Raw genomic sequence first — 132502 nt, forward strand, 5'->3', positions numbered from 1 at the left:
AGCCATAGGGTTCCAATGTCTCTACGTCCTCGTCAATACTTGTTATTTTCTGCTTTTTTGATGCCATGTGCTTTGGCATATACAATTTTCCCTTCTTTTCCCCGGCGTCTCTCTGAAGCCTTTCCCGACCCATCCAAGTCTGTGGTTCCTCTTGCCTCACCTTGTCCCCATTCCTGTCCTGGGATAGATCATTGCTCAGTATCCTTCGCAGGTCTTGAGTGGAGATTGGTGTTTGATAACTTTCTTATTCATCTCTTTGTCTTCAGCACCTGGCACAAGTCCATGTTCAAAATATTCAGTAGACGATGTGGAGAGCAGGGATGGAAGAAACAGGACCCTACTCCGGCTCAGAGTGCGATGACCTCCCTCTCCCACGTCTGCCTTCACCCCCTGAAGGTATTTATAGACAGGGAAATGTGGAGGAGAATTAAACATGTGGGAGAGTTGAACAGAGAAGATGGTGGGGGCATCTTCTTTGGATGCCTTTCTTTGCTCACCTTTGGGGTGAGATACACCTGCTTCTGAGGTTCCTTGAATTCTGGAGAAAAAGAGATGTCAGGAAATGTGGGGACTGGCCACTTGGTAGACAGGCATGAACGACGGGGTATCAGGGTAAGATTTAGCTTCCGGGAAAGTGACAGAGCCCCAAAGTAATGTACCTTAAATTCATCAAAGTCTAGTGGCTTAAATTCATCAAAGTCCTGTCCAGGTATGGTTTGGCAGCTGCCTCCACAAACCTCCCAGGGGCATGGACTCTTCCCAGTTCACCATGACACCCTCCTATGGTGTGGTCCTCACTGTTTGACCCAAGTCAGCAGGTGGAATCCAGCCAGAGGATGAGGGAAGAATGGAAGGTGAAAGGGGTCCTGGGGAGTTTGCCTGAACTGCCACCAGAGCCTTTTACTTGAATGCTATTGGTCAGAACTTAGTCACGTGGCCACACCTAAATGCTTGAGTGGCTGAGACAAAAGGTATTTACTCTGCATAGGAAGGTACAGACTAAACACTGCGCATTCCACTCGTATAGAAGAAGAAAGAGGAAGACAGGAAGATGGCAGACGGCCTCTCCGCCACGTATGAACAGATGAAGAGAAACATGTGTTGAGCGTGAACCAAACTTCTCGCATTGTGCTTGATATTTTATAGATGAGTCATTTCTCCCCAAAACCCTAGGAGGCAGAAAATGTGTGACATCATATGGATAAGGAAACAAGCTCAGAGGCGTTGGGTAATTTGCCCCAAGTTACACAACTAGTAGGGTGTGGAGCTAGGACTACAAACTTTGTCCTGGACTGAATGTTGGTGTTCCCCCAAATTCATATGTTGGCATCCCCCCAAATTCATATGTTGGAGTCCCACCAAGTTCATATGTTGGACTCCCCCCAAATTCATATGTTGGAGTCCCCCCAAATTCATATATTGAAGCCCTAACCCCCAAGGTGAGAGTATTAGGAGGTGGGGCCTTTGGGCGGTAAGCAGGTTTAGATGAGGTCATGAGGGTGGGGTCCTCATGGTGGATTAGCCCCTCTATTACTAGAGCACTCTCTGTCTCTGTCTCACTTTCTCTCTCCCCTTGTGAGTACACAAGGAGGGGGCAGCTATCTCAAGCCAGGAAGGGAGTCTTCACCAAGAACCAAATCCACTGGTACCATGATCTTGGACTCCCCAAGATGTGGTGTTTTGTTACCGCAGCCTGAGCTGACTGAGACAGACTTCAGAGCGTTTCCCACTGCTTCCAGATCCCTTGGGAGTCTAAGAGCAGAAGGTGGAAGGGCGGGGGGAATGTTCAACCATCTTTTTCTTCTGTTCAGACCAGCTCATCAGGCCAGGAAAGGAAACAAGGGCTGGGAGGGAAAACAATTAGTAACTTAAAATATGCATTTTCCTCCTCATTTTTAAGTCTTAGGGTGAGGGGTGTAGATGGAGCGCAAGAAGGCACCCCTGATCTGGTCCTTGCTGGTCTGCCCTCACCAGAGCTGAAAACAGGGTGACTGTTCACAGGATAGGTGAGGCTCTAAGGGCTTGGGCAAGACCCTCATTACTGCTTCTAGGCACCCGTTCTCCCATCCATCCCATCAAAGGAGGAGGATGGGCCAGAGCAGGGCTCCTCATGCATTAGAATCCTTGTGGTGCTTTGCAAAGAATATTTTTTTTCCTTCACATGGGTATTTCCCACTTTCTCTCTTCCATGAGGTTCCAGAACCAGCTATTATAGCCAATGAGCTTTCTTTATATCTTTTTAATTTTTAAAATTTTATTGTGGTAAGAACACAGCACGAGGGGACTTCCCTGGTGGCACAGTGGTTGGGAATCTGCCTGCCAATGCAGGGGACACAGGTTCGAGCCCTGGTCCGGGAAGATCCTCCACATGCCACGGAGCAACTAAGCCCATGTGCCACAACTACTGAGCCTGCGAGCCACAACTACTGAGCACACGTGCCACAACTACTGAAGCCCACCAGCCTAGAGCCTGCGCCCGCAACAAGAGAAGCCACCGCAATGAGAAGCCCGCACACCATAATGAAGAGTAGCCCCTGCTCTCTGCAACTAGAGAAAGCCCGCACGCAGCAACGAAGACCCAACACAGCGAAAAATTAACTAATTAATTAATTTTAAAAAGAATCAAATAAATTAAAAAGAACACAGCATGAGAGCTACCCTCTGAAGTTTTTATGTATACATTATACACATAAAATGTACTAAGCAGACCTTTAGGACTTACTCATCTTGCTGAACTGAAATCTTCTGCCTGTTGATCAATAACTCATTTCCCCCTCCCCCAGCCCCTGGTGGCCACGATTCCACTCTTCGATTCTATGCATCTGACTACTTTAGATAACTCACATAAGTGGAATCATCCTTCCGGAACTGGCTTATTTCACTAAAGCATAATGTCTTCAGTGTTAATCCATGTTGTTGCATGTTGCAGAATTTCCTTCTTTTTAAGGCTGAACAGTCTTCTTGTGTGTGTTTGTGTATCCTGTCTTCTTTATCCATTCATCTGTTGATGGACATGTGGGTTGTTTGTACATCTTGGCTATTGTGAATAGTGCTGCAATCAACATAGGAATGTTAATATCTCTCCGAGATTCTGATTTCAGTTATTTTGAATAAATACCCCGAGTGGGACGGCTGGATCACAGGGTTCTACTTTTAATGTTTTTTTTTGACACACTGTCTCATTTTATTCAAATACCAGTCTGCTCACACATGGTCCAAGAACACCCAAATAATAAAACAGATATAATCACATGTTAAAGATTGGTCTTCAAACATCATAGCCAATGATGCCACGCTTGTCTATGATCTTGACAACATAAAACCACCACCACACACCTCAGGGGCCACCAAACCATTGAGCAGAGCTTGCTTAACTGTGAGCTGTTGGAAGCTACCAGTTTGAGCACTATTGACAAATTTTTTTCAAGCTCTGAATAGCTGTAGGGAACCCAGCAAGGTTGGAGGAAGCAGCTCAACCTTGGCATAGTGGCAAAATGTGGCCAATCAAGGCTTTGAGAAAGTCACAGCAGCATTGACCAGTGCCGGGACCTTCTCTGCGTGGTTACGGACAAACTGGGCCATGGTTCTAGGACGGAAAGTCCATCGTCCTGACTGGCCGGCTGAATGTCACTGCCAGGAAGGCTATTTTTAATTTCTTGAGGAACCTACGTACTGTTTCCCACAGCAGCTGCACCAATTTATATTCCCACCGACATGCACAAAGTCCACAACTACTGAGCCTGCGTTCTAGAGCCTGCGAGCCACAACAACTGAGCCCACGTGCCACAACTACTGAAGGCCGCGTGCCTAGAGCCCGTGCTCCACAACAAGAGAAGCCACTGCAGTGAGAAGCCCGCGCACCACAATGAAGAGTAGCCCCCGCTCGCTGCAACTAGAGAAAGCCTGCGTGCAGCAACAAAGACCCAATGCAACCGAAATTTATAAATAAATAAATTTTTAAAAATGCCAATTCTTCCGAAGGTAGTTTATAAATCTAACATGATCCAAATAAAAACACTCAGAGGCATTTTTTTTTTCTCGAACTAGACAAGCTGATTCTAAAGTTTACGTTGAAAACATAAACAAGCAAGAAGAGCCAGGACGAGTCGAGAAGGGAGAGCGATGGGGGAGGTACAGCCCCATCAGATGTCCTAAGCTGCTGTGAAGTCTCAGGAACCACCCCCGCGTGCCTAGCACGGGCCCATGGACGTAAAGTGGAGAAATAGGACCCCACCATACTGAAACTCAGTGTACAAAATGCATCCTCTCAGATCTAAGAGCTGACAATGGATAATTTGTTTTTGTTTGGCTGTACCACATGCGTGGCATGCGGGATTTCCCGAACAGGGATAGAACCCACGCCCACTGCAGTGGAGGCGCTGAGTCTTAACCGTTGGACCTCCAGGGAAGTCCCTGACAATGGATCTTTTAAGAAATACTATCTGAGCAACTGGGCAGCCATCTGGAAACAAAGAGAGATGGATCCAAGCTCTCACTGATCACCAGGACAGCCTTCAAACGGATCAAAGATTTAAATTTAAAAAAAATGAAAATATTGGATGAATTCCCTTGCCCTCAACAAGAGTCGTGGGTGGGCACAGGGCTGCCCAGGAGTAGGCTGGACTCCGAATAAATTACCAGGTGTGGGAGCTAGCACTGATTAACCCACATTATCCTGTGCAATCCTCAGATGGTTTATTGACCTCAGTTTCTTGACGGGAGGCTTAGAAAGGTAACTTGTTTAAGGTTACTGACCTGGTTACTAACTCTCAAAGCGACCCGTCCAAGGCCACCCCAGAGTCTGGAGTCCTCACCGTGGCTCCACTGCTCCCGGCTGCAGATAAGATTGACCACCACCGGGTCATGGAAGCAGGGCATCGGGCTTGATGGAGGCAGGAGGGTGGGCTCACAGGACGGGTCAAGGAGTGGTCCTGTGTTCACAGTTTGGAGACTGTGGTGGAACCAGCGTTCATGGGGAGCAGGTCAGGAAATTGAGCAGATTCGCCTCAGATCAGAGAGAACGGTGGATGCTGGTGAAAGCCAGGGACCCTCAGAAGGGTTGGAGGCCAAAGAGTTGGAGGACTGGACCAGGCTTAGACTGTGAAAGGCCTTGAACGCCAAAATCATAATCAGTACCGGTCCCGTCACATGAAAGTTTGTAAGACATCTACAGATGCAATCCCGCTGGATCCTCAGGCCAACCTGGTGACATGGGCTTGTTTTTTTTTTTTAATTAATTAATTAATTTTTGGCTGCGTTGGATCTTCATTGCTGCACGCGGGCTTTTCTCTAGTTACGGAGAGTGGGGGCTACTCTTCGTTGCAGTGTGCAGGCTTCTCATTGCGGTGGCTTCTCTTGTTGCAGAGCACGGGCTCTAGGCATGCGGGCTTCAGTGGTTGTGGCTCACAGGCTCAGTAGTTGTGGCTCATGGGCTCTAGAGCGCAGGCTCAGTGGTTGTGGCACACAGGCTTAGTTGCTCCGCGGCATGTGGGATCTTCCCGGACCAGGGCTCGAACCCGTGTCCCCTGCATTGGCGGGAGCATTCTTAACCACTGCGCCACCAGGTAAGTCCCAACATGGGCTTGTTTGAAAACAGATGAATGAAGGGAGCAGAGGTTAAGGGCCCTGCCCAAGGCCACACAGCCTGGAATAAAGCCCTGGGTCTCGTGACTCCAAGCTCACTGTCTCTGACCTTGCAGCATACCTACGGGCTAGGAGTATGCACTTTGTCCTCTCAACAACCTGGCAGCGGAGGAAGGTCTCTCAGAAGAAGAGGGAAGGTGTGCTAGGCAGTCTGGGGACAATCGGGACCTGCAGGAAAAGAGCAGGGTGGAGGTCGAGGGGCCTGGGGGAGTATGGCCACAGGGGCCGTTTCCTGGACGCCCAGCTGCCCTCGCGCTGTGCAGCCCTGGTTTGCCCCCTGCCTCTCTGGCCTCTTCCTCGTCTCCTTTGCTGCTTCCTCGTCCAGTCCCCAGGGCCCGGCCCCGAATTCTGCCCTCTTCCCTCTTTTGAGGAGAGCGGGTGAGGGCTCACCCAGGGCGAGGGCTTCAGGACCACTTCCACACCCACAACCCTGATCCCTTGCTCAGTCTTGTCTCCTGAGCTCCAGGTGACCACGTTCTGCTGCTCCAGACGTTTGCCACAGACACCAAAGGCAACTGGTCCACCCTCCCTCCCCACTGCACGCCAGCTCGCCCTCCTCCAGGGCTCCCTGTCTCAGTCGACAGCAACCTCAGGGCCCCTGCTGCTCAAGAAGGATCCGAGGGTCATCTCTACCCCTCCTTTTCCTTGACCCCCATGTCTTGCCAACCGGTCCTCCTACATGACTCAGATCAACCAGCTTCTCTTCGCTCCCCCTGCCACCCACCTGGCTCGGCAGGACAACTGCTCACCAGGAGGTCTCTTCCGTGGCCCCCTTTCTCCACTCTTCTAGCCAAACAGCACTGTGTCTGCTCCTCTGCTTCAAACCCTCCAGGGTGTGTCTCATAAAACCTTGCACGTGAATGTCTGCAGCAGCATCGTTTACGGCAGCCAAAGCGTGGAAACAACCCCAATGCTCATCACTGTATGAACGGATAAAAAAGACAGGGTGTCTCCATACCAGGGAGTGCTATTCGGCTGTAAGAAGGAATGACGTTCTGGTACGTGTCACCCCATGGATGAGCCTTGGAAACACGATGCTGAGTGAAAGAAGCCGCCACAAAAGGCCACGTATTTATGATCTCGTTTATGCAAACAGTTCTGGACTGCCTATTCTGGACTGCCTATTCTGATAGGCAAATCCATAGAGACAGAAAGTAGACTGGTGGCGGCCAAGCGCTGGGAGGGGCTGGAGGAAGATGGCAAGTAACTGATAATGGATACATGGTTTCCACTTTTTCCATGAAAAAGTTCTAAAATTGATCGCATAACCTGTGAATATTAAACACCGCTGAATGGTCTGCTTTAAGTGGGTGACTTGTGGGACTTCCCTGGCGGTCCTGTGGTTAGGACTCCGAGCTTCCACCTCAGGGGGCACAGGTTCGATTCCTGGTCTGGGAACTAAGATCCCACACGCTGCATGCTGTGGCCAAATAAATAATGGGTGGCTTTAGGATAGTAAATTGTATCTCAGTAAAGCTATCCTTGAAAACAAAAACAAAAAATCCCAACCCTCCCAGGGTTGCCCACTTCCAGCTCCTTCTGTGGCTACATGGCCCTGCTTCATCTGGCCCCTGCCTCGGGACTTGGTTGGAGGGAGGTGCCTATAACCCCTGAGCCCCAGTGTAAGAAGTGTCCAAAGGAACACACATTCTGTGAGTACACAACCTCTCCTTGCTCTCCTGTGAAAAACAGATCACATCTATTTTTCTATGTCTCTCAGATCCAACCTGGAGAATTTGCATAACATGTAAATCCAGTGTCTTAGGAGTTACATCCCGCACGCGTAAATACAATTCCTCGCTCACCGTTCCTAGTTATCCAGGCACTTTGGAAAAGCCAGACGTCCTGACTTGAAGGTCACCTACTGTAAGCAGGTCAAGGGGACAAGTGTTGAGGAAAGGCAGACCACTGTGCCCATCCCCTTTCTCCTTCCATGTGTCACCTCAGCAGCTCCAGCGCGGCACTGACTCAGAGCGCTGGGGAGGAGCTGTCACCACCGCCCCTCCACAATCATCCTTGAAGACGAGCTTCTGTTGCCATCTCCCAGGTCGCCAGGTGTGAAGAAGGTCGGAGGGCTGCTCTGGGAGGAGCTCAGGGAGCAGGCCGCAGGCCACTCACCCACCAGAGCTTTCAGTCGTCACAGGCAGCCGAGCCGGCCCACTACATCCCACGGTGCAGTCTCCCCAAAGGCGCTCCCACCCAGACGCCTTCCCCCGCCAGAAATGACAGACCCAGGGCTGGAGGGGGACACAGACACCAAGAAACTTGTGACCAAACTGGTAGTGCAAAAGCAGCCATTTTCCCATTAATTCTGAAGCTATTCTGAGGCCATGAGTCAAAACAGGGCAAAAAGCCTCAAGGAGGCTGACAGTCACTGCCTGAAGTTTTCACTTCAATGGCCCCTTCTGGAAACTTCTGCTGGCTTCTGCTCGGTCAGCCTGGGTGGACCCTGAGCCCAGTGGCCTCCAGCAGGGCAGCGCTGGGTCAAGCTCTGTCTCGCGGTCACTGCAGAGAAGGGGAGAAGTGGAGACTCTCTCATCCAAGCAGGGCAGCCACAAGCGAGGAAGCGTGCTGGGGCTCTGTGTAAGAACAGGATCAAGAACGTAAGTGGAAATTCCTTGGGTTTGGTTTCTTTCCTGTTCTCTCTCTAAACGAGTCTTATTTGACCTCCTGTAGCCAGCTCTATGGGTGGTGACAGGCCCAGTGTCACCCCGAGGCAGCCCGCTGGGCCAATGAGTTTGCTGTAACGAGTTGGGACACTGAGACTCCTTCAACATGGCTTATTCTGTCCTTCTGTCCTTCATTTATTTAGGTGGGAGGAGGGGACGAGAACCAAGCCAGCCGTGCTTAGTCCTTACGAGGCACTGAGACTACACCAGTTTTCAAACTGCGGCCTGTGGCTTCTGTCGGGAACACCGGGCGCTGCTGGTGCCCTCCACGCAATCTGAGGGTGGGGTCTGGCGTGTGGGACTCTGCACTGGGAACATGCTTGCAGGGATTCTGATCAACAGTGATGTGGGCATCACTCTTCCAGAGGCCCAGTGAGACCCCCATGGTCCCCAAGGAGTGAGGTGAGTTGGAAATAAGGACACAAGTGTCCTGATTCCCTGACAGAATCTTTAGGTTTTTATCTTAAGGCGAGGGGAAAAAAAGAAAAGATACAGAGTGAAGAATTCATTGTATGTTTATTATTCACAGTTAATCACTACCTACCAAATGCTACCCGCAGAGTTAAAGGATTAAGTACACAGGTCTTTTTATTTAAACACTGATTTTCTTTTAAATATATACACACAAAACTTAGTTCTGCAAGGCTTCATGATATACACCAATTCCAAAATAAAACAATCAAATGGTCCAGGTGCAGAATGCCAGAGATTCCTCATATCATCAGCAAGGAGAGGAGAAGCTAGTGGACAGGGGTGATGAGAGGCGGACGCTGTGTCTGGGAGGGCAGCGCCTCCTGGGCCTCAGGCCACTCCAGGCCGAGTCTGGCTCCATAACCAGAGTCCAGGGGGAGACGCCGACCGACCACTTCAGAAGCCAAAGGCCACCACCAACTCCCAGTGGCCCCGTTTTTGTTGTGGGAAGGGTGGGGAGAAGATGATCACAGGCGTGTTACCACAAGGGAGAAGAAGCCAACAGGAGACGGACAGAAAGAGCTTTGCAATGGGCTCAGCCTTCCTATCGTTCCAATCTTCCTTCCAACAGTCACTGCGTCACAGATACACTTCCTTTTCAGGGGGTCGGGTGGAGCAGCTATGAACACAGCCCGCTGTGAATGGAGACATGAAAAACCACCCGGCTGCTTCCTGAATGCGGCCTGAAGCTCACCTGGGCAGCTCAGGTAGGGGACACAAAAGGTGAAAGCCCTGAACAGATACCCCTAGATTTCAGAGTAAGAAAGATGAAGGGAAAACGCTCATCCTGCCCGCACACCCCACCCCAGTGTAGGAACACGGTAGAACCTGATACAATTTAAACCTCCCTGCATTTGAAACTTGCTGGCTCCAGAGACTGGTGTCTGGGGGTGTCTGGGGCTACAGAGGGCACAGACAACACCTGAGACCGCAAGGTCAAGGACCCTGGCCCCCCTTTCAGCCAGCTCCAGTCAGATGCAGGGAGGGCTGTAACCCGGTCCCACTGTGCCCTGGGGCTCTGGCTCCCTTAACCTCCAGGGGCTATAAATATTAAAGTTGAACCTTAAAGACTCTGGCTGTGCACAGGCAGGACGCCCACACCCTCATCTCACTTGTCTCCTCTTCCCTACCCTGTCCTCCCCTCCCCCGAGGGAAAAAAATATTTACAGAGTAGGAAACAAATTGGCTGTCTTTAACTTATTTTTAAAACAAAACAAATAAAAACCACCACTCATAAGCAACCCTTGAAATAAGGCAGAAGGCACTAAGAAAAACAACATGCTCAGGAACACCATCGGAAAGGGAAACCAACGTGGAAGAGAGACACAGGTTTGGGGCCTGGCTCGCAGGAAGCCCTGAGGGGCACACTCACCCCCACGCCCATCCAACTCTGACACAACATTCTGGTGGGGACTGGGGGCTGGCAGGCAGGTTCCCACTTGCCCTCCCTCCTCCGGCAGAAGCTAAAGGGCAAGGGCCGCCCGCTCCCGGCCCGCTCCTGTGTGTGTGCATGTAAACGCAGGACACAGAAGCGGCTGTTCTTTCTGTCGTCCCGACTAAAACAGACATTTTGCATAGAGAAAATATCAGCCCACGTGGTTTCTTTTCTTTTATTATTGGCATCAGCTAGGACTATATGTGGCATTAAATGTCATGCACTGATGGACAGAAGAGGAAACAGGATGAAAAAAAGGACAAAGGAGGAGGAATAGGAGCAGTGGTGAAAATTTGTAATAAAAACTCTTTTCTTAATTTATAGGTAAGTTTTGGCATTGTTATATCCAACTCCCCCTCCCACCCCCCAGAGTTCCAACCAAAGTGAGAGGGTCACCAGGTGACCCAGCTGGGTATTCTGAGCTCCCTCTCAGGCTGCTGATAGAGGCAGCTGATGGGTTTAATTCTTTTGTACGTGTTTAAAATTTTTCGCTTTCTTTAAATAATCTCTTGACTCTTAGACGTTCCGGTTCACGGGGGTGACGTAATTGCGTGGAAACATGCCGGTCTGCCCGTGGCAAGCCCCTTTCCACCAGTTGGGGTCTGAGTTATCCATGACGTGGATAAAGTCTCCCCGACGGAATCCCAGCTCTCCATCCTCTTGGGGATCAAAGTCAAAGAGGGCTTGGACGTACGTCGGTTGCTGCAGAAGAGGGGCAGGGAGAAAACACACATTGCATCCCTGATCGTGGCCAGCCCCTCGTAAGCGGACCGGTGATGGGGAAACTGATGTGTGCCAGCCTTTTCACATTTCCTGAAATAACCCCTCACTTCTCCTCCCCTCCCCACCAATTCTTACAGTTTACCCGAGGTGGGTGTCGTGCAGTCTTCACCAGTGCTCAAAACCACTTGGGTGTCCCCACCGTGGAGGCGGGTTGCACCCCAGCATCAAGCAAAGAGCAGCAGGTACTGCTTCAAGAGGAAAGAACTTCGGAAACAGCCAGTGGGGTTTTGTTTACAATCCCAGATGTGAAAATGGTTTAGTTCCTATCGCTTTATCACTTAGAAAATCCTTAAGGTTTTATACAGTGAGAAGGGTAAAAGCTTGAATAAAATAAGGTGGTAATAACCATTACATGTGAGAAGGATTTTAAGAATGAGTGTGGACTTCACTCCCTTACAGTACGATTTTCCCCAAAGTTTACTTCCAGGCAGAGTATTTGAGGGTGTGTTAAAGACCTTCTTCCAAGAGACACAAGATAACTAGCAACACAATGCTTCAGAGAAGCAGCCTCTGGAAAAGACAAAACTATTTTTTGTTTCAAACGTCAAATCTTTAACATGACTTAATAATGAACACAGAAGGTCCAAAAGGAACCTTTTAAAAAAACACCTGCTTGCCTAAAGAGCTATTCTTAATTGCTAAGAATGATCCCAATGTCTCTTACGAGGCTTACCTGTGGCACCTGCTCTATGTCCCGGAGAAATATCTGCTGGTTTCTGGAGACGGATGTAGATCTGTGATAATCTACCAGCTCATTCAAAGAATTGAACTTGACCACCCAGAGGAAATACTTTCCAGCCCCATCTCGGAGCACCTTGAAGTGCTGTACATCATTTCCAAACCTGGGGAGGGGTAGAGGATACACGTGAGAACAGGCCAGAGGGCTCTGTCCCAGCTACCCAGGGGCCACCTGCCCACCAAGGAGGTGTCCTGGAGAACTTGTGTGCTGGCCATGCCCCTCACAGGCTGGGTGCCCAGGACTGTAGCACAACTTGACTTCCTGGCTGGAGAGCACCCTGAGACCCTCCATTAGGATGACAATTACCAGTGACAACAGGAAGAATCCTCGCCAGACAGGGAAACCCTGTCAGTCTGTCTAATTCTGAAAACATTTGTAAATAAAAAGAAATGTCCTGGGCTTCCCTGGTGGCGCAGTGGTTGGGAGTCCGCCTGTCGATGCAGGGGACGCGGGTTCGTGCCCTAGTCCGGGAGGATCCCACATGCCGTGGAGCGGCTGGGCCCGTGAGCCACGGCCGCTGAGCCTGCACGTCCGGAGCCTGTGCTCCACAGCGGGAGAGGCCACAGCAGTGAGAGGCCCGCGTAACGCAAAAAAAAAAAAAAAAAGTCCTAACCTATATAATGCCTCTATGTGCCCTGCACTGTGTCAAATGAAAAACAGAACTGAAATCTTGTGTGACATTTGAAGACTACAAAAGATAAGATAGGAAATAAGGTGAGGAAAGGAGGGATTGGACAACTTCCAACAACCTTCCTGTAACTGGGAAGAGTTTGAAGTCATGTTTTCTACTCAGGGATTTTAGCTCTACTTAAGGGGAAAAGATCTCAAAAGCAAAGAACATGCTGGGACAATAAATAAAAGGCCACCCCCCATAAAAGGCTTCTCTACCACCTGGTAAAAAGGCAAATGCTCTCTTTACAATGGCCCAGAAAAACAGCATGAGCCTGGCTGAGTGGGAATGGCCCACCACCGTCGTGCTGTCTGCCTAGAACATCAGCTCAAACAAGGCCCCGCCTGTCCCGCTCTCTGCCGAGTCCTTGAGGTCCACACCAGCGCCCAGCCCTCAGAAGACGCTCTATGAAGATCTGTTAAATGAACGACTAAGAGTCTCTCCTCCCATCGCTGGTATTAAAGCGTAAATACTTCTTAAAACCAACCCAGCAGGTGGCAGCACTGAGCTTTAAGGAAGCCACTGAGTACAAGTGCGAAGTGCTTAGAAACAGCACTATTTCATGGGAAAAACGGTGGACGAGGAAGAAAGCTTTATGAGGAAGAAGGACATACTGAAATGGCACTTCTGGGCCCGTGGGAGCCCACTCCCACAGTGCAATGCAGGTGGCTTCTGAAAGGGGTACAGGGTCCCTAACGGTGAGCTGTTAACTACTGCAGTTTTTCCATTAGACTCAACGCCTTGAAACTCAAGACTGCACACTCTTGAACCTCCTTGGTGCAGGTGCTTGTGTTGTTAGAGGTGGTTATGACACCTGTTTCAAATTTTATTTCTAAAGCAATAAATACATGAACACTTTAAAGGTTTTATTTGATAAAACGGAAGGGTCTGGGAGGTTCCCGACAGCCAGCGCACGAGCATGGGCGGGCAGGCAGCCAGCGCATGGTCATCAGACAACCGAACCCGAACTGCCATGGGGTTTTTGGCCATCATTCAAGGATTAACTGCTTGTACTCCTTGTCCTCCACTGTTCGATTTATACTCAGGTCAGTATAAAACGTTAAGGAAAACAGAGGCGGAAACACAAGTTAATGAGAAGCATAAGGACTCTTCCACCTCAAGGTGCTCTCAGCCCACCAGGTCCTCATATGCAGGTGTTTAATCAAGCACATCAAAAAGCCACTGTTTCTAAGCATATGGGAGTAAGGGGTGCACGGGAACTCTGTACCTTCCACTCAATTTTGCTGTGAACCTAAACCTGCTCTAAAAAAGAAAGTTTCAAAAAAAAAAAAAGCCATTGTTAAAAGAGGAAAAAAACTATTAGATCCAGTTTGATTTTTTTCATGTTGGGACTAAAACCTAACTATACTGGAAACGTATACGAAAGATACTGCAAATGTCACCTGAAACCACCTCCCACATCTTCACTGAGAAAAGAAACACAAAAATTTTATATTTAAATCTATATTAAAGAAACCCACACTTTAACTGCACATTTGGTCCTAAAATGAAACAAGATACTGAGCTGATTTTTGAAACTGAAAAATCTTTATATCATTTGTAAATGGCAAATAAATTGTTTTACAGCCTTCATTTTAAATGTATACTAAAGTGATCTGAGTTTTTAATCTAGTCACCTCTTTGTCACATAAACGATGATGTGATTTCTAAGATTCCTAGGGGAGGGTTTCCTGTGATAATATATTAACTAGAAATGGACAGAGTCAAAACACATATGGAAAAATGACAATTTGATTCAAAATCCTTACGTCACAGATGGGAAGTGATTAGCTTAGGATCCTCAAAGTTCCAATTTATATTCTCTATACCAAGGAGTTATACCAAGGTGGTATAACTCCCTGCCTTCCCCACTCCCTGCATACCAGCTCCCTTCCACATTTAAATTTACCACTGGGGAAAGCAAAAACCCCCAAACCCCTGTGGTCACCTTTTAAGTCAGTGTGAGGCCTAGTATGACACTGGTAGATTTCAGAGAGACACCTAGTCAAGGTGCACAAGGCAGCTGACCTAGTGATCAGTTGCTGTTACAGAGCTGCAGGAATCCCACAGAGGGCAGGGGTGCCCGGATAAGGGAAGAGCCGTGTGTGTGGAGAGCACTGCACAGTGGTGGGGATTGGGGAAAACTGGCAAGTATTTGCTCTCTGAAGCTCAGCTGCTGCTCAGCAACTAAAGACAGTTTTCACATGGGAATCTAAATCCAGTGCTGCTAGAGGTCATTTTTAAGAGGAGCCAGAAATTAGGATTTTAATGTAAATTTTTCTGATTTATAAAATACTGTTTAGGCTCAACCTCTCCCAGTTTGCCACCTTTGGTGTGTGTACCCAGACACCTGGCCTCTGGCTTCACAATTTCCATCATCTGAAGACAGGATTCCAGGCAATCCAAGTAGTAAATACTTACTTGACAGAGAGGGAGAAATCCCCAGGAGCACTCTCGCTCTCTCGGATAAGAAAGGCCCCATCGTGCCGCTGTTTGCTAAGCATTTCTTCTGCCTTGGCTCTGGGGATTTTGCCAAAAAACCACCTAAGGAAGGAAGGCAAGCCAGTCAACATCTGCTTCCCCACAAAGAAACGGGATATCCAGCCTCTGAAATATGAGTAACAGAACACTCCTCGCTGAAGGAAGGGCCTCCCTCTCTACCCTCCTGTCTCCACATGCCCCATCACGCCTTGAGAGGGGGACCATCTCCCTGCAACCATCTCCTCCATTCCCCAGTGACTCAAAAGACACAATCGTGGGCCACTTTCTATACAGGAAGACACTTAAAAATGGGCCTCCTGGCCCAAAGCTCACTGGGCCCCCCACTGACTCATCAGCAAGGCAGCAGGGAAAGCCCAGGCCTATCGATTTGAGCACATGATGAACCATCTAAGGTGAGACAGGCCCTTCCTGCAGCCACTTGATAAGGCAGCAGCCTTGCTACAGTGGGATGAAGAGAAACAGGGGTAGGAAAGCTGGAAGGCCCAGAAGCTGGACAGGGCCACTTCTTGTAACAGCACAAAGGGAAGAGGTTCAGGCTGTGAGGGAGCAGCCTCTGCTCGTAGCTGTAGTTGGCACTCCTCTCAAGGCCACTCTCTGCTGTCACCGCTCAGAGTCTGGTTTTCAGGAACCATTAGGAATGCCATGCGTTACTCTGTGCAGAGGCAGCTAGTTGCAAAATTCACTTTTTCATTTGGAGTAACTTACAGATTCTTCTGCTCCCAATGCTAACTGACCTTGGTCACAAGAAAAAGTGGGTGAATTCATGGAAAAGGGTAGGAGCAGCAGGGGCTGGGGCTGACCATGAGGAAGAGGAGGAGAAATCTCTGAAACAGCTTCAAGTCACAGGCACCTCACTTCTCACAGGAAAGCCACAACTAATTAGGATAGATGACTGTGAAAACAAGGTTCTCTTTGCAACTTGTCATTACTGTGTTATTATTTTACAAAAAGCAACGATGCCACTTGTAACTAATAAAGACCTACCTGCTTCATCAGACTCCATACATGGTAACTAATATGCATTAAATATGCAAACTAGAATAACAAAGATACAAGGAGTCTGTTAAAGTTATAAATCTAACATATATCTATCTTACTTATAAGCAACTGCAAGATGTCTCTGAAACAATACACTATACTAAAATTCAAACAGAAGGATGGGAGCTGCTAGGAAGGATACATTCAGAAGTTGCCATTAGTAACCTTTAAACATTCCTAAAATCCGCAGCCTTGTATCTTTCTCATTTGAAGAGAAGTAATGCCAAGCCGCTGAGGAGCTGGTACAACCTATCTTCCTGCACCTACAAAGAACTTGAGGGTAAGTCTTCCAGGGCCTGGAAGTAAGGCCACACAGGAGAAATCATGTAGTAACACAACAGAACTATCTCCCACTAGGAAAGGACAGCTCATAGTGTTGAGATCACGTAAGTACTTTCTGTTTTCATCTGTGCTCTCTGGTTTACATTGCAGTGCCCATGCACTCAGTAGCCATTTGGCCGAGAGGTGGCGAGAAGTTCCCCAACAGTCACATTCTTTCCTCCTAGACCCCCCCAAATCTTCCAGCAGGCAGGCATTTTCCTTTCTGCTTTCCTTTTTTAAGGTATAAGTAATGAACATAAATTAAAATAGCTTAGATGTACGTGAAGTAAAAATAAGCAAGACTCTTCCCTCAAACTCCCCAGAGGCAGCAACTGTTGGCAGTTAGATGTGTATGTTTGTGGACCTTCCCTTATGGTGCACAAATATATAGATATGGTGGCAGTATTTTCTTCCTCTCAGCTTAAAATTAACTCATTTTTATTTTCAACTTGGAAAAAAAAAAACAAAACCTGTGGTGAAGCAAAGTACTCTAACTGGAATTTTTACAAAGATTTACTTCATAAAAAACACCCGTTATAAGCACCCAGATTGAAAAATGGAAAATTAGTTGGAGACCATTTTATTAAATACTTCTTTTGTACCTGCTCCCATTTTCACTAAACACACACACACTCCCTCCCCCGCTTCCTCCCTCTAGAAAAAGAGGATGTCCCACAACATAAGGGATATGACACTATGAGGAACAGCTATCACTCTCAGTTATAACATTTAATACCACCATCCTACACTTCCTTAGCATTTTATACTGTTATAACTTTAACTTCTTTTAATGGTGATATTTACGTGTGACTACATGGCTATGGTCAAACTTCTTAAAATTTTTTAAAAGATGGGTTTATACTACAATACAATTAGCAAGGGAGAAAGCTAATGGGAGGAGGCAGCTTATTTCCAATTCAAGCCTTTATTACATCCCATAGGCACCCATCCATATGCATTTAATGTGAAAAGCACATATTTGGATCCACCCCCAGTATATACAACTCATGTTGCAACACTAATGCCAACAATCATTTCGTAGTCTGTGTTTAATTTGTTAGCTCAAATGCTATATTAGGTCATACTCCATTATTTTATTTTATTTTTTTTTTTGCGGTACGCGGGCCTCTCACTGTTGTGGCCTCTCCTGTTGTGGAGCACAGGCTCTGGACGCGCAGGCTCAGCGGCCATGGCTCACGGGCCCAGCCGCTCCGCGGCATGTGGGATCTTCCCGGACCGGGGCACAAACCCGTGTCCCCTCCATCGGCAGGCGGACTCTCAACCACTGCGCCACCAGGGAAGCCCCATACCCCATTTTAAACTTCCCTCTTGCTCCCTAACAAAAACTAAAAAAGGGAAGTAAGGGAGGCTGGGGAGATGGAAGGAGGGGCCTGGTACTCTGTACCCTCCCATAGCTATGAAACCAACACTGACCCTGTACTTATGGACATCCAGTCACACAGCAGCCCTGTTAATGTGAAACAGGCCTGTGAGGCCCACCACTGCACAGGTACAGGGTGATGGTCTTTTCTGGCAATATGGTTTCCTTTTGCAGAGCTTGGATGGATGAACACTGCCTGCGTTCCAGCTAGAGTCTGTGAAGAACACCACCATGGGGCCTGGACACTTCCTGATCAATTATTATTCCAAAGTTCTTTACAGTGGGGAGAGAGGAGCAGGCATGAGAGTGACTCTTCCTAAAAAGCTAATCCATCCATCAGGTCAGTAACTACAACTATCCAAGGAAGGTGGCCTTTCCTATGTTCCCAACAGTCAGATTTGAAGTGCCGACGTCACCTGAAACAATCTGAAGAAAAACAAGGATTTAGAGCCACAGGCATTTTATTTAATATAAAAATTACAGTCTGATGTTCTGCTGAATTCCCCTTCAGCCTGGAAATATGAAAATGAAAAGCAGACTTCCCTGGTGGCACAGAGGTTAAGAATCCGCCTGCCAATGCAAGGGACACAGGTTCGATCCCTTGTCTGGGAAGATCCCACATGCTGCAGAGCAACTAAGCCCGTGTGCCACAACTACTGAGCCCGAGCGCCCAACTACTGAGCCCATGCACCGCAACTACCGAGCCCGTGCACTGCATCTACTGAGCCCAAATGCTACTGAAGCCCACTTGCCTAGAGCCCATGCTCCACAACAAGAGAAGCCACTGCAATGAGAAGCCCGCCCGCAGCAACGAAGACACAATGTAGCCTCCCCCGCCAAAAAAAAAGGAAAAATGAAAAGGAACTTAAGTTGATTTTGTTATCACTGGATCTAATGCTGAAGTCAGCGAACTATGGCCCTCAGCCTAAATCTTTCCAGTTTTGCTGTGACCCACAATCTAAGACTATTTAAAAAAATTTTAAAGGATTGTTTTAAAAAATTCAACCGAAGAAGTATATGTGACATGACAGAGACTGCACATGGCCCACAAGGCTTAAAATATTTATTATCTGGCCCTTTACAGAAAAGGTTTAGCCAATCCTTGATCTATTTTGAGGGCGGATTGTAGGAATAGATGTGCACCAATTTTTGGCTTGTGTGGACCGAGGTAGGATGCACTATGTGACTCCCAGTAACCACTATCCAACTGCTTCTCCCCATGGGGTGTATTCCGTGATGCTGTCCACGAAAAGCCCACACAGCCCCCAAAGCAAATATGGACACTAAGTGGCCACAAGAATGCAAAACTGTGCTTAGTACAATTCCCGGGAATCTATAATAATCTCATGCTCATCTTTTGTAGTTTCTTGGATATCACTGCTTGTGCCTACATTTTAGTAACCTGGGCATGGCTGTGTGTTAATAACAGCCAATCTAACATCACAGGGACCTCAAATAAGGGACATTATCAATCCACTGACCAGGGGCCACAAATCTTTTCCACGTACGCCTCTGAAGACTTAATACTTCTGGCTTTTATTATCATGAACAAATTGGTCCCAGCCTTTGTACAAGAATTTGCATCTGAGTATCAATTCAAAACTACTTACTGAGCTACTATGTGCAGAGGCAAGGCACAAGTTACAAGGGAGTATGAAAGCAGAAGACATAAATTCTTCAAGGAATCTAATATCTTTTTTAGGGGAGAAGGGGAGAGATCAAACTCACATAGTTACAAAGATACACGATAGTACAAGTTTCAAACAAAAACTAGAAAAATATACTTCACAGTTAGACTGGTTTTCTCCTTTTAAATCATTCAATGAAACATTTAGTGAGCTATTATAAGGTGCCTGGTTCTTCTTGAAATATAAGAAGTTTCCTTGAGGACCTCACAGATTCTTCATTATAGAAACTTCTGCATAGGTATCTTCCTATTACCAAACTGCAGGGTAACCCAATCTCTCTCCAGGCTTCCTGGATGTGCTCTCTCAAAGAACTTCCCATTAACTACATGGACGTTTTATTATACCATAACTTAACTACAGAACCTAACTTCCCAGCACCTAGCACGGTCTCTGCACATAGTGAGAACTGTGCAAGAGTTCAGCGACCAAAACATGAATCCAACAGACAGTTCTAGGGTGAAGCTCCTGAATCATGTTTTGTCTCACAGAGGCGGATCATTTTAGAACAGGTTCAGTTCAAAAGGTAGCATTTGGCTCATGTTTAGTTGCTAGTGGTGGTTACCTCTAAAAGGGGTACATGTATGGGGAGAAACTCACACTGCTCTATAGTTTTCTACACTGTGAGTCTTTTAAAATGAGAACTCTATTCATAAATCAGGAGCTTGGGATAAACATACACACACTGCCATATATAAGATAACCAACAAGGGAACTCTACTCAATATTCTCTGATAACCTATATGAGAAAAGAATTTAACACAATATTGTAAATCAACTACACACCAATAAAATTAAAATATTAAAAAAAGAGAAGTATATTAGTTTATTAATTCATAAATTAGTAGTTTTGAAATAAAAATACTGGAAGCTTTCCTAATTTGCAGCATAAAGAGGAATGAACTAGACCGTTGTCAAGGCGCTTTTGAGCTCTACAGCATTCAGTTCTTTGTAAGATGACGTAAAAGCTGTGTAAGATAAGATGTGGTTAAGATCTTTGCTCCAGTACTTGGGGGAAGAGAAATGACAGGGACACATCAGAACAGTGACAATGGGGGAGAGGGACAAATGGGCTGCTACTCGAGGTGGGGCAGTCATCTGAAAGTCTTATTTACCATTTTGTGTTAAAACAAGTAGATACAGAGGATCTACCGTTTCTTCGTGTTTCAGTGGCATTCTAGTCTGAGCATTCAATGCTTCAGTTCTCCCTGACATACTCACAAGAAAATGACTGCTTTTGAGGGAGGAGCAGAGACAATAAAAGAGGTGGTGGGTAAGGGTGGGAGGAAAGTGGTCTGTAAGGGCTCCCAGGATCCCACCATGTCATATATCAACAATAAACGGTTCTGGAATTTAAAAAAAAAATTTTTTTTTCTCACTGCTCTCAGCAGCCTGGAGTAGGAGAGCACTTTGTTTTCTCTGAAGTGGGAACACTAAAATGGAGGGGTAGGGCAGTGATTATAGTGTACATTTACTGAGAACCAATTATATGCCAAGTATTGTGCTCTGGTGATACCAAGATTATTAAGATATGGTCCCATAGGAATATCAAACATGTCAATACAAAACCACGTGATAAATACCCTTTCTAAAACTCAAAAAATGCAGAATTATGAAACACATCTGGCACAAAAGGTTTCACAGAATTATGGACCTGCGTAACTGCTGTTTTATCATTTGAAGATCACTGACAGTTACCTAAAACATACACTATTATTGACTATTATGCTCTCATTATATACTCTTACTAACATGGAAAAATCAACATGCTTTGTTAATTCCCTGAGAAGACAGAATAAAAAGTATGACATCCATCCCAATGATCTCAATTTTAAAAACATCATTTGAACAAGCAGATGGGTCTGACCCTGGAGGGTCAGCAGAGCCCAACTTACGGATGTGGTTTCATTTCTATGTAATTCTTGGGGATGAAGCCGTCTTTCCCATTGAGCTCTGCCTTGTACCAGTTCTGATCACATTCTTCATTCAAAACCTGAAAAGAATTAAGACAAGGAAAAAAAAGCAATCATTTCCTTTTCACTCTTAAGTGGGTAGCCATGAAGACGACTATGTTGCCTTTTAGGTTTGTTTGTAAAAGGTGTTATTTGGAGTATTATCAGTTACATGGATGCAAAACTTGTAATTTTTAAAACAACCAGCATTATGTCAACTCTGATACTTAAAAAGAAAAAGGAATTGTGTCTGGAAATGAGAATTCAGGTTCCCAAACATCTAGCATTAAAACCTCAGTAGAAAAGCAGAGGGAGGGAAAAATAAAAGATGAGTTTCTGTGAGGAGATTTCTGGAAAACAGCAAACACTGACACTGGAGAATAAAGAAAGAGAGTAGGTATAACCGCACAACAACTGGGCAGCAACAGAAAGAGCCTGAAAACCTCTCCAGGCATCTTCAAGCCAATTTCCAGAATCACAGAGATCCAATCTTGGGATTTCCTCATACTGTCTCTAGGTTATCCCAAGTATGGGTCAGCCACCGTCCCGCTGCTACCTGCATGCACAGCCATGTGCCCTTGTGTGGGAAAACCGTATTTTAATGAAAAAGCACGGTAAGTCCTACTTACTTCTCTTACCCTCAAGGGCCACGATGTGTCCGAGTTAGAGAATGCTGGAAGCACACCAATGGGCCCCATTCCAGGGGAGGCCCAGAGACCACACAACTGAGCCCCTGCATTCTGCAAAGTGAAAACAGCCTACCCAAGGTTACGGGCTAATGAATCCCATGCAGATTTTCAAAACTGAAACGAGTGTGCTCTCCAATACTGACTTATATGGATAGCCTATCATCTGCAGAGTATTAAAGGGAGCAAAATACGGACTTCCCTGGTGGTCCAGTGGTTAGGACTCCACGCTTCCACTGCAGGGGGCATGGGTTCGATTCCTGGTCAGGGAGCTAAGATCCCGCATGCCACATGGTGCAGCCAAAAAAAAAGGGGGGGTGGGCAGAATAGATCTAGGCATAGTATAAAAGCCACCCTTTGAATTCCAGATTTCTAACAAAAGGCAAAGGGTATAGGACATTTTAAAAAGTAACTGAAAAGAGAAAATAGACATGTGAGCCTAACTCAAAAATGGCGAACACAGGAAAATGCTGATGGACTAGTACAGTGGTAGTAAATCTATACTACAGAGCAAAATTCTAAAAGGAAGTTGGTAAAATTCTTTACCAAATTATTTACTCATGATGCTGAACAATGCTGTACTCACTGCCAAATTAGAACCTGGACTGCTTGATGTATATGTATTGACATTTCCAAGTGAGATACAACTTTGGAAAGGGTAGATAAGACTGATAGATACCAACAAATAGCTAAGTTGCACTAATGATGCCGACCAGTGAATTCACTTCTGAAAAAAGGCTATGCCCTGCAGAGTTTTACAAAGCTGGTGCCTATCTGTGATGCTGGCTAACCTCGGACCCTCAGTGTCAGTCACTGAGTTTACATGTGCACAAGATAAGGTAACAAGCTATTGCTAAATCCCATCAGCCTCAGTGATGAAAACTTTTTTCTTTTCATCAATTTTCCCTTAAAAATTTTTATTTATTTATTAAATACTGTGATGAAATAAACTAATATATGTAAAATACACTTATAATTTTAAAATATGCATTTCAAAAACTGTACTGTGGCCAGAAAAGTTATTCTGTTGCTAGACAATTATAAAGCACACCCGCACACCAAGGACGAAGGTCTGAGAGGGACAGGGCTCTTAAGGCACTCCCTGCCACAATGACATCAACGTCCGACCCTAAGCACCAAGGTTAACCCACCAGCATCACAGAAGATTCAACAGCACAAGAGCCAAAGGAGCTTTAGGCCAGGATTTTGTTGTCTACCAAAAAGAAGGGCTGGAAGAAAAATGTGGTCTAGTAATTATCTTATAAAGCATTATGGCCCATTTGGACATGAAAACAGAATAAGGTAATCACTTGGAAAAGGCCAGTTTTAATTTGTGACCAGTAACCTTGCAGAAAAGGTTCTACACGCCAGGAGTTCTTAGAACCAACCACATGTTCTTCTTTTTTTTTTAAATTTATTTATTTTTGGCTGCATTGGGTCTTCGTTGCTGCACGCAGGCTTTCTCTAGTTGTGGTAAGCGGGGGCTAACCCTTTGTTGCAGTGCGCAGGCTTCTCATTGCGGTGGCTTCTCGTTGCGGAGCACGGGCTCTAGGCGCACAGGCTCCAGTAGTTGTGGCGCACAGGCTTCGTTGCTTCGTGGCATGTGGGATCTTCCCGGACCAGGGCTCAAACCCGTGTCCCCAGCATTGGCAGGCGGGTTCTTAACCACTGCACCACTAGGGAAGCACTGCACGTTCTTCTTGTCACCTTTGTTAGGACAGAGGCAAACCTCCCCCTAAAAAAATGCCCCACGACAATAAAAGAAACTCCAGGGCAACTCCCAGATTTGGCACCATTTTAGAACTATGGTTTTCTGCAGAACAAAATTAATACTTGGTGTTTGTATGCTTTTCTCCCCAAGAAGGTAGGGAAAAATGGAACTAATACGTTTAGATGATGATGAGGAGGAGGAGGAGGAGGAGGAAGAAGAAGAAGAAGAATACTGGCCGGGTGGCTTGTGGGATCTCAGTTCCCCAACCAGGGACTGAACCCCCGCCACGGCAGTGAAAGCCCAGAATCCTAACCACTAGGACACCAGGGAACTCACCAATGCTTAGATTTTTTTTTTTTTTTTTTTTGCGGTACGTGGGCCCCTCTCTGTTGTGGCCTCTTCTGTTGCGGAGCACAGGCTCCGGACGCGCAGGCTCAGCGGCCATGGCTCACGGGCCCAGCTGCTCCGCGGCATGTGGGATCTTCCCAGATCGGGGCACGAACACGTGTCCCCTGCATCAGCAGGCGGACTCTCAAACACTGCACCACCAGGGAAGCCCGCTTTATTTTTAATGTAATGTCAGAATACACGGGAGGCTAAAATTTTGGTTCTCTAGAATATTCTAGTATCTAGAATATCACTTTGCCAGAAAGCCAAGGTGTGGCTGTGCATGCCTGTAAATCTCTTTACTCGATAATTTAAGAAAAGATTGGTTCTGTGGGAGACAAAGCACAGGACAAGCCTGGGGCCACCTGGGATCAGGTTTTTCTACCCAGCTGGTACATCAGCTTTCACACGCAAGCCCTGAAAGCCCAGGATGGCATAATTGCAGAGTTAAAAATTAAGTTTTATTCAAATGCTTAAAACAACAAAGGGGGGCTTCCCTGGTGGCGCAGTGGTTGAGAGTCCGCCTGCCGATGCAGGGGACATGGGTTCGTGCCCCGGTCCGGGAGGATCCCACATGCCGCGGAGCGGCTGGGCCCGTAAGCCATGGCCACTGAGCCTGCACGTCCGGAGCCTGTGCTCCCCAATGAGAGAGGCAACAACAGTGAGAGGCCCGCGTACCCCCAAAAAAAAAAAAAAACAAAAAACAGCCAAGGGCACAAACTGACATAAGTGAATCTCAAGTAGAGCAGGGAGGGGCACCAGAACCACATGTGGAGGATGAGTTTGCACCTACAGAGACTGTACTGAATTTGCTATGGCTTTAGATGAAAGTTCACATCCTTCACAAGTAAGCTGTTAAGGCCCCATCAGAGTTCTGAGAAGGAGGAACTGCTCCTATCACCACTTCCCCAAAACACAGGCAACTTACCATTCGCTCATTCATTACCTCTTAACAAATAGATGGTTGAGTTCGACCACCAAATTTTCATTCCGTTTTGAAAATTCCAAGGAATGTTTTTAGCTCTTACCCCACAGCCGCATGTTCTGTGCCAACCCCCATATTCCCTCAAGTTATGACTTTGTAGCCATCAAAACACTTTGGTTTAACGGAAGCAGACTGATCAAGAGATAAGATTATGAAAGGAGGAAGAGACAAGTTTCAGTGAAGTTTTTATTTGTTCTTTTTCTGGTTGCAGAAAGACAATGTTAGAGCCACAATCAGGAAGAAACCTAAAAGATAAGGAATGATGTGAGGTTCACACAGGAGAATTAAAATATTCCAGTTGATGGAAGGGACACAATAGGTGCTTTTGAGCTGTTGCTAATGTTAAACTTCTTGACCTGCAAGTTGGGTGTATTCAGTCTGTGAAAATTCACTGAACTGTGCACTTACGATATGTAACTTTTCTACACATATATCATACTTCAACTGAAAGAAGTATTTCAGTCAAGAGAACACAGTAATACTATGGTCCAATTTAGATGTAAGAAACACACACCAGGGCCTCATACGCCTCCGGTACAAACTTTTCACACCGAAAATACACAGCGGAGCAGAAAATAACAAAACGAGGCTTCAGAAACCCCTACCATGATAGTTTGCCATCACTAACCTATGAAAAAAATTCCCAGAAATAAAACTTTCTTCACTACGGACAACTCAGAGCATTCCACGTGTTCTACTTTTCTATATTATATAATCTGGTAACTTTATTCACTGCTGCCACCACCCCACCCCCAATCTGAGACCATTCTAAAGGCAATGCAAATTTCCATCTTTACTAATACCAATTTAAAGGTTTCCAAACAGTTTAAAAAAGAAGAAAGAAAAAAAAGCCAGAGCTCAAAGATTTAGGGCTCAGACCCCTTCGGATGCACCTGATCTGGTAGGATTCAAGAGGCGAATAAACACATGGGTTCAAATTCCAATTTCACCAGCAATGAACTATGTGACCTTGGGCATACGGCCATTTTCTAAGTTTTGGTTTCCCATCTATAAAGTGGTGATAATACCTACCTCTCAGTGTTACTGAGGAGGTTAAATGAGAAAATGAGCAGCATGGCTCACTACAGAGCTACCGTCCAGCTGTTGCAGTGGACACATTTATTTCACAGTAGTTACTCTGCCTTACACATTTAGCAGTATTAGATCTAACAAAACATGGCTATCCTTGGGGCTGAGTTTTACCAAATTAGGTATCTTTGATGTAATGCTGCCCATGGGTACCCAGAGCACACGTATTAACAGAGAATTGGGATTCTTGTTATACTCTGGAAACACAGAGTACAAAACTTCTGTGTTTACTTCAAAAAAAATTTTAAATGCTGAGTTCGAGGATTACAGTAGGTAATGCCCTTCCCTGTCCCTTCCCTGAACTCCCATAAGGGAGTTCTTGTCTCCCTTAAATCCTGGGAGACAAGAACTGCACTTAATTTTCTATACAAATTACAGGAAAAAAAATGTGTCGTTTAGGAAAATGGTAGATAAGAATTTTGTTTATAGACTGCTGTATTTTGAAATATGGGGGTATTTTCTTGCCTGAACATATGCAGTCATCTGTAAATAAACAAAACAAAACAAAAAGAAGAAGGAATCATGATTTAAAAAAAAAAAAAAGCTGTGCAGTTCCAGAACAGTAGTCCCATCAAAGCTTTCAACATACATTCTAATTCTAACAGCTTGCACAGGGTTCAACATTTCTTCAGGGAAAAATTATTCAAAGTTTTATAGCATTTGTGAAGCAATTTATAAGAAAGAGCATTTGTGCATAAAAGATAGGAACAATTACATATTTAAGCTCTTCCACCACTTAAAAAACAAAAATACCACTTACAGCTGGTCCCTGCTTTACAGAAATTCTACATAAGCCAGTGAGTTTCCCCAGCTCTTTAAAGATCAATCAATCCCACACAAGCAACACTGAAATACTGCCAGGACTTGAAGACAAATTTAAAGAATTATGGTGACCCTACCACGTAATTTCAAGTTCTTAGAATAGGGAAGGAAAACACACACACACGCACGCACGCATGCACACAGAGTGGCTTTTTAAAGACTTTAACCCCTAAGAAAAATTCTATAGGGCCCTGGCTAGGGTAACAGTACTGGGAGAGCCATTTAAAATCAGTTCTCTTCAGCTGCCTGTTACATATATTATTAGGATGCTCTTCAACTTCTCAGACTCCCTTAGTATGGATTACTGCCTCAGCCTCAAACTACACTGATTCATTCCTAACACTTTAAATAAGTGCTCTACAATCACCACCTCCATCTGTTAAAGTTTTTGCTCAACATGAAAAACATCTTGGCTACGCTGCTTGCTCTACTGTGTGCCAAAGCATGAAAAACACCCACACTGTAGATGAGTTACTCCAAATTTATGTAATGATATCAAGTCAAGGGGGTATTTTTACCTTATGGTGATGAACTCTTTCAACAAAAGTATAATATCTGTGCCACGAAATGTGTTTTTTTTTTTTTTTTTTTTTTTTTGTGGTACGTGGGCCTCTCACCACTGTGGCATCTCCCGCCGTGGAGCACAGGCTCCGGACGCGCAGGCCCAGCGGCCATGGCTCACGGGTCCAGCCGCTCTGCAGCATGTGGGATCTTCCCGGACCGGGGCACGAACCCGTGTCCCCTGCATCGGCAGGCGGACTCTCAACCACTGTGCCACCAGGGAAGCCCGAAATGTGTTTTTTAGTTCCCTTTGAAATGGGTATTTCCAGAAGATTCATTTCTTTGGGGATCAAGGAGCCCTAAATCAATTTTTTACATCATTTTCCTTTTAAGAAAGGATTCTATTTACTAAACTAAAGAAATCCAAAGGGCATTTGTTGGTCAAGTTTACCTTCTGACCACTAATGACACATGCTAGGTTTTGCCCTCTTAACAATTTTAAAAGGAAAAGAAAGAAAAAGAGGGAGGAAGGGAGAGGAAAGAAAACCTCCAAACTCCCAAATTTTCTATTGGCAAAAATCACTCATCACTTATATACTGCCATTTGAATACAAACCAGTTACACCCCAGGAACAGTGCCTTTTTTCCCATTGCCTGAGAGGCTCTCTCTACCCTCTCTAAACAGCTGCTATCAATGGGCATCAGTTTGAAAGGGAAACACTGCTGGATCAAGAGGCCAAGCCTACCCCCCACCCTGCCCCGCCACCTCCCAAAAGGTCCAGGTTTCATAGTTTAAGGTTGTCCTGGTTTGACCTCAATCTATTTAGTGCTCTGAATCACTTCAAACACCACTGTTTTTCTGTTAAAAAGTCTTAAGTAGCCTTCTATGGATCCAAATTATTCTTAGTTTGGCATTCCACTTTTCATAATTTGGCCATCACCTACGTTCAGTTCTTCCCACCCACTACTTCTCTAAATGAACCTTTCAGTTCAGTCAGGCTAGTCAACTCAGCGACCTCTAAACACACTGTACTGCATCTCTCATGCTTCCTCTCTTCCTCATCTATTCACATCTCGTCTACCACTGCTTTGTACTGTGTACTGGAATGCTTTGGTCCTCTCCTAAACTTGACTGCAAGCACCCTAAAGCTGGCTCCATGCCACTTCTCATCGGTATTCTCCATGGTTCTCAGAATAGCATCTAGCATATTTTGAGGAACTGACTGGTATGTGGGGGCTTTGTTCTAAGTAATGCATACAGGATCACAGAGCTAGCTGGGTCTAGGGACAACAGAAAGAGCACCACACATTATACATTACCATGAAATTCCTTGGTGAAAATAATAACATCTTAAATAGACCCTGGAAAGAAGACTGACTGTCATGAATTTGTTCCCCACAAGGAGATGCAAAATAAAGGAAGTAATAGAATGAGGCAATCAGTCTTCCTGTACCTTAAGCATCACTGCCAAAAAACTTCTATGGCGAGCACCTCAAAACGGGGTACCCCACATCTTTTGCACAACACTACCTGCTTCTACTTTCTCCAAGATAAAAAAGTGTAAGGGTGGGGTGGGTAGGCAGGGAAGGGAAATTTCAGTATGAAACTGAGAAAATATGCCTTGGGTGGACTAGGGAGGGAAGAGCTGTAGCTCTGTATCTATACACGTGTCCCGACTCACAGCTCTCAGCATGGGGGCACTTCCTGGAATGTTAAGATGCCTGGTTCAGCCTGCATGTCTGACTAGTGACTTACTTTTGCAGAGTGTTAATTTTATAGCTACAACTCCTCCACCAAAAGCTTTACAAAGGACACCATGAAGACCTTCACCTTTTTTATTCTTTTGAATGGCAGCCAAGTTGCTGTAGAAAGAAAAATGATCTCTCTCTCTCTCTCACACTCACACACACACACACACACTGATTATATTAGGAGTTCAGGGCGGGCTTCCCTGGTGGCGCAGTGGTTGGGAGTCCGTCTGCCGATGCAGGGGACACGGGTTCGTGCCCAGGTCCGGGAGGATCCCACATGCTGCAGAGCAGCTGGGCCCTGTGCCCCGCAACGGGAGAGGCCACAACAGTGAGAGGCCCGTGTACCGCAAAAAAAAAAAAAAAAAAAAAAGAGTTCAGGGCCATTCACACATTTTTTAAAATGGAAGACTTCCTTTATAATGTTCACATACGTAGCAAGATGAACAATTAAGACGACTAACCAAATTATTATTATAAGAATAATTTTAAGAAGAATAACCAAATCAGGATATTTTTCTTTCTCTGAGAAATATTTTAGTGTTCAAAAAACGAATTAGAGGGACTTCCCTGGCGGTCCAGTGGTTAAGACTTCGCCTTCCAATGCAGGGGGTGCGGGCTTGATCCCTGGTCAGGGAGCGAAGATCCCACATGCCTCGCAGCCAAAAAATCAAAACAAAACAGAAGCAATGTTGTAACAAATTCAATAGACTTTAAAAATGGTCCACGTCAAAAAAAATCTCAAAAACAACAACAAAACAACGAATCAGACACTTATCAACCTTTCCAGGTTCAGCTGTCATTAAGAAAAGCTGCTCATGACATTTTAACAAAACAGGAAGGTTGTTCACACTTATGTAGCTATTACTCCACCCAGATGAATCTGGAGGCAGTGAAACCTAAATGCACAGGCAGTACCCCAAAATAAACTCTTTATACCAAAGGGGTACCAAGAGTTTCCATTCAAAATAACTGTCTTCTGTGCTTTGTGTCTTGTGGAAGACACCCTACTTTAGTGTAGTTGACTGCTCAACAGAAGAGTGAAATGCTCTCAAGAGTGTCAGAATTTCAACTGCAGGGATTTGGGGCAGTTGGGCGCAGGGGATGGGCAGAGACAAAGATGAATATGAGGGAGTTTCAAGAGAGAAAATTCTGTACATTTGAAAAACTCAGCAATCATGTGACAGCCTGTACCAGGCAAGCACTCTGCAACAAGAGTGCAAAGCCCTGAGCTAGGTAAGCTTAGGATACAATGGCCACCCTTCTCTCCCCAGGGAGCTTAGAGTCTATCTAGTAAACTGCTAGTTGCAACACAGTGTGATGGACTCCAGGAGTCGGGGAATTACAGGTACTGTGGCAAATGTCCATTCAACAGAAAATATCTGCGTTCCAAACACCGAAGGGAAAGACCTAAGTCCAGCTTAGGGGATACAGGAAAACTTCCTGCGGGAAGTGTGAGCTAGGTTATATTCTTCCTATCCCCCCTGCCCCCTGGTTATATTCTTTGTTTGCATCTTTAGTTCTGCTCAGCTTGTATAGAACTTTGAGTAGAAGGAACATGGCCGACTTCCCAACTTGCTATCAAGCAAACGTAGGGACGGATGGTTTCCTTGGCCACACTTGGCAGTCATTAACTAAAAGATTGGTTAAGTTTCCTTAAGTTGAAAAGTAAAACCTTTACTAATGGTATAAGAACTCCTAACTGGAAATAACCAAAATAATCAGAAACTACGGCTAATTCTTTACTTTAGCAATATATATGTATTTAGCTACTCTCCTTGTTCATTAACAGAAGGCTTTCAATTTTAGGTTAAATTCTACAACCCTCTCCTCAAAAACACCAAACTAAATAAAAAGCAAACAAAGCCTCCTAAGCCAGGGGAGCAGCAGTTGCCTGTTCTCTGATGACAGGCAAACCTGCTTACATTCATCAGCTCCCCCTTCTAAGATCTAACTCACTTCCTGTTGCTTCAGCAAATAAACCAAAAACAGGAGCTCCCAAAAAGCCCTCCTCCGCCCCAAAATTAATGACAACAGAGGTCATTAAGTTTAACTTAGGCCTTATTGATTCAAGATGTGTAAATAGGGTCTACTGATTTAGTCATTCCGTGCCCCAAAGTTACCTCACAGAATGTAACAGAAAAAAAGGCATCAGTCACTCAGCTAATCACTGGCAACTGCATAAAGATCTATGGCTCTTAAAAAGGAACGAAACTGGGTCATTTGTAGAGACGTGGATGGACCTAGAGACTGTCATACAGAGTGAAGTAAGTCAAAGACAAAAACAAATATTGTATATTAATGCATATATGTGGAATCTAGAAAAATGGTACAGATGAACTGGTTTGCAAGGCAGAAATAGAGACACAGACGTAGAGAACAAACGTATGGACACCAAGGGGGGAAAGTGTTGGGGGTAGGTGGGGGTGGGTGGGTGGGTGGGATGACTTGGGAGATTGGCATTATGTTTTTTATTATAATTTATAAAAAAATGAATGATAAAAAAAAGCTGTATTAAAAAAAAAAAAAAAGATCTATGGTTCTGAAACACTCGAGGCTAGGGGGTCTTTACACCTAGAATGCTACCATTCTGAACTAAAAAAAAACCTAGTTCCAAAATTTTCTGAAGCAGCTAATCTAGCTCCATGGCAGGAGAGTCTGTAACCACATGACAGACAGAGGGACTTGGGTGCAGTGGTAATTCCCCACCCCATTCCCAGGGTGGAGGTGAATGCAGGCAATTAAACAGGTTAATAAGTACAACACTAAACTGAAAATGTGGATTCACGTTAGGTTAAGCACAGGGTTAGGAAGCGGAAAAGAGAGGGACCTACCCTAGTCTGGGAGAGACGGGGAATGTGGTCAGTGAGTAACACCTGAGGGGACACCCAGAGTATCTCCTATAAATGGTCTAGGCAGAAGGCTCTAGTGTGCAAATTAGGAAGTTCAAATGGGTATGCTAAGGATGATAACTATAAGTCACAGTAGAGTGACATTCAGGTTTGCATTTTTCAAACATTCCAACGTTTGCACTGTGAGAATGAAGTGCAGGGAAGACCAGGCGGGAACAACTACAGCCGCCAGCGCTTGGACTGCAGTGGGAAAGTGTGGTGGAGGGAAGGAGACAGATTCAAGATACTTTTCTGAGGTGGAATCAAAAGAGCTTCGTGGGCATATGTGACTCGGTGGCCTCCCTCTTGCCCACCAATTTTTTTTCTGAAAAGCACTTTAGAAAAACAGCTATATAGAGCTGCTGGCAAATTTCCCTCTTTTAAAGCCACCGTGAGTAAAAAGCATAATTGTAAAAGGTAGATGGTACCCCCGTGCCTCTCCAGATCCAGCTGACATTCTCCTCTGCCCTTCTGTGCCCTCCACCTGTATGGACCACAACAGCAGGCTCTTCTACAGGCTTCCCAGCTCCCCAGTGGAGAGGCCGCAGAAGGCAGCTTCCTGTCTGGGGCTTCTGTGGACAGTCTTAGACCCACAACTGAAAGTCTCAGCCTTCTTGACTCAGTCCTTTCCTCCTCCAGGTTCTGGTAACACCCCTCCCCCCTTCCTTTGCCCCACTGTCTTCTGCAGGCCTCAAAATGGGAACCCGGTTACTAGCTCTGGGCACTGTACCGTCCCCTGTGGTTTCTAGAGAAACCCTGCCCACACCTTGTAAATAGTCTCATTAATAAAATCTCCTCAAATTAGCCAGTTTAAATGTGTCATGTGTTTCCTACCAGGACCCTGACTGAAATTCCTCTCAAATCAGTTCTATCCATCCTTTGGAACTCACTGAGGAGATATTTCATTATACAAAGTGACATTTGTTATGAGGCAAACAGATCACAGGAAGTATCCAAATTCTACCAACAACTTGGGAGAAGAAAACTGTAAAACAGCCTTGAGGTCCACCATCTTACGCAGCCAAATAATTCTGTTTACTATTAAAACAGTTACAGGGAATTGAGAAAGGTGGTGGAAGTACGAAAATCTAGGATCTGTAATCTGGTCATTACTAGGCTGTCCTGATGAGTTACTGTCGCTGTCCTCTTCGAATTGCACTTCAGTTAATGTTCGAGTGTCTACTCCACTGAAAGCTTTCTGCTAGGAAGCCGCAACGGGATTTAAAGGGGGGGTGGGGGCAGAAAGACACAATTCCTGCCCTACAGATAAGCGAGTTATGTATGTAAATAATGAGGGAAGAAGTAAGAAGTGGGATAAGGGAAACTGCTGATATTGAGTTGAATATGGAATTCACAGCTACATGTTTCCAAGTGAGCTGCTTAGTTAATACAGAAAACTCAATTCATGTCTGGAGAAACGAGAAAAGGGGCAACTTCCAAGAGTGCAGGAGTAGAGCAAGAACCTAAAGGCAGAGCAACACAGAGTGTGTAAGAGTATGTGGTAAACAAGGCCATCTTCCCTTTTATATTTTAAAATGGGGTTCAACAAAAGAGAGTTGCTGTTAAGTCACACTTTACTTGCTGTCCTCCTCCAGGCTACACACTGCCCTTCTGCGATATGGAGCTGTCACACGTTTAAGTGACAAACTAATTACAGACACTGTGGATGGCTGGATGTGGCTCAGTCAAGCAGAGTCACTTCCTGCAGGTGATCACCATGGCAATGCTACTCCACTGCACGAAAACTACTGCCTAACACGTAAGACGAGTCACCGTCCTCGCTGTCTCCTCCACTGTGCTCAAGTGCCACCAGGAAGGCTAAAGTCTTACAGCCCAGAAATCTTCAAGGACGGGATATCACGTGGTCATGACTGGAATAACTAGATCAAGTGGCCTACTCGAGTCTTCTGTTTCTATCACTCAGAGATCTCACAGACCTCCCCCCTTCCTCTTCTTTTTGGATGATCACAGTGGCAAAGATAAAAACAAGTTAATATTCAGTGATGGTGGCTGGATGGTACTGGTGGGAGTATAAAAAGGTGTATGGTTTTACTGAAAGCAATTTGGCCATGCGTATCAAAGATATGAATTTTCATACCTATTAACCCAGTAAAACCCAGCCATTCTTAGGACTCTATCCTAATAAAATAATCAAAGATGTACTATATTAAGACTTAGGGAGTAGACAAGTATGAGTGTCCATTTTGGGTCAACGTCTGTGCTAGGTCCTGGGGATACCACAATAAGGAAATGATCCTTACTTACAAGGAGCAGATAGTAGGGAAGGGATTGTAATTATAACTTCAGGTATAATAAGTTACGATGAAAAGTTCAGAGTGCTCTGTATGAGGGCACACCTTGGGGAGACCTAATCGAACTATGCAGAGGTGTGTCAAGGAAAGCTCACCTGGGCAGTAACATTTCAACCAGAAACCCTGAGTATGAGTAGGTCTTAGCCAGGTTTGGGGGTGGGAATGGAGGACACAAATGAGAGCAAGGAAAAATATTCCAAGCAGAGAGAAGAGCGTAAGTAGAGGCTCTTGGGTGAGGAGTTTAGCACAGTGTAGAACTGAAATGACAAATCCAAGGGAGTTTTGTGAAAAGCAGAGCCTTGGAGGCTAGAGAGAAAGGGAACTGGGCCAGACTGTGCAGGGCTCTGGCCCTGAAGGGTAGAATAAGGATTCTGGGAAACCATGGACTGAATTTGCTCTTTAATATGACGATTCTGGTTTCTGTGTGATACAAAGATCTGAGAGGGATGAAAGTGGCAGCAGGAAAACCACTTAATTACGGGGCTACTGCAGTAAGCCAGGCCAGAGCAGATGGACATTTGGACTAGGGTGGGGGGATTCTGACTGTTTTGAAAAGACCCTAAAATGAACATTAAAAAACCCATACACATTAAAGACTCTAAATTTACCCCTCCATCCTCTGCCAGGAACAGGGAACAGGTATCAAATTTCAAGCCATATCACTAGCTTCTCAAGGTCACATAATTTAAAACTTAAAGTTTACTCTCCACCATAAATAAAAAGAAAGTGTATAAAAGAGATAATCCCGAAGCTTCCCTGGTGGCGCAGGGGTTAAGAATCCACCTGCCAATGCGGGGGACATGGGTTCGAGCCCTGGTCCAGGAAGATCCCACATACCGCAGAGGAACTAAGCCCGTGTGCCACAACTACTGAGCCTGCGCTCTAGAGCCCATGAGCCACAACTACTGAGCCCGCGCGCCTAGAGCCCATGCTCCGCAACAAGAGAAGCCACCGTAATGAGAAGCCTGCGCACCGCAACGAAGAGTAGTCCCCACTTGCTACAGCTAGAGAAAGCTGGTGTGCAGCAATGAAGACCCAATGCAGCCAAAAATAAATAAAACTAAAAAATAAATTTATAAAAGTGATAATCCCTCAGTTGTGCTGAGGTGATGTTTTAATTGCTATATAATTAAAAATCTACACAAAACTGACATTACTTTTTCAAACAACCAATTCAAATAACTATAATTTGCAATGTTTAGAATCTATGAAAATACTCAATTTGAACTAGTATACCCTGACATATGCTTACTCCCATATTAAACTTTATCTACTTCCAAACGTGACCCCAAATATGGACATTTTCATCAGGAAAACAGACATCAGAATTCAGGATGTGACAACTTTTTCTAGGCACCTCTCTAACGGAACTGGAGACAAACATAGCTGTTGTTAACAGACAGGCTAAACTAACTACCCCTCCTTTTACTGCTGCAAGGGAGGCCTGTCTAGTAATTAACCAGCTCTCATGGCCTCCTTCAGGCAGCTGCTGGGCTCAGAGGGCAGGTTCGCAGGGAGGCCTGGGGGGAGGGCCGGGGGGGGGGGCAGCCGGAGAACAACCAGGCTGCTGTGTTCCCGGCCTGTACCATCAAAAGCAGACAAGCCCAGCCTTGCTCCGCCTAGTAGTTTTATCTGAGCACCTACAGACTGTTCCATGTACAAAACCAGCACTGTCGTCCCACAAAACGTCACAACCTGCAGAGAACAGAGGGACTAAGAGGACTAAATAATAGGTGTATAATGCAAACAATGGGCTTGTCAGACCCTCAATTCCAGACTACAAGGACAACTTCCTGATTTCACGTAGTATTTAAACTGGGAGACTTGTGTGCCATTCCACAATTCTGGGTCAGCCAACAGAACAACGTCCGTGCTGCCTGGGGAAACCAGGCATATGAGGTTCGCTCTCTTGCCCACAATAACAACTAGCTTCCCCAAATTACAAAAATCATCAGCCATATTATGATCAACTCAGGTATGACTACTGTTTGCCACTACAGAATAGTATTATTAGGCCTTTATAACCCCCCACCCAGCGAAGTCAAAGGCTATGAATGGCTATGCATAATAGATCTATAATGATTAAGTTATCAAATCTGAACTGACTAGAACCAAAATGCCCTGCTTTTTTTGGGGGTGGGGGGTGCTGCGCTGGATCTTCGTTGCTGCATGCGGGATCTTTAGTTGCGGCATGTGGGATCTAGTTCTCTGACCTGGGATCGAACCCAGGCCCCCTGCAATGGGAGCGCGGAGTCTTACCCACTAGACCACCAGGGAAGTCCCCAAAATGCCCTGCTTTCTACAGGTGAATTCTCATTGTTGAAGTTACAGTTTGCAGCTCTGGCAGATAAAAATTAAGCTGGTTTTAAAAATTGTACTCCCTTTATTGGATGGCCTTCTGCTTTCCCTAGAGCTCTAATGGCCTTAAAACAATTTTTCTGGCTTTATTATATTTTTAAATTATTACAACTTTTCAAGGATGGTATGTGTATAAAAATGCCTGGAATACCCATTTAACTCTTCAATCGATCTACCATTCTGGGATTTTCCTCCAATACTTTCCTTGGTTGGATGTGTTGATTCCTAGAATTCATGTCTTCCTCATTCTTGGTTTTTATGGTAGTGCACCATTAATATTAATACTTTCCCAAGAAAGGGTGCTTAGGAAGCAAATGTTTTCAGTCCTGGCATGTCTGAAATTGCCTTGATTCTTTGCTTATACTTGAACGCCAGTTCAATGAGGTGTAGAATTCAACGGAATTCTAGGCCGAACAGCATTTTCCCTCAGCATTTGGAAGACACTGCTTTCTGGTATTTGAAGTTGTTTGTACAAAGTTCACTGGCAATCTGATTATCATTTCTTTATAGAGACTTGTTTCTTTTTTCTAGATGCTCTTAGAACCTTTTCTTTCTTCTTGTCATTTTGAAACTTAACCATGACCTATCTGAGCATGGATCTATTTTTGTACATATTGCTGGGTAGACTTGGTGGTCCTTTCCCATCCAAAAATCCACATCCATCAGCTATGAGAAGTTATCTTTTCTTTCTTTTTAAAAAAACTGATAGTGTCTTTCATTTGCACTGTTCTCCTTCTGAAACTTTAAATATTAATTATTAGACCTCACGAAAGACCTCAAGTGGGCTCGCACTGTATCTCCTGAGTCCATTCACTCGCTCCTAGATGACTATCTCATTTTCCTATCTCCTTGAGCTTCAACAGCTCCTCCACCATCCTTCCCAGCAGATGATCTTACTTTCTACTTCACGGAAAAAACAGAAGAGATCCTTAAAAGCTCCCACCATGTGTATACAACTGCTTATACCTATATCCTTACCCTCTGCCTTCTGTTACTTTTGTCCATGCTCCTAACAAAAGAAAATTCTACTTCTGTGCTAGAGCCCACCTTTTTGCCTGCTCAAGGACATTTCACTGAAGTACTTTTCCTTTCTTTTTTTTTTGCATCATCAATTTTTTGTCTCTACTGGATCTTTCCTATCAGTAAATAAAAATGCTGTTATTTCTCCCAACTCTTGAGATCGGGATGAAAGCAGATTTCTTTTGGTTCTACTGCCTTTACATAAAAACTCCTCGGAATAGTTGTTCACATTCTGTCTCCAATTTCTTTCCTCCTGTTCTCTCCCCCCATCCCCAACATTTTATTATGAAAGTTTTCAAACGTAGAGCAAAGTTAAAAGAATTTTCCAATGAACACATAATTTACCCACAACCTAAATTATGCCATTATGTGCTTTATCACATATCTATCTATGCAACCTTCCATTAATCCATTTTATTTTTTAATGTATCTCAAAGTTGCAGACATCAGTGCTTTCTCCTACATACTTCTGCATATATATTATTAACAACAGTTAAATATTACTTTGCAGTGTTTTCTTTTGCTGTAAAATTTACATAACCACCGCCACCCCCCTGGCAAGTTTCCCCATGTCCCCTTCCCTGTCCCAACCCATTCTCGCTGAACCCACTCCAAGCATGCTTCTGCTCTCACCACTCCATGGAAACTCCTCACAGAGGTCACTAGTGATGGCCTGTTGCTGAATCCAAAGGTCAATTCCCTACCCTTACTTGACTTGGCCTATCAGAAGCACATAATACAGTGATCATTTACTCTGCCTTGAAACACTTTCTTGGCTTCTATGACACAACACATCCTAGGTTTTCTTCCTATCTAACTGGCCGCTCTTGTTTGGTCTCCTTTGCTAGTGTCTTTTTTTTAAATTTATTTTTGCTGCGTTGGGTCTTCGTTGCATGCGGGCTTTCTTTCTCTAGTTGTGGTGAGTGGGGGCTACTCTTCGTTGAGGTGCACGTGCTTCTCATTGCAGTGGCTTCTCTCGTTGCGGAGCACGGGCTGTAGGCACACGGGCTTCAGTAGTTGTGGCACGCGGGCTTCACTAGTGGCACACGGGCTTAGTAGCTCCGCAGCAAGTGGGATCTTCCCAGACTAGGGATCAAACCCGTGTCCCTTGCATTGGCAGGCGGATTCTTAACCACTGTGCCACCAGGGAAATCCCTTTAGTGCCTTTCTTATCTCATTAACTTTTAAAGGATCCCAAGGGCTCCAACCCAGAACCTATTTTCTTCTCTATCTACTCTCATTCCCCTTAATTTTCTCATATAGTCTAATGGCTTTTACATACCCTAAATCAAAACCCTTCTCTCCAGGGACTTCCCTGGTGGTCTAGTGGGTAAGACTCTGCACTCTCGATGCATGGGGCCTGGGTTTGAACCCGTGGGAAAACTAGATCCCACATGCATGCTGCAACTAAGAAGCCCACGTGCTGCAACGAAGATCCCAAGTGTGGCAACTAAGACTTGGCGCAGCCTAAATAAATAATGAATGAATAAAATAAAAATTTTTTAAAAAGCAAAAAAACCCCTTCTCTCCACTTCTACTGCTACAACTCTAGTCCAAGCTGCTATTATCTCTTGCTTGAATTATTACATAGTGGCTTCCTAACTGGTCTCACTGCTTTCACTTTGTCCCCTTCAGAATGTACTCAATTCTGCAAACCCGAATAACATCATTAAAATGTAAACCAGGACTTCCCTGGTGGTGCAGTGGTTAAGAATCCGCCTGCCAATGCAGGGGACACGGGTTCGAGCCCTGGTCTGGGAAGATCCCACATGCCACGGAGTAACTAAGCCCGTGCTCCACAACTACCGAGTCTGCGCTCTAGAGCCCGCGAGCCACAACTACTGAGCCCACATGCCGCAACTACTGAGCCTGAGCACCTAGAGTCTGTGCTCCACAACAAGAGAAGCCACCGCAATGAGAAGCCTGCACACTGCATCAAAGAGTAGCCCCAGCTCTCCGCAACTAGAGGAAGCCCGTGAGCAGCAACGAAGACCGAACACAGCCATAAATAATAAATAAAAATTTTAAAAATAATAAACAAACAAATAAAATGTAAACCAGGGGCTTCCCTGGTGGTGCAGTGGTTGAGAATCTGCCTGCCAATGCAGGGGACACAGGTTTAATTCCTGGTCTGGGAAGATCCTACATGCCACAGAGCAATTAAGCCTGTGTGCCACAACTACTGAGCCTGTGTTCTAGAGCCCGAGGGCCACAACTACTGAGCCTGCATGCCACAACTACTGAGCCTGCGTGCTGCAACTACTGAAGCGCACACGCCTAGAGCCTGTGCTCCGCAACAAGAGAAGCCACTGCAATGAGAAGCCCGCGCACCGCAACCAAGAGTAGCCCCCACTCGCCTCAACTAGAGAAAGTCCATGCGCAGCAATGAAGACCCAATGCAGCCAAAAATATATAAAGTAAATAAATTTATAAATAAAAAGAAAAAAATATAAACCAGATCTGTCACAGCCAGGAGTCATCTAAGCAAACACGACAACTAAGTGTAATGCGGTATCCTAGTTGGGATTCTGTAACAGAAAAAGGACATTAGGGAAAAGCTAAGGAAATCTGGATAAAGTATGGACTTTAGTTAATAATAATGTATCAGTATCGGTTCACTAATTGTAAGAAAAAAAAAATACACCGTACTAACATAAGACACTAAGAATAGGGGAAATTTTGTGTGGGGTATACTTGAACACTTTGTACAACTTTTCTGTAAATCTAAAACTGTTCTTAAAAGTAAAGCTAATGTAAAAAAAAAAAAAAAAAGCTGGACTGTCAGTGTGCTTAAAATGCTTCAATGGTTTCCCATTCCTCTAACATCTGGTGCTCCTTGGTTGTGCATTCATATTTAAAATTGAGGCAAAACGAAAGCAGCCTAGGAACTCTACTGGAAGTGGGTGAGGCTTGAAAACAGAGATTCTGCTTTAGAGTGAGTGAACAGAGCTCTAGATGCAGGTATCTTTAGGAAGAGTAGCTGAACACCATTTCCAATGCCACAAGCTTTTTTGGGACAATGCGGAAGTGTTCATTGTCTGTTATTCTCAATGACGGTTCTACCTTTGTTGACAACAAATTCTCCGATCATATTGTGACCTTTGTTTACTGTTCTTTGTATTGTGTAACACACTGAACACTCACCAACACTGGAAGGGAGTGGGGAATGAGTATGTCTGTAGAGAGAGCCTATAATGCAACTTGAATTGGGACTAAAACAACCATCACCACCACCAACAGCAGCAAACCACCCACAATGTAGAAGATACTTAGTAAAATGAATTAGGTCTTTAAAACTCTAATCAAATGTTAAATATAAGCATTTTAAAAAACAATTTAGGTAAAATGCAATTTGGAATCAATTCATCTTAACAGGCCTAATGGCTACATTTTTAGTTTAAATATTTACTTACCAACAAGAGCTATTTTCCTTACTCTATACTCATCTGTGTGGACAGTGATTCTAATAACTAACTTAAGTGAAAGGACAGAGATGATCAATTCCAGAGAGCTCACCTTTGACTAATATGGCAAAACTCATCAATCGTTTGCTCCAAGTCCACAGCATTTCCTGACTGGTGTGAACCGAACACGAAGCTTTCAATTACCTGGCCCTCACCTAACTCTCCAGTCTTCCTGCTATTTCCTTCCTTGAACTCCAAATTCCAGCAATACTAAAGCTACTGCAAGCTGCTTCCCAACTGCCAAGATGTTTTATGATTTTCAGACTTCGTATATGTGTTTCCTCTGGCTAAGATGGCAAGCTCAAGATTTAAGGATCACTTCCTCTCTGCAATCACGGATCTTTGTATTATTATCACAGTTCTACCATCATACTAGTCTCAATGCACTGTAATTACTTGTCTTTTCTACTAGATTGAGCTGAGGGCAGGTGCCTCAATCTATTAACCTTGGTATCCTCAAGGGCATGTCTTGCAAGAAAAACCTTTGTTGGCGAAATAGTATGTCACAAAAATATTCTAGATCTTTCTCTCTTCTCTTTTTTTTTTTTTAAATCAATTTATTTATTTATTTTTGGCTGCATTGGGTCTTCCTTGCTGCGTCCAGGCTTTCTCTAGTTGTGTTGAGCGGGGGCTACTCTTCATTGCGGTGCGCAGGCTTCTCATTGCGGTGGCTTCTCTTGTTGCGGAGCACGGGCTCTAGGCATGCAGGCTTCAGTAGTTGTGGTGCACGGGCTTAGTTGCTCCTCGGCATGTGGGATCTTCCTGGACCAGGGATTGAACCTGTGTCCCCTGAACTGGCAGGCAGATTCTTAACCACTGCGCCACCAGGGAAAAAATGATAAACTATCTCCCAAATGTAAATCAGGAAATGTGATTATTACATAATGAATTTTTATGCCTGGTTTTCTTTTTATTCATAATGAGCAAATGTTTCAGTAGCTTAAATCTCAAAAGTATGGTTCCAACAGATTTCAAGCACTTAGTGTGTGTGTGTCTCTCTCTCTCTCGTTTTCTCTCTCACCCACCCACACACTTATACACAGACATCTTAGAAAGACTATTCTGGACAACAGGGACCAGTTTTATGTGTTTGGAACAATTCCTGGTAATTGTCAGTCCTTCACATAAAAGTCAAAGGACCAGATGGGATTTTAGGAGATTTTCCAATTCATTTTCCTATTATAAAACCTAGTAAATGAAGTCACAAATACAGGCAAGATAACTATCCTATTTTAGAAGGCTTCCACAGAACTATCCTTAAGAATTTACACAAATGTAATCTCTACCCGTGCAATTTAGGTCAAACTCAGCATTAGTTCACACAGGAAACAAAATACCACCATTAGCACGTGTGTCTGCACAATAAGGAATGATGTGACACAAAAGGAAAGTGGACTGGAGTGAAAAGAACACTGAGATCTAGTAGCATCAGTGCTGCCCCTCCCTTTAACCTTGCTCTGGTCCCTTGGCTTGTCTGGGCCTCATATAAACCCCGTGTGAAATAAGAGTGCTGGGCTGGAATGCTAGGTTCTTTTTTAAACTTAGAACTTAAAAAGGCACAATGTATTGTGCACCTGTTATGTGACCTTTATATGTATATTAAGGCCAACCCTTCACAGAGAGAGTATTTTTATTTTATAGATGATTGCACAGTTAATAAAAACAAACTGTAATTCAATTCAAATTCAGGTCTGCTTGTTCTTAAAAACGTGCTAATCTGCCTCCTGGAAAAGGAAAAGGAAAAGGGAAAAAGGAAAAAAGGAAGGAAGGGAGGGAGGAAACTACAGACTGGCAAAGATAAGTATTTTTCCTGCAGGCAGCAAAAGAACAGAAAAATAGGTCAAGACAATCCACTATGCCATGAGTAGGGATACAGAAATCCTAAGACAAATGGGCCCAAACACTTGGCTCTTTAATATTGTCATCATAAATGTTATCACTTCTTTACCAACTGCTTAATCTACCAGGACATACCGTCATACTACTTCTCATATATCTACTTGCAAAATACCAAACATCTTGAATGAAAGTATGTTTGAGGCAGTTTGAGGAACCATCCTAAGGTATGTTGAGGCAGTTTGAGGAACCATCCTAAAAACCATGGTTTGGGGTGGGGTGGGGAGCAGGCACGCGGGACAATAAACTCTTCACCAAATTAGGGGGAAAAACCTTCCCAATTTAGTAGGTTTTAACATCTCTGAAAACAACATGATTCCATGAGCAAAATATATTACACTCATTACATGCCTGTTACTAACTGAGCAACTCCATTCATACAGACTATTAAATTAATATTGTAAATTATAATGTTGCAAATATCCTAGGATTCATGTCTTCCCACTCCTAGTATTTTTCTCAGCTTATTTTCAGATGTTTAAACCATCTCAAAGTTCCCCAATGAACTGTATAAATATATTTTTGGAAGCATTATATACATACTCTTGGTAAGTGTTAGAATCACGTTTTGCCATAATCCTAAAAATACCCATAAGCATTCCTGAAGCGCTTCAGATTAGTGACAGAGCTAGTCACCCTCAGGCCAGTTTAGAGATGAGAACAATAAAGAAGGTACACTAACATCCTGAGACACAGGGGCTCAAGGCACTGCAGGTAACAGAATGAAAAGGCCCAACATTTCTCAGCCTTTAAAAAAACGAAACAAACAAACAAAAAAACCCAACATCACCACCACCCCCACCATGAAATTTTGATTCACAGATACATGAATATCTATTTATGTACTGTATGCATAAAAAGAGTAAGGTTTTTTTCACCCTCCAACCACCAAATTTCTCCCCCTTGGGGGAGAGGAGAAATCACTCCCGCTGAGAAGGTAAGATCCAGCTCATCTCCTCCACCAAACTACTCAGAACACACAAAAGTCAGGAAGTATTAACAATCTGGGAGCCAGCGGATTTTTTTTTAATGTGTTGATCTTTATCAGTAAGAGATAGAAGACTTCCCTGGTGGCACCGTGGTTGGGAGTCCGCCTGCCAATGCAGGGGACAGGGGTTCGAGCCCTGGTCCAGGAAGATCCCACATGCCACGGACCAACTAAGCCCGTGCACCACAACTACCGAGCCCACATGCCACAACTACTTAAGCCCATATGCCTAGAGCCCGTGCTCCGCAACAAGAGAAACCACTGCAATGAGAAGCCCATGCACCGCAACGAAGAGTAGCCCCCGCTTGCTGCAACTAGAGAAAGCCCATGTGCAGCAACGAAGACCCAGGGCAGCCAAAAATAAATAAATAAAATAAATAAATTTATTTTTAAAGTATTATATTAAAAATAATAAGAGATAGATACAGGTGCTGAACAACTGTCACTTTATTCCTGTTCTCAATATTTTAAATTGCCAGATGCAGGACAAGAAAAACAGAAACAAAAATTCTCTTTTGTAAAGGTTATTCCACCGGCCCATTAGGTGCATGGCTTTGTCTTGCCTTTAAAAATTCTAAAACTATATATGCTCCCACCCACAGTATCATGCTTTTGCATTCAAAATCCAGCCATTTTGCCTCTGCTTCTGTGTGGGCACCTAAGTACAATGATGTGTGGGCCAATCTTCAAAAGGGCATTACAGCCCCCCACCTCCAGCCAAGATCACCCAATTACTAATGTGATAAACACTGACAGCCAAATGAAGTACTACAGTTAAAAGCTAAAGGCTTTCTCATTTGGGGAGTAGAGAAAGGAAGAAAAGTAAGTCTAGAGGATAAAAAAAAAAAATTTAGAACCGTTTGTTTGAGTTGGGTATTTGAAGGAAACAGAAGCAAAAATAAAGGTGAGGAGTGGAGAGTTTGTTCTGCATGCCATACTTCATAATCCATTCCTGTCACAAAGGGTATGTGTCTGTTTTGGGGGGAAAGGGAGATTATTTTCCATCACACAGATCCCCTGGATTCTAAAATTAACAATCAAGAGACCCTTCTTCAAAGGTTTTGAACACCTAACTTATCTTCTTTATGCGCCAATCCCCACCCACTAAGAAGTGACTGTCAGGTCTTATACAATCCTGACCTCTAAAATCAGCTAAGTGGGATCCTATCATTTCCACTCACAAAAGCACCTTCTGCTTTTAAGCTTTCTCTCTGGAAAACCTTTCCCACCTTGGAAAACTATGTGGATTATCTAGAGGGCAGTGATAGATATACTGCTTGATCATTATTTCAGGAACCCAAAAGTACAAATGCAAAGAATATTAATTATACCTGCAAAATGTTTTACTGAGTCTCATTCTTATGAAATCCCAACTCTGAATTTTTGTCCTAAGAGCAAATCAGCCAAAGAACACAAAGACACAGCTGACCTATGTACCAGAAAGTCAATATAATGACTGCATTCCAAAAAGTCAACCTTAGATATTCCTAGTAAAGTTTTACAATGGCCTCTTTCTGTTTCAGGGACAGCAGGAATGCCTCCATGGATGGCACTGATCACTGCTAGTTCCTCTTCAAATGTTTGACATTTCTCAAGGTTCTCTTTTTGGTATTGTTCTAAGCCTACATTTTCACTTCAGAAAAAACTCACCTCCACACAAACTTCCATTACTGCCTATATTCTACTTGGATATACGCAAATTTCTCTAGCCCAAATCAACCTCTTCAACAACCTAATCTCTTTCCTTGGATGTCTCACAAGCACCTCAAACTTAACCACAACCAGATAGAACTCACGATGTTCCAAAAAGTATTCCATCTCCCATATTACCTTTCCCAGTTAATAGCACCCAGAGCCACCAAGTTGCTTTAGTCAGACTTCTTCCTTATCCATCCTCAAGTCTGGTTCCTTCTATCATGTAAATAGATGTCATCTTCAATTAAAATGTCTATCACTTCTACACAGTGCAATATCCTAACTTCCCTTTCTTTAGCACTCTGGTATAACAATTTCTCTCTTAAAATGCAACTGATGTTACTTCCATGCTTAACATCCTTCAATTACTTCCTACCCTCAGAGAATCAAGTCCAGTACTTAGTTCAGCATACAAACTCCAGTTTCTGCCCAACTCTCCAACGACCTCTGCCATTTCCCCCATGAAGACCCCACGTCCTGTCTATAGCCAAACATCTGCTGTTCCCCCTCACCTTCTGTGTTTTCATGCCTCTGCCCCCTTTGCCTGGAATGCCCTTCCCTCCATATTTGTTCACCTAGTCTTATCTTACCCTCCAAACCTTAGCTGTAATGTCCATCTTTTGTGAAATCTATCACCACCACTCTCCTTGTACACATCTCCACTAGTGAACTGAAACTAACTGTACAACCACAAAGTAGTATCTAGTTTTATCACATACCTATATAAACACTCGATGCCTGTTTGGTGAATGAGTTTATCTCCTTTAATAAATTACTAAAATAACACAGCTTACATCTATTAAGCATTTATCATGTGCCAGAATTCATGACATATTAGGCCATTTCATCCTCACAACAACTCCATAAGGTCGGTAGGTATTATTCTGCTTTACAGATGAGGAATCTAAGGCCCATTCAAAGAGGCCAGAGAACTTGCCCAAGGAGTGATAGCTTGTTAATGGAAGAGGTAGGACTGGAACTGAGGTCTGACCAATTCTGAAGTCATGCTTGTAACCTCTGTGCATACTTCTCACTATGCGTTATTTTACACCGTCCTTAACAGGCCTCCCGAAGAGTGTTGTCTGCACTATTTCTGTCTAAAACGTCACAGAATCAATTATCTAGCTAGGTTTCTATTAGGGTTTTATACTTTCTGCAGCTGAGGGAACAGAGTTATTTCGGATTAAGAATGCTATGGACAATGAGCTCAGAATAGTACGATGACTCTAAACTGTCTCACATACAAGCATCTGGTACCCAACCTAATCTTCCCATAATATCCAGACAGAGAAATTCAGCCAACCCAAAAAGTTTTTTGAGGTCCACACAGGAAAAAGATATCTACCAACTACTTATTTACTCAGGTCAATCTTCAAACGGAATAACTCCTCCCATTTTTTGGGAAGGCAGTGCAGTCTGCAAATATGAAAATTCTTTTTATTTGGTAGTTTTGAGCCATATACCCAAACATCTAATGGCAGACCATGAAGAAAAAGTAAGATCAAACTAATCTTGTTAAGTCTCTCCTCTGCTCTTGGCCATCTTTATTTTTAGGACATTCTCTAGCAGTTCTAGTATCAAATGATTGTGATACTGAGAATATGTGAGCTTCACAAGCTGGCAGGTGTCAGATACCAATCCTACAGTAGCTCCATCTGCTGCCCACCCAGATGCTTACATTTAAACTGGGAAAAAGTCCAGGAAGGGGGCAGAAGCTAATGGCTCATCTTACACCAGATCTCCTACTTTCAGCTGTCTCAAAAAAAACAAAACCAAAAACCCTCTAAATTAGAATCATTTAAACCTTCCTGGACAGAATCTTATATCAAAGAAATTCTAACTCCTACTTTAATGAATTAAATTAAGCTGTCCTTTTACTCAGAGTAAATCAGTTATGCGTTTTTAATAGAAGCTAAACACAGTAAAACTGGAAGAGAGTAGCAGGTACAGGCTATTCTGGCAAGATATTGCCTTTGCAACTGTGCTAGGAGTGACTGGCTTCAGGTGAAATGAACACCTGGTACCATCTATACCACGGTGAAAAGCTGAAATCAAAGTGAAACAAGACAGTGGGGGATAGAAGATGATGAGCAAAAGAAAAAAAAAAAGCACCATCAGTACATTTAGAGTTTTTAAAAGGTAGAACAAGAACGTAAGAGGGAATAATTAATAACCAGTGGGTACCCAGGGGTTGCCCAAGAGCATGAACAGAACCACCCAAGGAATGGATCTCACTCAACATGCCAAAACCAAAACCAATCGTCCTCCCAAGTCTCCCTACTATCCAACTCATCAGGTCTGTCTATGAAACTACCATTTTCACAATTATTTCTCCTTTTCTTTCATATCCAAGTCTAATCAAGTATTAAATTTTACTCTTCTTTAAAATACCTCTAAATATAATAAGGATGTTCACCTAAGCATTTTTAAAAATAGTGGCAGGGGGGACTTCCCTGGTGGCACAGTGGTTGAGAATCTGCCTGCCAATGCAGGGGACACGGGTTCAAGCCGTGGTCCGGGAAGATCTCACATGCCGCAGAGCAACTAAGCCCGTGCGCCATAACTACTGAGCCTACGCTCTAGAGCCCGCGAGCCACGACTACTGAGCCCACTGGCCACAACTACTGAAGCCCGCACGCCTAGAGCCCATGCTCCATAAGAGAAGCCACTGCAATGAGAAGCCCGTGCACCGCAACGAAGAGTAGCCCCTGCTTGCCGCAACTAGAGAAAGCCTGCGTGCGGCAACAAACACCCAACGTGGCCAAAATAAATAAATAAATAAAGAACTTTTTAAAAATAAGAAAATAAAATAGTGGGGCGATGGGGGAGGAAACACTCTAAAATGTCCAACAGCAGTAGTGAAATGGTTAAATTACGGTACATACGATGAGATACTCTGCAGCTGTTACAACTGTTACTTTTTTAAAAAACAAATTTATTTATTTATTTATTTTTGGCTGCTTTGGGTCTTTTGTTGCTGCGCCCAGGCTTTCTCTAGTTATAGCGAGTGGGCGCTACTCTTCGGTGCGACGCATGGGCTTCTCACTGCGGTGACTTCTCCTGTTGCAGAGCAAGAGAATGGGCTCTAGGCACACGGGCTCAGTAGTTGTGGCTCACAGACTGTTGCTCCGCGGCATATGGGATCTTTTCAGACCAGGGCTCAAACCCGTGTCTGCTGCATTGGCAGGTGGATTCTTAACCACTGTGCCACCAGGGAAGTCCCACAAATGTTATTTACTAAGAGTTTATAATAGGACGGGTCGGGTAGACAATGGGTGGTCTCCTCAACCTCTATTCTGCCTCTATGAAGCAGCCATGAAGCTTGGGTGGGACTGACCCCCCAACCAAATCTCCCAGGGCAAGTCTATCTCCCCTAACCCACAATGACCAGCTCAGTCCTTGGTTACCTATACCAATCAACCCAAATCTCAAAACACCTGCTGGAGGTGGGAAGGGCAAACTTCTCCCTCCCTCTGATGTTAACGACATGTCTTCTAGTCAAGGTCCCTGGCGATAGACATACTGGTCACAAGGGGAACCAGCCTCAGAACAAAGCTAACGTGGAACAGGGTATAGCTACAAAAACTCATGGAAATACAGAGCTGAACCCTGATCAAACTATATCTGATCTCTATTCTACTTTTGAACTTTTTGATTATATAAACCAATACATACTTTTTATTGTTTAGACTAGTATGAGTAATGTATCCTGTTATTTGCAAACAAGAGTGGCTTAACACAATGGGAAAATATTTATCTTTTAAAAAGGCAATTTCATATACAGTATGATCTTTAATTTTAAAAACGTCCAGAAAAAAATGATTATTAGGAAAGATAATAAACTGATTATTTCTGGGCAATGGATTGGGCTAGACTTGGGTACTGACCATTAACTATCATATATATATTAATTATTAAAAAAGAGACTGTCAGATTGATCACTGTCTTTGAAACTCATTCCATTGACATGCCAACTCTCTGTGAATCCTGACACCTGAAATGCCACTCTCCTTTTTCCAAATCTCCTGTCCAAATCTTAGCCATTTAGGATCAGTGCTTCTCTTCTTTCCTACCTATAATCCCCAACAACTTCTTTCTCTGAATGCTTGATGCCTTCAACAGTTAGCAACCATTACAATAACTACCTCATTTACTGAAAACCTACTATAATGCTACAATCCTGGGCACTTTATGTTATTACATTTAAACATAACTGCTTCTGTATTAGTCATTTCTACTCAACCAAATACGAAATTACTGGAGGGCAGGAACTGTTTTACATTTATGTTGAATTGTCTCAACGCCTAGCATATTCTATTATAAAATAAAGCAGAGGTTCTAAATACAGATTATTTATATACATTTGGAAGAGGGGAAATAGCTTTTAATAGAGTCCCAAGGGGTATGGCCCCCAAACAGGTTAAGAACTATTACACTAGAGATTCAACCAATAGTTCTTAAATCATAACTGAACAGACCACCAATAAGCCAACGATTCCCAGGTAAAACAGCTCCTGATACATGTCAGTCGGCACAAGTGGAGAAACTTATTTCTAGTCACATTTTGAGTGTATAACAAGGTTTTGGGAATCGCACATGGATAGTACTCTGATGAAATGGAGGCAAACACAGAACTTTCCCTTGACAACGGACAGCTCTGTTAAAGGTCCCTCTCTGCCGGACCTGGGGAGGAGTGCCTGTGTTTATATGAATGAGCTGTTGAACCTGTGATCTTTTTACCCCAGCAGGGCGCTTTTCCTAAGCCTGCCATAATAAGCACAGCAGCATAATGGGGCTAACAATGAGCATAAAATTAACCAAGGTTTCAGTACTTCAGGGTCTTATAACTGAGAATTCTCACTTGAATTTTTCTAAATGAATAGGGCCACACTATTCTTACTATTAGCCACAAATAAAAAGTTGTACTGTAACCAATTTAGAAAATCTACAGCAATGGAATGCAGCATTTGCCACAAAGGGTCATACTCCCATCTATTACTCTGTTTCAAGACAGCTAGTGAAACAGGAATTGCCCGGAGCAGTCGGTCTCGGGGGTGACTCCTATTCCTCAACATAAAGGCTGCTTCTTGCTTGCTCACTCTATTCTGCAGTGGGGAGGGCCTACACTGTCCACAAGATTTTTAGTCCAACCTCTTCCTATGGTTTAGCATTCAATCCTTTATCTTCCCCAATTAGGTAATTCCTCAAGTTCCCATCCTGTTGATGATACCAATACTCTCCCCAGTCTCAAAGCTGCAGAATCCTCTGGCTCGACTGCATCTCCTGCCCAGTCCTGTGATTTCTTCCCTTGTAACACCCTCTAGATTTGGACTTCCCACTAACTTATTTCAGCAGCTTGCCTGAAACAAAACTGCATTCTGAGAATTCCCTGGCAGTCCAGTGGTTAGGATTCTGTGCTCTCACTGCCTAGGGCCTGGGTTCGATCCCTGGTCGGGGAACTAAGATCCCACAAGCCTCGAGGTGCGGCCCCCCAAAAAAACAAAAACACCCCACTGCTTTCTATTTGATAATAACTAACTGTATATTTGCCATTTTAACTGCTTACATGTTTCAATTAATTTAATCCTCACAACAATCTGATGAGGTAAGTACTATTATTATCCCCATTTTCCCAATGAGGAAATTTTGGCACAAAGAAGTTTAAAAACTTGCACATCATGACAACCATGGCAAACAGCAAAGCTGAAGTCTGAATCCAAATGGTCTGGCTCCCGCCTGGGCTCTTCATCCCTACGCTCCATCTTGCTTCTAATCTTTCTCCTCTTTAATCCTGTACTACTCAAAACAGTCTTTCTAAAACACCATTTGGGTAAACTCACTGTTCCAGGACCTGTTAGAAAACGCTGCTGTTTCATCAACATAAATGCCTGCCTTCTGATCAGTCCACCGTTCAAAATGTGAACGAGATCAGATTTTGCTCAAAAGTCTACTCTCCCACTGATTAGCTGTGCAATTTTACACAAGTTACTCAACCCGTCTGTCAACACACTGGAAAAAATTCTTTCACTGAACTGTTGAGAGGATTAAAGAGCAAAGTACCTGGTACAGAGCCTGCCTGGCTCCCAAGTCTGTCTGAGCTCAATAAGAGCTAATTTTCTGGGCCCATATGAAAACTTTACCTTCAGTAAGGTACCTCTATGTTCAAGTCCATCTCTGTTCTCATGTTCCTCCCACCTAGAAGGCTCTGATTACTCGGATGGAAGCTACCATTTTCTAGTACCTTGAGTCCAAAATTATTTAGTTATAGTACACAATCACTACATCTGATTCTATCTTGCTATAAATCCTCTAAATCATCGTTTAATCAGAAGACATACTTCCTATAACTGTCTTCTTTACAAACTGTTTCACAAATATGTATACAGAGCCTCACCAGCTCAACTCTAAGTCCCCGCTAGACTGAGACTGTCTACTTGGCACACACTCAAAAGCTTCCAGACCAACCTAAATGTAGTATATAAAAAGAGAGAAATGTAATATGTCAGGGAGGAAATGTGTCATAGTTTAAATCAGTCAGACATTGAATTAAAAGCCTTCTCTGCCTAAAGAGCAAAGCAGAAGAAGCCATATTGCTGTAAAGGAAAGTCCTTAAAATAAACCATATCTGGATAACACTGGTTCTCTGCTTTTTCAGGAACTCCATTTTGTCAGTTTCCCCAGAGGTGTAGCAGGAACTCACAAGAGACTTGCCAGTTAGCCACAATACCTATATATTAATTTATAATGAAATACAGAACTACCACATGAATCCAGATATTCAGCTCACCCAGTCAGAGCACCATCTCCCTGAACTGTGTTAGAGATTTTTTTAAACGTACCTTGGACATGGTAACAGATTATCTTACTTTAAAGAATTGATGAAATTTAGGAGACAGTCTAATCAACAGTGGAAAGCATGCTAGAATTTAAGTCAGGCTACCTGTACTTCATTTCTGGGTCTCTAGTTACTGGCTGTGTGACCTTGCACAGATTACTTAACTTTTTTTAGTCAAGTTTTCTCAGCTGTAGAAATGGAGGATACTAATATATTCTTTGTAGGGTTATTTAGAGGATTGGATGAGATATTATAAAGGGAGTGCTGGCACAGTTCTTGGTGTGGGTTAAGTATGCAATAAATATTAGTTGAACCTGAAAAAAAAAAAGCAATATAATATGTTATGATTTTCTACATTTTGTGTCAATGTGCCACTAGATATTCCTCAGAGTTCAAAATGGGATATAGCAAAACTATCTTATTTAAATGATTTTAAGCTGGAACAAGGAGTAGCAGCTTAAAGTTCTAGCAAAACTGAAGGTTTCTTTACACTATAAGGCCACAACCAAAAGATATAAAACTTTAAGAAGGCATAAACAACCATATGTTGCTTTACTCAGCTGCAAGATGCTGATCTACCCTGGTATTGAGAAAAATGCCAGTTTATTCCTTTGCTTCTTCTGCGCTCATCCAGAGAGTCACAATGTAAGACTCTTGAGACAAGGACTGTGGGCTGGTATGGGCTGGGCTGGTCAAAGGCTCACTTTCTCACTCTAGCCAACCAGCCTATTTAAGATGGCACCACTCAAGACAGCGATGGTGTTTAGGAACTTACTGACCCTGGGACTTCTGTGGTGGCGCAGTGGTTAAGAATCTGCCTGCCAATGCAGGGGACGCAGGTTTGATCCCTGGTCCAGGAAGATCCCACGTGCCACGGAGCAACTAAGCCCATGAGCCACAACTACTGAGCCTGTGCTCTAGTCTGTGAGCCACAATTACTGAAGCCTGCGCGCCTAGAGCCTGTGCTCCGCAACAAGAGAAGCCACTGCAACGAGAAGCCCGCGCACCGCAACAAAGAGTAGCCCCCGCTCGCCACAACTAGAGAAAGCCTGCGTGCAGCAATGAAGACCCAACGCAGCCCCCCCCCCTGAAAAAAAGAACTTACTGACCCTCTAGTATACTTACCACAATTAGAAAAACAACTCAAAACATATGTACTCCTTTCCTTTAAGGATAGCAGTATTTACTCAAAACATGAACCATCATATTACCAACGAAAAGGCACAAACACTTAAAATTAATGAATGCTTAAAGCTGAGGCTTAGATTGACTTACAGAGTCAAAGTTAAAGCCAGGTCCTACTAGAGCTGCAAATTCATTATTTTCTGAATATCTTAACAACATTCAAGCTCCAGGTTTATCACCAGGATGCATACGTTCCAAGAGCTGGTTTCTATGAGCAAATTTAAAAGGAGATACTGGTGCCTTGTTGACTGAAGCCAACTACTCAGGACCTAGAAGAACTGAAATGTCAGTCTATGAACAAATTTTCATCAGCCTGTCAGATCCGCCTGCATTCATTTCTTCTGAAGACTTTCCAGACTCTGACTAAGAGCATTTGCACCACTTGCTAGTTCTGACTTCAGGATCTTGTTCAGGTTGGACGCCTTCCAGGTTTGCTTCAGCTATGTTTGGCACCACAAAGCACATGGCTAGTCCTAGCTGTGTCGCTAACAGGAGGTCAGAAAGCGTCCCTGGAAATACAGGGACACCAGTAAGAGTTCGCACAGTTGCTTGTAAGCAAAGTGTTCTGGCAAAGCTTGAAAAACAAGAAGAAATTCTTCCCCCAACCCACCTCATTGTTAGCAGTGAAGTAAACTCAGGAGAACATCCGATAAGATTCTTCTTCCCGAGATCCAGCCCCTGAGAGTGTTCTTCCTCTCTAAGGCTGGGAGTTGTGTAAACTATGTAAATTAGAACAAATCAACAGGCTTACTTCAAACTATTCCTGTAAATTTTTTTCTCATTTTTCTTATACACTTAAAGAATAAAGAACAAATTCAGGAGAGAAAGCCAAAATGTTTAGAATCTCCTTCTACAGCAATATTTCTTACATGTGTATGAACCATCTGCTGAAATAAAATGCCACGACTATAGATGAAATAAGTGTCCAAAAACAAAAATTCGTGGAAACCGGGAATGTTTTTTGGACAGTAACAAAAATAAAGCTGATTGAATATTCTTTAGATCACATGCAGAGTAAAGTGTAATTATACCTTACAGAGATTTAAAGGAAAAGTAGCTAAGAAGCCTAAGGTGGTGAAAAAATAAGAGAATAAAAAATTACAGCAGAAATTCCAGAGTTTCTATCTCTGGTTTATGTCACCTAAATAAATGCAAAAACAGCTGAGGCAACATAAGAACCAAGTCTGACCTCTGACAGGGCAATACCGGGTAACAAAGACAATACCAACTTGGACTCAATTCATACTGAGTGGAATGAACCTGGTGTGGGTTTCAACGTTTCTTCTGTTCCAACAAACTAAATGACCATGTTGCTGGGCACTGTGCAAGATGCTGACATACAGGAATCTGAGGCCTGGGAAAACAAATATGCCAACGGCCAGAGGTACACAACTAAGGGGCAGTGTTGGGGCACCGGAGGGAGAGAAGAGTGTTGAGAAAGACTTCTGGAGCTCGGGTGGGCTTGCTCTAAGTCACAAAGAATGGAAGGTGGCCAAGGTTACACTAGACAAAAGGAACGCCAAGTCTGAAGCCCACAAGGTGTGAAATAGCTCAGTGTTCAGAGGAATGATGGAACTAATTGAGGATTGCCCTAGTATTGTTTAAATACAGTCAAAGATTAATCAACCCATTATTTGACATTACTGGCAAATATGTTCACTAATGAAACACTGTAGAGCTTTTGGGGTGAGGATATTTAATTGTGCAAAATTTTGGTGCAGTTTAAACCAAAGAAACAAAATGACTCTACAACAAGAGTAAGACTTTGCCTAAGATATTTATGTAAAACACAGTTCTGAAAACACAATAATTATGGTTTTGCTGAATTCAAAGAAATGCTGCCTCCGCTCTCTCGATGTGCCTCAGATGCTGCTGTCTGCACATTCAGCTCAAGACCACATTACACATCCAATGACACAAGGAACCCAAATTAGAAGAGCCAGCACTGGACTCAACAACACGTTACATGTCACCCCAGTGGAGCCATTCTATGAGCACTCCTCTGGTTTCACTAGATGACAACAGGTTCCCAGTATCTACCTCTGTCTGCACGGGCTGGGGGAGAAAAGGTGCAGGGCTGTGGAGAAAAGGGTTTGGGAAGTCAAAGGTTCCCAAGGGAGGGAGTAGTGCAGACAGGGAAGAACTCACGAGAAAGAGAAAATCTTACCCCAGTTCTACTGCTAGTCCACAGCAGCATCCTACTTTCCCACCCCCGTCCCAGTACTACCCAAGGGCCTCACCTCCAAAGACCAGAGTAACCACTAATGGTTTGCAACAAGAGGGAGGATATGATTCCTAGCATTTCCAAGTGAAACCCAAAATACTTTGAACACAAAAACACTGTTATTTGGGTGGTGACGTTCTACAGCAGCACTGTCCAAGAAAACTTTCTACAATGACGTAAATATCCTGTATCTGCACTGTCCAATACAGCAGCCACTAGCCACGTGTAGCTATTAAGATCTTGAAACATGGCCAACGCAAGTGAAGAACTGAATGTTTTAGCTAATTTAAATTTAAATAAGTCATATAAGGCCAGTGGCTATAGTACAGAAGAGTGTGGTAAATATTCGGCATATGGAAGCCAAATACTTATGTGGTCCAACCTTAAAATGTCAATAAGCGTTACATGAGAAATAACATCTTCCACAGAAACACCAATTTATAAGCTTTTAGAAAATAATTCTTCATTAAGTAGGGACTATCAAAGAATCAAAAGAATATTAAACTTTAAGCGTGTGTGTGTGTGTGTGTATATATATATATATATATATATATATATATATATTTTTTTTTTTTAATCTATGTTCAGCCAACACAGCCAAGATGAGCTTAGGAAGACACAGCTAAACAATGCGGCATCCTGGATGGGATCATGGAACAGAAAAAAGGACATTAGGAAAAATGAACGAAATCTGAATAATATAAGGACCTTAGTTAATAATAATGTATCAATAATGGCTCATTAATTGTAACAAATGTACTATACTAATATAAAATGTTAATAATGAGAAATTGGGTGTGAGATATATGGGATCTTTTTGTGCTACCTTTGCAATTTTTTTTTGGTAAATCTAAAAATGTTCTAAAATTTAAAAATCTATGTTAAGAAAAACTATGTTCACAAAGGGAACTCTGCTCAATATTATGTAACAACCTAAATAGGAAAAGAATTTGAAAAATGATAGATACAGATATATGTATAACTGGACCACTTTGCTGTGCACCTGAAACTAACACAACATTGTTAGTCAACTATACTCCAATATAAAAAAGTTTAAAAAATATATATGTTCAGTAAAGGTGCTGTAGCAGTTTTACTTTTATCTTAATGAGAAGATCCTGTTGAGGGACCCTGGCTGAGAGCACAAGTAGCACTGACATCTTATTCTATCCTCCCTGTAAACAGAATGCTGAATTTGGGGGCTTCCATACTTACATTTGATAAACGACTGAGTAAATGTTTTCAGGTCTACGAGGAGGCATCTTGAACTTCTTTATTTACTTGAGCAATTTTCTTTCAAAAGCTTCATGAAAATGTATTCCATTTTCCACTTCTTTGACCACAGACTTTTTAAACTTTAGAAACTAACATCTAGATAGCAGATTTCAGGTGTCTATTACTCTGGACTATACACAAACTTGTTAAATATAATTCATATTCATATGGTGTTGGAGAAAATAAAATGTTTAATCCTTTCCATTTCTGATGTTACCATAATACTAGTGTAAAGTTCTTGCTATTTTCAATACCTGGAAAGTTCTAGTTTAAAGTAACCCCACTTAAAAACACTATTCAGTATGTTCTACATGCAAATGTGTAATAGAAACCTATTTCCATAAAAATATTTTCTTAAAAAGTGGGGTGGTAGCGTCATGGGCATAAAATTTGAGATTGATGGCACTCATCTAAAGTTTTTCACAAAACGTGAAGGAAGTGTCATAATTACTTTGATGCTATCTGCGTCTGCCACGTTGGTATCAATATGGCTCATATCTACTTTTTAACTGCCAAATACAATGAAAGGCAATTAACCTTCCAAGTTTAAGTGTTCTAGGACAACTCCAACAACTCTTGAGAGTTTGACAGTAAGCTTCGCTAATGTTAGAAACAGAAGGCCTCAGTAAGTCAGGCATATCTGGATGGACAAAGCAGTCATGAGTGTTTCTAAGTTAGCTCAGAAAACTTTTCAATACTCATGTCTTACCAAGTCTGTTTTCATTCAGAACACCCAGTGCATACCTCTAGCATAGCTCTTAAAACAGTGTATTACTAAATATTATCTATACCTCCAACCCTTTGCACTAAGCATAATACCCTTAACCTAGGAGATACTCAATTTGTTGCTATGATTCACCAAGATACTAGGTAAGTATTCTTAAGAATTCATCAAAATTCTACAACTATCATGACATACTCTAGGAAAAAATAATTAACTGACTAGACCTAACAGATATCTAGAGAACACTCCAACCAACAAAAGCAGAATACACATTCATCTCAAGCACACAGCAGAACATTCTCCAGGATAGACCAAATGCCAGGCCATAAAACAAGCCTCAAAAATTTAAAAGGACTGAAATCAGAGTATGTTCTATAAGCACAATGGAATTAAAATAGAAATCAACAACAGAAGAAATTCTGGGAAATTCACAAATATGTGGAAATTAAACAACACACTCCTAAATAACCAATGGGTCAAAGAAAAAAACAACAAATTAGAAAATATTTTGAAATTAATGAAAACAAAAACAACTGCATACCCAGATTTATGGGAAGCAACTAAAGCAGCATTTAGAGGGAAATTTAAGGCTACAGCCTAGGTATTTATAAACATTTATATATATATATTTTTTTCAGTTCCTATCACTTTATCTTTAACATCTTTATTGGAGTATAATTGCTTTACAACAGTGTGTTAGTTTCTGCTGTATAACACTGAATCAGCTATACATATACATATATCCCCATATCTCCTCCCTCTTGCGTCTCTCTCCCACCCTCCCTATCCCACCCCTCTAGGTGGTCACAAAGCACCGAGCTGATCTCCCTGTGCTATGCGGCTGCTTCCCACTAGCTATCTATTTTACATTCGGTAGTATGTATAAGTCCATGCCACTCTCTCACTTCGTCCCAGCTTACCCTTCCCCCTCCCCGTGTCCTCAAGTCCATTCTCTACGTCTGTGTCTCTATTCCTGTGCTGCCTCTAGGTTCTTCAGAAACAATTTTTTTTTTAGATTCCATATATATATGGAGATATGTGTTAGCATATGGTATTTATTTTTCTCTTTCTGACTTACTTAACTCTGTATGACAGTATCTAGGTCCATCCACCTCACTACAAATAACTCAATTTTGTTTCTTTTTATGGCTGAGTAATATTCCATTATATATATGTGCCACATCTTCTTTATCCATTCATCTGTTGATGGACACTTAGGTTGCTTCCATGTCCTGGCTACTGTAAATAGAGCTGCAATGAACATTGTGGAACATGACTCTTTTTGAATTACGGTTTTCTCAGGGTATATGCCCAGTAGTGGGATTGCTGGGTCATATGGTAGTTCTATTTTTAGTTTTTTAAGGAACCTCCATACTGTTCTCCATAGTGGCTCTATCAATTTACATTCCTACCAACAGTACAAGATAAACATTTATATTAAAAGGAAAAACATGCCATAGTTCACTTCAAATTGAGGCTGCTATTCTTTTATTTATAAAACCCAACACCCCCAAAAGCAGGTAATCAATAATTTTTCATCAGGTTATCTGAGAATATGCAAATGAGAAGCACGCCCCTTTTGCGAGGCCCTTAATATCTAATAAGAAAGAAGAGGAGGGGAAGAACATGCAGAAAGCTTACACTCTGATACACAATACCAACAAACTAATAACTGAATTTGAAAATTACTTCTACAGTCTTTAAGGACAACAGCTGTTCAGGTGTATGTAGTTATATTAGGTGCTCCAAGAAGGCAGATAAAGGGCATCTGAACACAAAGAGAATGACTTTCCAAGTAAAGTACTGGTTCTTTCTCAACCAGTAACCTAAATTTAGGAGACCAATAAAGTAATTAATCTCAAGGAAAGACCTGCAGGGCTACAAGTTTCCACTTCTAGCACTAAGTGAGGCCATTAGTCACAAATTCATCTGAATATCTGATGTAGACAATATTAGCACAACTTTTGGGAAAATTCACACCAATTTCAGGTTCGAAATCTACTCTGACTCAGCTTTAACATGTGACTTTTAAAGTCTTAATCATTATGATCTTCTCTAATAGCCTGGCAAAGTGACCTTTCTAGCTACTGCTTTTTTTCTAAAGAGGTACAGTACATTTAAACAGAAACCCCATCCTTCCTTCCAAAGATGAAGTACCTGCTTATTTTCATTATTACAATTTTGAATATGGTTTCAGTGTGCTTCTCATCGTACCCAGAAAGTACAGTAAAAGTAACTATAGCTATACTCATTAAATGTCTTTCTTCCTGAAAGGTTACAGAAAAACAGAATAGTTATTTTCTCTGGGAAGAGTATTTGCCTTTTACATTTTCTAATGAGTTCGACATTTGTTTTATTTTATTTCAAAAAGTTATCTTGGGCTTTCCTGGTGACGCAGTGGTTGAGAGTCTGCCTGCTGATGCAGGGGACACGGGTTCGTGCCCCAGTCCGGGAAGATCCCACATACCGCGGAGCGGCTGGGCCCATGAGCCATGGCCACCGAGCCTGCGCATCCGGAGCCTGTGCTCCGCAACGGGAGAGGCCACAACAGTGAGAGGCCTGCGTACCGCAAAAAAAAAAAAAAAAAAAAAAAAAAAAAGTTATCTGGGTGACAGGAGGGATTATGGCCTTTCTTTTACACTTTTCAATAACTCTAATAAACATTTTAAAAGAATGAAATGAAGACACCTGATATTTTTCAATGCACAACAGATAACTAAAACCCACAAATAACTGCAAATCTTTATTTTGTCTCTTAATTTTACCTTTCAGAGCCAAACATTTTTATAGAAGTTGATAAATAAAATGTAAATGACTAAATATGGACAGGAGACAAGGAAGGCAACATGGATCATTAAACCTAGGAAGAACTGCAATTTGGCTGCATTACTAGCCATAATCCAGTTTGGAGACCGACCTAAGTCAAAATTACGCAAGTAAGAAAGCACATAACGTTAGTTTCATATAAGATGCAGGGAAAAGATAAGCTAGATATAACTAGAAATCTGGGCAGCAAGACCAGTTTTAGGGCCAATCTTACTTGTTCATAAGCAAAAGAGCCGAGCCCGCTTCTAGTTTATTGTTGTGTATTCTCTATTTTACATAAAGTCTATGTAATAGTCCTAGATAACTTGGAGATGCTTGTGCTGTCTTCACCAAGAAGAAACGAACAAATTTACTCCATGAAGCTGTACGCTGATTTTTTTTTTCCTTTTAAGAAATCAAAATAGACCCTAAAATGTTTGTTGACTTGTAAATTTACATCTAGAAAACTACTGTGGTGTTTTTGGTTTTTACTGCTTTTCTGATTATGAAACTAATATGTGCCTGTAAAAACATCCGTTATAGAAATGCATGCTGTAGAAAGTGACAGTTCTCCATAATCCCAACATCCAGAGAGAACCAACACGATAGTTTTGTTTTTTCTTTATATCTCAGTACATGTTAAGAGCATGAGGATGTTTCAATAAATCACTCCACTTTTTTCTCAAAAGCTCTCAGCAGAGCCTTCCGGCTCTAAAGCTAAACATTTGCAGCATCAACTAAACAAAGCTGGTTTGTCTGTCTTTCCATCTTTTTCCAAACATGAGTGAGGATGGATTATCTCCCTCCAGAAGGGATTAATTCAACCAGAGAAGTAAAACTGAATTAAAACTACATCTATGAGTACACATCAAATCTCTCAGCTATCAAAATTACTTATTAACTTAACTTGACACAGCTATAAAAAAGCAAATTAATCACCTGAAGGAACAGCACAAAATAAAACGTGCTTCAGAAAAACTAGATGCTGTTGTCAAGTATCTTAGATACTGAGTGAAGAGGTTTAATCATTTCACAAATCATTTCACAGTCCTATAAAACACTGTCAAACTGTGAAATAATATTCTATTGTTAAAGGAGGTCAGAAAATGAAGCCAACATTAGCTGCACTACTATTATGTATTCTGACTAAGATTATGGGCCATTCTCATTCAACTTGACCTCAAGTAGGTAATCTGTTCAATCCTTTTGGACAATAGAGCATCATACATAATCAAAAGTCTCCTTTGAGATGATAAACTAAACTTTTAATAGAAACAAGCTAAGTATCCAGCAATGGGGAAATAGCTAAGTCAATTATAGAACATTAACTTTAAAAATATTTTAAAACATTAAACCATTAAAAATAATTAGTAAAACAAACACAGGAAAATGGTAACATATGTTGTATTTTAAGGCCACTATAATTACAGCAGTATAAAAATGTTTATACAATAACAAAGCCTAGAAGAGATCTGCAACAGTAAAAATACTGGAGTGGGGAGTTCGTGCAGAATTTTGAATTTCCTCTTTTTTTCTATTAATGTATATTAAAGTAATTTTAAATGTTAAGGAAAAATGGAAATATGGACAATAAAATGTTGTAGGGACTTCCCTGGTGGCACAATGGTTAAGAATCCACCTGCCAATGCAGGGGACACAGGTTCGAGCCCTGGTCTGGGAAGATCCCACGTGTCGCGGAGCAACTAAGCCTACATGCCACAGCTACTGAGCCTGCACTCTAGAGCCCGCGAGTCACAACTACTGAAGCCCGTGCGCCTAGAGACCGTGCTCCGCCACAGAGAAGCCACCGCAATGAGAAGCCCGCGCACCACAAAGAAGAGTAGCCCCCGCTCGCCGCAACTAGAGAAAGCCCGCACACAGCAACAAAGACCCAATGAAACCAAAAAAATAAAATGCTGTAAATTTATTCTCTTTCCTCTAGCAATCCATTTCAAACCATACATATTTATCTAGGAAAATAAAAGATCTACAAAATGACACAAAGACATTGCATTATCAATATTCTGACTGAAAACAAACACTGCTTTCTTTCTTTTTTTTTTTTTTGCAGTACGTGGGCCTCTCACTGTTGTGGCCTCTCCCATCGTTGCGGAGCACGCGCAGGCTCAGCGGCCATGGCTCACGGGCGCAGCCGCTCCGCGGCATGTGGGATCCTCCCGGACCGGGGCACGAACCCGCGTCCCCCCCATCGGCAGGCGGACTCTCAACCACTGCGCCACCAGGGAAGCCTACACACTGATTTCTTCTTCTCTGTGAAGTCTACAGTTTTAAGGTCCAAAATGCATTTCCTCTCACTTTAAAACTAAACTGATGCTTTTTGTATTTTTTCAAAAGCAAAGTACTACAAAAGGCTTTGCCATTTTGCTAAATCTAGATTTTAAAAGTCTGCTGTTAAACTGAAGAATAAATAAATTAGTTAAAAATCAAAGCCATTGTTAGGGTGAGAAAAACTTTAAATATTTACCACTAATAATTACTACCTGTTTCAACAAAAATATTAGGACAGAAAGTATAAGAGCGACTGCTAGAAATGGGACCATAGTAAGTTCTAAGCTTTCCTAGAAGATAAAGAAGGAAACATATCAAAGCATTATTTATAGCATCCTTAAGATTTAAAAAAGTTGTTTGAGGGGGAAATACGCCTATTCTAGGTATGGAGACCAGAGAGAATGTTCTCCCACATGTCCTCCCTGAGGACACATAATAATGAAAGATTCCTTAGTATCCTTAGAGTAAATACAGCAACGAATTTTTCCCAAGGCTGTTTCTTCTATCACCTCTTAATATTTGCCAAGAGCATAATCCCAAAGCTCTATTCAGCCCAAGAAATATACAAAAGTGAGGTCCCCAACAGGACACTGTGCAGTTACCCACCTCTTTGCTTTCAGGTTTAACCCTGAGAGAGGGCCAAAGACTTTTAAGAATGGAGAAACTACTTGTCTTTCACAAAATCCTCCATCAATACCATGCTTTCTGCTAAGTTCTGGGACAAAGTTTGCACAATTCTGAGTTTGAGGTAGTATCAGGACAAGCACCCAGCCAGTTTTATGTGTCGAGTCATGTGACTTAACAGTTACGTGAGCCAGCAGTAGGACTGACATCCTCTTATCAAAGTTGTGCGTCTGAATAACATTAATAAAACTAATAGCAGGTAGCATTACTATCTACTTTACGCATCACTGCTTTAAGCACACTAACATATTAATTCTTTTAATCCTCACTGTGACTCTAGGAAAGTAGACGCTATTGTTCCCATTTTGAGGATGGGAGAACCAAAGGAGAGTCAGCTTCCCAAGACCAAAAGGCCAGATCTGCCAGAAGAAGAAGGTGGGTCTAGCCCTGGAGCAGTTCTTTAGCACAATACCACAGGTGTCTTTCATTCCACGTACACTAGGAGGTAAAACAGAGGAAGTATCTGCCAAAAAGACCAAGATTTTCCTCCAAAAGGTGTTGTGAGTCACTTTTTAAAAGCTGTCTAAGTTTTATGACTCTGAACATATAGGCACAGTGAACTTTAGCCTAACAGCAGGTTAAACCTCAGTCATTAAAAGTACACAACCAACCAAGCCCTGACCGGAGCACTTTAACTTCCTAGAATAACCATCAAGGTAAAACATGCAAAATGTTAACTACTTACCATTTGAATAAAGCTGTATTGACTTAATAAAACTGATAAATTAATTAAAGTAATGTAAAAAAAAAAAAAAAGCACAAGAAAGAAGTAAGAATCACCTGAAATCCAGCTCCTTGGAGATAACTGTTACCTTTTAGTGGATCATTCAGAAAGAAGTCTATGTATTTAATAAGCAAATAGAAATAGATAGCAATTTTCCCTAAATGGGCTCGCGCCCCCTCCCTCCCTCCCTCATCTGACCTCATTTGGGTACAAAAAAGCCCCACGGGGTAGTGGTTAAGAACATGGAACCTGGACTTAACCGGCCTGGATTTGAATGTGAACTTGGGCAAGTTACTTAACATAAGCCTCAGGTTCCTGATCAGTAAATTGGGGATAATAGCATCTGTCTTAATAGGATTATTGTGAGGATTAAAAGAAAATACAAGTAAAATACTTAGCTTAGTGCACAGACATATACTAAGAACTCAATAAATTAGATATATTTTCACTTTTTAAAAGAGGATCCATAAACACTTGTCTGAGCAACACATATACTGTATTGATATAGTTTTACATCAACATTAACATCTTCACAGTATCCCACTTTACAAGCACCATAATCTGTTTATGTAGCCTCCCACTGATGGGCTACTTAAGGTTTTTTTTTATAATATGGTAATTCCATGTATTCGAAGAAGCCTATTTTTACACCTTTTAATATCTTGGAAATGATATTTCATAATTTAATTGCAGAAATTTCTAGGTGGCACACAGATTCACTGAAATAAACATCCCCCCCCCATGTCTACATTTAAAAAAAACTTGTTTGTGAATTTTCTTAGATTGAATTCTTGAAAGTGCAACTGCTGGGTCATTTTATGGTCTAATATGTATCACCAAGCCATGTTCAAAAAGACCAACTGTATTCGTACAAACCTCCACTGGCAGGAGGTGACAGTACCCATTTCCCCACACCCTGGCCAAAAGTGGGTGGGGTCAGTCTTTATCATCTTTGCTAATCCGAAAGGTGAAATGACCCTTTTTTTCCCCCTTCATTTCTTTTATTATTAACCTCAGCTTACTTAGATAGGATATCCAATATGTCACTATGTAGAAGCAGTGCCGTAAGACAGCTGTCCATGCCTGGCAGGTGAGTAACTCAGGACTGCAGATAAGCTTATATTTCTGGTTTACTCATACCTGACAGTTAACAGGGGAATTAATGTACTGTAGGGGGAGCACTGCAGCCAGGCCTAAGATCAAATCCCAGCTTTGCCTCTTACTAGATGTGTGAACCTGAGCCTGTTACTTAACTTCTGCACCCATAAGATGGGGCTAATAATGCCAACCTTCTGATGTCCAAAATTAGAAATCATGTATAACTTTGTGGCACATATTAAATGCTTCATAAGTAGTAGCTATTCAATGATGACTTAACTATAATGGCTCACAGAGGTGAAAACTGAAGACCCCAAAGGAACGGTGCATTTCCTTAGACATTTCTTTCTCCAAACAGGGACGACTGGTCTTCAGCCAGCAACCCCCTCCACCCCCAAAGGAGTCTTGTACAGGAACTGAAAGTTCATTCTTAGCACCTATTTGGAAACAGTCCATTCAGATGACAGGGGGGAAATGAATATGATGAAAGGCAAACAAATTATGTTGTAAGAGAACTCAAACTGTCCTCATTCTTAAAGATTAAATGCACTATTCTGAGTTTAGTTAACAAGATTGATAACAATTCTTATCAATAGGCAAAGAAATACTTCAAAAAGTATACTGATACCAGTACTTTGAAATAGTGAAGAAAAAACCCCATCCCAACCTCTTATTTTTTAGGTTTGATAGTTCAAACACCTGAAATGAGACTCATGTACTGAAATTCAGGACTTCGAGCTGTTGTGAAAACTGGAACCAATCACACTCTAGTTCACATTCCTGGCTCTCAGGAGCATACTCAATGGACGTTCTTTTCTCAGTTACACAGGAGACTTATTCAAATACCCCCAGCTGACAGGCAGAAATCCCGTTATTTTTTCTTTTCCTCAAAGCACCCCCTGTCCTTCATTCCTAGTCTCCTATACCTGTACAGGCACTTATCTCACAACCTGATTACTGGAACCTGCCAGGCTGGGACTCCAGGCTTCCCTCCTTGCAATCCACTATACACACAGGACACTTCCACTATACACACAGGACACTTTCGTCATCAGCTGATAACCTTCAGAGGCTTAAGGACAAGATCAAACTCTTATTGGGTTTTTCTTATCTGGCTCCAGTTCTACCTTATTTTCCACTCCGTCACAGCCTATAACCTTATTCTAGCATTCCTGTCTTAAACACAACAAGCACAGCCCCCGCCCCTCCCTTGTCCTCACCTAGCCCTGTCCTGGTCTTCACAAGGTCCGGTCCAAGTCATGCCTCTTCCACACAGCTTTCTTGGACTTCGGCTCTCACCAATCTCTTCTCTTCAAAATTACACTGGCAGTTACAGTGTGTAACACAACTTCAGCATTCTGTTAAATACCAGTTCAGCACTAAGTACTAATAGCTGTGATCTTGGATAGATCATTCACCTCCATGGGCCACCATTTCCTCACCTTAAAATAAGGAAGTCTTTTCCTGTTCTAAAGATCCTCTAGGGCTTCCCTGGTGGCGCAGTGGTTAAGAATCCGCCTGCCACTGCAGGGGTCACGGGTTCAAGCCCTGGTCCGGGAAGATCCCACATGCCGCAGAGCAACTAAGCCTATGTGGCACAACTACTGAGCCTGTGCTCTAGAGCCCGCAAGCCACAACTACTGAGTCCATGTGCTACAACTACTGAAGCCCGCGCGTCTAGAGCCCGTGCTCTGCAACAAGAGAAGCCACCGCAATGAGAAGCCTGCGAAGTGCAACGATGAGTAGCCCCCGCCCTTGCTGCAACTAGAGAAAGCCCATGTGCAGCAACGAAGACACAATGCAGCCAAAAATAAATAAATAAATTTATTAAAAAAAAATAAAGATCCTCTAATTTTACACACTGTCACATACTGTTTCACATACTAACCTCACTTCTCTTATTTGATTTTAGAGTTCCTGAAGGGAGAAAGTACATCTTCTATTTCTCCCCCAACTCTCAAAGCAACTTGCCCCAGGATGTGGCTCAAGGAGACGCTCTGTAAATGTAACAGTAAAATAGTGTCATCAGCCCTGAACCCAAGACCTAGTTCTAAAGCGGTTTAGGAAACTGGTAAAGGAAGTTCGTGCCAGGCAGAGAAGAAGATATTGAGATGATCTACTGTTGGTTCTCTTCTAGAGTCTAAGGTCTGTCTTGATAGAAAATAACCACCCAGCTACAGAATGCAATGAGCACAGGTTTGAGAGCTCAGAACAGTCTCTTCATTCCTATGCAGCACTGTCTGAAGTATCAATACACGTACAGAAGCCCCTAGATGGCAAACGCAACTTTTAGGTAAGCTCAGGCATTTTGTGTGCCTAGGGCAGAGTATTCAGGGGCCTCATTTTCAGTGGAGAACCCCCTGGGGCTATCTCAAGGCTGCCCTACAACGGTGGGGAAATTTAGGTTCACTTCATCCAGGAACGAAGAGCAATTTCTTCCATACCTAGCCCCAGTGCCCTCCCCACCCCTCCCCAAGAAAAACACAAGCTTTTATAAGAGGGAAATTAACAAAGGCAGATATATCCAAGCATTAAGTTCTATTTACGGCTTCCAGTAAGATGTTTTTAATTTGCTCTCTCTTCTCAGGGCAGTACAAGTCAACATGTGGACAGAGAGTAAGGAAGTGGTCTGCTGGGAGACACGAGTCAACATTCAGCAAAAGTTAACCAGGAACTCCAAGACAGTGAGAGGGTGTAATCCTGAACCTGGTCATAGGCAGAGGGCTGAGCCCCTTTCTATTTCATTATCTTCAAGTAAAATGTACTCAGTACCCACGTGCACATGTCCCTTTTATCAACAGAGGGTAAATAGATCCATATTTCAATCGAGGGAAACTGGTCAATGCTTTCCAGACACTTCAAAACATGATCTGGCTCACAACTAGCATCCTAAAGAGTGAGCAAATCAAATCAGAGCCACTCAAATGAAGCCAGTTACTCCCTGAATAATCAAAGAAGAAAACGCTGCCTTTTTTTTTTTTATACTAATAGTGCTTAAGACAAAGCAATGTCCCTCCTCTTCACTCAGCTGTTTCACAGAATTATGAGACAAAGGGCAACTACTGTATCGTCACTTATTTTTTGGAGTAAAGCCACAAGATTACTAACAAACAGCTAACGGCCACCATTCAAAAGCAATAATGGCATATGACTTCATATGCCAGTTATCTGCCAAACTGGAAAGAACCAAATATATGTATGTTTCTCTCTCCCCAAAGAAAATCTGAAAGTAAATGTGAGCACTCTGATTCACTTTCTCTCCCATCATAAAAATTTCTGGGGGAATATTAAACAGCACCATCCTAATTGTAGGATGGGAAAGAAGGACATTACACTTGTTCAAGAAGTTTACCAATTTAAGGTGGAGAACTTATAAAATGTTCATGGTCCAAGACTAAATTTAGTGGCAGTAAACAGGGAAAGTTCTTGTCTAAAAATTCTTTAAAACAGACCTCAAAGTTCACAGTTTTGTTTTGCTTTGTTGCTTTAGTGCTAAATGTGCAACTGGATAGACTAAGAGAAAAAATATGAACTTCCAGGCTCAAGTTTCAAGTTTCTAGGGTAAACTTAATGGAGAAATCTAATTTGTATTTCAGTAAACAAACAAACCAAAAAAACCCCCAAGCTTGGCCCCAAAGCACTTTTGTACAAGTGACAAACGTGGCTACTTGAGGAGCCAATCTTTTTTCCTTTATCTGAGTAGCCAATCTTACTACGATATCAGGAGCAGGTTATCTGCTGAAAATAGTAATCACCTAAGAAAACACCAAATTATCTCCTCAGTACATCAATGATACAGAGTAATTTAGTAGTCTAAGTTATGATTGCCGATTTCTAGCTAAAGAAATAGAAACAGATGATGTATTTCTCTCTAAAACCTATAGCTGGTTCTGTCTGCTTTCTGATTAATTTAGTGCTGACTTTGAGAATACAGTCAAAAAGCTCACATACACCTCAGAATGCGAGAAAATATTTGCAAATGAAGCAACTGACAAAGGATTAATCTCCAAAATTTACAAGCAGCTCATGCAGCTCAATATCAAAAAAAACAACCAACCCAATCCAAAAATGGGCAGAAGATCTAAATAGACATTTCTCCAAAGAAGATATACAGATTGCCAACAAACACATGAAAGAATGCTCAACATCATTAATCATTAGAGAAATGCAAATCAAAACTACAATGAGGTATCATCTTACACCGGTCAGAACGGCCATCATCAAAAAATCTAGAAACAATAAATGCTGGAGAGGGTGGAGAAACGGGAACACTCTTGCACTGCTGGTGGGAATGTAAATTGACACAGCCACTATGGAGAACAGTATGGAGGTTCCTTAAAAAACTAAAATAGAACTACCATACGACCCAGCAATCCCACTACTGGGCATGTACCCTGAGAAAACCATAATTCAAAAAGAGTCATGTACCAAAATGTTCACTGCAGCTATTAACAATAGCCAGGACATGAAAGCAACCTAAGTGTCCATCAACAGATGAATGGATAAAGAAGATGTGGTACATATATACAATAGAATATTACTCAGCCATAAAAAGAAACGAAATTGAGTTATTTGTAGTGAGGTGGATGGACCCAGATACTGTCATACAGAGTGAAGCAAGTCAGAAAGAGAAAAACAAATACCATATGCTAACACATATATATGGAATCTAAGGAAAAAAAAAAAGGTCATGAAGAACGTAGGGGCAAGACAGGAATAAAGACACAGACCTACTAGAGAATGGACTTGAGGATATGGGGAGGGGGAAGGGTAAGCTGTGACAAGGTGAGAGAGTGGCATGGACATATATACACTACCAAATGTAAAATAGATAGCTAGTGGGAAGCAGCCACATAGCACAGGGAGATCAGCTCAGTGCTTTGTGACCACCTAGAGGGGTGGGATAGGGAGGGTGGGTGGCAGGGAGGGAGGGAGACGCAAGAGGGAAGAGATGTGGGAACATATGTATATGTGTAACTGATTCACTTGGTTACAAAGCAGAAACTAACACACCATTGTAAAGCGATTATACTCCAATAAAGATGTTAAAAAAAAAAGCTCACAGTTTCCTTCTCCTTAAAGGGCTCTTTATCGCCTTCTATGAAGTGCAACCTACATTTCTAACATTACAAAAACTACTGTACAGTAGTAGTTTACAAAAACTAACTTCAGAGCAGAACTCTACACCTTGGGCAGTGAACAAATAACTCTCCATAGGTCTGCAAAACTTAAAAACAAAAGTCACTAGTCCTTTTATAAAGAATCATATTTCTGTATTTCCACTTTCTTCTTCTTTATAAAATCCTAATAATTTCATTCAACAGTAGTAAACAAATGGATGGCAAGTTCCACTAATCAGGTTTAGAGGAAAAAAGTCAAAACTTGAGACACAGTGAAGACTCAAACATTAAATTTTAGGTTTTTCTCAGAGTTGATACACTATTTGATAACACCCACCCATGTAAAAATAAATTACATATCCAAAAGAGCAAGCTGCTCGAGTCAACTGGGTAAACAACATAATTAACACGTGCCAGGTGGAAGGCGAACCTCATGTAAATAGTGGGGCTCAAAATGAGCTGCAAACTGTAAGGAAGCTTATTTTTAAACTGTCAGCAGGTTTCTTTGGTGCAATCAGAGTTTAATATGGGGTAACTGCCCCTCAAGTTCAAGAAAATCGAAATCTGACTGGTACAACAGCAAGTTGAACCTTGTCATTTAGAACTCCATTAGTTGTTTCACAAAGAATAAGAATACACTGAGGTTCTTTAATGAGTTTTGGCATGTACTTCTAACCACCTCTCTAAACTAGGGGAAATTAATTTCTAACCTACTAGGATCACATTCCAGAAGCAAAAATCTTTTGACTATGTAAGATAAGACTAATTGAGTGCTTTTACAAAAATACTTCAAATTTGGGTCTTTTAAAAAAAATCCTCTCACTTTTTTTTTTATATAACTCTAGTAGATCAGGTAACCCAATCTACTCATACGCTTCCTTACTATAACCATATTGCTCTGACTTTACTTGAATTACCAGTATCAAGAAGCCCAGAAATGCTCAAGGCATTCACACAAAGGCAGTTAAAGACCACACATCACACCAACCCTCTGAAGTCATGTTTGATATTCTACTCAGCATCTAGCTCTCCAAATCACACAGGATGGTAAATGTTAAAAGTGGGCAATGAAAAAAGAACAAGCACAGCTTCTTTGTGTGTTATCAGGGCACAAGAAGGCAGGTGAGTACAAGGAGAAGCCATCTGAGCGTTTGCTGGGCATCAACACTTACCTTGAGGATGTCCCCCCTTTTGAAGCTCAGCTCGTCGTCTGCGGTGGCTTTGAAGTCATATTTGGCGATGGCTTCCATTCTGAGCGGGGCTCAGGGCTCAGCAGCCTGAAGCAGGGGGGAAGGGAGTCTTCCCTGCTGAAGCAACCCAGTGCTCTGGGCTCAGCCTCGCCTGTCAGCTGGGACTCGCTCCTGCACGGCGGGACACACAATGCCACCCTGAATCAGAAGAGCAATGATTGAGAGAAGTGGCCGGATCGAAGGCAGCCCCGCCCTGCCAGTCGGCCTGCCGTCCCAGCCCCCACGCCCCCTGGCTCGGCCTGGCTCAGCCCTCCTCCCTCCCTTCCAGGCAGGAGCCCTGAGCTCCTCCTTCCTCTTTCCAGCCTCGGCCCCCAGGCAACTGACAGGCCTGCCGGCCAATGGCGGCAGCTGCTCAAGCTATTCCAGAACACACTTCCTCTTCCCTCCCGCTGGGTGTGTTCGGTGTGCAGGAACCGGCTGGAGTCCGAACGGTCTCCGCCTTTCCTCCCTCGCCCCTCACGCTCTTCTCCAGGCACGAAATGCAATCCACGCAAAGAAAGGCCTCGCCCTCGGGATGGCACCCTACTTTTCTCAGTTATAGAGGCCTCTCTCCCTCCTTTCTCCCTGCCAAGCTTTCTGGTGCTTTGAAAATGTTGGGTCCCCTATCCACAGTCAAAAGCCAGCAATGTGGGCTGTGGTCCTGAGCTGCTTTAACTGTTCTCAGAAACTAAACCTTGGTCTGCCCCTAGGAAAGTGGAAGAAACTGACCCTAGGAACTACTTTCTTATTCAGTTTGCTACTCTCAGCATAGGCAACTCTCCCTCTCCACTTGCCAACTGTGATCGGCAAGCTCAGGTGACCAGAGAAAGGAAATCCAGCTCAGAGCCTTTGGTGGGTGGAGACCTGCTCGTGCACAAGGCTCCCTATCCCTCGAAGACCCCCAAGACTTCGGGGGCCCCAACAGCCCTTGAAAATAGACGTCCAAGGTTCAGCATTCCAAAAGCAGCCTCTGCATTATTCCTAACTAGCCTACGGAGCAAGGTTGAAGTCCTAATCTACACTTGAAAGCAATCCCTTTTTCAGAATCTTAGCTACCGCCCAAAAGCCAAACAGAAGCCTCTCACAGTTACCCCTGAGAACAGGTGCTTTTCTTGGAGCCAGGGGAGTACCAGACTGATCCAAACTGCATTTCGCAGGCAAAGATTCTGTAATAACCCTTAGGTAGTGTACCAGGTGATGGTGAAGCTGGGCAGTACAATCACTGAGGAAGTGAGGAGTCTCGAGCCCTGAATATGGGACACAACCTAGACCTTCCCGTAACTAAAGGAAAACGAAGCCCCATTCTTCTTTTGTCAGTCACTGTTTTCATACAGGCTAAATAAAAGCAGAAAACAACACTGACACTGGCAGAACGGGGACAGATTATTTATAGTGACACCCTTTGGTGGATAATTACCACCTAGCAGAGACCTCATTTGAGGGGCACGAGTGATTATTATTCTTTTGTTCTAAAGTTAACAACTGGGGCATTAATCAAGCATAGCTACAAAAGGACTAAGGAGTAAATCAGTTGGGAATACTAAGGTTAGAGGGAAATGAGTATTACCAAGGAGGAAAGAATCACCCGGTAATAAAAAGTCCTTCAGCCGAATTCTGAAGGCCAAACATTCCACTGCAGGTAAACTAATAAACTAAACCAACGTTTATTCATTCTATCAGGCCATACCTAGGATATCCTATGTTGTGCTGGCTCTAAAACAGGAAAGCAAAAAGAGTCCCAGCAAATTTAAAAAAAAAAGATTAGTCTCAGTATTTTCGTGTGATCTTAAACACCCTTTACTTATACTCACCACAGTTACTTATTTATCAAATGAATCCATATAATTTTAAAAGTCAGAGCATTAAAAGGCTTATGAAAAAGAGCAATTCCCTACCCCAACACTCACAAGCAATCACCCTCAATGTTGATTTTAGCTTTCTCTTTATGTTTACTCCCAGTATTTCTAAATAACACCCTTCTACTGCTGTTTCTTAATTTATTCCAGCCATCACCTATCACCTGAAAGATGAGGACTTAGCTGTTCCGCCCCTGCCAATTCTGCCTTGCCCCATCCCAGTAATGCCACATATTCCGGTTTAAGCAGTAGTTATTACATTACGAAACATCGTTCACTGGTGATTTAAATAATGTATGGTAACCAACCTTCCTTTCTAGTACACTCCTTCAATTTTTCCCGGAATTAATAACTGTTTCTCCTTTTTTGCCTACTTTCCAGTGTGTACCTATTTAAAACTTTTTACAGCTGCTCCAAAATCTCCGCTACATGCCTATCAATATTTTCCATACCCTGACCTGACCATTTATTTTCACTGGTCTTCAGGTCTGATTGTTGGGACTATGTATCAATGATGGGAAGTTGAAGAATAATTGCGCAGATCCAAAAAACTTCAGAAGTTTCATTTTTGAAAAACAGAAATCAGACAGAAACCTAAAGCACTGTCACTGTCAAGGTACTATGCAGTACAGGGCATAAACTTCTATGTCATTCATGATTCCAGACAGCTGCAGTGTGACTGAACAGCCAGACCATAAAAACCAAGAGTTTTCAACATTTGCTCTCCTGCTGTTACTCAACTTATCTACCACAGGTTTCCTGGAGAAAACTTAAACAGACAACACTCTTGAAAATCGTGTTTCAAGTAACAATTGCTTTGTAAGATACAGTTTAATAGGAATGAAAACCAACCAATCAATACTTTTGCGGTGATGCCCAGTAAAAATTAGCGTTTCATAGAGAAAACTTGAGAAGGCCAGGTTTTAAGCTATCCACTGAAAAACATGCAGGCTCAAGAAATTCAAAAGGGTGTGTTTCATTAAAGACAAAAAAATTCTATCACATACACCACATTAATTACTTTAAAAGGAAGAAAGAAATCTGAAAGTGGACACAATGTATAATGTTTTTAACAGAGTATATGTTGCTGTAAATTTCTCAAGAAAATGGGCTGGGAGTACATTTAACCCTGAAGCCTGATGACAGAGTATGTCTGAACTGTTACCAGCACACACCCTGCAGCCCATCACAAGCAGAGAATTTTAACAAGGCAAGAGCAGCTTGAACTGTTCATTTAAAGCAATACGCACTGTATTGTAAACTGCAGTCTCCTAAAGGTATTTGTAGGATTTTATTTTCTGTCTTCCATTCAACTCTCTTCTTCCCAAAATTCACAGAAAATAAAATACACGACACTTCACTGGGCCAGTATAGCTTAGTGTTAACCCTGCATGGTTTGTAAAGGCAGGCTGACCCCAAGTTCAAGTAATGACCTTGATGCTTACCAGCTATAATTTTGGGCAAGGCTTTTAAACAAGCCTCAGTTTTCTCATCTGTAAAATGGGTATAATATCACCAACTTTATAAAATTCACTGAGCATTGAATTAGGTAATACAGATAATAGACATATATGAAGCGCTACAGACAGAGCCTGACATTAAGTCACTCTAAGTTAAAACGTGACTCTACTTAAAACATATTAGATGTTTGTCTTCATTATTAAAAATGGAAAATTAAGGCTTACACTGCCATGGCCCGGGTTCAGTCCCGGGTTGGGGAACTGAAATCCCCCAAGCTTCATGGCGCAGCCAAAAAAACCGAAACAAACAAAAATCGGCAAATTAAAACAATGAGATTTCTTTCACCTACTAATTGTCAAATTTTTTAAAGATTTATAACATCCAGTCTCTGCGATACTATGGATAAAGAGATTCTCAGACTAAATTAACATTTTGAACAGCTACTATATGCCTAACAATAGGCTTAGTACTGGATTATAAAAATAAAATCACCACAGAGCTTACACTCTGTCAGGGAATTAATTAGTTCAATCTTTTTGGAGAGTAATTTTACAGCATCTATTGACAAATTTAAAATATATACCCTTGGGCTTCCCTGGTGGCGCAGTGGTTGAGAGTCTGCCTGCCGATGCAGGGGACACGGGTTCATGCCCCGGTCCGGGAAGAGCCCACAAGCCGCGGAGCGGCTGGGCCTGTGAGCCATGGCCGCTGAGCCTGCGCGTCTGCAGCCTGTGCTCCGCAACAGGCGAGGCCACAACAGTGAGAGGCCCGCGTACCACAAAAAAAAAATAAAAATAAAAAATAAAATAAAATAATACCCTTGGACAAGCAATGCCATGTCCCAGATTTATCTCACTAAAATAGTGACACAAATACAATGTGCAAAATACATGTATCCCTGAGCATAACAAGAAATATCTTTCTATATATCAAGATACATTATTATCAAGTTTTTTTTAAAACTGCAGAAAAATTAGTTTATCATACTTCCATAAAATAATATATCAGTGTGTGCTAAAAAAAAAAATTCAAAAGGTTAACAATGATTACCTCTGGAAGCGAGTTCACAGAATATTTTTACTTTCTGTACCATACACCTCAATTGTATTTTCATTGTCTTTACTATAAGCATGTATTGCTTTTGTAAGTCAGAAAAAACAAAAACAAATCTTACTGGTGCTCTGGAGTTAGACCTGGATTCAACTGTCACTGTACCACTTACTAACTAGGTGGGCAACACTGGAGAAATAACTTACATTCTCTAATCCCTAGTGTCCCTCAGCTAGAAAATGGGGAAAATAATAGCATCTACAGCTTATAAGGTCATTTTGCTAATTAAAAGAGACAGCACCTGTAAATGCTGAGTCCCTGGCATAAAGTGCTAAGAGGTATTAAACCAGCATCACCAGTACCTCTTCAAATATCGGTCCACATGTTCTCAGTAAATCTAAAACTTCCACTTACATATGGACTCAGAGGAACGCTCTGATAGGCAAATTAACAGTCTATTAAGTATGAACTAAAATTAAATACCTCCAAATCAAGTCCTAACAATGCTCAAATATTCACATATATAAAACTAATCACATCTATAGTCACTTATTCTACTGGGCTTTTAAACATTTACTGTGTATGTACAGAAAGTGTACCTTCGAGTAATTTAAAGCCACATTTCAGTCTCATTAATTTACGGGTGCATCCTGTAACAACAGTTTTGGTTCTTGGATCAGCTACATCAAACTCACCCCATTCAGGGACTGATTTCACTGTGAGGTGCCTTCTGGAGTTCGGCAAGGTAGTGGCCTTAGCCCGGAACCTAATTTTAAGTAAGATTCACAGGTAATTCTTATGCATGCTAAATTTAAAAAATCACTGCTGTGCTGTAAGGGTGCCTTGACTAGATTTTAAACTTTGCATCTCAGACAATGCACTACAAAGTCTTTGCATAAAATGACAATAATTCATATTCACTTGGCATAACTGGGAAAAACCCAACTTTGACAAATAAAATGAAAGGCTCTCAATGGCCGTTCAGGAGTGCTGGAAAGTTCTTCTGAATTAAGCAAGTAACTATCAATATTAGTTTCTCTCAGGAGACTATGGCGGGTCTCTACTCTGTATTACTTCATTTCTCCAAAATCTATTACTCTTCTGTTCTAAGTAACAATTAGAATTGTTGCGGCATAACGTGCAACATAACAGGAATTATTGAGAAAAATCTCTAAGTACCACCAACTTAGTATTTAAAATCTAATAGTAGTCCCTCCAATCTGAATACACTGGCTAAGGAAACTGCCTCAAACATTTAAATGCTTTCTTTTAGTATCAAAGAGAGCTGATTACAAGAATTAACTTTTAATTTTGGGATTCAGAAAATTTTGAACAAAGGAAGGAGCAAGAGAACAAATTTCTTTCTTTCTGTCAAAAAAAAACCAAAAACCAAACCCAACAACAAAGAAGGCTGATTGTAACAGATGCAGGAAAAGACACCTTATCTTAGAAGGCTCGTAAAGAATAAATTAGTACTATTACAATGGGCAAGCTTTAATTAATTCATCAATGGTCTAAATAAATTCTATTCCCTTAAATGTTTCACGCTATCTTAATTCTATTGTAATATAGGACTATGGTTGGTTTTCGTTTTTAACATTCACCACCCCCACTAAAAGCCAAAAAGAAGTCACACAAGCCCCAAAATGACCCAATCTCCCTTACTAACATAAAAGAGACATAAGAAGAAAAGCATGAGCAGGCACAACAACATGATCTAAAAGTGAAGAAAACAATTAAAACGCAAAAACACAAGCTACACCTGTGACCGAGTGGCTGTATTGATTTCCTAGAGCTGAATTCAATCCTTTGCGCCTCCCAGTTCCCAGGGGGAGAACGTTAAGTCTCGCATGGCTCTCTAGCAACCCTTCTGGCAGACTGAAGGAACACAGTGGACGCTCAAAAACGAAGAATAAAGCAGGAAAGAGGGCATCTTCCCGGGAGAGAAACGGGATCTTTATATGAGGGAAAAAACGAATTGTGCCAAAGAGCCGAAACCTCGAAAAATTATGCCAGAGAGGGGACAAAAAGGAGGAAGGGGAAGTAGATTAGAAAAAAAGGGGGGGGAGGGGGCAAGTGACTTGCATTATAGGAGTAAACACTTAGTGTCCGCAGTGGAATGGAGAGAAATAGAAAGGGAAGGCAACTGGGCAGCACAAAGTGAAAGAGGCACTAGAAAGCCAAAGAAACTAATGCTAATTTCTCTCGTGTCTTTCCCACTTTTTTCTGATAATCCACAGTACCAAAAATCAGACCGCGAGGCACTTGGCTCCTCTGCAAATTATATTCTTACTGCATCTGAAGCCAGCCTAGTTTAACTCCCTAAATAAGCTGTAACTCACATGTAAATCATAGACACGGAGAGCGCTGCAAATGAAAAATACCAGTGATTCCCTCCCGTCTCTTACTGAAATCTTTCCTCGCAGCATTCCAATCAACTGCTGCTTATTTTTCTTGACAAATGTTTTTCAGAGACTAGTCAAAAAAGAAAAAAAAAAGGCGCTACAGAAGCAAAGGCATCTTGACTGGCTCCAGTAGCAAACGTCCTCATTCACAGTATTAATAAGGTTGGTGGGTTTCCTCCCAAAATTCGGCCCCGAAACACCAGGAGACGGTGACTTGGTGACCGTGCAGGTCGAAGGAGCAACAATCACATTTGCAGCCCTCTGCGAATCCCCCGCCTCCCGGACCAAGTCAGACTGACTCACAGAATGAGTACCCCGTGCTCTCGGGCTTCTCCTGGGCCAACCCCCACGAAAACGGCACGAAATTTAATTAGGAGCCCCCCAGCCTCTTGCCCCGGGGTCCGAAGCTCTGTCCCGAGCCAAGGGACAGGGGAGGAAAGGTCCCCAGGAAGGAAGCGCCCCAGAAGGGGAAACTGGGCTCTCGGGGAGCCCAGGGATTCCGCTCCCCGCCCCGTTCCTCACTGTCCCGACCTCCAGGCTCGGCAGCCCTCGGTACGCAGGCCCGGGCCCCCCGGGCCGACTCCCGCTGCGGAGAGGGGAGGAAGGGGCACGGGAGCAGCGCCGCCGCCGCCAGCCGTACTCACCGTGGCGCAGCTGCTCCGCTCCGCGCCCGGCCGGCCCCTCCGCAACGGTGCGAGCGGCCGCCGACCCCGCTGCTGCTCCCCGAGGGCAGCGACTGTTCTCGCCGCCGTCACCGCCACAGTCTCCGTCGCCGCCGCCGCCGCCGTCGTCGTCGTCCGGTCGCTGAAGCGGTACTGCCGCCTCGCTTCCGCTCCTCGTCGCGGTCCCGCGAGAACTTCCCGGCGCGGCCCCGCCCCGCCCCGCCCCGCCCCCGCGAGACTTCCCCCGGCGGAAAAGGCCCAGAGCGCAAGCGCTCCTCCTCGGCCAGGCCCCCGCAGGTAGACCAGCTACAGGCCAGGGCGCAGGCGCCGGGCCGCCCCTCAGCAGGTGGCACCGGCAGGGCTCCACCCCCGGGGTTTCTGTAACCCTCTCGGTGCCAGAGCGGGTAAATAGAGCTCACCCTTGAAGGAGTAACTCTTATCCACGCCCTTTCCCCTTCCACCAAATCAAGGCAATTTGGCTGAGGGGTTGGAGGGAGAATCTCCGTCCAGCGTGAAGCACTCCAAATAGAGGACAAGGTCTTGAAAGATTTGAGAATCCGGTCCGAACAAACTCTGCCGTATTAGATGAATTAACACAGTCGCTCATAGATTGAATCAAGCGCCTAATACATGCTAAGCGTAGAAGGTACAACGACGAACAGAAATCCTGGCCCTCAAGGAATTCAGGGTCTAGATTCTATACTCTAGAAGAGTGGAAGAAAAGTAAACAAATTATACCTAAGTCCTGTTAGAATTATTTGGAGAGTGCTGAGGAAGCTAAAAAGTTGGGGGGGGGGGCTACTCTGCCCATCTCAGAAAAGCCTACCCAGAGAAGGTGATTGTGGTGACGTCTGAGCCGAGTCTTGGAGGATGTGTAGGAGTTCGCCAGAGAAGCACGGGTAATAGCACTCCAGGTGAAGGGAACGTCACGCACGTACAAAGGAACGGAGGTGTGAGAGTCGTGTTCTGTGCAATGCTAAGTAGTTCGATTCGTAACCGGGGAGTGGCAGAAGATGAGGCTTGTAGGAGTAACTCTTTTATTTTTCAGTTCCAAAAGCTCTTTCCAGTTCAAAGAGAGAACAGAGCATCTAATGGTAAGGTGCTTCCTGGAAGCCAACAAAATAGTTAGAGGTGAGAATAACCAAACATCTGATTCTATAGAGAAAACAAGCCCATTGAAATAAGGAGAATGAATTGTTCTTTCACATCAGCTGCATGTAAGGCACTATGCAGGGTGATAGATGAACCCAACCAAGTCTCTGCTTTCAGCAATTTGTCATCTAGAGGAGAGTTGCCTAGTCTGCAAGGCAAAACAGTTGGCCCTAAGTGCCATTGAACTACATACAGGACTGCAGAGGAGGGAGCCAGTTACTTGGTGCTCAGGTAATCAGGGAGGACTTGGTGTTTGAATTGCAACATGAAAGCAGAGAGGAAAGAGGGATGGAGTCAGCCAATATTTCAGATTGGCCAGGGTTTAGGATTTAGGGGGAGGAATAATGAAAGGCAAGGCCAAGATGTACAGTTTAGGTTTCATTGACAAGTAACAACCTCTGAAGGTTTTTGAGCAAGAGATGCCTGACATGAGGTGAAAATAACAAGAGGACCATCTATTCACCACCCGATGTATACTAAAGTCATAGAGTTTCTACGGTGGATAATATCCCCATTTTACAGACTGGGAAACTGAGACTTAAAGAGGTTAGAAACTTACCCAAGGAAACCCAAATATAGTAGATCTGAGATTTGAGACTAGGCCCGTCTTATTCTAAAACCCATATTTTTCCCCCACTTTGATACTTTGTTTTAGAATGGTGGCCAGAAAAAAAAAAAAAGAAATGAAAGGGAAGGACTTAGCTGCTGAGCACAGAGGAGAAGGAAGTGAGGGAAAAGTTGCAGTTCTTCGTTTTGAGTGGGGAGAACAGCAGACAAATTTGCCAGTCAAGAGGAGGAGCTGGGGCCAGTGTCCTTGCCCTCACGGTGACACACAGCCACACCCCGCCTCTGCAGGAGACCCTCCAACACTAGCAGGACCCTTCCCCTCACTATCAGCAGAGAAGAGAGGTGAAAGGAATCCAAACCAGCAGGTCTGAGTGACAAAACAGGGCTTGTCTCTGTATTTTCTGTCAATGCAAAAACCCTTTCAAAATATGTAGTGAATAAATAAATGTATAAAGGAACAAACGAGCAAGTAAGTACAAGAACAGCAAGGACCTCTACCAACCTCTGAAAAACCAGGAAATGGTTCATCAGCTGATCTACAAAACAGCTGGAGAAAGAGCACAACGGAAGACACGGTTGATCCACACCTGCGTAAGAAGTTGAATCAAGAACTAAAGCTTCCCAAGGAAAACCCACTGTACTAAGAACCAAGTTTTTCATCTCCCTGTTATCCCACAACCATTTTTCTTCAACCTGACAACTCTGTAATTAGAACCGAAGCCCTTTTGTTGCTGCTTTACCTTCCAAGTGGATTTTGTCTTTTTGCAGTTGCAGAGGATTTCTGCCAGGACTCCCACCCTGTAGGGCAGTAAGGACTCCTGCTTGTTGATATGAAACCAAGGCTGGAAAACTGCCCATTTCCCTGTGCTTCGTCCCCATTCACAGCCCAGCAACCTTCCCCAACTACACTGGTCTCTCTGAGATTAAAAACTCCCCGAATGCCAGATTCTCTTAAGAAAATGTTGTGGCCATATTTCCTGAGACAGAAGAGAAAAATCCCTTTTAAAGTGTGCTGCCTAGAAGTTAAGTTCTTGAAATTTGCTAATATCCAGGCAACGTCTTCACTACTTTTGGACGCTGGACTTTTACAACAGCTTTCCTGTAAGGAATGTCGATACCGTAGCAACACGTATATATGGTACCTCACAAAAGTTAACACATTATTATATCATTTTAGAGCTGGAAAATAGGAAGAACACAAGTCACATTTCATTAATCAACTGAAAAACACTGAATGAGGACTGGGGAGCTCTGATCCTTTCCATTGCTGAGCCTCTCCTCCAGTAAACACTGGTTAACTGCACACTAGTCTCAAAGTCGGTTTGCACAGCATCCGAGAGGCCTCGTGTTAAAAATGGAGATTAGGTTCCACAGGTAGGAAGTGCAGAGGGGGATTCCTGCTGGAAACCATCCAGGATGAAGAGCCGGTTCCTGCCAAGTGAAAGTCCACCAGCAGAGCCACAGTTAGCCTACTGATTCCAATTTCCAAATCAGCATAAACACCAGGATTCAGGGCGGAGCCAGACAGCTGGAACTTTGCAGATGTGGTCAAAATGTTTGCAAAGGATGAGTGAGGGGAGGGGCTTTCCAGAATACTGCCCAACAATGCTGGGCTGTCAGAGGCAACCCCATAGGCAGGCAGATGGCAGCATGGGGAAAAGCAGACAGAGGCACTGTGCCAGGTTCCACGGCACAGGGGCCCGGATTAATCCACCCCATAGAGGAAGGGTGGATTAAAGCCTAGAAAACTGGGTTCCAATCCTGACTGCCACTCACCAGCCATGTCGCCAGTTAGTCTGGATCTCAGCTTCCTTACTTCTAAAACAGGACAGATCGGTGCTTTGTGTCCACCTAGAGGGGTGGGATAGGGAGGGTGGGAAGGAGACGCAAGAGGGAGGAGATATGGGGATGTATCTTTATGTACAGCTGATTCACTTTGTTATACAGCAGAAACTAACACACCATTGTAAAGCAATTATACTCCAATAAAGATGTTATAAAAAAAAATAAAAAATAAAGAGGAGGAGCTGGGACTTCCCTGGTGGTCCAGTGGCTAAGACTCCATGCTCCCAGCGCAGGGGGCCCAGTTCAATCCCTCAACAGGGAATTAGATCCCACATGCTGCAACTAAGAGTTCGCATGCCGCAGCTAAAGATCCTGCATATCGCAACTAAGACCCAGTGCAGCCAAATAAATAAATAAATATTTTTTAAAAGGGGGGAGGAGCTGACTGGGCAGGAAGTGGTGGGGCAGGGCATGTACAGGGAAGGGACAGGCAAGAAGATGATGATGCTGCAATCTGGGAAATGTAGGGTTCATCATTCTGGGAGACATGCAGGTAGAAATATCCAGTACACTGTCCAAAAGCTCAGTGCATTCATTCTTCGTCTCCACAATATTAGCTGAGCATCTACTCTGGAAACAGCAGGATAACCTGTCACAGAGCTCGCAGTCTGAAGGGGAAGACATACCGCTGAGAATATAACACTCTCAGGACTGGCAGCTTTGGGAGCACACAGCAGGGGACCTGACCTAGTCCAGGATCAGGGAAGACCAACTGAGACTCTGTTAGCCTGAGAGGAAAAGAGTATTCCAGGAGAGCGTACAGCATGTGCAAAGGCCGGACAGTAAGAGAGTACTCCAGGAAGCCATGTACAGCTGGGATGAAGAGTGTGGCACATGGGTGAAGCATTTGGAGAGGGGCATGCTGGGCCTTTCCAGTGCTGCTAAAAACTAGGGACGTGAAGTACTTCCCTGGCGTCCAGTGGTTAGGACTCCGCGCTTCCACAGGCTTGATCCTTGGTCGGGGAACTAAGATCCCGCTTGCCACTTGATTCTATGAGATACTGAAGCCAGGGTGGGCTGTGGTCAGCTTTTCATCTACAAAATACATTCACACTCTAGCTGCAGAGTGAAAAATCAATTGGAACTAAGCTTTTATCATCTACAAGATAATGTCCTAAGATCTGGGCAAGACCCTCATGGATCTGGCCGCTGCCTGCCAGCCCCACTCTCTCGGTCTCTGGCCAACACACACTCCACCAATTCTAAACCACTGTGGTTTCCGGAAGGTGTCATGATCTTTTGAGGGTCTGTATCTTTGCACGTTCAGTTTCCTCTGCTCAGTTGGTCTTCTCCCCCTTCTTTAGGCCCCCAAGTCAGTTTTAAGGTTTCTTCCTCAAAATTCCCACTGGACCTCCAATCTCACTGCTGCGTAATGGTTTCTTCACTCTCCCCCCTCCCCCATCCACCACCGAATGCTCTACAAGCTCCCAAACAGGACCACACCTTCTCACATGTGTATTCCCAGCCCCCAGCACAGTGCCTGGACTGAATTAATGGATGGAGGGAGGGATGGATGAATAAATACCGGAAGTTGACTAGAGATAAAGATGTGGCTGCCTTTCTGTGCGAATGTGTTATTTGAAGCTAAGGAAGTGGGTGAGATCTCAGAAGAGACTAGATACCTAAGGGAAAAGAAAAAAAATGATGCGCTTCCTTTTAAAATTGATAAAACAGACTCTGAGTATGTCTATGTGAAAATATATGCCTATGGACCAGATTTGGAAGGGAACATTTAAAAGTAAAAATAATCGTGTTGAAATGAAGCAATTGGGGATGACTTAAAAAAAAAAAAACCCTTCAACATCTGTTACATTGCCTCTTCGATTAAAAACTCCTCTATGCAGACACAGACTCAGAAACTTGAGAGAATGCTGCCCAAGATCATTGCATGCAGAGAAAAAATCCACACTAGAAGCAGTAATATTTAGAATGTGTGTTAAATAGCAAAAAGAAATGGGAGCAAGAGGCAAATTGTGAGGTACAAGCCACTCCCTGGTATGAAACGCTGTTGCAACTGTAGCAAAACTTGCTAATTACAAATTGGCCACATCAGTCGCTTTGGAATGCAGAAATTAATCACCAAAACGGCTCTCTTTTCGGTTGGGGTTTGCGGTTATTTTGAGTCGTCGGAAAGGGTTTCTCACCTTGCTTTCTGTGAGCTGTGGTGGTGCCACCTGCCGGTCAGAACTGGACACTGCCCTGGCATTGACTGAACCTTGAAAGCCCATCTCAGGCACCTCCTCTGAGACCACTGTTCTGAGTTTTTCTTCAGTGGGAAGGAACCAGGCAGCCAGTGACAACCAAAATTGGTCATTGAAATTCTACTCCCACCTGCTTAATTGATCTTGGAAGTTCTTATCTTAGAATCTCCTCTGCTGTAGCACACCTCTCAAGCTTTGAGGGTGGCCTCTGATGCTGAGCCTACCACTGGGACACCAAGTCCTGTGACTTCCCTTCCTCTACCTCCTGACTCCGTTTCCATCACCTGGTCCACACACCACCATCCTTCCTGGGGGGGCTCACCGATCATCCTGCCCCCTTCTAAGTCACTACAATGCAGCCAGAGTGGGCTCTCTGAAATACAAGTCAAATCAGGGGGTCACAGAGGAGGCCCTTAGCATGCCCCATATGGCCCTCGTGGCTGGCCGCTGCCAGCAACTCCAGCCTCAGCCCTTTCAACTCTTCTACTGCCAAGCCCTCAGCTAGTCTTCTGGATGACTTGCAGCTTCCTGAATGACTGTACAATTCTCTTACCTCCAAGTTTTTGTGCATACTGCCCCTTTGGGCTAGAATGCCTCCTCTCCCTGCCTTCCCTGCCATTGCCTGGCTCCTGTCTGTCCTCCAAATGTCAACGCAGTGCCACCTCCACCAGGAAGCCTCCCATGATGCTCTGGTCCCTCCAATGTGTTCTCATAGCACCCTTGGCAACTCCATCATTCCTGTTTTCGTAAGACCATATGTGAGCCATCTGCTTGCTTGTCCTTCTCCCCTTTAGACCGCAAGTTCCTCAAGGACAGGGACCATGTTTTGTTTTCCTGGCTCCTCACACCTAATCTAATGCCTGTGTGGATGAAATATATTGCCTGCCATATCAGTAAACAAAGGATGTTGCAGCCATCAAGCCATCACATTACAGCTGCCCCAGTGGTGAGCCCTGAGGGAACTCACGTTGGAGCCAAACAGGCTGCCCACTGCCAAGCCCTCAGGTACTGCCGTCATCCCCAACTGTGCACCCTGAGGGGGTTCAGGATGGAGAAAAGCTGGAGACTGGCCCCAGATAGCCGAGGTGCATTTCAAAGGAATGATTTCAGTGAGCCCAGACTCTTGCCTCTTCCCATACACAGAAAAGTGCTAAATTCCTTAACTTGCAGATATCTGGTTTTCTTTAATTAACAGTAATCTTTTGATGTTCTGACAACCTGGTCTTTGTTGCAAAAACTCCTATATATTCTGGCCCACCCCCCTTCCCTCAGAGTGATCTGAGAGTCCTATCTTCTGGGCTTGAAGTCCTCAGAATGTCCGCTGAATAAAACATAATTTTTCACTTTAGGTTGTGCATTTTTTTCAGTCGACACCTTGTAATTAATGTTTAACAACCAAATGACAGGCTGGCTTAAGGTATGGTAGGAGGATAGAAGGAGTTTTAAGGAAGGTAAGTGGAGACACCTGAAACTAACATAACATTGAAAATCAATTACGTTCTCATAAAAAAGTTTTTTTTAAAAGAAGGTAAATGGAAACAAGGGAGAGGAAGTAGATGAGAAATGCTGGAAAGGAACAGGGGAAGGGAAAGAAGGAAAGAGGAAGGAAAGAGAAAAGATAAACGAAGAGGCATGCCTGTTGGGGAGCACTTACTTCCTCGGTTATCGCTAAGAGACATTTATGCCAAAACATCCTATCTTTTCTTAAAATATTGCTCACTCGCCACTTTTCTTAGGCATTGACAGTCATAGTATAGTAACCAGCTATAATTCTGTAATTTCTTTCTTATCTGTCTCCTTCCTTCCCCATTCTCGGCCGTCACTCCTCTTTTCTCTTAGGTCATTCGCCAAATCAGTTTTACCAAACGATATTCATTTATGTGACTAATTTTTATTGAACACTGTGTGCAAGATTGGGAACTAGGGACAAGGGTGGATGGGTAGAAAAATGAATTTTTACAAGTCAGTGTCGCTAAGAACTTTATAAACTCCCGTGGTGATAAAGCCTGACTCCAAATAATGCAATACCGCATAACAAGTGCTTTTGGAGCACTGGACTCAGGGTGAAAGGAGTCCAGGAGAGAGAACCTGGGGATAGGGAGTCCAGGAAGGCTTCACAGAGGATGTAGTATCTGAGTTGTCTTGAAGAGTACCTGGCATTCTAATAGGTAGAACCAAGTTGAGGCCCCTCTAGACCAAATAACAAGTTTTTAAAATGGAGAAAAGGGCCAACAATTCTTCCCTAATGCAGCAGTGCTCACATTTTAATGCACAAGAGAATTGCCTGGAGACCAGTTTAAAATGCAAGCTCCAGTGACCCAGAGATATTCAACTCATTAGGTCTGGGAAGGGCTCAGAAGTATGCATTTTAAATAAGCAGCTGCAGGTAATTCTTAGCCTGGTCATCTTTGGACCAGCCTTTGAGAGACAATACTTACTGAATAATTGAGTCGTGGGGATTCTGGGATCTTCCCCATGTATCCTTGATTACAGGAATCAGGATGTGAGTTGCTATGGGCAGGAGAGAACTTGGGACTCTTTCCCCAGTGCACTTCCCTGGGTCTTAAGCTGCCTGTGGCTGAGAAATGCCAGTAAAGCCCATTGGTGTGGTCGAGGTCTGGGCGGGTGGTACTTCTTAGCACCACATTGTAAATAAATTAAAAAATAAAAGTCCAGATAAGCAAATGGACTCTGATCCTGACAGCTCTCTGGAGCAATGTCAGAGTCAAGTTCAAGGAGGGTGGCCCTTCTCTATTCCTTCTGTTTCAGTTTCCATGTGGCTCTTTCATTAGAATATGTTCTGTTCATTAAGGAGATGAAGTCAATTCCATTTTGGCCTGAGCTAAATTGCAAGTGATGTATCCAAAGGGTGGAAATGTCCCCACTGTTCCTATGCCTGCGAGAAAGAAGCATTAGCGATTTTAATACTAGGAAGTTTCTCCAGTATTGGTTCTATTATATATTTTATTAAAATTAGATATTCTGCATATGAGACTCTCCCTCTCCTTCTCCCTTAAAATTTCCCATTAAAAAAAAATTTATTTGAGTCTCTGATGTCCTTTGGCTTATTTTTTCTTTTTTTAAAAAATTTATTTATTTATTTTTGGTTGTGTCAAGTCTTAGTTGTGACACGTGGGATTTTTCATTGTGGCACATGGGCTCTTTGTTGTGGCGTGCAGGCTTAGTTACCCTGTGGCATGTGGGATCTTAATTCCCTGACCAGGGATCGAAGCCACCTCCCCTGCATTGGAAGGCTGATTCTTAACCACTGGACCACCAGTGAACTCCCTAATTTTTTTTTTTTTTTTACAAACTAAGTTTTAATTAGACAAGTATTAAATGAACCCATCCTCCCATGAAAGATGAAAATATTATATTTAAGATTAGCTGGCAGGGATTGAGCACTAATTTGGGGCCAGGAAAAGTCTACGGGCTTTATGTACATTATTTCATTTAGTCCCTACAATAACAATACGTGGTAGATATTATGACTATGTCTGGATGGCGAAATTCAGTGTTTCCATAAGGAGGGGATAGGCAGCTGTGTCCAATGTTGCTAGAGGATGAGCAAGGTGAAAACTGAGTCAACCACTGAATTTAGAGAGATGGAGGTTGTGGGTGATATTGACAAGGACAGTCTCAATAGCTGGTGGGGTGAGAGTCTGATGGAGGAGATTAGAGAAAGAATTGGGGGAAAAGAGAATAAGGAATGTAAGCAAGTGCAGGCAGTTAAGTACAGATAATTCTTTGTAAGAGTTTTGCTATAAAACAGAGCAAAGAGTAGGATTTGGGGAGCCCTCCTGAACTGTTGGTGGGAATGTAAATTGGTGCAGCCACTATGAGAACAGTATGGAGGTTCCTCAAAAGACTAAAAATAGGAACTTCGCTGGAGGCCCAGTAGTTAAGACTCCCCACTTCCAATGCAGGGGGCCCGGGTTCGATTCCTGGTCAGGGAACTAAGATCCCACATGCTGCAGGGCACGGCCAGAAAAAAAAAAATCCCTAAAAATAGAGTTGCCATATGATCCAGCAATTCCACTTATGGGATTACATATCCAGACAAAACAATATAATTCAAAAAGACACACGCACCCCTATGTTCACAGCAGCACTATTCACAATAGCCAGGACATGGAAACAACATAAATGTCCATTGACAGATGAACAGATAAAGAAGATGTGGTACATGTATACAATGGAATACTACTTAGCCATAGAAAGGAATGAAATAATGCCATTTGCATTTGTGTTGAGTTCTTTGTAAGATGTGGATACAATACCTACCTCATAGGGCTTCCATGAGAAACAGTTGAAATAATGTATGTGATGTGTAGCACAGTGCTTTGCAAATTGTCCAATAAATAGTAGATATTAGTCCAAAAAAAATGGACCTAGAGATTATTATACTAAGTGAAGTAAGTCAGAGAAAGACAAATACCATATCATTTATATGTGGAATCTAAAATAGGACATAAGTGAACTTATCTATGAAACAGAAACAGACTCACAGACATAAAGAACAGATTTGTGGTTGCCAAGGGGGAGGGAAGGATTGGGAGCTTGGGGTTAGCAGATGCAAACTATTATATATAGGGTGGATAAACAACAAGGTCCTACTGTCTAGCACAGGGAACTATATTCAATATCCTGTGATAAACCATTATGGAAAAGAATATGGGGACTTCCCTGGTGGTGCAGTGGTTAAGAATCCACCTGCCAATGCAGGGCACATGGGTTCAATCCTTGGTCCACGAAGACCCCACATGCCCTGGAGCAACTAAGCCCTTGCGCTACAACTACTGAGCCTGCTTGCCACAACTACTGAAGCCCACTCGCCTAGAGCCCGTGTTCCGCAACAAGAGAAGCCACTGCAATGAGAAGCCTGCACACTGCAACGTAGAGTAGCCCCCGCTCGCTGCAGCTAGAGAAAGCCCGCGCACAGCAACGAAGACCCAACGCAGACAAAAAACAAAAAAAAGGAAAAGAAAAGAATATGAAAAAGAATGTATATATATGTATAACTGAATCACTTTGCTGTACAGCAGAAATTAACACAACATTGTAAATCAAGTATACTTCGATAAAATACAATTTTAAAAAAAGAGTGGGATTTGGATGGCCAAGAAAGAGATTTTAGATATAGGACCTATTAGGGCATGCTTTGTGTGCTGAAGGGAATTATCTAGTAGAGAGGGAGACTTTAGGATACAGGAGAGAGACGGGAATTGAGAAGCAAAGTCCTTGCAATTCGTCCATTTTCATGGACAAGTAGTGGCATAAGTGAAAACAGATGTAGGTGGGTGGATGGCAGTGGTGGTGGGCAGATGCAGTCTTTCTATACTGACGGCTTCTGTTCTCTCAGTTAAATGCAAGGGGTTGACACCTGAGGTGGGGGAGGGGGAAAAGAGTGCAGGAGTTTTTTTTTTTTTTTTTTTTTTTTTGGCTACGTTGGGTCTTCGTTGCTGCCCGTGGGCTTTCTCTAGTTGCTGTGAGCAGGGGCTACTCTTCGTTGAGGTGCACAGGCTTCTCATTGCGGTGGCTCCTCTTGTTGCAGAGCACGGGCTCTAGGCGCATGGGCTTCAGTAGTTGTGGCGCACGGGCTTAGTTGCTCCACAGCATGTGGGATCTTCCCGGACCAGGGCTTGAACCCGTGTCCCCTGCCTTGGTAGGCAGATTCTTAACCACTGCGCCACCAGGGAAGCCCAGGAGGTTTGTTTTGATCAGAAGGTATGAAACTGAACTTTTGGACTGGGGGGATCAAGTCGATTTAGGTAACACTGCAGGTGGTGCTAGGGTCCCACTCAGATTTGTGAGTGTAAATTTAAAAGAGGCCACTCAGCCTGATTGCCTGTTTTTAACAAGTTACATTCAGCTGCCTGGTTGCAGACACAGGGCAGGTGAAGATCTTGGTTTTGCCTGTTTGGGATTTGCCAGGCCAATACCACCAAAGAGGGGAGGGGTCGGGGTGTGGAGGGTGCGTGCAAGGCACCAGATACAGTGATGGGTCTTGGTGTCCAAGCCAGGCAAGAAAGAAAGGGGGAAGGGAAGTGAGTATTTGTTGGGGACTGAGTTTCAGTTTGGAGAGAGAAGAAAGTTCTTATCTTACCTTATGGGTGGCGATGATGGTTGCACACTGCGTTGTACACTTAAAAATGGTTAAAACACTTGCCACAACTAGAGAAAGCCCTTGCACAGAAACGAAGACCCAACACAGCAAAAAAAAAAAAAAAAAAAGGTTAAAACAGTAAATTTATGTTATGTATGTATATTTAACCATAATGAAAAAAGAAAAAAAAAGAGAAGGGAGAAATAAGTGTGAGAGTGTGTTTGTGTGTGTGTGCGTGTGTGTGAAAGCAGTAGGGTGAATAGATTAAAGCTTCCCTGGGGCCAAAGGATTGTTGGGGTGGGGAAACGAGAGTAAAAAGGAGCTGGGAAGATAGAAGATGGGGCTTAGACAATGGGACCCTCGAAATGGGGATGGTCAGCCCTGGCTGGTAGTGATGACAGGCTGTAGAGTCTGACCACGGCAATGGGTGGCTGAGGTGGGGCGGAGGGAAAGATGGCTGGAAATCAGGAGGGAAGCCAAGGGCCTGAAAGATGGGACTGGATGGACTGTCTGTGCACGTTTCTCAGTTCTGACCTTACGTTAGAATCTGCTAGCGGGGAGTTCCCTGATGGTCCAGTGGTTAACTCAGCACCTTCCCTTCCGTGGCCCAGGCTCAATCCCTGGTCCCTAAGATCCTGCCAGCCTCACACAGAGCCGCCAAAAGAAAAAAAAAAAAAAAAGAAGACTCTGCTAGGGAGCTGTGAAAAAATATAACGAATAGTTATAAACATTTACAAATATGAATATTTAAAAATATTGACTAGTGGTTACCAGAGACTGAGGGGAGGGGGAGGGGAGAGTTTCCGTTTGGGAAGATGAAAAATGTTCTGGAGATGGATGGTGGTGACGGTTGCACCGTGACGTGAATGTACTTAATGCTACTGAACTGTACACTTTTTTAAAATTATTTATTTATTTGGCTGCGCCGGGTCTTCGTTGCAGCACAAGGGATCTTCATTGCTGCATGCGAGATCTTTAGTCGCGGTATTCGGGATCTAGTTCCCCGACCAGGGATGGAACCCAGGCCCCCTGCACAGGGAGCGAGGAGTCTTACCCACTGGGCTACCAGGGAAGTCCTAAAAAATACTATCTTGATTCCTGTCCCCAACCCAGATAAATTAACATCTCTGGGGTTGGGACTTCCCTGGTGGTGCAGTGGTTAAGAATCTGCCTGCCAGTGCAGCGGACACGGGTTCGAGCCCTGGTCCGGGAAGATCTCACATGCCGCGGAGCAACCAAGCCCATGCACCACAACTACTGAGCCTGCGCTCTAGAGCCCGTGAGCCACAACTACTGAGCCTGCACACCACAACTACTGAGCCTGCGTGCCGCAATTACTGAAGCCCACGCGCCTAGAGCCCGTGCTCCGCAACAAGAGAAGCCATTGCAAGGAGAAGCCCGTGCACCGCAACAAAGAGTAGCCCCCTGCTCGCCACAACTAGAGAAAGCCTGCGGGCAGCAACAAAGACCCAACGCAGCCAAAAACTTAATTAATTACATTAAATCTTAAAAAAAGAAAAGAAAAGAAAAAAAATTCTCTGGGGTTTGGGCTCTAGACATGAGTATTTTAATAGGCTGTGGAATTGCTGAATTAGCATGTTTTCTTTCACTCATTCATGCCACAAACACATTGAATCCACGTTATGAGGTTGGCCCTAGGGGTGCTTTGGTGAATTTAAAAGGACAAGGTTCCTGCTCTCATGGAGCTTATAATCCGTGGGGAAAGGTGGACAACAAATCAGTCAACAAATAAATATGTAACAACAATTTCAGAAGCGTGTTTCAACCATCTAAGTGAGCTTGGACTAGGACGATGTGTTGGAGATGGACAGAAGGGCTGTGGGGATGGACAGACCTGAGACCTTCACTGCAGGGAGAAACCTCAGGTTGCAGCAGCGGATTGTGGAGACACGTGGTTGCATCTTGCTGTTGGGTTGAAAGTGAGAGGTAAGTGAGAGCGAGGAACGAAGGATGACACCTCAGTTTCCAGTTTGAGGTTGGGAGGACTGACCCAGGAGACACAGCGTATAAATAAACATAGGATTGAAGGCGAGAGAGGCAGTTCCAGTGCTAGCCTTTCTGTCACTGTAATCTCTGTTATGTGGTATCATCTGTTTGTGACTTAATTTCCTTACCAGGGAAAAAAATGGGGAAAATAATACATCTCCAAACAGAGTGGTTGTGAAAATAGCAAATAAGCAAAATAAGATAACGCATTGTAAAAGTGTTGCAAAATGTTCGAGCCATAACCTTGTAGACACACCTCTCAGTTTTCCCCGTGTTCATTTTACCTATCCCACATGGATCCATTTCCCATAGTTATTAAAAGTGCATCAGCGGGCTTCCCTGGTGGCGCAGTGGTTGAGAGTCCGCCTGCCGATGCAGGGGACGCGGGTTCGTGCCCCGGTCCGCGAAGATCCCGCATGCCGCGGAGCGGCTGGGCCCGTGAGCCATGGCCGCTGAGCCTGCGCGTCCGGAGCCTGTGCTCCGCAACGGGAGAGGCCACAGCGGTGAGAGGCCCGCGTACCGCAAAAACAAAAAAAAAAAAACAAAAAACAAACAAACCAACAAAAAAAAGTGCATCAGCAACGAAGACCCAACGCAGCCAAAAATAAATAAAATAAATAAATTTTCAAAATAAGTAAATAATTGATTAAAACAAAAATGCATCAGGCCGTATCTTTTAGCTGTTGGCTCCTGAGTAGACACACCTATATTACCAACCATCCAACGATCTCAAAACAGTTTGTAGATTATCACCATTATTTTTCCTACAAAGTCTTAAGGCCTCTCTAGAGAGAAAACGCTCACTGCCACCCTGTGACCAGGCAGGCTGCACCCCTGGCAGGTGGACAAGCGTCTCATTCCAATGCAGGGTGATCACTGCTGCGGTCGGAAGGCTGGGAACGTTCAAACATTCAGGGCTTTTGTGTTTCACATGAAAGCATACTTCATGGTTTTGATTAGCAAGTGGAATGACTTCAACTTGCTCATGTTGCCAGCCCTGCTTGTCATCACCTCCACGGGGCAATTAGTGAGGGAAAGAAGGAAGAGGCTTCTGTTGTCGCAAGGAGTCCAATATTTTTAGGGGGATTCTTCCATAGGCTGGAAAATCGGGCAACTCCTGTGGTCATCACTAGAGGTCACTCTAGGGAAGCGCTACCTTGAGGTTGCAGAACTCACTGCAAAAGAATGCTGGTGTTTGGCTCCAAAAATGGATTCGACCTCGCTGCTGTCGGGACTCGCGGCTTCCGAGTGCCAGGAAATGCCGTTTGCCAGGTCCCAGCAACGAAACATGGAGGAAATATCCAGTTGCACCCTACGCAATGGAAACCCCAGTTCCCTGGAATCAGACACAAATCAGGAAGAAACAAGACTACCCTCCCCTCTCGCCCTCCTTAACCCCTCAATCTTTAACCGCACGTTTCAATTCTTTGTGGTTACCAGCGAACAGAAGTCATATTTCCCCATTTATTGAATAAACCACAAAGCTGCATTTTCCCTGCCTTCTCGTGTGAAATATCTTTCGTCTCTGCTAGTCTATTCTCTTGGTTTTATGACCCAAGGGCAGAGCGTTATGGAATTTATTCTCTCTTTCTCAAACTTTTTCAGATTTTGATAGCTTAGCGGCCAGGTTTCTGGTGTCCTCCCTTCTGGCAAGGATCCTCCGTGTCTGAACATTTTGTCTTAGGCGCCTCAATGAAATAATGCACGGAGTGTGTTTAAGTCAGAGCCTGGCCCTCAGTAAACTCTTAAGAAATGTTCACTGTTGTTATTATTACTGTTATTATGGCGTCTGGACTATGACACTAAAAAAACTGTCAGGACTGAGAGAAACAAGACTGGTTTCAGGGATTCGATGGCATCCCAAGGCCCCTCCCAAGGTGGCCAGACAACTTAAACCAGATTGCCACCGGGAACAACCCTCCCTGGGCAGTTTGGCTACAGATGCAATTTACTGCCTGTGTTTTATACGGCAATATAGCTGAGGGTTTAATTGGCAACTAACAGAACGTCAACTCCATTACTCCTTTAACCCTTCTTGTTAATAGCAATACAATTAGGAAGAGAACGAACTTGTCCTGACTTCCAACTATGTTTCAGGGCGCTGTATGGGGCACTTGGTACAATTGATCTCATCTAACTAAGCTTCAGGGTCCTCAGCCATAATAACAGTAGGGTGCTGTGAGAAATAGTAATGTACCTTTACCTGCTTCCCTTAAGGCTCATTTTATTTGAAAATAGGATAGGATTGCTTGTAAATCAATTCTAATGCTTTTTGCTTTCCCAATTCTGCCTCATCCCCCCACTCTTCCCCGCTTCTTGTACTTCTTTTTTGTCCAGCTGAGTGTTTTATGAGACTTTACTTGGTCACAAAATCCCTGGAAGTTTACTAAGGCAATCTCTGTTCTTCTGCTCTGAGCTCCAAAATCATAAAGCAACTTGTTTCACAGTGTTGCAGCAGGCTTTCTGGGTCTAGGAATCAACTCCGTCCCTCAGTCTTCGGCTCAACTCAAGAGCTCAAACCTCCACCCTCTCCCAAATTAACCTGAGTGTTTGGGCTTTAGGAAAATTAACACTCTACAAGCATCATCATGGGTTCAGATCAATATAAATACCAGAACTGCCTACAGACCAGAAGGGAGTGTCATTTATTCACTCACTCTGATATTTAGGAATGTCAGATGGGGAAAATCGGCTTTATATAGCTGAGCTTATACACACGCAGACTGAAGATGAACCAGACAAGCAGCTCCAAAGGCTTGGAGGCTGCAGGGGAAGCAAAAAATGGAGTCAAAGATGCTATGTCAGGGGTCTTTCCTGATATTCTGAACAGGGAAAGTTCTGGCCTGGTTTGGAGGCCAAGAAAGGAGAGCATACAGACAGTCACAGCAGTAACTGAGAGGTTAGAAATTGAATGTAAATGGAAGATGAAAGAACCTGGATGGACTTTCCTTTAGTATTAAAGGGACAAAGGCTAATGAATGTCTTCCAGTACATGGAAGATGATCACTGCCATTTTCCTTAATGACTGGATACCAGACAAATTTCAGCTTAGTGAATTCAGGTTAGATCCAAGTGGGAACTTTTTGACGTAGACTTACGTACCGGAATGTGTTACCGAGGTCACAGAATCTCGTTCAGTTGGGTGATTCAATACCCATTTGCTTGACAGAAGATTGGAGACATATATATACCTTGATTCCATATATACGCACAGATACCCCGTTAACAAATAGCCCCGTTTATCCACTAAACAGGTGCATTTTGGGACGTGCGCATGTTTAAATTTCCCCAGTGGATCCTGGGTAAATATAAGATCTGCGCATTTTACAGAATGGAAACTGGACTCCAGCAGGCCAGGGGGAGAATGCAAGAAAGGATCCTTGGTTTCTGATCATTGTCTCCTCTAACCTGTCCTCTGGCCCCTCCAGCAGCTGAAGGCAAAACTATGTGACCCCGAGGATCCCTGTCCGAGAGGAGAGCAAAGGACCTAAGCCCAAGGGGAATGTCGACAATGCGGGCTTGGCACATGGGGAATGTCGGGAATGAATCCACAGTCCAGAGTTCAGATCTCACAGTATGGCTTTGCTCTGCCCTGACATCCTTCACCAAACATGAGGGGCTCTGCTTCGGGAGCTGTGAATCCCGCTTCTGAATCATATTGCTTTTCTGAGCCCATGTGTCTTATTATAGCTAGAAAGACTTCACCCAGTCTGGCTCAGGCTGCAGAGAACTAAACATGCTTTCAAAATACTCCCTCCACTTGGGGTCCAACACGACACACAGGCAGCTGTCTTTATTATATCAAAGTCTTCTGCCCTCCAAAACTCATTTCCCTCCAAAGTAATTTTTTTTAATTGAGGTATAGTTGATTTACAATGTTGTGTTAGTTTCAGGTATAGAGCAAAGTGATTCAGATATAGATAGATAGATAGATACACACACACACACACACACACACACACATTCCTTTTCAGCCTCTTTTCCATTGTACGTTATTACAAGATCTTGAATATAGTTCCCTGTGCTACACAGTAGGTCCTTGTTGGTTATCTATTTTAGATACAGTAGTGTGTGTCTGTTAATTCCAAACTCCTAATTTATCCACACACACCCCCTTCCCCCCTTTGGTAACCATAAGGTTGTTTTCTATGTCTGTGAGTCTATTTCAAAGTAATTTTTTCAATACTGAAAATTTCTGGGAGGATTCTCAGGAAATTGGTATATTAGTTGCCTAGGGGAGGGGAACTGGGAGGTAAGGGGTAGGAGGGAGACCTATTTTTCATCTCTCTTTGTTTCTTTTGCATTATTTACGTGCACGGATTACCTATTCCAAAATAAATACGGTAATTTTTTTTTAAACATAAGATTTGTAAAAATCTGTGTGGAATTTCACTTAGCTCCTTTTCTTCCAAATCACGTTTTCCCCCCTGTCTTACTCACCTCCCCATTTCACTAACAATCACAAGGACCACATCTACCTTTGACTGAACACTCATTATGTCCTAGGCACTGGGCTCAGCATCTTCTGTTCATGATCTCATTATCTCACTTAACAAGCTAGGGAATTCCTTGGCGGTCCAGTGGTTAGGACTCTGCACTCTCACTGCTGGGGGCCCGGGTTCAATCCTTGGTCGGGGAACTAAGATCCCACAAGCTGTGTAGTGCTGCCAAAATCATCAACAACAGCAAAACCCCCCAAAATCCCACAAGCCAGTGAGAAGGTTCTCTTATTACCCAAATTCTACAGATAAGGAAACTGAGGCTTCAAGGAGGTCCCACTTTGAGAGAGCCAGTAAGTATCAGATCTGCAATTCAAACTTGAGTTTATCTGACTGGGCCCCACTTGTAACCCTCACAGCCTGCTGCCTCAGTAACTGTAAGAACACTGATGTGTCAACTGTATCAAACATATTAGGAACTTCCTCACAAATTCCTTTGTCAACCAAACACTTAAAAGACACAAAAGTGATGCAACATATTTAATGCACATTCTTTGCACGAGAGCAAAGCTGGGTTCTGAGTACATGTGCCTTTTTATGTTGGAGGCACTGATTATTCTGCAGAATGACTGACTCTACGGCTTATCAAAATATGAAGCCTCTAATCCCCCAGGACCAAATCCTGAGCCAGGACGCTCTCCGTGGGACACATCTTAGGCAGCATTCAAATGGAAAAAGGGACACTTTGGGTTTGACTTGGAAGGCACCACCAGTACATGCACCAGCCCTATTTCTGGCTAAAGGGGCAAAGCTCTCGGGCTCAGAGCAAAGCTGTGAGAATCTTAGAGGCCCCGTGAAAGGACAAGTCCCCGCATTACTGGTAGTTTCTATGGACACAAGAAGAAAGGACAGGATTGTAATGAAAAATAACTAAGCATCCAGCAATTCGAGACGAGGCCGCAGATACCAGGTGGAGTAACAGCTGATAACATGTCACACACTCTCACGGAGCCCCTGTCCCCCAAAGATAGAGACGTTTCATAAACAGCCATCAATTATTCCAAGTTTTTGTGTTGAAATCAAGGCAGGGATCTGTTCATCACCCTTAAATAAACCTGCCTTTATTTATGTAGCTTATTCACATCTTTAGGGGGAGGATTTACAAAATACTTTATATACTTTGCAGTCTGGTGGTTAGGACTCCGAGCTTCCACTGCAGGGGGCACGGGTTCCATCCCTGGTTGGGGAACTAAGATCCTGCACAAAAAAAGCATCTTCACATGCATGATGTCATCTAATCATGATCTTCACATATATTATCTCATTGGATCAAGTGAGGGTCCTTGTCTTCCTCTAGGCCTGGTCAGGTTCTGTCCAAGGTCGAGTATTTTGGGACATACACTTGATTTTAAATAATGAGGGTCACAGTGATTCAGTTTTAGCACCAGCAGAAAAAGAAATTCTCCTACCTTCCTTCTCAAAGTTTGCATCCATGACACTCTTGAATTTAACCACTTGCAAGTGAGAGCGACCACCGGAGTGAACCATGTGGCCAGGAAGCACAGGGGATGGAGACAGCCTGAGCCCCGAGACCCTCTTCTTTCCCAGTGTTCACCATCTCTGCCCGGCAAATCCCAGCACGATGCCATCCTCCAGATTATGCAGGACTGACTGCCTTCATTCCAATGATTGACCCTGGGAATCTGACTCCCAATTAATAATTGACTTGTAGAAAAAAATCAGAGCTAAAGATGTGCTGTGGCTGGCGGAATCTTTCCATGAGAAAGGGGACCTTCTCTTGGAGCAGTGTTTGAAAATGTTTTAAAATTTTCACTATTTCCCCCAAAAGGGAAAAAGTAAATGAAATTCTCCTTCATGACGGAAATTAAATACAAAGAAATAAGATTGTGTTGGGCAGAGTTAAGTTTTGGAAGACCACAAACTCTTACAAAATCTCATTTATTTCATCTTCCAAGAACCAATTTTTTTTTAACATCTTTATTGGAGTATAATTGCTTTACAATGGTGTGTTAGTGTCTGCTGTATAACAGAGTGAATCAGCTATAAGTATACAAATATCCCCATAACCCCTCCCTCTTGAGTCTCCCTCCCACCCTCTCTATCCCACCCCTCTAGGTGGTCACAGAGCACCGAGCTGATCTCCCTGTGCTATGCAGCTGCTTCCCACTAGCTATCTAGTTTACATTTGGTAGCATATATATGTCAATGCTACTCTCTCACTTCGTCCCAGCTTCCCCTTCCCCCTCCCCGTGTCCTCAAGTCCATTCTCTACATCTGCATCTTTATTCCTGTCCTGCCCCTAGGTTCCTTAGAACCTTGTAATAGCCAGGACATGGAAGCAACCTAAGTGTCCATCGACAGATGAATGGGTAAAGAAGATGTGGTACATATACACAATGGAATATTACTCAGTCATAAAAAGAAACGAAATTGAGTTATTTGTAGTGAGGTGGATGGACATAGAGTCTGTCATACAGAGTAAAGTAAGTCAGAAAGAGAAAAACAAATACCATATGCTAACACATATATATGGAATCTAAAAAACAAAAAAAGAACCGATTTTTTTTTTTTCCCCTTTAGGGGCAATACCGCCTCCACTGAGAATGCATTTCATAGAGGAAATTCACATGTTTACCATTTAGGAACATAATTTTTCTCCCCAGATGGCCTCTTAAACATCATTCTTAACTTGGGAATTATGAGTGATATCAAGCAACTAATATTACAATGCTGAATATAAAAATGGGTATCTTTTCTTATTTAAAGCTTTTTCCCTTTTTTTCCCATCAGGTAAATTTGGTCTTCATCACTTTTCAGTTTTTAAATCTGTGGACTACACATCGATAGCTTGAACCGAATTGTTCCTCTGCGATCCTGGAATAGCCTGGAATCACCTGGCTGTTTATCGAGGATAAAGACAAAAAACCCCAGCTACATACTGTACCTTCAAGTTAAGCTGGGATTTTCCCTAATGGTCTAGAAGCTGGAAGGGCACGTTCGAATCAGCTGGGATCCGGGGCATGTGCGGGTGCACGCAGCAGGCATCTGCTCCTACACCTCGTGCCCCTTCCCCTTGCAAACTCGGCTTAAGCTCTCCGGCTGTGGGAAGGGTGTGATGAATGACAAGCTTAGGGCTTGTTTTCAGCTTCATCCCACAGCCCATTTATTATTCGATCCTGAGTAAAACCACTTAGCACGGTTGTCCTACATTTCTGCCTTCTAGGCTATGTATACGATAAGATGTTACCGACTCTGCAGGCCATTTCACAGGAATGTCCTAGGTCATCAGTAAAAAGCTCTGTGAGGACCCAAAGGAAAGGTGACGAGTGAGTTCAAGGGTTTATTATGAGAACTGCAAACAGACCTGAACTTCAGTCCAATAAAGACATTCAGGGAATACTAAAGTTCGTTTGGTTCTGAACAGCACGCTCACCACACCCACGATAAAATCAAAACAAAACCAAGGCAACAGCCTGTGTTTGTTGACCTTTACACCCCAGATGAACTGCTCAGTCATGGGGCTGTCTTTTCCTGAGCCCCGGAGTGCATCCCCAGGAAGGGCACCTGTGTTTATGAGCTGACATTGATCACTCAGTCCTCACTGTGCCAGTAAGCCCCTGAGGCTGGCCCCCTCAGGTGGGCAAGGTGGCAGTCACAGCTGAAGCATGTGACACCGCCAACCTGGCAAGGGATTATGCAGAGCTCAGCAGGGACACCTGAAGGGGAAGTCCCAGGTGTTGCCCTCAGGCAAATCCATCCTGCCCCTTCTTTAAGGCTGGTGGGTCCTGCGGATTGCATAGCTAGCTTCCTTTCATCTGTACATCCTGATGCTGGAAGCTGGAACAAGCTCCCTGGGGAGAAAGAACCATCACTGTGAGTGGACGCAGCCTCGCTCCTAAGGGGCTGAAAGGTGGTGTGAGCCTGAGCTGAAGGGCTGGGAAAGACCTCAGCTGAACTTGATCCCTAAAATGACCGATTTTTTTGGAACAAGAATATTCTATTTCCAGGTATTGACAGCACCTCCAGACACTAACCCGTCACCTCCCAAGCTTCTGCCTTTGATCATAAAGAGTCATGGATGAGAAGATGGCAGGTGAATGGATACAAACCCATTTCTCCCCTTAGAAAAGGAAGTGGGGGAAGGACCTTACATAGGAATCTGCAACTGGCAATGGTTTTTCCTCTGGGGGAATTTTCTGTCATTCTCAGGCCAACCCCTCACCACTTCGGTTTTAGGTTACCCAGAAGTGATCAGGCCCTAGGGTCTGGCAGGTGTCAGTTGTGCTAAGACCCTCAAGACTGATAGAGTTTAAGCCAAACTGACCATCTGGTTCGAGGTATTCATTTGCTACAGGAGGCTGTACAGCAAAGCATTTAAGAGCCTGGTCTCTGTATCCACATGACGCAGCAATTTCACTCCTAGGTGTCTATCTACTCAAGAAATGAAAACACACATCCACACAAAAATGAACACACATGTTCATAGCAACATTATTCATAATAGTCAAAGAGTGGAAATAACTCAAATGCCACCAACTGATGAATGGATAAACAAAATGGGGTCTATCCATACTAGAATATTACTCAGTAATTAAAAGGAATGGAGGGACTTTTAATGGTGGAATGGTGGCGCAGTGATTAAGACTCCATGCTCCCAGTGCAGGGGGCCCGGGTTTGATCCCTGGCCAGGAAACTAGATCCCACATGCATGACGCAACTAAGAGTTCGCATGCCACAACTAAGGAGCCGCACACCTAAGACCCGGTGCAAACAAGTAAATAAATAAATATTTAAAAAGGAAAAAAAAGGAATGGAGTGCCGATACACATCACAACACAGACGAACCTTGAAAACATTGTGCTGAGTGAAATAAGTCAGTCACAAAATATCACAGGTTATGTGATTCCATTTATGTGAAATGTCCAGAATAGACATATCCATGAAGATAGGAAGTAGATTAGGGGCTGCCTACGACTGGGGGAGGAGGTTGGGGACAAATGGAATTGAGTGCTAGGGGGTAACAGAGTTTCTTTATTTATAAGTTTAAAAAAAATTTATTTAGGGCTTCCCTGGTGGCGCAGTGGTTGAGAGTCCGCCTGCCGAGGCGGGGGACATGGGTTCGTGCCCCAGTCGGGGAGGATCCCACATGCCGCGGAGCAGCTGGGCCCGTGAGCCATGGCCGCTGAGCCTGTGCATCCGGAGCCTGTGCTCCGCAACGGGAAAGGCCACAACAGTGAGAGGCCCGCGTACCGCAAAAAAAAAATATATATATATATTTATTTATTTTTAACTGCGTTGGGTCTTCGTTGCTGCGTGCAGGCTCTCTCCAGTTGCGGTGAGTGGGGGCCACTCCTCATTGCGGTGCGTGGGCTTCCCACTGCAGTGGCCTCTCTTGTTGCGAGCACAGGCTCTAGGCACGCAGGCTTCAGTAGTTGTGCCATGCGGGCTCAGTAGTTGTGGTTCGCAGGCTCTAGAGCACAGGCTCAGCAGTTGTGGCACATGGGCCTAGTTGCTCTGCAGCATGTGGGATCTTCCCGAACCAGGGCTCGAACACGTGTCCCCTGCATTGGCAGGCAGATTCTTAACCACTGAGCCACAAGGGAAGCCCCAGGGTTTCTTTCTGAGGTGCTTAAAATGTTCTCTAATTGGTGTGGTGATGGTTGCACAGCTCTGTGAATATACTAAAAGCCACTGAATGATACCCTTTAAATGGTTGAATTGCATGACATATGAATTATATCTCAATAAAGCTGTTTGGAAAAAAAAAAAAAAACTTGGCCTCTGGAGACAGACTGCCTGGCTTGAATCCTGCTCTATCACTTATTAGCTAGGTGATCTGATGGTAAGCTACTTGGACCCTCTGGGCCTCACTTTTCTCACCTCTGAAATGGGAATGATAGTATTTCTATCCTCATAGGGTTATTATGAGTTATGTAGAGAACTTCAGACAGTGCATAGTACATAGTAAACCCTACACAAGGGTTAACTATTGCTAATATTATTATTAGTCACATGTGTCTCCCTGGACATCCCCTAGCTGGTTCTGAGACTCAAGAAGCTGTCAGAAGGATGCTTAGAAAGCATGAAGTCAGAAGCAGGTGGATATTCTTGTGGATACTTCATCAGACCTTGGAAAGCCCTTCATTCACTCATTTGTCAAAGTCATGACTATGTGCCAGGCACCGTTCTAAGTGCTGGGAAGGCAGTGATAACCAAAATAGATTCAATTTCCTGTTCAGATGAGGCATGTATCCTAGTGGAGGAGACTGACAATGAACAAATAAACAAGAAAATATAGCAGATAGAGATCAGCACTCTAAAAAATAAAAATAAAAAGCTAGTGGGATAGTGACTGGGGGCATGTTAAATTGGGGGTCAGGGGAGTCCCCTCAGAGAAAGGGACATTCTGGTTATGACAACGTCTTGGGGGACTTCCCTGGTGGCACAGTGGTTAAGAATCCGCCTGCCAATGCAGGGGACACAGGTTCGAGCCCTGGTCCAGGAAGATCCCACATGCTGCGGAGCAACTAAGCCAGTGCGCCACAACTACTGAGCCTGCGCTCTGGAGCCCATGAGCCACAACTACTGAGCCCACGTGCCCCGACTACTGAAGTCTGTGCGCCTAGAGCCTGTGCTCCGCAACAAGAGAGCCCACCGCAACGAGAAGCCCGCACACCACAACAAAGAGTGGCCCCCACTCGCTGCAACTAGAGAAAAGCCTGCGTGCAGCAATGAAGACACAATGTAGCCAAAAGTAAATATAAATAAATAAATGTATAAAAGAAAACCTATTGGGGAAGGGCATTCTGGGAACAGCAAGTGCAAAGGTCCTGAAGCAAGAACATACCAGGCGTGTCGGAGAAAAAGAAAGAAGGCCAGTGTGGCTGGAGCATGCTGAACAGCAAGGTGGCAGTGGTGGGAAATAAGATTGGAAATAGAAGTAGGGATCAGAGTATGTAAGGTCTTGTAGGACATGTGTGACAGCAGCCTCCAAGGTGGTCCCCGGTGATCCCTGCATCTTGGTATTAACTTCCTGTGTGGTCCCCCCCACATTGAGTGGGGCTATCTTGTGTAACCTGTAGGCTGTTGTAGAAATGATGGAGCATGACTTCCAAGGAGAGGTCACAAAAGACATTGGAGCTTCTGCCTTGTTCTGCCTTGGATCATTTGCTCTGGGGAGAAGCCAGCAGCCATGTCCTGAGGCCACTCATACAGCCCTATGGAGGGTCCATGTGATGAGGAACTGAGGTCTCCTGCCAACAACCAGCATTAACTTACCAGATACATGAGTCAGGCACCTTGGGTCTTGTAGCCCCGATCAAGCCTTCAGATGACTGGCCAGCATCTTGACTGCAACATCATGAGAGACCCCAGAGTCAGAATCATGCAGCCAAGCTTCTCCCATATTCCCAACTCATAGAAACTGTCTGAGATAATAGATGCTTATTGTTTTTAAAATACCAAATTTGGGGGCAATTTGTTACACAGCAATAGATAACTAATACATCATAGTAAGGGCATGAGATTTTAGTCTAAGTATGATGGAAAGCCATTCAAGGAGTTCAAGCAAGGGAGCAACATGTTGTGACTTATGTTGTAAAAAGATCCCTTTAGGGACTTCCCTCTTGGTCCAGTGGATAAGACTCTGTGCTCCCAATGCAGGGAGTCTGGGTTCGATCCCTGGTTGGGGAACTAGATCCCACATGCATGCTGCAACTAAGAAGTCTGCATGCCACAACTAAAGAGTCCTCACGCCACAACGAAAATCCCGCGTGCCACAACTAAGACCCGGCGCAGCCTAAATAAATAAATATTAAAAGAAAAAAAAAGATCCCCCTAGCCACTGTGCAGAGACTGGATTGGTGGGGGCAGCCGGAGAAGAAGCAGGGTCCTATCAATAATTAGGAGCTGTTGCAGGAGTAGAGCAGGTGTTGATAGCGGCCTGAACCAGGGTGGTAGAGTTGGAAGTGAGAAGTAGACAGATTAGGGTTGTAGTTTGGAGTTAGAGCCCATAAACCTTGCTGATAATCAAATACAGGAAGCAAGGAAAGGGAAGGAATCAAAGATGATAGGTTGTGGCTGGAGCAGCTGGGTATTTGCTAGTACCACTTACTGCACGGTGGTGGTGGTGGGGACTGGAAGAAGGAAGCTGGTATAGGGAAGAGGCTATGAACTTGACTTTGGAGGCTTTATTATCTTTTTCCATAAATTTATTTATTTATTTGTTTATTTCTGGCTGCATTGGGCCTGCGTTCCTGCGCAGGCTTCTCTAGCTGCGGCGAGCGGGTGCTACTCTTTGTTGGGGTGCGCGGGCTTCTCTTGTTGCAGAGCACAGGCTCTAGGCGTGTGGGCTTCAGTAGTTGTGGCTCGCAGGCTCTAGAGCGCAGGTTCAGTAGTTGTAGCGCACAGGCTTAGTTGCTCCGCAGCATGTGGTATCTTCCCGAACCAGGGCTTGAACCCGTGTCCCCTGCATTGGCAGGTGGGTTCTTAACCACTACACCACCAGGGAAGTCCCTGGATGCTTTACATTTGAGATGTCTGTTAGACATCCAAGTGAAGGTGTCAAGTAAGTGAAGCTGGGATTAAGAGTAGAGATTAAGACTGATATAAGTGTGGGACTCATCAGCATGTACATGGTATTTAGGACCATAAGACTGAATTTGGCCACCTAGAGAGATACTCTAGAAGAGAAGAGAGGAGGCCCTCCCCTCCAATATCTGGAGGCTGATCAGAGGAGGAGCTGGTAAGGGGGATTCGGAAGGAGTAACAAGTGAGGCAGGAGGTAAACCAGAGTGACCCAGAAGCCAGCAGAAAAATGTATTCTTCCGAGAGAGAGGAGAGGGCCAGGAGTAGCTGTTTATGTTCCAGGAAGCATGTCTGTTATCCTCTGCAGTCCTGACTGCTCACTAACAGAGAGCACTCCTCTGCAAGATGTTTTACTGTTTCTTTAACGGGCTCCACTCTGTTTGACTAATATGGCCCCCTCTGTTGGTAAGCCAATGTTCTCTTGGACTGGGTGGAAGCTGGCTGCCTTCTCCTGTGAGCATACCTACCAGGGTAGAGGACCCCTGTGACAGCGATGGAAATGTAGTTCAGATATCAGCAGGGGGCTTCCTTGGTCCTTTTAGATCTAGACAACATTAACCTGAACCCCATTCGAAAGAATTCTCTGCAGGGTCTTATGTTCTCATGAGCTTTTCTGGTTCCCAGCTGAACTGGTTCACTTCAGGGATTCTCCCACAATCCCACTGGTGTACTTCCTGTTACCCATACACTTGCGCCTTAATTTTCACTAAACCAAACACTCACACAGGCATCTGTATGAGTAGATCTCTCTGTTGACGGACTGGGGAGATGCAGGGCTTTACACTGTAGAAACACAAGCAACTTTATTTAAGTTAATTTATTTATTTATTGGCCTCGCCATGCGGCTTGCAGGATCTTAGTTCCCTGACCAGGGATTGAACTGGGCCCTCGGCAGTGAGAGCGCGGAGTCCTAAACACTGGACCGCCAGGAAAGTCCCGAAACACGAGCAACTTTAAATCCATACCAGGGTATGTTTTTTTCCTAAAAGCCCTCTCAGGCTCCAACCTCCCTTCACATCGTTCAGCCTTCCTCTCTGCTCTTTCCTTTCTTTCTCATCCAGCTCCAATTTTGATGTTCATTTTTTTCAATGCAGAGCATTTAGGTTCATTCTCTTATTGTTTGGCCTTGCTGACCTAGGCCTTATGGGTCTCATCTTTCCTTAAAATATTTATCAAGTATTTTCCTAAACGAAGACAGTTTCCTTCCTTTTCAGGACTTTTGGTGTCACTGTAAGGACATGAATGTACATGTAAACAGTCATTGTGATAATCTGTGAGGAATTATAAAGCAGTAAGGTGCTGTCCACGCTCTCAGAGAGCTTAAAAGTTAGTTAATGACATGATATTTACACCTAAAGTGCTAAGAAGCAGTGCAAAAAGGAGTCTAGAATGCCAGACAGAGAAGCCTGGAGTTGGTGTTTGGGAAGTAAAGTGCTGGTGATGGTGCCTGGGGTTGGGGTGGGGGGTAAGGATGGTGGCTGCCCTGTCACCTGACATCTGGACCACCACCGATGGCTTCCTGTCTCCACTGGCTCCTCTTTCGAGTTCATCTTCTACAAATTCATCTTTCTTCCTCCCAAACCTGACCGTCTCATTTCTCTGTTTAAAAGCTTGAGGGGAGGGAGCATTCTCCTTCTTCTTCAGGTAATAATAACTTTCATGGATCCTCAGAAAACGGACCCAACCTCCTCTAACAGGATTTTCTGCTGCAGCCCCTCCACGAAACGCACCAGACTCTCTGACCACAACAGGCAGAGTAGATCTGTCTCAATTCCCACCGCTAAGCAGTGAAATATGGCCTTCACTCTGGAAGATTAAAACGGCTGCTTTGCGGCACACAGAAGACCTGGACGTCAGTGAACTGCTGTTATTTCTGGAAAGCAAACAACATAGAAGCCTCTCCTACGTGGAAACCCAGAGATTAGTAAGATGATACAATGATGGTTTTTCACCTAAGCCTACACGGGATTTCTCAGCCTTCGTACCACTGACGTTTTGGACCAGATACCTCTGTTTTGGGGGCTGTCCTGTGCCTTGTGGCTTGCTTAGCAACATTTCTGGCCTCTACACGTTAGATGCCAATAGCAGTCCCCAATCGTGACAACCAAAAATGTCTCCAGACATTGCTAAATGACCCTGGGGGCAACAATCACGCCCAGCTGAGGAGATCGTTTTATATATATATATATATATATACTTATACATATGCATATATATATATATATATATACACGTATACCTCTAGCTATATTGATATATTTGTATTTAAAGATATAGATATGTATACATCTGTAATGTGTCTTTATCTATAGATACATATATATCTATATATATTAACTTATACCTCAATAAGAATATATACATATATATGTATTTCTTACTGAGGTGTAATTTAGATACACTAAAACATACAGATTTTAAGTGTATAGTTTGATGAGTTTTGATAGATAAACCTATGTAACTCTGTACTCTAATCTAGATATAGAACATTTGCTTCATCCCCCCAAATTTCCCTCATGCCCCTTTGAAGCCGGTCCTCATCCACACCCCCATCCCTGTCCTAGATGTTCATATAAATGGAACTGTATGGTATGTAATCTTCTCTGTCTGACTTCTTGCTTTCACTATAATGTCTGTGAAATTCATTTATATTGTGTATCGGTGGTTTGTTTATTTTACTGCTGCAGGGTGTTCCCTTTTGTGAACATGCCACCATTGTTTATCCATTCTCCTGCTGATGGACATTTGAGTAGTCTCCCATTTGGAGCTACAGTAAGTCCCCTGCAGACGAACCTTCAAGTTGTATGCAACTTTCAAAGATGTGAACGTGCCCCTGTATGTCAGCTGTTGTACTGTACTACTGTACTTTTCAAGGTACTGTACTGTAAGGTTAAAAATGTTTTATTTTTTGTTTGTTTTTTATGTATTATGTGTGTGAAAAGTATTATAAACCTATTACAGTACAGTACTATATAGCCGGTTATGTTAGTTGGATACCTAAGCTAGCTTTGTTGGACTTATGAAGAAATTGGATTCACGAACGCACTCTCGGAACGGAACTTGTTCGTATGTAGGGGATTTGCTGTATTATGAACCAAGTCTTTGTGTGGATATTCACCGTCATCCGGAGATTTAAGTCTCGGGAAGGGAATGCAGCCAGATGTTCATATTGTGTTGTAAAGTTGTGTCCCTCTTTCAGGATTGCTCTTCAGGAGGACAAACAAGTGTCAGAATTGCCTCATTCTCAGTATTTACAACAAAGTTTCCCCAGAGGATCTCTCGAGTGAGTCAAAGGGCTCGAGAGAAGGTCCTCGTCAGTGAGACGTCACTACGGCTTTCTGCAGATATTAGAGGAGCAGCTTCTCCTAAAAATATCACTCACAACTTAGAGGCAAAAGGCTCTTGGCAGCTGAGGAAGGAACATAGGAGCTTCCCACTCAAGAATCAACATCCCAGATAATTTTACCTGGCCTCACATACCAGTTATCCTCAGGCACGACCCCAAATACCAGTCTGAGCCATTTCCTCCACTGCTACCTCCCTCCAAACCTTCCTCCTGTGTGATCTGAAGCCCTTGTTTCTTTGAGGAGGAAATCTCTAACAGCCTCAGCATCTTCAAAGGATGCTCGTGCTAACCCCTCCTTCACCCACGGAGTGGCTTTCCCATGAAGAGGCCACTCTTCCTGCAGCTCTTGAGGGGAGGTGGAATTCTCCCAAACTCAAGTTGGGAAGGGAAGCAGATGCATGGTTTTCCTTGCTTTTTTTTTCCTGACTCCTTCCAGGCCATTCTGGTTCCTTCCTCATGAAAACTCCCTCTCTTGAGGTGCATGCCATCTGGCAATCATCTGTGACCCCACATTTCATACTCTGCTCCAAGTTCTACCATGACCCTGTATGGACAACCCATCCAAGAGCTTAGATGTCAAGTTTTTTGTTGTTGTTAATTGAGATATACTTGACAGATGACATTGTGTAAGTTTAAAGGGTACATGTTGATTTAATACATTTATATATTGCGATGATGATCACCATAGTAGCGTTACTGAATACCTCTATCAACTCACATAATTATCATTTCTTTTTTTGTGTTGAGAACATTTAAGATCTAGCCTCTTAGAGAATTCCCTGGCGGTCCAGTGGTTAGGACTCTTCGCTTTCACTGCTCAGGGCCTGGGTTCAACCTCTGGTTGGGGAACTAGGATCCTGCAAGCTGTGCAGCTCGGCCAAAAGAAAAAAAATCTCGTCTCTTAGCAATTGGAATTATATGATACAGTATTGCTGACTATGATCATGGTGTTGTGCTTTCGATATCTAGAACTCAACTATCTTGCAGTTGCAGGTTAGGTACTAAGTTTCCTGCCCTCTTAGATAAGAATCCCTAACATCCATGTTATTTCAGCCCTTGACCCCCATGCCACACCCCAGACTTTGTCATCATTTGAATAAACAAAGAAACAAAAAACCAAACATATTTAGGAGTTGAGACATATCAAGCCCCCACTTATACCACAAGCCCCCCCCCCTTATATCCACCCCACTCTGCTAACAGATTCAAGGTGTTGGCCATCAGATCCTGCAAGAGAAACGACTATGTTAAAACACACACACACATACACACTGTTCAAAATAACTTCTAATAAAGTCCAGAAGGTTGTAAAAGTTATCCAGAGAATTCAGGTAGGGGTTGAATTATATTCCCAAAGTCCAGACCAACATCATTCAGAGCCCTGCTGTATATACAATGATACTTATAGATGAGAGCAAGTGCAAAATGCATTAAATCAGGTGTTTGCTCAAATATATGTTCTCAGTGAAGCCTTCTCTTGTCACCGCATCTCAAACTATCCCAACCCTTGGTGTTCTCCATTCACCTCCCCAACTATTTTTCTGTATACCATTTACCATCATCTGACACACTCATCCGTCAGCAACTCTCCCCCATGTCTCCAACTACAATGGGAGCTCCGTGAGGGGAGGGATTTTTATCTACTTGTTCGTTGCTGTATCTGCCACCCACCCAAACAAAGCTTTGGAATTATTTCCTAAAGCTGTACTGCCATAAAAAGAGATAATCAAGAGTTGATCATTTTATGGTTTTTATCACCTGCTGTCAGATTGCCCAGTACAGATATTATAAGAATGTAGATTGCAATCAAAAAGTAATGCTTAAACCTACCAGTTTCACTACAGTTTCAGCATTATTAAATTTTATTATTTTATTTAATTGAACAAATGGGAAATGGCTCCTCTGGATTTGTTTCCATTTTTCTTGTTTTGTGGGGCTGTCCCACACCGCGCAGCTTGCGGGATCTTAGTTCCCTGATCAGGGAACGAACCTGGGCCCTCAGCAGTGAAAGTGCCGAATCCTAACCACTGGACCACCAGGGAGTTCCTTGGATTTGTTTTAATTTAACATTCTTTGCTTATTAGTGAGATTGAATCTTTCTTCCAAAATAACAATTCCTAATATTTGGTTTCTTCTTATGTAAATTGTCTGCTCACGTCCTTTGATCATTTGGTCCCTCCTTTCAAAGAGCCTGGAAGTGTCCATAGGTGGGTCTGAAGCTTCGGCTGCAGCAACAATCAACACTTAGCCATTTGCAGAATGTCGACCCCGAAAGTATGATTTCTGGCAAGGGACTCTAATTGATTGTGGCGTTTAGCTCAGACAAGTTAAAAGAATTTCAGCCCAGGAATCTAAACAATCACCATTTCACCCTGTCACTTTTAAACACCTGATAAGGCTGAAAGGATGGTGCAAGACGAAGGATGCTCCAGTGCGAGGGGAGAGGAGCATGTTTCTGCATGGATGGGATTCAGCGTGTCACTCCTTGTTCAAGAACCTGAATCAGCCCTGCTGAGTTGCTCACATTTTCTTACTCACCTCCCATGTTTCCATCGAGGTGAAGTGAAGTCACAAACAAACTGCGATGTTTTCTGGCTGATGTTGTGTTCAGTCCTTTGCTCTTTGTGTTCAGTCCTTAGCCTTTCTGAAGCACCTGGAGCTGAACAGGTGCTTTGTCGTTATAACTGACACTATATGAGGTCAAGGGCGTAGAAACCTAGGAGTCACCCTTCCCTTTTTCTCCCCAGACCTTAAGTCCAATCAATCACTAAGTTTTGCCTAGTTTACCTGCTAAAGATCTCTTAAGACATCTACTCACCACCCAGGCAGCCACCAGTTTAGCACAGGGACAGTGTTGCTCACACTACTGCCAGGCTTCCTCTCTGGGCCTCTCAAAGCTGTTCTTGCTTCCTTATGATCCATTCTCTACTCAGTAGCCAACCTGAGTATTTTTATAAACACCAATCAGATCGCAGGTACTCTTTCGCTTAAAACGCTCCAATGGCTTTTCCTTTTTTAATTAATTAATTAATTTATGGCTGCGTTGGGTCTTCGTTGCTGTGCGTGGGCTTCTCATTGCGGTGGCTTCTCTCGTGGTGGAGCACAGGCTCTAGGCACGCGGGCTTCAGTGGTTGTGGCACGCGGGCTTCAGTAGTTGTGGCTCGGGGGCTCTAGAGTGCAGGCTCAGTAGTTGTGGCGCACAGGCTTAGCTGCTCCGCAGTGTGTGGGATCTTCCTGGACCAGGGCTCGAATCCATGTTCCCTGCATTGGCAGGCAGATTCTTGTGCCACCAGGGAAGTCCCTCCAATGGCTTTTTGATGCTCTCAGAATAAAGGTCAGAACGCTTAACGTGGTGCAGAAGACCCCGAATGAGTTGCCACCTCCTTCTCCAGCTTCATCTCTTATCACTCCACTCTTCCCCTTTCCTGCAGGAATCCCCTTTAGTTCCTCAGTCTCATACCCTCCTTCCTCAGGGCCTTTGCACATGCCACCTCCTCCCTCACCTTCCCCAGCCACCCAAGATGTGGTCACCAGGATCCCATTAGAGATGCTCATTTGCTGCACTTTGCACACTTGAGATGACATAATTATTTACTTGCTTAAGGTCTTGTCTCCTCTAATAGAATATAACCACTTGAGGGCAGTGATCCTGACAGTTTTTTTTTCCACCTATGCCCAGCATCCAGCCCCAGGCCTGGCACATGCAGGGAACTCAGTAAATACTGCTGACGGACTGGCAGGTAGACCAACACAGCATGACGTCGTTGGTCAGTATTTTTTGTTTGGCTGCATTGGGTCTTCGTTGCTGCGTGCAGGCTTTCTCTAGTTGTGGTGAGCAGGGACTACTCTTCGTTGCGGTGTGTGGGCTTCTCATTGCGGTGGCTTCTCTTGTTGCGGAACACAGGCTCTAGGCACATGGGCTTCAGTAGCTGTGGCACATGGGCCCTAGAGCACAGGCTCAGTAGTTGTGGCACATGGGCTTAGTTGCTCCATGGCATGTGGGATCTTCCCGGCCCAGGGCTCCAACCCGTGTCCCCTGCATTGGCAGGTGGATTCTTAACCACTGCGCCAATAGGGAAGCCCACGTTGGTCAGTCTTGAAGGAGTTTATTCCAGGCTGATTTAACAATATTTGAAACATGGTTCTTAGAGTCACACGACATTGAGTTTTTCAGCTAAGTCTCTTAAATATTCCCCAGGGCCACAAAATATAATAAATGAAGCAGTGATTCTCTGTTGACTGTAGTAGCTAAGGTGAAGTCATCAGGTGTTACTACACTGGCTAGTCTAACAGAGACATAACATCACAGACAGAAAGGGAGCTTTTTTTTTTTTTTCTTTTGGCTGTGCTGTGAACCCGTGCCCCCTGCCGTGGAAGCATGGAGTCTTAACCACTGGACTGGCAGGGAAGTCCCCTTTTTTTCTAATTAATTTTTTATTAAGATTTCATATTTTTACAGCAGTTTTAGGTTCACAGAGAGGGAATTTCTTTTTTTTTTTTTTTTTTTTTTTGCGGTACGCGGGCCTCTCACTGTTGTGGCCTCTCCCGTTGCGGAGCACAGGCTCGGGACGCGCAAGCCCAGCGGCCATGGCTCACGGGCCCAGCCGCTCCGCGGCATGTGGGATCTTCCCGGACCGGGGCACGAACCTGTGTCCCCTGCATTGGCAGGCGGACTCTCAACCACTGCGCCACCAGGGAAGCCCACAGAGAGGGAATTTCTTGCTCGTTGATTCACTAGCTATATGGCAGAGGAGCGTCACATAGCCCAGACCATTTAGTATTGAAGGCCTCTTTTTCCTCCTCCTTCATTCTCTCTTTCTTTCTTCTCCCCTTCTCCTTCTCTTTTCCCTCTACTGTTCCCCCTCCCTCTTTTGTTCTAAGGAGAGATGAGAACTATGAAAGTTTATATAGCTAGGGGAAAGGATCCAATGGACAGGAAGCAACTAAAGATGCTAGAGAGGATAATTGAGCACCAGCTCACTTATTCAACAAACATTTATCAGACACCTACTGTGTGCCAGGCACTCTGTTAATCGACAGTGACACAAAGATGAAGAAGACATTGTCCTTGGACACAAGGGGCTCACAGGAAGAGAAATGACATATAATTAGACAATGTTATTAACTACATAAAGCCTAGGGATGGATACGTCCAGTATCTATACAGAATCATACAAAGAAATGATAATTGGCATTCAAAAGTAATTGCAAAGCAACTTCAGATCTTTTTTTTTTTTTGCGTTACGCAGGCCTCTCACTGCTGTGGCCTCTCCCGCTGCGGAGCACAAGCTCCGGACTCGCAGGCCCAGCGGCCACGGCTCACGGGCCCAGACACTCCGCGGCCTGCGGGATCCTCCCGGACCGGGGCACGAACCCGTGTCCCCCACATCGGCAGGTGGACTCTCAACCACTGCGCCACCAGGGAAGCCCTTCAGATCTCATTGTAGTCTCTTGAGAAAAACGTCAAAGGGGGTATTACATAAATGATTTACGAGAAACCTTCCTAAAATCCTATTCTTCGTTTCTCTTTCCCTCCTCCTCTCTGCTAAGGGGGATTCTGTCTTTACCTGTTAGGTTCCCGGGTCATTCACTGTACAGTATCAGACTAACAGGGGAAAGGTATTCCACCTACTCCCCTAAGGCATTTCTCACTCTGCTCTAAAGCTTCTCTTTTTCCTCTCTCCAAACTTCCTCCGGCTCTTCCCTAACCCCATACCATCCTGGCTCTTCTCTCTTCACTTTCTCCTGCTCCCTTTTCAAACCCGACTGCTCTCATTTGCCGGTAACTCTGCATCCTATCCAAAGTAAACCCAATCACTCAAGGCTTGCCTTTCTCAGTCCTACCTTTCCGCTACTCTTCTGATACTGTGCAATGATCTGGCAACCTAACAGGCACAGACAGAATCCAGGAGGAGAGAAAGAGACCTTGGATACTAATGTATTATTAATATTATTTTGCTGTCGAAGATATAAAACAACGTGGTAAGTGAAATGATAGTTATCTACAGAGCAGGGACAAGCCAATCTGATCTTAAAGGATGATCGGGAGTTCGAAAGAAAGAAGGGCATTTCAGGCACCGCAAACAGCATAAGCTAAGCCTAGAGATGGGAAATAGGCTGGGGTGAGGCAAGGGATTGAGGATACAGATGGGGAAAGGAAGAGGAGTATCTCTTCCCTGGAAGAATGTTGAAAGGGGAATAGGAGTAGATGAAGTAGATGAGACATCTCCACTGGAAGCCCTTGGTCTTCCCATCAAGGTCATTATGGTAGGGAGAGATAGGGAAAGCTCCAGAAAAGTGAAGGATTGGTACAGCTGCCTGGGGTTACTACACAACCAAAAAGACATGGCCATAGAGACCTCAAAGCCACAAAAAGTCTAGCCAGGGTGAATTTAGAGTGGGTGTATCAGTATGTTTTGGATCAAGTGATTTTTTTTTTTTTTTTTTTTGCAGTACGCAGGCCTCTCACTGTTGTGGCCTCTCCTGTTGCGGAGCCCAGGCTCCGGACGCGCAGGCTCAGTGGCCATGGCTCACAGGCCCAGCTGCTCTGCGGCATGTGGGATCTTCCCAGACCGGGGCACGAACCGGCATCCCCTGCATCGGCAGGCAGACTCTCAACCACTGCACCACCAGGGAAGCCGTGGATCGAGTGATTTGATTTACTTCTTAGGCAAAGTTTTTTTTTTTTTTTTAAATTTTTATTTTTTAGGCCATGCTGTGCAGCATGCTGGATCCTAGTTCCCTAACCAGGGATGGAACCTGTGCCCCCTGCAGTAGAAGCAAGGAGTCTTAACCACTGGAACGCCAGGGAAGTCCCATCTTAGGCAAAGTTTTATAGCTGGGGGGATTGACAGAGGGGATGGTCAGTGCACAGTGAAGGACTGTGGCACAGCCCCTGAAACTGGTAGGCACTCAGTTCAAATTTGTTGAGTGATATTCATAAAACCCAACGGAACAGAGAAAAAGGATGGCCAGAGGCGACTGGGGTACAAAGTGGAGCAGGGCAGAATGACTATGTTACACCTGCTAACCTTCCAAATGCAGCCATATAAACCTTCTGGGATGAAGTGAAAAGACATTAGATACAGGCAATTGACTAGTTCAGTTCAGCAAACATTTACTGGGTACCAGCCCCCAAATAAGGTGCTGTGTGGGCTGCCAGGATAAGCCAGCTGCCTTAGGTTGCTTGAAGTCTTACAAAAATAATTCTGTGCAAAGCATACTTTTGTAAAGGCAGCAGTGGAGACACAAAGAAAAGCTCAGTGCTACAGAGTTTCAATGACTAAAAGTCAGGGAAGGCTTTTGGGCAGGTAGTGTTTGGGGTAGACTTTTAGGATGGGTGTGGATTTGAACATTGATTTTATTGGTAGGGAGGAGCCTACAAAGCACAGGGAAACTCTTGGGCAAAGAAGCAGAGGTGGGAGGGTCCCAGAGGCATTTAGGGGATGGTGGTGAATCTATGTGGCTGCAGGAGTAGTTTGGTTTGTGGGGAGTTAAGCCTGGAAATGTATGCCTAAGTCGATTTATGAGGGGCTTTGGATGTCAGGCAGAGAGATTCGGACTTTTTCTATTGGCGAAGATAAACGGCAGAAGATTTTTGTATTCAGGAAAGGGACATGATTCTACCAGTTTTAGACAACAGCTAAAACAGTTCAAACATACAAGATTAGGCACTGAAATGGCACCTTCTTGTCCAGCTGAAAAGCAAGAGAGATTTAATTACATAATCAAATTCATTAACAGGGAGAAGGGGCTCTTACTTCCCAGGACCAGCCATGACCTTCTTCTAGTTTTATAAACAGCCTAAAACGCAAAAAAACAACTCTCCAGACTTAGATCTCTGGGAAAACAGAAGTAAATACTGACACAGGCTTGCTTTGTTTTCCCAAGAGAGGTCTCCCAGGCGACTTCTCTAATTATTTAGAAAAAAAATTTTTTTAAACTTGTTTTTCCCTTTAGAGTTCAGCCGAACTGAGGAGAAAAACTGCAGTATTGCCTTAGATTCTCCAGCTTCGGTTTGGAAGCAGTATTGGTCCCAGAGGGACTCCCTCCAAGGTCTCTGAGCGAGGTGTCTCGAGGTATTTGTTCCCAGCAACAAGGAGGGAGCTTTGGAGACACAGGCGCTCTGCAAAGGGCTTATTTTAAAAAGAAAGGCGGGGGGGCGGGACGGCCCGTTGATCTTTTTAGGATAATTCCATAGGAAAACTAACCTAGGTGAAAGCCGTGCCCTCGCCTCTGGTCAGGAACTCTGGATCAGAAAACGCTACGGCATGACGTTCAAGGATGGACAGTCGGAAAAAAAAAAAAAAAAAAGGATGGACAGTGGTTGCGCGCTCTCCCACTGGCATCACTTGGCACTTAATTCCGCCAGGCTCCCGGAGGGGAGGTTGTGGCTACAGCCCAGTGCTCCGCTCAGCCAATAAAAAGCCAAGAATCCCCGCCCGTCTCGGATTGCGACCAATCGACACCCAGGACTTTAGCTAGCGAGCCGGCGACTCCGTTGTCCGAGAAAGGAGGCAAACCCCCTTGGAGTTGCCAGTAACGGACATGGCTGCGGCCCCTGGAGGAGGGGACGCGAAGTGAGGAGGGGGCAGGGAGGGGAGAGGACGCGGGCGAGGAAGACTGGTCCCCGGGCCCCGGTAAGTACTAGAAGGCCCGTGGCCCGAAGCAAGGGGAGCAAAGGGGCGTGGGGCTCGGCCTTCCGCGTCCTCGTGATTCTTGGGTGAGGGGAGGGAGTCTGGGGTCTGCACCCAGGTAACGGTCTCGGGGGAATCCCTTCGGTGGAGGAGTCAAGGGACTGGCTCTTGCCTCCAGCTCTTGGCCATTTCCTTCCCCCAGGTGCTCACACTTGCCCTCGGCCCTGGCTTGGCCCTCTGGGGGTCCGGCGTCGGAAATCGAAGCCTCCCGCCAACAAAGACTCCCTGCCCCAGGATTGCGGTGCCTGGGCCCCGGCCCAGAAGGCTTCCAGCGCTGGTGTTCAGTTTATTTATAGATCTCTGGGAGTCCCCATCCCGCCCCCAGTTCATACGGTTGCCTCCCCTGCGCGCGCACTCAGCTGCCGTCCGGGCCCTCGTGCTGACTACGTCCCCTGTGTCCAGGTGGATGGAGGCGGAGGGGCTTTTCAACCCTGAGCAGCGACGTTGCAGTTTGGAGCATGCCCTGCCTGCCACCCCCCCACCAGCCCCCGCCCCCTTCCGCCTTTCCAAAAAGTTGTTTAAAGACTCCTTAGAAGCAACCAGAGGAACATTACTTCCTACCCTATAAACTGATCTCTCTGCTGTGCTCTCGTTCCTCTGCTGCTCACCGCTGAAGCCAGTTCTTAAAGTCCCTCGTGTGCTGCTGTGTGAGCCCCTGCCCGGTGCCAGTTACGAGGGAAACCCTGCTCTTTCATTGGTGTGTGACCACGGGCTGCACTTTGGCGTGTTCGTTGATTTGGTCACGTTCTGCTACATCCCACCCTCTTTTTTTGTGTGTGTGGCTCTTGGGGAAGAAAAGGAGGGAGCTCTGTATCGAATCCCTTTTCCTTCTTGTGTGTGATTTTGTGTACTGGGGACGATGATAGTTTTCTCATGCTTTATCCAAGACCCTCACCTCAGCTGTAGTGACACAGTTCAGTTAAGCCTGGGTACTCTTAGAAGATGGAAGTCAGGAGGGAATTTTAACGTTTTATTTTACAAATGTGGAGACTAACTGTTGGGAGAGGCAAAGGGCCAGGGTCATCAAGGTCCCAGGACTGGAACTCTGAAGTCCAGATTCTTGAGTCCTTTATCCACTAAAGCCGGTTGTTTCCTAGGTGTGATCTGAGAAAACCAAGTACCCTAACTTCTCTCAGCCTTTGCAGGGCGGTTGTGGGCATTAAATGAGGTGGTCTGTATATAAGGATACCTTGGATGGGGTCTAGGACTTACTAGGTTCTAAATATATTTTTGCATTTTTTAATTTTAAGTAACCAGCAGGTAGTTCACTGGCTGATTTCTTGTATTAATATTTATTGTAGTCTCTGTTTGTGGGTGTAAATTAGTGGTTCTCAGGAAAGGCAGGGAGGGGCAGAGTCAGGACAAGGTAGCCCTTCCTCCGTTTGGGGGAACCACTGTCATTAGAGGTGTTATGAATGAGAGTGTGATTGTGTTTAAGAATAGTGCAGAGGCAGAAGAAGGTTAAGAAGCACTGAAGAAAGAAGAAATACCATGGTGGTATGTCTTTATGGTGATCTTGGTAAAAGAAGAGCTGATCTTAGTAATCCAACGAGGTAGTTTTAATTTTTTTTTAAATGGCACAAGTAAGGTTCATTTTCTAAAAAGTCAAATGAAAATGATCCATGGAGTTAAAAAAAAAAACTGTAAAGATCAGAAGACATCAGAACGTAGACTGTCATTAACTGGAACTGGAACTGGGGGTAAATGTTCACATAAAATCCACATACTGTATGTATTCTGCAAGGCTTATTTCAACTGCCATGTCAGCTGTAACTTCCTTGCTCGCTGGTTTTTGTCAGAACGACAGACAGGGAAACTGGTGGAGACCATGGAGAAGTGCATTGGCCAGGGAGTTGGAGTACAGACCATCCCCTTGGATAACCAAACAGCAAAGAATTGAGAGTTAACTGCCCTTGAACCCCTACCCTACCCCCCACTCCCACCCCTTGTTTGTGGTGACCTGACATCAGAAGATTAGTCCGGGAGAGCCAGGGCTGGGCGGTGAGATGGAAGAAAACAGAAAGCCCTTCACATTTCTATTTTCAGAAGTTGCTAGGGAGTACCAGCTCCAAGTGCTGAAAATCAGCCTTTCGGAAAGCTTAACTCCTGCAGAACTCAGGAGAAATGAAAGTCGCTCTCCTTCGGTTCCTCCCGCTGCTGCTTCCCCAGTGTTGGGCTTGGGAAACAATTTCTATGGGGCGAGGGAGTAGCGCTGTTGTCAATGTGACCTACACCCAAGGCTTGACTTAACCTCACCTGAGTCGAGTTGGAGCTCTGAGAATAGCCTTTCTCAAATCCATTCCTGGCGTTTAAGTGAGAAGGTTCCCAGTCGTGGCTGGCACTCCTCTGCCGGTCAACGTGTGCTAATCTTTTTTATCTGGGTATTGGATCAGCGTTGGTTTCATGAGAGCGTCTTTCTTGACCTAAAAGCTAGGCTCCTTTAAAAATATTGTTTGAACTCTGGTTTCTGAGCAGGCCCAGATTTGTTTACAGTACACAGGTGAACTAAAGGCTAAGCCGGGGCTGCAGCAGGAATGTTTTTCTTCCGAAGGGACCAGCCAGCCAGAAATGTGTGGTTTGGTGACCAGGGGTTCGTGTAATAATAAGCTTTGCTTTGCCTGTGGTTGCCTAGCCAGTAGTAAACAGGATCACGTGGCGTGGCAAGTAGGTTAAGGACCAGATTTAGACCCGGCCTGATGCCTGCATCCAAAGGCCTAGAGTGATGGGGAATGAGGGGTGCCCAAGGGAAGGAGACCCTTTCAGGGCTCACAGCGGCCTTTGGGAAACTAGAAATAGTGTAATGATATGAACCCAGTTCTCTTAATTTCAGGATCATCTTGAAAAAGAGATTCCTGATAGCAGTCTTCCTTAGTAGGAAGGTGAAGAGAAAAATATTGGGAAACACCTGCAAAAAGATATATACTGGAGAGAGACTCAAAGGTGTATTGAAAAGAGCATAGGGACTTCCCTGGTGGTCCAGTGGGTAGGACTCCACGATCCCAATGCAGGGGGCCTGGGTTCAATCCGTGGTCGGGGAACTAGATCCTGCATGCATGCCTCAACTAAGAAGTTCGCATGCCCCAATCAAGACCAGGAGCAGCCTAAATAAATAAATATTTGAAAAAAAAAACATAAACATCCCTAAAGTTGACATGGAATGCAGTGGGTGAATATTCCTTGTAATGTAAGCCAGAACCAATTGCAAAATCAGAAGTTGCTGATTTTTTTTTTTTTTTTTGCCACACCAAGTGGCTTTTGGAATCCTAGTTCCCCAACCAGGGATCGAACCTTGGCCTCGGCAGTGAAAGCGCCAAGTCCTAACCACTGGACTGCCAGGGAATTCCCAGAAGTTGCTGATTTTTTTTTATTGTGGTAAAATATACGTAATACAAAACTTACCATCTTAACCAGTTATGTGACATTAAGTACATTCACAGTGTTACACAGCCGTCACCACCATCCATCTCCAGAACTTTTTTATTTTCCCAAACTGAAACTGTGTCCCCATTAAACACTTAATTTCCCATTCCCCCCTCCTCTAGTCCCCGGCAACCACCATTCTACTTTCTGTCTCTAGGAATTTGACTACTCTAGGACCCTCAAATAAGAGGAATCATACAATATTTGTCCTTTTGTGACTGACTTATTTCACTTAGTGTAAGGTCTTCACAGTTCATCCATGTGGTAGCACGTGTCAGAATTGTCTTCCTTTTGAAGGCTGAATAATATTCCATTGTATGTATAGGCCACATGTTGTTTATCCATTCATCTGTTGATGGATACTTAGGTTGCTTCCACCTTTGCTATTGTGAATAGTGCTGCTGTGAACATGAGAGTACAGATATCTGTTTGGGTCCCCGTTGTCACTTCTTGTGGGTATATATCCCCAGGAGTGAGAGGTTGCTGATTCTTTAAAGAAACATTTGGTACATTCATATGGTTTGAAAATCAAAAGGCGCAAAAGTATATACAGTGAAAATTCTTCCTCCCACTCCTATCCTCAGCCACTCAGTTCCAGTTTATTAATATCTTCTTTTGTAGGTTATGCTCTTGGTATTGATTCTAAGAAATCCAACCCAAATTTACAAAGGTTTTCTCCCATTATTTCTTCTAGAAATCTTATAGTTTCACTTTTCCATTTAGGTCTATGATCCATTTTTAGTTAACTCTTGTATGTGGTGCAAGCTATAGATACAAGGTTTTTTTTTTTTTGCATCTGAATATTCAATTGTTCCAGCACAATTTGTTGAAGAGACTTTTTTTCCACTGAATTGCCTTTATACCTTTTTTCGAAAATCAATTGACCCTATATGTCTGGGTCTATTTCTAGACTCTATTACCAGGCCAACACCACACTGCATCGATTACTGTAGCTTTATAAAACCTTGATGTCCAGTGGTGAAAATATTCCAGCTTTGTTCCCGTGGGGTAGTCTGATTTGAATGTCTCTTATTGTGGGTAGAGTTGAGCATCTTTTCATGGGTAGATGCTACTGGATTTCTTGATTTCATAGTCTCTCGGAGTTAGAAGAGACCATAAAAAGCCATCTCTTTCTTATTTGCTACCTGATGTATTTATTAGCTCCATAATTCCCCACCTCTGCTTGGATCCCTCTAGTGATGGGGAGCTCATTGCCTCTCAGGGTGGCCTCTTCCATTTTTTTAATGCAGTTCTAGTATGTATAAAAGATATTGCTTGGGAGTTCCCTGGTGGCCTAGTGGTTTAGGATTCCAGGCTTTCACTGCCATGGCACGGGTTCAATCCCTGATGGGGACTGAGATCCCAAAAGCCACGCAGCCAAAAAAAAAAAGATATTGCTCATATTAAGTCCCAGTCGGCCTCCGTATAGCTTCCTCCCCCTAATCTAGTCCCTGTTTTTGGAGCCTCCCAGAGTAAGCCTGGCCCTTCTTTCCCCTGGCAGCCATCATGCCCTTCTGTCTCTGCTCTAACCTGATGTGTTTTAGGTGTCCTGGCCAAGCATCTTCTGTCCCTTCCATTAATCCTCATGTGATAGTTTCTCCAACCTGGTTGCTGTTTTCTGGAAGCCTTGCATTTTAGTCAGTGTCCTTCTTAAAGCGTGTGATGCACAAATGAATAAGATATTTCAGGTGTGCTCTTAAATGCACAGGAATGAGACTTAGCCCTGTCTTTGGGGGGACTTGGCATATCTGTTAATGCAGCCTAAATGTGAGTGAACTCTGGGCGGCCATGCCGTTTATTTTGAAAACGCGTTTAATTAAGCCATTTGTAGTAGTTTACTACAGTAGTTTTTGAACCTAAGGGTAGGAGTTAATATCGAATCTCTTACAGTTAAATTGAATCTATTAGATTTGGCCCATCATTTCTGCCTGTCGAGATCTTCCTGGAGCTTGACTTTGATCTCCTTTCCAGGTTTGTGCTATCCAAGAATTTGTTTAGCATACCATCTGTTTCCTCACCCAGGTTATTGATAAAGATATTGACTAGGATGCCACCAAGGATAGAACCCTGAGACTTGTGATTAAAAACCTCCCCTCCCACTGAATATCCATGCATCCATCAGCACACTTTCAGCTGAGTAGAGTCAACCAAATTGTGTTTTTGGTGTGTTGGGCGTGCCTAGAGTGCCAGCAGAGCTAACGAAGATTGTGTTGGAAGAGGTAAGGACAGCCAACTCCTCAGCTCACCCTCAGCCTGAACCTTGGGCACCCATTCTTTTTTCTTTGTTCTCTTTTTTTAAAAAATATTTATTTATTTGGCTGCACCAGGTCTTAGTTGCAGCAGGCGGGCTCCTTAGTTGTGGCTTGCAAACTCTTAGTTGCAGTATGCATGTGGGATCTAGTTCCCTGATCAGGGATCCAACCCAGGCCCCCTGCATTGGGAGGGTGGAGTCTTAAGCACTGCACCACCAGGGAAGTCCCCGCGCTAGTTCTTTTTGATGTTGGTTCTGAGCTTGGCAGCAGGAAGCATCGACCCCTTCGTTCTCATTGCCGCCTTTGTCTAGATACCCGTCATGGCAAACCAGGGTTATTGTAATTTTCTTCTAACTCTTCTGCCTGTAATTTCTTTCCCTTTCCCCTCTGATCCATTCTCCATCCTTTTAAAATCCTGGGACGTACTCAGAAACCTTAAGCGACTCCTCAGGGTGTCTTTGTTTCACGGGCCCCTGATTCCCTGTCCTATGTGGTCATTTATTTCTTCATTTATTTCTTCAGTCTGACCTACTCAGGCCTTCTGCTCTAACCAAATAGGTCAGATCACTATCTTTCAAAAAGGCTCCCGGGAGGAGGGATAAATTGGGAGATCGGGTTGACACATACACACTACTATATATAAAATAGATAACTAATAAGGACCAACTCTATAACACAGGGAACACTACTCAATACTCGAATGGCCTGTATGGGAAAAGAAGCTAAAAAAGAGTGGATATATGTATATGTATAACAGATTCAGTTTGCTGTACACCTGAAACTAGCACAACATTGTAAATTATACCCCAATTTAAAAAAAAAAAAAAAAGTCTCCTGCATTTCTTCCCTGGTGCCCTGGTTGGGACTTGTGGCTCTTGCCTGGGCAGCCCTTCCTCTTCCTACTCCTAAGCACCCGTTTACAATTCTCATTTAGTATGTCAATGCCAACTCGAATTATCTTTTTTCATAATAGCCCAAACCACTATATTATAAATCCCTCTAGGGAAGGGACCGCATCTTATACTTCTTTGAAAACAGGACCATTCCTTATACTTACTAAGTATCTGCTATTGTAACACACTACAGGTGCTGGATAAATGTTTGCTTCATTGTCCCTTCTCTTTTATATCTGCCAAATCTTGCACGTGCTAGGCATTTTAGAGGTTAGTTGAGCTCGGATTCCCCTGTACTTTTGGAAAATCAGCTCTATGGAGGCAACGCTATTTCCATACAATGATATGCACCTATTTAAGTATATAGTTCAAAAAATTTTGACAAATGTATATACCCCTGTAGTCACCACCCACAGTCAAGATATTAAACAAAAGATCCCTGTGCCCTTTGCAGTCATTCCCTCCCCTGCCCCTAGGCAACCCCTGATCTGCTTTTTGCCACTATCGATTAGTTTTGCCTGTTCTGAATTTTATATTAATTGAATCATACACTAGGCGCTCTTTTGTGTGTGGCTTTTTTTTTTTTTTTTTTTTTGGCTGTGTTGGGTCTTCGTTGCTACGCATGGGCTTTCTCTAGTTGTGGTGAGTGGGGGCTACTCTTCGTTGCAGTGTGCGGGCTTCTCATTGTGTTGGCTTCTCTTGTTGCGGAGCATGGGGTCTAGGTGCACGGGCTTCAGCAGTTGTGGCATGCAGGCTCAGTAGTTGTGGCTTGCGGGCTCTAGAACACAGGCTCAATAGTTGTGGCACACGGGCTTAGTTGGTCCGTGGCACGTGGGATCTTCCCGGACCAGGGCTTGAACCCCTGCATTGGAAGGTGGATTCTCAACCACTGCACCACCAGGGAAGCCCTATGTGTGGCTTCTTTCACTCATCAAATGTTTTTGAGATTCAGCCATGTTGTTGTGTATATCAGTACTTTATTCTGTTTTGTTGTTGGGTAGAATTCCATTGTATGGCTTTACCACAGTGTGTTCATCCATTCACCTGAGCGGACATTTGGATTATTTCCAGTTTGGGGCTATTTTGAGTAAAATTGCTATGAACATTTGTATGTAATTCTCTTTGAGGAAATATGTTTCCATTACTGGGTCATATAATAAGTGTATATAGTTGACCCTTGAACTACATGAGTCCACTTATATGTGGATTTCTTTCACTAAATATGTACCAGAATGCTACACGATCCATGGTTGGTTGAATCCACAAATGCAGACCTGTAGATTTGGAGGGCTGACTGTAAAGTTACATGTGGATTTTCCACTGTGCTTTGGGGGTGGGAGGGTGGTGTTAGGGGTCGGTGTCTCTAACCCCCGCCTTGTTAAAGAGTCACCTGTACTTTATCTGAAACAGCCAAAATGGTTTCCTAAATGGTTATACCATGTTATATTCCCACCAGCAATTTATCAGTTCATATCCTCACCAACACTAGGTACTGTCGGTCATTTTCATTTTAGTCATTCTGATGGGTGCCTATTAATATTAATACTGATAAATAGAAATGTATGAATATTATTTAATTTAAATATTAAAACATTACTGTTAACATTAAGTCTTCCATTCCATGAACATGGTATAGCTCTCTCTTTGTTTAGGTCTTCTTTAATTTCTCTCAGCAGTGTATAGGACTTATGTGTATTTTCATTAAAGTCATCTCTAAGTATTTCTTTTTTTTGGTACTATAAGTGATATTTACACATTTTTATTTTCCTGTATTTCATTATAGCATATAGAAATTTAATTTATATTTGCATTTTATATTTTGACCTTGTATCATGCAACCTTGCACACTTATTTGTTCTAATATCTTATTTGTAGATTCCTTAGGATTTTCTACATGTATGATTGAGTCTTCTGCAAATAAAGACAGTTTTACTTATTTCTCTACAATCTTTTTTTTTTTTTTTTTTGGCCATGCCCGCAGCTTGCAGGATCTTAGTTCCTGACCAGGGATTGAACCCAGGCCCTGGCAGTGAAAGCACCAAGTCCTAACCACTGCCCCGCCAGGGAATTCCCTGTTTACAATCTTTATGCCTTTTATTTCTTTTTTTTCTCCTTACTTTTGAGTTCTCATTCTTGACTTTGGTGACTCTTTCTTCATATTTCTTGTTTGCTGATGATAGTAGATGATAGTAATGGCGACTATTAAGACCTACCATGTACCAAATACTGTATTAGGCCCTCTGCACATAGGATTTTACATAATTCCTGTTGCATAGCGGTGAGATAGGTATCATCACTTCCATTCAATGAACAAGGACACCGAGGCTCAGAGAGACAAGCGATTTGCGAAGGTCATTTGGCACTAGATACGTGATGGAGCCAGGATTTGAACCCACGAGTGTTTGGTTTTGAAGCCTGTGCTTTTTTTTCACAATGGGCGGGGAGGGGACCTGGCCCTTTAAGGATACAGCTGCTGGTTTCAGATCAGACAGCTAAGGACAACTCTCTCCCAGAATCCCATGTATGGAGTGATGGGAAAACAGAGACTCTTAGAAAAATGTCATGCTCCTGGCTGCCCTTTTGGAACGGCTGTGGTCCCATCCGGCCGCAGAGTTATTTCACTCCTGTAGCGTTGGCAGAAGGAGCTAAGCATGGTCCCCATCTGGCTCCTGGTGCCTTTCCCTGTGTGGTGACTGCCTCATCCAGCCCCTGCTGGCATGGGATGTCATGGGGACCTTGAGCTGTACTTGTAAACAGGGCCAGGGGGCCTGAGTCAGAGCGGCCTTAGGCAGAAGTGCATTCGGCCTCTCAGGATCCCATTTCAGTCGGCTGCCAAAAACCAAATGTCACTGCACTGCGGTGCTGCTCCCAGCGCCACTGTCTGTCTCTGACCCTCCGGGGCTAGCTCAGCTTTGAGGGCCCTGGCTGGAAAAGCAGAGGTAGGGACAGACCTGGCAGGGCAGGGCTGTGACGTCTTGCGAGGAATCGGACGGGATCGTGGGTCGGATTTAGTGCCTGCAGAGCCTGGGCCTCCTGCCTGGGGTCCTCTGGACACAGCTTTTTTTAAAAAAATTGTTTCTAGACAGCTCTTTTATGGATCAGTTCTCCTGGGCTTCTGAGCAGCTCCTCTTAACGTAGGTTTTGCTGCAGGCCCCCAAAAGAACTGCCCCAGTCAGCAGGTTAGTTCTTTCTCCTCAAGTAGTCAGCTGGCACTGAACCAGATTACTCAGTGGCACTCTTTACCCAAACACTGATCTGAAATCATTTCAGGTGTGTTGGCTGCCAGGATGGATGGGTGAGAGTCGGGGTTATGTGGGGAGGGAGTGGGGGGTGGGGAGGTTAGGCTAATCTTCATTTTCTAGATTGTTGTCGCCTTGGATCCCCCATCCTCGTGGACACCCGTCCAGGTCCCTGTTGAGCACTCCTTGTCGGCCAGCCACTCGAGAGGCCCGCTGACTGTGGGCATGTATGCGTTGGCCTGTGTGGCGTGTGTTTCCCAGCTGTGCTCCTGGTGGTGGTGAAGTGAGCATGTCTCTACTTTGATCATCTCTGCTGCTCTTCCCACCATTTGCCTGATTATTCAAGTTGTATCTAGATTCCAATTTACCTTCACTTTTTTAAAAATTTGGCCACGCCATGCCCAGCCTGTGGGATTTTAGTTCCCCAACTAGGGACTGAACCTGTGCCCCCTGCAGTGGAAGCACGGAGTCTTAACCACTGGACTGCCAGGGAAGTCCCTCATCACCTCTTTAAAAGTGAAGGTATGGGGGGCTTCCCAGGTGGCGCAGTGGTTGAGAGTCTGTCTGCCGATGCAGGGGACACGGGTTCGTGCCCTGCTCCGGGAAGATCCCACATGGCGCGCAGCGGCTGGGCCCGTGGGCCATGGCTGCTGAGCCTACGCGTCCGGAGCCTGTGCTCCGCAACGGGAGAGGCCGCAACAGTGAGAGGCCCGCGTACCGCAAAAAAAAAAAAAAGTGAAGGTATGGGACTTCCCTGGCGGTCCAGTGGTTAGGACTCTGTGCTTCCACTGCAGGGGGCATGGGTTCGATCCCTGGTCGGGGAACTATGATCCCACATGTGGCCTAAATAAATAAATAAATAAAGAGCTGATGAGCCATGGCTTTTCCTGCTTGCTGGAAGTCAGCAAGTCAAAGAGTACACAGGGAACAAAACATACGTGCCTCCGAAAATTAGGGTTAAAAGAGGGAAAGCTTGCAGCTCTCCAGCATCCCTGCTGTAGCCCTCTCCCTCCTGGCCACAGAGAGTGGAATTTGTAAAGCTGACTGCTGCCAGGACAGGCCGGGGCCCTGGAGGTCACCAGCACCGTCTTCTCCATGTCCTGCTCGACTGTTTAGATGATACTGTTTTGTTTCACAGTAGCTGCCCCTTCCAGCAACCCGGCCTTATGGGACCTCTTTCTTTTTTTTCCCCAGATGCTGTGACTGTGACAGAGTCACTGGGGTTCGTACATGTTGGGGAGGAGCCTTCCTTTCGGGGGTGACCACCTTCCTCTGGGCATGCCTGCAGTACCCTGGGCCCATGGACCTGAAGGAGAAGCATGTGGTAGGCCATGATCGGTTCCCTAACTGGGATTGTCTGTGTGTCTCTGTTGGACTCTCCCTACCTGTGTTTGCCCGGGAGGTCCTCATGTGGAGGCCTTACACCAAAAGTGAGGGAGGGGGCACAGCTCTGAGGCTTGGGGTACGTGATCTGATCCCTGGACGGTACTATTGCTTGGGTGGAACACACAGGCTCCGGGAGCTGGGACTCAAGGACAAAGGGTGGACCAGTTAACACAGCCGCATGGGAGCCGGTTTCTGATTGGGGTTGGCTCTGAGCCAGTCTTCCACTCACTGCCCAGGGGTGTGTAATTTCACGTGTTTGCCCTTTGCTGGGCTCTGCTCCAACCTGCTGAGCTGGGTTGAGTACTCAGTTGGGCACCCTCTCTGTGGTTAGAGAAGAGCTCCCCAGTCAGACTCCAGACACACTGCTGAATCAGCTGGGGGTAAGCAGCCCAGGGGTCCAGGCATCCTCCCCCAGCCTGGCTCAGGCACCCCAGCCTCCAGGCATACCATCTTTACGTGGAGTTAGATTTGTCATCCAACAGAGCACCCCTCTCCTGGGACGAGGATTGCCCTAGGGGATGTCCTTCCTCTAGGTCCTTGCCTGGCCGCCTTTTTTTTTTTTTTTTTGCCTCCGCTGCACAGCATGTGGGATCGTAGTTCCCCAACGAGGGATCGAACCCGTGCCCCTTGCAGTGGAAGCGCGAAGTCTGAACTGCTGGACCACCAGGGAAGTCCCCACCTTGCCTGGCCTTCTTCCACACCTTCCTAACAGGTCCCTCTGTCTCTGACCCCCTGCCTCCACTAGGCGGGCGGGGAAGGCTCTCCAACACGCAGAGCTGGCCTTTCGTTGCCCCTGCTTAAAAGGCATCACACCACCTGCCGCAACCTTCAGCGTGGGGTCCAGAGCCCTCCATAATCCGACTCCTGCCTGTCGGCCCAGCATCCCTCACCTCCCCTGCCTTGGCCTTTACCACTGGTAATTCTGAACGCTTCAGAGTTTGGGCACACACTCCACGTTTAGGCCGTTACCCCCAAATCCCCCCCCCCCACCCTTTTTCCTGCCAAACTCCTACTTTTCTTTCTTCAAGACCCAGTTTAGGGACTTTCCTGGTGCTCCAGTGGCTAAGACTCCACGCTCCCCATGAAGGGGACCCGGGTTCGATCCCTGGTCAGGGAACTAGATCCCACATGCCGCAACTAAGACCCGGCACAGCCAAATTAAAAAAAAACAAAGACCCGGTTTAGGCATGACCTTCTCCAGATACGTCCTCCTCATCCCTCCAGGGTCCCTCCTTTCAGCATATCCACAGCACCTCCACCATCATACTTGCGACGCTGTGTTGGCACCATCTGTCTGTCCCACTTTATCTCAGTGTCCCTGGCTCCTAGCACAGAGCCTGGCATGTAGCAAGGGCTTAGTAAATATTTATTGACTTGAACTTATGGATAGCGATCTTCCTGCCAAAGAGATATGGGGAGGTCTGGGGAGGACTGGGGAAGGAGCTGAGGGTCCACACAGACCTGGTGCCCGGCTGACTGCTGAGGTGTTCAGCCTCCTGTTCACAGATGCCTCTGGCTGCTCTGCAGGTATCCATCCTAGCAGTGACTGGAGCACAGGGAAAGCTACACTTGCCCGTCCCCTAGCCTGGGTGCAGGGCTGCTGCGTAGTTGCAAGAGCTGTGCGCTACTCAGTTCCAGGGAGCACCCCCCCAACAAAGGCTATGATGTTGTGCAATGTGGTGGCCTGCCTAGGGTGGGGCTGAATGTCCCGAAAACAAAGGACAGTGTTGTCCTCCGGTTCCAGCCTGTGGCTGAAACACCCATTCCTAGTGAATCGGGGAAACAAAGTTCTGTGGTCCAGCAGCTGGTTTCTCTCTCAAGCCCGAGGAAGAACACTTGTGAACCCAGGCTGGATATCTCTCAGGGGCATTTGTCGGGGAGGGTTTTTCTTCATCCTCTTCTTTTTCTTTCTGGATAGATGCTTTCCTGACCTAGAAAGCACCATTACCACCATCGTCAGCCGTATTTATGGAATGCTTCCTTCGGGTGGTAGAACCCTAGGCCCTGGGGGATGGCCTCTGGCTTGGAGAAGCTTACTGTCTAGTTGAGGAATTAATAGGACAAGCAGCTAAGTAACAGATCTGACGGTGTCTCTACCTGAGGTGCCTTGCGCGTTGTGTAAATATGGGCTTCTAAAGTGCATCCCTGGGGCCTCCAACAGTGGAAGCCTTCTTGGAGGCGTAGGAGTGGGCAAGCTGGCGTGCTGGGAGTTGATGGTAAGGTGGCCTTTCATCACCTGGCTACAGCCCAGGATCAGTTTGGCTGTTGCTGGTTGATCCTTTGCACCTTGCCCCCCTTCTCTTTGTGACCTACCTGTCCTCAGTGTCCCCTGCAGACCCTCCTCTCTCGTCTCCTGTCCTCCAGCCCATGGTGGATGTGCCGTGGCAGTGATGGTCTGGGTTTCTCCCCAGATGCAGAGCTTCCCTTTTCACTTGCTGAAGTGGGTAGTGTCAGAGGGGGGCCAGACGCCAGAGGGCTGTGTTGGGGGGCGCTGCGGAATACCTGGGTTAGACCCTATGAACTGTTCTTCTAGGGCCTGTTGCACAGGAGGGAGAGTGTTTGCTTGGGTGTGGTTCCCCCAGAGCAGTGCCTTGGTAGGAAGCTAAAGGGGAGTGTGACCTGGGAGCAAGGGACAGGAGTCTCCTTGGCAGTTTGCTGAGGCTGCAGCCCGACTACACAGGTGGCAGCTGTCCTCAGAGTGACTGTCTCGGAAGCCGACCCCTCCTTCCCTGGCCTCACGGAGACTTCCTGCCCTTAACCTCTGGACTGCCTGGGCCCCTCCTTTCCTGTTCTCATTCAGCTCAGGGTTTGGCGGTGTGCGTGTGTGTGTGTGTGTGTGTGTGTGTGTGTGTGTGTGTGTGTGTGTGTGTGTGTGTG

At 44.3% G+C, this 132502-nt stretch overlaps 1 protein-coding gene and 1 pseudogene across 2 annotated transcripts; both read right to left on the reverse strand.

Annotated features, from left to right (window-relative positions):
* Positions 1–3079: 3079 nt before the first annotated feature.
* On the reverse strand, positions 3080–3673 carry LOC113606326 (ATP synthase subunit g, mitochondrial pseudogene; annotated as a pseudogene).
* A 5136-nt stretch (positions 3674–8809) lies between these two features.
* On the reverse strand, positions 8810–79664 carry GRB2 (growth factor receptor bound protein 2). Of its 2 annotated transcripts, none has more exons than XM_027080646.1 (6): positions 79452–79664; positions 71979–72194; positions 21233–21330; positions 14832–14954; positions 11675–11843; positions 8810–10920 (listed from the first exon to the last, which is right to left on the reverse strand). In XM_027080646.1, the coding sequence occupies exons 2-6, from the start codon at positions 72054–72056 to the stop codon at positions 10735–10737; spliced, it is 654 nt and encodes a 217-aa protein (XP_026936447.1). In that variant the 5' UTR covers positions 72057–72194; positions 79452–79664; the 3' UTR covers positions 8810–10734. The 2 variants fall into 2 exon arrangements, with proteins under 2 accessions (XP_026936447.1, XP_026936449.1); XM_027080648.1 differs by having other exon boundaries at positions 71979–72167; positions 79452–79614.
* Between the last annotated feature and the right edge of the window lie 52838 nt (positions 79665–132502).

Source organism: Aethalodelphis obliquidens, unplaced genomic scaffold, assembly GCF_003676395.1.
Source record: "Aethalodelphis obliquidens isolate GAN/ISIS:26980383/991018 unplaced genomic scaffold, ASM367639v1 scaffold44, whole genome shotgun sequence".
In the NCBI taxonomy this organism is placed as follows: Eukaryota; Metazoa; Chordata; class Mammalia; order Artiodactyla; family Delphinidae; genus Aethalodelphis; species Aethalodelphis obliquidens.

Bases quoted from the DNA above. Each gene is read 5' to 3' on its own strand.
- GRB2 (XM_027080646.1), bottom strand. From the start codon at position 72,056: ATGGAAGCCATCGCCAAATATGACTTCAAAGCCACCGCAGACGACGAG. The intron at 21,331-71,978 runs GTAAGTGTTGAT...AATTCTTTTCAG, and splicing joins AAAGGGGGGACATCCTCAAG to GTTTTGAATGAAGAATGTGA. The intron at 11,844-14,831 runs GTAAGTATTTAC...ACCCCTCCCCAG, and splicing joins GATTTCTCCCTCTCTGTCAA to GTTTGGAAATGATGTACAGC.